The sequence below is a fragment of the Conger conger genome, chromosome 16 (genome assembly GCF_963514075.1).
Source record: "Conger conger chromosome 16, fConCon1.1, whole genome shotgun sequence".
In the NCBI taxonomy this organism is placed as follows: domain Eukaryota; kingdom Metazoa; phylum Chordata; class Actinopteri; order Anguilliformes; family Congridae; genus Conger; species Conger conger.
In genome coordinates, this window is record NC_083775.1 from 29708810 (window position 1) to 29829822 (window position 121013).

General features: G+C 45.0%; 5 protein-coding genes across 15 annotated transcripts; 2 read left to right on the forward strand and 3 right to left on the reverse strand.

Moving 5' to 3' along the window:
• Positions 1 to 6018: 6018 nt before the first annotated feature.
• On the reverse strand, positions 6019 to 17407 carry hrob (homologous recombination factor with OB-fold). The gene is made up of 10 exons (XM_061224927.1): positions 17154 to 17407; positions 16988 to 17038; positions 15625 to 16560; positions 14530 to 14613; positions 13627 to 13764; positions 12311 to 12419; positions 10351 to 10436; positions 8483 to 8605; positions 7452 to 7605; positions 6019 to 6288 (listed from the first exon to the last, which is right to left on the reverse strand). Exons 1-10 carry the CDS (start codon positions 17163 to 17165, stop codon positions 6236 to 6238), a joined length of 1746 nt encoding a protein of 581 aa, XP_061080911.1. The 5' UTR covers positions 17166 to 17407; the 3' UTR covers positions 6019 to 6235.
• Positions 17408 to 17766: 359 nt separating this feature from the next.
• Positions 17767 to 24973, forward strand: asb16 (ankyrin repeat and SOCS box containing 16). The gene is made up of 7 exons (XM_061224825.1): positions 17767 to 17923; positions 18255 to 18590; positions 19682 to 19949; positions 20526 to 20937; positions 21700 to 21783; positions 22820 to 22933; positions 23528 to 24973. Exons 2-7 carry the CDS (start codon positions 18260 to 18262, stop codon positions 23711 to 23713), a joined length of 1395 nt encoding a protein of 464 aa, XP_061080809.1. The 5' UTR covers positions 17767 to 17923; positions 18255 to 18259; the 3' UTR covers positions 23714 to 24973.
• A 9235-nt stretch (positions 24974 to 34208) lies between these two features.
• LOC133114578 (ataxin-7-like protein 3) lies at positions 34209 to 55435 on the reverse strand. Of its 10 annotated transcripts, none has more exons than XM_061224089.1 (15): positions 55188 to 55435; positions 54687 to 54793; positions 53947 to 54021; positions 53214 to 53357; positions 50259 to 50391; positions 49739 to 49910; positions 47757 to 47854; positions 47554 to 47576; positions 46992 to 47037; positions 41038 to 41075; positions 40846 to 40914; positions 40142 to 40185; positions 38602 to 38676; positions 36999 to 37132; positions 34209 to 36059 (listed from the first exon to the last, which is right to left on the reverse strand). In XM_061224089.1, exons 4-15 carry the CDS (start codon positions 53262 to 53264, stop codon positions 35851 to 35853), a joined length of 1092 nt encoding a protein of 363 aa, XP_061080073.1. In that variant the 5' UTR covers positions 53265 to 53357; positions 53947 to 54021; positions 54687 to 54793; positions 55188 to 55435; the 3' UTR covers positions 34209 to 35850. The 10 variants fall into 10 exon arrangements, with proteins under 10 accessions (XP_061080073.1, XP_061080072.1, XP_061080071.1 ...); XM_061224088.1 differs by lacking the exon at positions 55188 to 55435 and adding an exon at positions 54549 to 54578 and having other exon boundaries at positions 54687 to 55169; XM_061224087.1 differs by lacking the exon at positions 55188 to 55435 and adding an exon at positions 54549 to 54578 and having other exon boundaries at positions 53947 to 54094; positions 54687 to 55169.
• A 2570-nt stretch (positions 55436 to 58005) lies between these two features.
• LOC133114406 (1-phosphatidylinositol 4,5-bisphosphate phosphodiesterase delta-3-A-like) lies at positions 58006 to 100918 on the reverse strand. 2 transcript variants are annotated; one of them, XM_061223749.1, is made up of 15 exons: positions 100874 to 100918; positions 83728 to 83895; positions 79087 to 79315; positions 77530 to 77659; positions 74482 to 74707; positions 73932 to 74133; positions 71402 to 71546; positions 68436 to 68588; positions 67221 to 67370; positions 65082 to 65238; positions 64401 to 64517; positions 63333 to 63511; positions 62235 to 62370; positions 61325 to 61474; positions 58006 to 60273 (listed from the first exon to the last, which is right to left on the reverse strand). In XM_061223749.1, the coding sequence occupies exons 1-15, from the start codon at positions 100890 to 100892 to the stop codon at positions 60149 to 60151; spliced, it is 2286 nt and encodes a 761-aa protein (XP_061079733.1). In that variant the 5' UTR covers positions 100893 to 100918; the 3' UTR covers positions 58006 to 60148. The 2 variants fall into 2 exon arrangements, with proteins under 2 accessions (XP_061079733.1, XP_061079732.1); XM_061223748.1 differs by lacking the exon at positions 100874 to 100918 and adding an exon at positions 97834 to 98129.
• Positions 100919 to 113355: 12437 nt separating this feature from the next.
• On the forward strand, positions 113356 to 115244 carry LOC133114724 (protein HEXIM1-like). The gene has a single exon (XM_061224308.1). The coding sequence runs from the start codon at positions 113717 to 113719 to the stop codon at positions 114806 to 114808; it is 1092 nt and encodes a 363-aa protein (XP_061080292.1). The 5' UTR covers positions 113356 to 113716; the 3' UTR covers positions 114809 to 115244.
• The last annotated feature ends 5769 nt before the right edge of the window (positions 115245 to 121013 follow it).

The window sequence follows — 121013 nt, forward strand, 5'->3', positions numbered from 1 at the left end:
ACATAGATATGACCATTGTCACAGAGGAACATACAGCCTAATCAGTAATGCTACATTGCAGTGGTTAGCGCTGAGGCTAATCAGTCTGCTCAAGACTGTTGTGATACCAATACGAATCAGCATTCATTCAAAGCCCAGCTTTGTAGTCTAGACCAGGGGTCCTCAATCTTACCCAGAAAGGGCAAGTGTGGGTGCAGGCTTTTGTTCCAACCAAGCAGTTACATGCCTGATTTTACCAATCTTTACTAATTTACTAATTAGCAAAGACTCTCGTGGTTGATTAGTGGAATCAGGTGTGTAACAGCTTGGTTGGATGCCTGCTCCCACACTGGCCCTTTCTGTTTAAGACGATGAGACAAAAACAGTTCAAATTATTTTATTTGCTGACATAAATTCTTTCAAATCGGTATATTCAAATGAAAATATGCAGAACTAAAGTATTGATCTCCCAAAAAAGCTATGATTTGAAGTAGTTCAAATGCCAGTTCTATATATTTGTAAGTACTTAAATCTGCATGGGCTAAAATACTCGCATACTTTTTTTAAAAACTCACTCAGTGGTTGCCAATTAATCAGTGTAATTACATGATGGTTGAGGATGATTAACAAGGACACATTTCAATCTTGGTTATACTATCAGGATAATTAAGAAGTTATATTTAATTCAAGTTTAAAGTACATTAAACACTAAAAACTACATGCAATTTATACATTTCTAAAACATTTGCATTCATACGGTATTAATTTTTTAAGTCCTTTAAAAAATATTACCATCTGGGAATTTTGTCAAATACAAATGGTTTCTCCTTTTTCAATAATTTCTCTCCAATGTAATGTCTAAACTTCATTAAGTTTTAAATTATACAAAGGTTTCAGTGAGAATATTTGAAAAGGTACGTATTCTTGGATTGCTTACTGTACCACAGACGCTGTTGTTTTTCCTGCAGTGGCTCTCAAACTCAGCGCCACCGTGGATGCTAGTTTTTGTTCCAATAAGTGGAGCCCCAAAATGTGAACAAGCTGTTTCTTTTTCTCAAGTAGGCAGTCATTATGTCAGAAATATTTCTGCATGCCATGAAGAATAAGAGTCCCATTCTCGCATTGGGCTATACTGCATACAATTATATAAAAAGAGGGAACCCAGATTTTTCAACTGAATAAATGAATGACTGGGTTGAATCTAGAGCAGTGGTTCTTAAACTTAATGGAGGTACTGAACCCTGCAAGCTTCATCAGTGCATACACCGAACCCTTCGTAATTGGAAAAATAAAATATGATTTCTTCAAAACATAGGTATATATTTTATTGGAAAATAAAATATATACCTATGCTTTTATCGAACCCCCATAATGCGAACCCAGGTTAAGAACCACTGATCTAGAGGCTCCTAATGAGGTTGCTGAACACGCATTTAGCTTTTTCATAGTTTTCTTTATTAAACTTAACACAATGCAGGTTTGTCTCGTTACCACACGCTTTGTTGTTGAATTCTTCTTTATCTACCAAATGGTTCGTTTTATTGGGCATGTGTCTGTAATTTCCCAAATTAGGAGCACATTGATTGGTAGTCTAACTAGTCTAACTAAAATGTCATATATATAATATAATTTGCAACACAGAGCAATGTGAATATGGAATAAGAATGATAATTTCACTGAATATTTAGATATTACTTCAGAAAAATCAGCAGTTTGATAACTGTCTGGGATTGTAATTGAGGTTGGAACAAAAACCAGCGTACACAGAGTATTTATCGTCACTGATTTACTGGCTGTCTGGGCAGAACACACCTTCCAGACCCTATAGGTTGCATCCAGTACTGCAGGTGAGCCAGGATTATTTCACACCCTGCATGCCACACAGTACTACAAGATAACCAGTGACTATTTTACACCCGACAGGTCACACTGTGCCAAAGGATAACCAGCAACTATTTTGCTCCACACAGGCGACACAGTGTGACAGGAGAACCTGTGACTATTTTACTCCACACAGGCTACACAGCACAACAAGAATTCATTCATGTCAGTCTGCTGGTTACACAGGTGCCTACAAGGCCCATTGTGACTGAATGAGCCACTTTATTGGGCTTTAAAACTTGCACTTGAGTCTGTAAGCCCAGTACCCCAGGGAAATCATTGAATACAGGAATGTGGATCTCGCACCTTCACCCCGAAGGCTCCAATTAATATTTCTCAGCCAAATCCCTCTTCTAATTTTACATTTATTTATTTTTAAAAGTGGCATTTACAACATTCATGAGAGGCAGAGCATAAACCAGAAAGTCAACGGAACCGTGGCCGTCCTGACAGATCCAAAACGAGTATCAACTTAATTGGAAAAAGTTAAATATGACATTTGCCATTTTACGGTTTTAAATCCATCGTTCAAAGGTATTACTCCGAGTAGGAATTGCAGAATTAATTCCGCAGTAGTTCCGCTGCTCGGATGGAATAACAAGTGGTATAATTGGTGGACTTTAAAGACAAGTGCAACGGGGACGAGACTTGATTGTAGAAAGATCAGCGCAAGGCCGAATGAGTCAGCTCTGGCCAAAACAAGTCCAGACTCGGTCACCCACGCGAAGCTCCAGTTCACAGCAGAGACGCCACTTTCCCCTGATTGCTGAAGAAGTAGCGGTTCTTAGATGCTAAGTGTCTCCAAAAGAGGCAGAGGAATTGGTTGTCATGAGCGCGAACGCTCTTCATGCGTTTGCGCTCGACAGCAAACAGCAGGCGAGAGCGTTTAGCGAAAACGGCAAACTGGAGGCCCTTGGGCAAGAGTGTCAAGCTCCCGTCCTGGAGCGCTCCCCGAAGGGGAACATCACAGATCGCAGTGATGAAGATTACAGTCCTGGGGACAGCCGATTCCGATTCGCCAGACTCGACACCCCTTCAGGCGATCACGGCACCACACCGAGCCGAAATCGAAATGAACTTTTACTAAATCTTGTCAATCCTTCATAACCATATGAGCACGTCTTAATATGTATTACGAGAAATGTATGAAATTGTAATAGTTAGTTTTTTTCCATCCATTTGCCGGAAAACAGAATTTTAGGAGATTTGACGTCAGTGTTCCAGCGTGTCGTTGGATCAAATGCCTGTGAATTTTCCATTACCCTCCAATCAATATCCTTTCACGCAACAGCGCCTGTTCTTCTCCCCCCAGAGCCACAGGCCACGGCTCTGAGTCCCCCTCCTCATTTAATGTCAGTCAAATCCACTCCCCTCCCTCCAAAAAATCCCCCCGAAAGATCTGTATCGTTCCCATACGTCAAACAGCGTGCTCTAACATCCATTTCAGCTGGTCTTCAGCACCTTCGCCCAACAAGAACAACAAGGGTGACATGGCTCAGGCAGTAAGAGCAGTCGTCTGGCAGTTGAAGGGTTGCTGGTTCGATCCCCCGCCCGGGCTGTCGAAGTGTCCCTGAGCAAGACACCTAACCCCCAAATGCTCCTGACGAGCTGGTTGGCACCTTGCATGGCAGCCAATCGCCGTCGGAGTGTGAGTGTGAGTGTGTGTATGTGTATGTGTATGGGTGAATGAGAAGCATCAATTGTACAGCGCTTTGGATAAAGGTGCTATACAAATGCCAACCATTTATTTACCATTGTGGGTCACCACAACTGCACAATCGTGCCGGCGTCCCGGGGCGGGGGCTACGTTCCGGGACGCGGCGGGCCCTGTCCCCAGCCCGCGCCTCGCTCAGAAAGCTCCCGGCCGCAGCCGTTCCGCGCGTTTCCCGGGCAGCCGATCGATCTCAGCCTAGCGGCCTCACCTCGGCGATAAATCGCGGTCTGTTCCCTTAACGACTTCATTAAACAGAGCTCAGGCGGGCTGGGCCGGGCTAATGGCGGTACTTAGCGGGGATTACGAGCGTCCCTTTCCGCGGCTCAGCCCGGCGGCGGGTCGGGCGTCGCCGGCCGCGTGCCGAGCTTTACTCACGCGAGCCGCCCGCGTTCTCTCGCTTACTGACACGCCGTGCCTTAGACCGCGCGAAGCACGCCGTTCTCCTCGCTGGGTTAAATGGCAACCGCCCGACCCTGTTCCTGGAGACCCAGCATCCTGTGGGGTTTTCCAGCTCAACTGTAATTTGGCAGCCTCGATTCCACCAATTAGCAGCTCTAGCCGTCGAGCGAGGGGCGCTTTTGTTAGGGCTGGAGCGAAAACCTACAGGACGGTAGATGTGAACGAACGTGGTTGGACAACCCCGGGCTGAAAAGCATACCTGAGGGGGGTTTCTTTCTCGGAATCGTCACGTGAACGTGACGTGCGGAGTTAATCATCCAGGGCAGTAAGCGGTAACCGCAAAGCGAATTGTATTTGTCGGGTCCGTGCGGGCACGTACGTTACGTGCGAGGAGACGGCTCGTTCCGCGAGCCGCCCCCTCGTACAGCCGGCACTGGGGAGCGTCCTGACATCATCACCGCCAAGGTCATCATTCAGACGAGCGGCGCGCTCGCACTTCGATTGCCACGCCGTTCATCACCCCGCTAAGCCAGCCCACAGATGAGACCCCGGCTGACCGCGGTTTCCGTTATGTCTGGGCGGAGGGGGTGGAGGGGGGGGGGGTACGCGTCTGGAGCTAAATCGTGCCGTCGTTCCGCACGTCTCAACGACCCCGCCGCGTCCCTGAGCGGAACGTCAGGGCGGCAGAGCTTCCGGTCGGCGGGCTGAGGAGTCTCTGACATTTCATCAAATAATGAATGAAATCGGGCAGCTCCGCATGCGGGGACTGAATAAGTGATTACATTTTCATAACTTCATTACGGATGATGAAAAAAAATGAAATAAAAACTGTGTGGGGAGGGGTTGGGGGTCTCGGTGGGAGTCGATTACGGCGTCCGAACGGGGGGGGGTGGGGGATAATTACCGCCGCCGGAGCCGGGGTTCTGAGGCGGAGGACGCGGTGCGTCGCCGTGACGGAGGGGGTCGCCTCAGGTGCGCTAGCCGCAGCTGCCTCCGGAACCTTCTCCCCAGAGCCCGGCCGCCACGGGGAGGCCGCGCGCCGCTCGCTGGAGAGGGCTGCCTCCGCCCCCTGCTGGAGGGAAGCTGTCAGCACAGCTACAAGCGATTAACCAATCACGGTCTTCAAGCACCGCCTTGAGTCAGGCGTCTTAGCGCTGGGCTAAAACTAAAACCTGCACCCAGACCAGACAAGCCCTTTTTTAGATAAGACTGGACACCACAGGTATAAGGAGAAGAAGGCTCTGCCCCCTGCTGGTCAAAAGCAGTCGGTACAGGACAGGAGCGGTATAGAGAGGAGGTGGGACGGCTCGTTTCAATGTGGCAGAAGTCCCACCATAGCCGAGTCGGGTTCCAGATGAGCTATGAGCCTGTGTGTGTGTGTGTGTGTGTGTGTGTGTGTGTGTGTGTGTGGCTCGGGGCCTCCATCTCTCATGCTCTGATCGGGAGGAGCGCGCTACGCCGGGCGGTCTCCGAGCAGCCGGTCGGCTCGTACGAGAAACTTAATGAGTCCGAACGGAACGAGCCGGCACGCCACCACCAGAGACACGCGATACTGCACAACCGCGCGAAAGATCAGAGAGAGGGAGAGAGGAACAGAGTGAGAAAGACACAAAAAGAGCATGTGAGTGAGAGATTGAGAGACAGACCACAGACCAAGAGACAGAGAAAGAGGCAGACAGAGGCAGAGAGAGAGAGGGCAACTAATTCAAAAAGCCCATTACCATTCCAAACATACTGTGACAATACCGCACACTCAGATTGAAAAGATGATTATAACACCTCTACAGTCATAGCAGTGAGCAATGGCTTTGTGTGTGCAGATAACTGCTAAGCCAAGACATCTCGGTACGGGATTCAAGCCCTGTGGTTCTGGACGGATATTGAAAATTTTAAATAAAAATATGAGGCGGGGGGGGGGGGGGGGAGAGATTGGCTGTCTCACTTGGGCGTGAATGCACCACTTCTGCCTGTAAGATAAGGGAGAGGGGGAGCGGAGGAGGTTTTCGACCAAGTGAGAAAGAAAAGGGTACCAAAGAGAGACCATATTGAATAGTGTCATGTTTAATGATCAGCTTATCCACTGCGCATCGCACGTTTCAAACAGCAATGAAACATGTTCTCATATACATATGTACATACATCCATCTGCTATGAACACAAGCCAGCTCTGCAGAGAGAGAGTGTGTCACACTGCGGGCTGGTATCCCTGGAGACACGTCGGTCGTAGGTTGGGTGTGGGGGGTTTTTTCCATCCTCTCCGTGTCAGTGGGTGTAAGAATCTTCCGGAAGCTCGCCCAACAGGCAGTCCAGGTCATCTGCGGTGGAGGGAGACACCGGTGCGGTTAGTGACGGTCACGGTCCCGGCTGGACCGCGCGAAACACGAAGAGAACCGGCGGTCACGTTCAGCACACAGACAGCGGCGAGCCAGAGGAGAGGCGTCAGCCATCCCCGTACCAAATCCACTCACCCCAGAGGACTCTACGACAGGGGGTGTGCGGGCTAATCTGAAAAACGGCTGGAGCGGACGGAGGTTTATTTTTTGTGAACAGTTTCGTATTGCTTTTCAAACCTCACCTCCTGCCCTAAAGAAGGGGGAGAGAGATGATCAGCGGCCCTGGGCTTGTAAGCTGACAGCTACACCGGCAGCCGTACCGCATGCTGAAATATCGCTACACTGAGCTCCGTGCAGTCTCGCAGTGCTTTTCTCCAGAAGAACAATGTCATAACTAACCCAGCCATACACGGTTGTAAACATTCAAAGGTTCGATACGGTCTTGTTTTCGCTGCAGAGGGACCAGCAAGCAAGGTTTTCCTGGATTTTGTGGTTAAATTCGCATTGGAATTGCCTGCCCCGGGGAGCAGTGGGTGGAGGTTTTTATGTTTTAACCTAGCGCTACGACACCCGATTATACTCATCAAGGCCCTGATTGAAGAACACGATTAGTTAATCTGTTGCAGCAAGCACCGTGGGCTAAAACAAAACCTGCCCCCACACCCCACACCCCCTGTCCAAACAGAAACGTGCACCAGGGATGCTTTGGGTGTTGCATTGCTCAAAGTTCCACTGTTCAAACATTTGGATTCTATGAGTGGTCAGTGGCAGTTATCAAGAGCTTGACCTTGTAAGCTTATTTCTTCCTTCCACCGTCAAAGATTTGAGTGAGTTGTTAATTAGCCCTAAATTATCACTTCTGCGATCAGGCAAATGACCAAGCAGTTATTGGTCCTGAAACCCTCTGTACACTCTCAGCAAAAAAGGCTTCTTTGGTTCGTCTCTACAGCCTTTTCAAGTCAGTACGGAACACTCTAATGGGTGAAGTGTGAAAGCTCCCAAGAAAAACATTTTGTCCAACAAAGAACCCATGACCTAGATATGGCTCTTCTATGCAATCACAAGGTTACTATTTGGGATAACATTTCTTTCTGAGAGCGTAACGTGTCCACTGACGTCACTGCTGTACAGCTGGAAGGACGCACCTGTCTCCCACGCCGGGTCCTCCACTCCCAGGGTGCCCGAGGCGTTCTGGGGCCCTTCGGCGCACTCGTCCTCGTCCTCAAACAGGAGCTCCATGTTTGAGACGGTGCCCCCCGGTGGGCAGGAGGTCTGTTCAAGCTGAGGAACCGGTCCTTCCTGAGGGCCAGCACGAAACGGCATTGAGAAAAGACTCGCCACACGTTACCTGTGGTTCGGCATCAAAAGGGTACACTGAGGTCCGGCCCGTTTCAGGATTTAGTTTTGCCTTCTGCTTTTCATTTTCAAGTATTTCAGTCATTTATTTAACCAGACGATAAAGCTGCAGTGAGCTATATTGCATATGTACCGTTGTTGAAAAACTTGAAAAACTTTAGTGAAGCATAGGAGTGAACCAGTACTACTGTAAAAAGCCTTTTAAAAAAGTACGCCTGAATTGGTTAGGAACACAAGATTGTTTGGAGTGAAAACCATCGAAACAAAAAGCCATTCATTTGACAGTCATAACCACATAAAATGTGACATTAAAGGTACAATAGGTGATTTCGGACTTCTAACGGTCAAGAGAGGATTTGCAGCAACAAACACCCTCAAACCACAACAGTGTTTATCCCTCCCCCTTCTCTGTCAATGCGCTGATGTTGAAACGCCATTGGCTGTGGCAATTAGAACCAATTTTCAACCAATGAGCTTGAATTATTGTACAGCTATACGCCGGCCCGACAACTGCATATTTTGAAAACCCGAATTTAAGTACTATAAACACAGGCAGACGGTGAGTCAACATGTCACTGAGCCTTTTTCAATGATAGGAAGGGATTTACAATGGACTTGTAACAATGTTTTTACACAAAAACCTTACCCATTGTACCTTTAAATGTAACATTTACAAAAGAACTCATCCCAGGGACAAAACATAATAATAATTATCATGAAAGATTCATTCTTCATTTTCTGTGACTCACTCATTCTCGGCACTAAATCAGCCACCGTTGGACATGATAGAATAACTGTCTCGAGAACAAAGCCCGCTCACCAGGGAATGCTGGGACAGCTGTGTGGAGGACCAGACTGTCCTGTCTGGAGAGTAGATCCGGAGCAGGTTGTTGGGCGTGACGTTCAGGTAGTGGTTGCGGTGAGAGGGAGAGAACACACCCACCTAGACAGAAGAAGCACAGCGTGACTGTGTGTGTGTGTGTGTGTGTGTGTGTGTGTGTGTGTGAGACTGTGTGTGTGGGTGTGTCTGTGACTGTGTGTGTGTGCGTGCGTGCGTGCGTGTGTGTGTGTGCGTGTGTGTGCGCGTGTGTGTGTGTGCGTGTGTGTGTGTGTGTGTGAGTGCTAGTGCCAGCAAGCCATAGTGCTAACCACTATGACATAACAGCTGAACGACAGTGCAAGCACTAGTCCCCATCTTGCCATACCACTAATCGCTATGACTTAACAGAGCTGGACCACAGTATGTGTGCTAGCCCCAGCTAGCCATAGCGCTAATCGCTATGTCTTAACAGAGCTGGACCACAGTATGTGTGCTAGCCCCAGCAAGCCATAGCGCTAATCTCTATGACATAACAGAGCTGAACCACAGTATGCGTGCTAGCCCCAGCTAGCCATAGCGCTAATCGCTATGTCTTAACAGAGCTGGACCACAGTATGTGTGCTAGCCCCAGCAAGCCATAGCGCTAATCTCCATGACATAACAGAGCTGAACCACAGTATGTGTGCTAGCCCCAGCTAGCCGTAGCGCTAATCTCCATGACATAACAGAGCTGAACCACAGTATGTGTGCTAGCCCCAACTAGCCGTAGCGCTAATCTCAATGACATAAGAGCTGGACCACAGTACTTGTGCTCCTGCCAGCCAGCAATAGCACTAACCGCTATGACACAACAGAACTGATGCGTTGTATCTGCAAATTCTGGAGGTTTCTAATGGTAAGCATCTGCTCTGTGTGGGAACAGACGGAGCAATCTGGGTCTATTTTGCTAAAATCATCGGGCTCTGAAAACTGCTCATAAATCAAGAGAGTCTAGACAAGCCTTAATGTGAAGTCCCTTAAAGCCACGTGTATAAGGCCAGCCACTCTGCAATCTACAGAACTATCTCAAACTGGTCTGCAATACTGTGTTTGAGTATGCAGTGGGACCAGGCAGAGCTTACCTGTTTGCTGTGAGTGGCAGCTCAGAATGTGTGTAGGCAGTGTAGGAAGGTTTTAGTTTAGCTAAGTAGCAGCAGTAGTATGCAGTGAGTCTTACTCAGCAGAGGGAGAGTATGGTGTGCAGGTATGCAGGAGGGGAGGCAGGTACCACACCTTCTGAGTGGCAGCTGAGCTGGCGAATATGCAGAACACCGGGGGGGGAGGGGTCTTATTTTGAGAGGCAGAACAGCATGTGAAATAAGTATGGGGAGGCAGGGCTTACCAGTTTGAGTAGCAGCACAGTGTGTGTATAAGGTAAAGGGGGGGCGGGGCTTACCTGTTTGAGTAGCAGCACAGTGTGTGTATAAGGCATGGGGGGGCGGGGTTTACCTGTTTGAGTAGCAGCACAGTGTGTGTATAAGGCATGGGGGGGCGGGGTTTACCTGTTTGAGTAGCAGCACAGTGTGTGTATAAGGTAAAGGGGGGGCGGGGTTTACCAGTTTGAGTAGCACCACAGTGTGTGTATAAGGTAAAGGGGGGGCGGGGTTTACCAGTTTGAGTAGCACCACAGTGTGTGTATAAGGTAAAGGGGAGGCAGGGCATACCAGTTTGAGTAGCACCACAGTGTGTGTATAAGGTAAAGGGGAGGCAGGGCATACCAGTTTGAGTAGCACCACAGTGTGTGTGTATAAGGTAAAGGGGAGGCAGGGCATACCAGTTTGAGTAGCACCACAGTGTGTGTGTATAAGGTATGGGGGGGCGGGGTTCACCTGTTTGAGCAGCAGCACGGCGCCGGGCTTCAGTTCCCCCTGTCGGTCCTCCAGGAGGCGCCGGTGCACAGTGGCCCGAATCTCCCCTGAGAAACACAGACACAGACACACACACACACAGACACACACAGACACACAGACACACAGACACACAGACACACAGACACACACAGACAGACAGACAGACAGACACACGCACACACGCACACACGCACACACGCACACACGCACACACGCACACACGCACGCACGCACGCACACACGCACACACGCACACACGCACACACGCACACACGCACACACACATAGACACACACAGACAGACACAGACACACACACACACACACACACACACACACACACACAGACACAGACACAGACACACACAGACACACACAGACACACACAGACACACACAGACACACACAGACACAGACAGACACAGACACAGACACAGACACAGACACAGAGCTGCTGAGCCACCCTACAGGCAGAGACTGGGTCAACCACATGGAGCGGCATTGGCTCAGGCGGTAAGAGCAGTTGTCTGGCAGTTGGAGGGTAGCCAGTCTGATCCCGGCCTGGGTGTGTCGAAGTGTCCCTGAGCAAGACACCTAACCCCCAAGTGCTCCTGATGAGCTGGTTGGTGCCTTGCATGGTGGCTGATCGTCATTGGTTTGTATGTATGAATGTGTGTATGAATGGGTGAATGAGAAGCATCAATTGTACAGCGCTTTGGATAGAGGCGCTACATAAAATGTCAACCATTTACCTTTTACTAAGGGCAGTAGAGGAGTAAAATGGAGGCAGCAGTGTAGAGCAGTGGTTCAGGGTTCGGGCGAGGATGAGGTTGTAGGTTTAAGTCTGAAGTTGGCACAGCTGTTGTGCCCTTGAGCAAAGTGTTTTTGGTGTTTGCTTATGCCTAAAACTAAAATTTAAATCATCTACCCAACAGTTCAAGCTTTGGAAATACCACATTCTAGAAGTTTTAGAATATATTTATCACCTGAAAGGAACCCAAAGGGCACATTTTTTGAACCCGGAATTTGCACAACACTTTCATCAACATGTTGCTGGCGCTGCGAGATATCAAATCAAACTGAAAGTAAATGCTTTAATTAAAAAAAGTTTTCATAAAAATATGCTTTTATCAAAATCTATGTTGCTATCAAAATCAATTTATCAAAATTGATCCTACGGTGTCATATTATACCACATTTCTTTGGAACAATATTTTCAGAGATACCGTGTTCAGTCACAATTTCATTTTCGAAATGAGCCAAAACGACGAGGCAATGCCTTCAAGACATAGACCTAGAAGAGATTTAGGTTCGCCCTTACAGTATAAATGCCATTAAATGTTTAAAACCGCCCTGTCGGTTTTCACTTTGCAGTATATATAAGCGTTATTAAATTAAAATCACTTGGACAGCCGGCTCGCGCTAATGCATTCGCTGAGCGTGTTTGAGATGACTGAACCCTTTTCAATAGCTCGTTCCTGCCAATAATATCCAGAACGGAGCCTGGCCATTACGTAGACTAATGGCTCCTGCTACCTGTCCCCGCCCCCGCCCCCGTCTCGCGGCGGCTCTCCGGTGTAGGAGTGGTAATGACCCGCTCCATCGTTAGCTCTTCAACTCACCCCCCTGCGAGAGGAAGCCAACAGCCACCGCCCGCCATGCCTGCCTGTCTGCCTGCCTGTCTGCCTGTCTGCCTGTCTGCCTGTCTGCCTGTCTGCCTGTCTGCCTGTCTGCCTGTCTAGTATTTGAGCGTCAGTTTTTTGTGTAAGTGCATCTGTGTGCTGAATGTGAGAGCGTGTCCACATGCTGTGTTTGTGCATGTATGCTGTATGTTGAAAGTTTTTTGTTTCAGAGTAAGTGCATGTGCATCTATGGGTATGTTGATGTGTGTGTGTGTGTGCGTGTGTGTGTGTGTGTGTGTAACATAAGAAGCGTGTTACCTGTGGGGTCTCTGAAGACGGCCTTGGCGTCAGCGTGCGTGTGCGTCAGAGTCTTCACCATCACGGCCATGTTGGGCACTTTGTTCTTGGCCAGCTGCTTCAGCGCCGCCTGACAGAGGAGAGAGCGCTTTAGACAGCAGGAACCGAGCTGTGACCGGGCAAATGCTGGGCAAACACATTTCCACTGCAGCACACGGACTGAGGTAAAAAGCCAATCTGTGCTTTACTTGGCGCAGTTGTCCAGCTCCGAGACCCTGTTCGCGAAACAGGACCTTGATTGGTAACTGCAGTGCTCCCTGCCCAGCGCCATGACTACATTCACCCTGCCCAGCGCCATGACTACATTCACCCTGCCCAGCGCCATGACGACATTCACCCTGCCCAGCGCCATGACTACATTCACCCTGCCCAGCGCCATGACTACATTCACCCTGCCCAGCATCATGACTACATTCACCCTGCCCAGCATCATGACTACATTCACCCTGCCCAGCGCCATGACTACATTCACCCTGCCCAGCGCCATGACTACATGCACCCTGCCCAGCGCCATGACTACATGCACCCTGCCCAGCGCCATGACTACATTCACCCTGCCCAGCGCCATGACTACATTCACCCTGCCCAGCGCCATGACGACATTCACCCTGCCCAGCGCCATGACTACATTCACCCTGCCCAGCGCCATGACTACATTCACCCTGCCCAGCGCCATGACTACATTCACCCTGCCCAGCGCCATGACTACATTCACCCTGCCCAGCGCCATGACGACATTCACCCTGCCCAGCATCATGACGACATTCACCCTGCCCAGCGCGATGACTACATGCACCCTGCCCAGCGCCATGACGACATTCACCCTGCCCAGCGCCATGACTACATGCACCCTGCCCAGCGCCATGACGACATTCACCCTGCCCAGCGCCATGACTACATTCACCCTGCCCAGCGCCATGACGACATTCACCCTGCCCAGCGCCATGACTACATGCACCCTGCCCAGCGCCATGACTACATTCACCCTGCCCAGCGCCATGACTACATTCACCCTGCCCAGCGCCATGACTACATTCACCCTGCCCAGCGCCATGACTACATGCACCCTGCCCAGCGCCATGACGACATTCACCCTGCCCAGCGCCATGACTACATGCACCCTGCCCAGCGCCATGACTACATTCACCCTGCCCAGCGCCATGACTACATTCACCCTGCCCAGCGCCATGACGACATTCACCCTGCCCAGCGCCATGCTAACATTCACCCAGCCCAACAGTCACCGTAACCAGGACCTAAACGACACCAACACTCACCTTTCTCAGCACCATGACGACGCTATAGGAGTGCAGGAAGCAGGCGGGGTTTCTCTCGTCTAATCCCATCTCTGCCTTCATCGCGGCCCACGGTCCCCCGGAGAACTCCTCATCGTCAGACGCCTGAGAGCTGGGCACCTGAGAGAGAGAGAGACCCTTTGAACCGCACTTTCAGCTATGTGCTGCACCTGGCTGCAAACAGCAGAGTTCCATTTGTATTCAGTACATAACACCTGGTACAGCAGTTCTTGTAAAGGTGCGCGTGGCTAAAATGTCACGCTGTCAAGCTGTTTCCACCTCACGTACAGTCCGTACCTTCTGCTAAAGGGTGTGAACATCGTAGAAAGGGCAGGGCACAGCTGTTCAAGTCATTAGTGTATAGTTAAGAAGAGACAAATAAATCTCCAACAGTCTGCAGTGGGATTGGTTTTGCCCGACTGCCGGCTGCGCAGACGTCTGCGGGAGTCTTACCTGGCTGCGCAGTCGGGCTACGGCTCCGTGAGTGGGCGTCTGCGGGAGTCTTACCTGGCTGCGCAGTCGGGCTACGGCTCCGTGAGTGGGCGTCTGCAGGAGTCTTACCCGGCTGCGCAGTCGGGCTACGGCTCCGTGAGTGGGCGTCTGCAGGAGTCTTACCCGGCTGCGCAGTCGGGCTACAGCTCCGTGAGTGGGCGTCTGCAGGAGTCTTACCTGGCTGCGCAGTCGGGCTACGGCTCCGTGAGTGGGCGTCTGCAGGAGTCTTACCTGGCTGCGCAGTCGGGCTACAGCTCCGTGAGTGGGCGTCTGCGGGGGTCTTACCTGGCTGCGCAGTCGGGCTACAGCTCCGTGAGTGGGCGTCTGCAGGAGTCTTACCTGGCTGCGCAGTCGGGCTACGGCTCCGTGAGTGGGCGTCTGCAGGAGTCTTACCTGGCTGCGCAGTCGGGCTACAGCTCCGTGAGTGGGCGTCTGCGGGACGGACACTACGATGTCATCCAGGCTCCGACCATGCAGCTACCAGCAGAAAACGCATGAAAAAAAGAAAAGCAGAGGAGTGGATTCATATGCACTCACTTCAGAATCAGGTCACATCCCACTTTCTCTGAGAAGGGAGTTTCTTGAAGTTCTGGCAAAACCCCCAACCTGGTGTCTTAAACCAGCCACTTCATTATGCCCCAAATACACAGCTCAAAACTCCTCTCTCTCACCTCCACTAGTGTGTGGTGCGCAGTGTGTGCACCCCAAACACCATATGCAATCCATGAAAAAATGAATTGTCCTCCACAATATGTGTTGTTACAATATCATTCTACTGATGTTTATAAAAGTGCTTGGAGGATGCTTTAGGTAAATAACACATTTCACCAACTTGCACAGCTATGAAGGGAAATTAGGGTGTACATTTTAGGCAAGCTGAGAGTCAGTTGGGACCAGGGATGTGATTTTTCTCTATTCATTAGATGACATTACAGGCATTTAGCAGACGCTCTTATCCAGACCGACAATGAAGTGCAAATCAAACCCAGGGACAAGTGCGTTGAGGACCCAAGAGGAAAGTACAGTTCCGAGTCCTAGCGTGATCACAGATACAACTTGAACCCTTGAACCCCCGAAATTAAAGTAGGCCTATTGATTTTAAAAACCCTAAATGTCTCTGGAGCCGCCGGAACCCGAGCCCTCTCCCCCTGATTAAGGCACTTAAGGATTTAGAAATAATTTCTTGATTAACCAGGGATGATAACAGCAGGGGAAAAAAAAAAAAGTCACACGCCCAGCTGTAAGGATGTAATGAGTTCTCACCAGCCGTGGGTCAAGTACAAAAGTATTTCACATTCAAATGCTTTTCTACGCATAACGGAGCTGAGCTGGTCTGGTGCATTGGAATCTATGAAGCACTCTGAAAAAGGGCAAACCCCACCTTCTGGTCCTCTCGGTTGCCTCAGCTGCACCAGACAAGATCAATCGAGCACAGAAAGGTATTTCAATCCAAAACAAAGGCCTATTGGAGCGTGGTGTGGTACTCACCTGCTGGGGCAGAAGTCCGGCAGGCCCGGGGAAGCGGCGGGTTTTGGGCGTGGCCTGCTGGTGCTGGCGCTTCTGCGGCGTCTTGCTGGCGGCGGACACCAGCTGCACCAGGTGGTTGGTGAAGACGGGCGCGCGCAGGGGGCTGGGGGCGACGGCAGGGGGGGTCCTGGGGGGGCCGGAGGGGCTGCTGGAGACGCGACCGGCGAGGCCACACGCAGGCGTCTGCTGACGCAGCGCCGGCCTGACCGGCCGGGGGGTCACATGACCCGGGCAGGGGGAGGAAGAGGGGGTGGCTCGGGACGAGGCCGGGGTCCGGGGTGGGACGGCAGGGGAGCGCGGGACGGCAAAGGGGGGTGTCAGATCCGCAGCGCTAACAGGCTGGCAGGGGGTCCGGTTCACGTGGGCGGGGGGTCGGAGACTGACGCCAGGTTGCGCTCCGCCCCCTCTCTCCAACAGGCACGTTCTCTTCGCGGGGGAAACGCTTTCTACGGAGGGCTGCACCGCATCCTGTTGCCGAAAGACGTGCTCCAGATCCTCCAGGTCCACATCCCAGTCGTCAAAGTCATCTGGGAATGGGACGGGTAGCCGGTTGCTCTGTGCGGGAGTAACCGTGGAGCTCGGGGCTGCAGCTGCTGTCCCAGCCGGGATTTTGGGACAGGCAGGAGGTGGGGGCGGGCAGGAAAGGACAGAGGGGGCAGCAGGATTGGAAAGACACTTTATTCTGTAAATAGTCTTTTCACCAGCACTGGATAAGCCTGTGGCTTTCTCCTGCGGGCTGTGGGAGTTTGTGTGAGGGGGAAGGGGTTTACACCCCGCCTCTGTTGCCCGGACGCTGGTGGAGGTCAGGTCTCGGAGTCGACAAGCGGCACCAGTAACAGGAACAGCTGCAGTAGTTACGGGGTCTGTTGTAACGTCCCAGTCCGCCTTCAGCAAATCCTGCAGGAACCGCAATAGAGATGTATTATAACATGTTTGTATCATTGCTGGCTTATTAGCTCATTCTACTGGACACCATATGCAAATATAACTTATATATAAGGAAAGCAAGCTTGTGTTCAAAAAGTGGCACTAAACCATGATCTGAAAACCAACAACAATCATGGTACTCAGATGTCGCTTTACCTTTAGCCGCCTTGACTAAAGTTATCAACGTCTTAAACTAGCCAATTAGGTAGCTAGGAGCCCTTTAGACAACATTGTCATATGACTAGACATATTCAGCTAACAGCAAACATGCATTTAAAACACGAGTGATTTACTGAAATAGATTCTCCAAGTAGCAACAGTAAAAACATGAAGTCACGTAAAGTTAGGCAACTCAGCTTATTTACAAGCTAGCTTGTTGATAACAGTTTCTGATCACCTCGTCGTCGAAGTCTTCGCCCACGTTAAAAATGCCATTCCACTTGCATGCCTATCGAAAAAAAGAACATTCTTTAACTTTATCTACTGTATCTAGCTAGCTAGTTTGCCACTTCTTGTTAGCAAACATTAGCTTTAAAATTGATTTAGCTCACATAACATCTTACCATCGCAATCATTTCAGTGAGTTCCTCTTATTTGACATCGGTTAACTTCCGAAGAAACTCCCATCACCAGGTTGCTAGTGTATTATCTGATTAAAAAACTGAATCGCTTTTAATTATCAGGCGATCAAACAGGTGAGGTTAGCAAGCTAGCCACTGCAAAACTTGCACAGTGCACACTGCAAGCTGACCGCCGCCACGTTCAAAAAGTACGTATGTACGTCATAACACCACGTTGCGTCCGGACGATGCCTCAAGCTTCAAGAAACCTGACGTGCAAAGCTACATAGACAGAATAAAAACCAAACCCACAGAAGAGTACTGTGAACGTAACAGTTTAAACGTTACACCATGCATTATTAAGTTAATGTTCTGATTGTAAATATTTCTGGGTCATGCAACGCTTTGTTCAGAAACACAGTGACTTGCAACATAAAGTTAAAGAGAGTTCTGTATTCTGTATAGAGAATCTTGGCCACTGTAGTAAATTTACGGATTAGCATCATCTGCTGTCTAAATTGTGTAAGTACACAGGCTGTATTTCTGCCAACATTCCCTTCTATTAATAACACGAATTCGAGCTGTACGGGTCAACAATATCTTGTGACCACCGGCCGCTTTTCCATAATAGTGTCCGGACATCTTTGCTCCCTGAGCGGAAAGAAAATTAAAATAAATCAAACATTTATTATAACCTTCATTGTATGACTCTGAATTCTAGATAATTCATACTTTTGAAAGTGAAGAGCATTGTCCGCAGAATTAGTTCAACGGTAAGTGCTTGATGGTTATGATCTATACTTTAGCAGGGGGAGCCATTTCTTTCAATTTTATTTTCATTTGTTTTAGTTAATGCACGCTTAACTGAATATTGAGAATGACAATGCAGATTAAAACGCATTAGCGACTTTGTTAAATTGTTTTTAAACAGCGCCAGCTGTTCCTCTCCTGCCATACAGTGTTAACTATGATTCATGTGGACCATATGCTGCTGAGTTCATTTGCTTTTGCGCTATATTGTGTTGTTCCCCTTTGGCGATATTGCACTAACATTACACCAGGAAAATAAACAGGAGCTCTTGTGTTATATGCTCCTCTCGACAGCTGTCATGTCCAAAGACACATTTGCCTTCAGCTCGGCTTCCCTGCGCTCCCTGCGGCTGGAGCAGGAGCTCCAGGACTGGGAGGATGAACGTCGGGCTCTGGCCCGTCGGAGGACGCTGGCGAGGACGCCCTTGCCGCCGCCGAGGACGACGGAGCAGCGCCGGAATCAGCCGGCACTGCCGACCAAGACGCAACAGCGCTGCCGTGATCCCGCCGTGCACAACACCTTCTTGAGCGGTGACATCACCAGGGTGTACGCCGTTCTCAAGGACCCCACCATGGTCAACGCCCTGATGGAGACAGTGCAGGAGGAGATGGTGTGGGCACCAGAGATGGGTACGAGGGTCACCCCCGCCACTGGGGGAAAGCATATTTCTTGTTGTTACAAATCTACGAAATACCTCCTAAATACATTAATCTATAGAGACTCAAAGTGGTTGATGAGTTGACTCTTTTGCAAGGTGGCACAATGGTAGACTATAAATCATGGCTGCCCAAACCTATTCCTGAAGATCTACCGCATCCTGTGGGTTTTCACTCCAACCCACACAAAGCACATCCCATTCAACAGCTAGAGATCTTGTTGAGCTACTAGAATCAAGTGTGCTAAATCAGGGCTTAAAAGAAACTTACAGGATAGTAGATCTCCAGGAACAGATTTGGACAGCCCTGGTATGAACTATACAAAAAGAGGCAAGGAATCTGTAGGCTATTGCATATGATTCTACTAAATGGTAAATGGTAAATGGCTGGCATTTATATAGCTCCTTTCCCAAAGCGCTGTACAATTGATGCTTCTCATTCACCCATTCATACACATGCTCACACACCAATGGCCATGCAAGGCACCAACCAGCTCATTAATCAGCTGCTCAATAATATCTCTAGCTGTTGAATGACGAGTGCTCTGAGACTGTTGTGCATAAACATCCCAGATCAGCAGTTTCCGAGATACGCAAACCATCCTGTCTGGCGCCAACAATCATTCCAAAACCCATCTTTCTTCCTCATTCTGATGTTTGGTCTGAACAACAACTGAACCTCTTGACCATGTCTGCATGGTTTTATGCATTTAGTTGCTGCTTCATGATTGGCTGATTAGATATTGGCTTAGCTGGTGCTCAGGTCTAATAAACTAGTCACTGAGAGTATGTAAAAATATATTTCACATGTATTTCAGATGCATTGTAACTGACCTTGTCTTATGTGTGTATAGATATGTACATGTCAGATGTATTGTAACTCACCTTGTCTTATATGTGGATAGATATGTACATATGTCAGATGTATTGTAACTGACCTTGTCTTATGTGTGTATAGATATGTACATATGTCAGATGCATTGTAACTGACCTTGCCTTATGTGTGTATAGATAAGTACATGTGAGGTGTATTGTCAGTGACTGGCGTGTTTTCGCGGCGGGCAGGGATGTGGACGATGGTGTCGAAGGCGAAGCAGACGTCGGCCCTGCGGCTGGCGGCGGGGCGGGGCCACGCGCGGTGCGTGGAGGAGCTGCTGCTGCGCGGGGCGGAGGTGAACGCCAGCCCAGGCGGGAGCACGGCGCTACACGACGCCTGTGCGGGCGGACACGCGGCCTGCGCCCGGCTCCTCCTCTCGCACTCCGCCCAGCCCGACCGCCTCTCCGCCGACGGCAGCGCCCCCCTGCACCTCTGCCGCACCCCGCAGAGCCTCGAGTGAGTGCCTGCTCCCCAGAGAGCGCCCCTGCTGGGGTACCCCGGTACTGCGCCCCTGAAGCGGGAGCGTTCGGTCGGTTCTCAGTCGCGCACTGACAGCAGTTCAGATAGCAGGCATATACTGTAGCTAGTGCTCACCGTAAGACCTTACAGGAAATACAGGAAGTGATGTCACACCGTAAGGCCAAAGAATGTGTTTTCAATCACGCACTGACAGCAGAAAAATACAAAATACCTCAAAATATGCATTTACAAACGACAATAGAAAGGGGTAGGTCGCTTTGCTGATTGAAAAGGCCATACAAAACTGTGCAAAAGAAGGTAAGTGATGTCTACATGATTTCTTGAAATATGAGACATCAAAACATCTCCCTGTCCATTAAACTAAATTAAGTGTGTGTTGCTCTGAGCTCTGAGCTCCAGCATTCCTTATTCACCGGCCAGTTGCCGAGTCTTTCACTATAGACTGATTCACCACCTACAGTGTAGTCCTCTTAAGCTGGCTTGTATCACATTGTGTGTTTCCTTTTTGTTTTGGATTTATTTCACCGTTTGGACGCGTTCCTCCCGCCGCAGGTGTGCCAGGCTGCTGCTGGAGACGGGCGGGGCCGGGGCGGACCTGCGCTCGCGGGACGGCGAGCTGACCCCGCTCCACGTGGTGGCGCGGCGCGGGCTGGAGGAGCACGCGGCCCTGCTCCTGCGGCACGGCGCCGACGTGGCGGCCCGCAACCGCGAGGGCGAGACGCCGCTGAACGCGGCCTGCGCCGGGGCCGAGCGGCCGGCCGAGGCACCCCGCTACCTCCTGGTGGCCCAGAGGCTGCTGGGAGCCGGGGCTGACCCGCGCATCGCCGGGAGGAAGAGGCACACGCCCCTCCACAACGCCTGCTCCAACTGCTGCCCGCCGATCGCCCGCGTCCTGCTGGAGCACGGGGCCTGCGCTAACGCGGCTAACTGCGCGGGCTACACCCCCATGGACTGCCTCCTGCAGGCAAGGGAGACATTACATTACTGGCATTTGGCAGACGCTCTTATCCAGAGCGACGTACAGTTGATTAGACTAAGCAGGAGACAATCCTCCCCTGGAGCAATGCAGGGTTAAGGGCCTTGCTCAAGGGGCCAATGGCTGTGCAGATTGTGGCTACACCGGGATTAGAACCGCTGACCTTGCGTATCCTAGTCATGTACCTTAACCACATCGCAGGCCGCCCCTCGATGGGGGATAGACAAGACTGCCAACAATAAGCTGGACAATCCAGGTTCAGAAAGTAAAAGTCCTCCCCAGTGTTTTGTTCCAACCACCTGGCTTTGCTAATTAGTACAGTTTTTAAGCCAGGAGGTGGAACTAATGAGTGAAATCAGCTGAGTTGAAAAGTGAGCTGAGGTGAAAAATAACTCATAACAGGAGGACTTATACTTTCTGACCCCTGGACATTCCACCTCTGGAAGTGACCAAACAAAGTGAACACAACAGTACTCAGTGAAACCTAACAGAACTGGATAAAAAGGTCCGTGCTTGTATTTAAAGACATTGCCCGTATGACTTTTCAAACATACCCCTATATATGCATTGTGCTAATGCTTAGTATGGCTAACCCAGACCACAGATAGCAGGCTTATACTGTAGCTAGTGCTCACCGTAAGACCTTGCACGGCAACAAATACAGGAAGTGATGTCACATAGTCAGGCCAAAGAATATGATTGGAGGTGATGCGACCAATAGTGACTGTGTTCCTCACTCTCTTTCCAAAGGTGGTGGAGGACTACCCAGACCAGCAGCCAGAGGAGGTGGCACGCTGGCTGCTCAACTTTGGGGCCCGGCCCGCATCACCCAAGGTCAGGATTCAACAGTTTGGGGGAGGGGAGGGGGGGCAGTAGTGGAGGAAGGAACACTGGGGCATGGAAGAGAAAAAGACATAGGGGGTAAGTGCACTACAAAAGTGCAGTGTCATCGACAGAGTAACTTTTATACAAACAGCTGGAGATGCAAAGTTCACATTTAATAGCCGTCCCTGTTATTCCATACAGCAGCTCATCTGGCTTTGGATGACCCGAAACTAATAAAATATGAAGAACTGGCAAACAACACAGGCGTTTCATTTCATTTCCTCTTCGGTTAATTAACACTGTGATTTTATTGACTCGGTTAATTGAGTGGTGCTCGTACTTGGCTCAACAAATCTATCGAAATATTCAAGCTTGCTGGTAGAATAACAAAGTAGCTAATGTTTAACGCTTAACCTGTGATGTCAAAGGAATAAAACACAAAGAATGAACTTTACCGCTTGTCATGGTGAGTATGCAGTGTGGAGAAACAAATAACAGTAATTAATTTGGCAGCTGGGGCAAGGGTAATATTTTACAAATATATATATTTTACAATATGCTTCCAGACTTTAGAGCATGGGTGAGCGTAGGATATGTTCATGTTTGATTTCAAAAACATACCTCCCATTTGAAAAAGAACAAAAGTAACTACATTTATTATGGTCATTTTGGTGTCGGCTGCCATTAAAGATGTGTTTCCTTCTCAGATCTGATCTTTAATACAGGAGCTAACAGGGGGGGCAAAAGCATTTACCCACAAACCATTCAGGCCTCCCAAACTGAATTTAGCAAGTCCCTCTTAAATTTACTCATTGCTCCTTTGATTGACAAATGCGAAGGGACTGGCCCAGTCTTTAGTGTTGTTCCTAATGCTAAGCCCTGAAACTGAAAAAAGCAGCTCAAGCTAGGTTATGAAACGGCTGGTAGCTGGTTGACCAGTTAAGACCAGCTCCATACTCAACATTGTTTGATCAGCTCAAGCTATGGTTTGAAACAGTTGGCAGCTGGTCATAGCTGAATTTTACAGCAGGCCTCTCCCCCGTAGATGCTGAAGCTCTGCTACCTCTCCCCTCTGACGCTGGAGGTGATGCTGAACTCCTACACCGCTGTTCCCCCCTGTGAAGACTGGATCGGCTCTGTACCAGAAGAGCTGCTGAAGGTTGCCTTTATTTTGCCTACGGAAGATTAATCAGGAAATTATGTTTTTGGAATACTACACTTTCACTACACATCTGCTCCAGATACTGTGTGAAGTGCTCATTTTAACTAGAACGTCTTCCACATTGTTCAATAGAATGTATCAGGGGAAACATAATAACATCTGCATTTGGTGCTATGACTCTGGCTAATGTTCAGTAAATTGAGCGTTATTACTGCAATTATGTCGCTTGCCCTCTGTCTCACTGGCTGCTACTGCTGTACTTGCTCATTAACCTTCCCCTTCTCTCTCTCTCTCTCTCTCTTTCTCTCGCTCTCTCTCTCTCGCTCTCTCTCATTCTACTTTCTTGTTGACCCATTTGTTGGAAAATGTTTGCAGACAGTCGAGTTGTGAAATATCAGACTTTGGAATTTTCAAATCCCTCCATTGTAGCATTGTTTTACACTACACTTATGTATTATTTATTATTATTTCACATTTTATCTGCTGTAAAGAATACAAAATGTTAAAACAACTGTAACTGTGAAGAGGAATCATTTTTTAAATGATTGTCACCTGGGCTCCATCTGAAACTGCCTTTGTTTCCTTTGTCAGGAGCACGCGCCATTCTTCGAGTCAGCCTGGCGAATGAGCGCCCAGCCGCGGTCCCTGCAGCACCTCTGCCGCTGTGCTCTGCGCCGCCACCTGGGGGCGCTGTGCCACTCCGCCATACCCAAACTGGCCATCCCCTCCTCCCTCAGAGAGTACCTGCTGCTGGTCACAGAGGGACAGCTACGATGAGGCTGGGAGACAGGGATGGGCAGTATTTCACATAGTATTTGGCCTGTAGCGTAGTGGTTAAGGTAAAGGACTGGGACACACAAGGTTGGTGGTTCTAATCCTGGTGTAACCACTATAAGATCCGCACAGCTGTTGGGCCCTTGAGCAAGGCCCTTAACCCTGCATTGCTCCAGGGGAGGATTGTCTCCTGCTTAGTCTAATCAACTGTACGTTGCTCTGGATAAGAGCGTCTACCAAATGCCAATAATGTAATGTAATGAATCATATTTGAATGTAAGCACAGTATTTCATATGTAATGCAGCGAGGGTCAGCAACTCTGGCTCTCAAGTCCAAACCCAGCCCACGTTTTCTTTTCTCTGTGGAAATTAGTGCTACTGATAGCCCAGTCTTAACACCTGACTCTCAGGTAACGGGAGGGTGGGAAACCAGCAGATGTTGGCCCTCGGGGACCTTAAGTTGCTGATCCCTGCAATAGAGGATATCTCTGTGCCACCTGCAAAGCAGCCTGTGCATTAAATTTGATTGTAGCTTACATATGCGTTTATTTTTGGAAGTATTCATATTTCTTAACAAAATATATTTAAGTGAAACTTTAGAATGGTGGGATCTGCCACACCTGAAAACCAGGAGGGGAAACTAGAATGGATAAGGGGCCTCCTCTGGTGACAGTTTTCTTAAGTTACGGTTCAGTTCCCAGGCAGTACACTGCCGTTGTGACCTTGAACCAGGTGCTGTAATTAACCTGCAGTGTCTCAGGAAGCAGCCTACCCTCAGCCTGCCTTCGGATAAAGCACAGGCTCATTTATACGAGTTGTTCGGTTTGTGTCAAGCTGATGAATTGTAACAATAATTTCATAACCCTTAGAACGAGAGGGAATGTATATGGTGTAATAATGGCTAAATAAAATGTATGGTCTGTACATTTTGTGCTCGGAAAAGTTTTGTGCTTTCTTTGTTCCTTGTGGCTTTCTTTGTGCCTCCTAAGCTTCTGATGCAGAGCGTGCAGTAACATCACGGACGTGGTCAGCATGAGCAACTGTTCCTTCCCTGATCTCACGGTGACCCGTCTCTGTCAGTTCACCTCAACACCGCATTGCATCTATCTTCCGACCTCGTTCCTCTGAACTCCCTCCCTGCCTCCCACGACTACCACCTCGGTCCACCATAGTCTCTGAAACCTCTCACCCTCCACACTTTCTTTTGAAGTTACTGTCTCCGTCCCAGCTTCTGGAACTTTCTCTCGTCTCTCTTCTGATGCTGCAACAAACTTTCTGGTTTCCTCTCTCTCTCTGCAGGCCATGACTTCCTCTGCCATCTTCTTCCCAAACCTTCCTGACTGTCCTCTTCAGGCTTTGGCTGTGTGAACCCCTCCCAGCCAACAGAACCAAACTATAGCTATAGCTAGCAGCTGTCACCACTCCTAGGATTAATTTATCAAACCCAAATGTAAAAACTGTCTTCTTGTAGTAGTAGTAGTAGTAGTAGTAGTAGTAGTAGTAGTAGTAGTAGTAGTAGTAGTAGTAGAAGAAAACTTTTTGGGGAAATGTATAGAAATAGGGCGGCCTGTAGCGTAGTGGTTAAGCTAAATGACTGGGACACGCAAGGTTGGTGGTTCTAATCCCGGTGTAGCCACAATAAGATCTGCACAGCCGTTGAGCCCTTGAGCAAGGGCCTTAACCCTGCATTGCTCCAGGGGAGGATTGTCTCCAGCTAATCAACTGTGCTTCGCTCTGGATAAGAGTGTCTGCCAAATGCCATTAATACATGTAATGTAATGTAAAAATATAAACTACATACAAAACATCACATACATACAATACAAGACATTACATTACATTAAAGATGTTAAAAGGGGACTGAATTGGTTCTAATCCTCACAAGCAATCCTCCATCCCTTTGCTCTGTGGAGGACATCTGCAAGCCCTCAAGAAGGCTGAATCTCCCCCTTACAGATGCAGATAAATTTCTCCCACCACCCTGTCATCTGCACCCGTCACGCCTCATTTCTCTATCACTTCCATCCTGACTTCCTTCTGTTTATTTCCTCTCTGGTGAATTCCCTGTCCACTGGCTGTTTGCCCTCATCCTTCAAGTGGTCACCCTCCTTGTTGAAGAAATCCACTCTTGACTTAAGCACGGTATGTCCAGTCTGTAACGGGGATCCGTGGCATGGCCCTTGCCAGGAGTGTTTCCTAGCTCACTGGATGTTCTTTCCAGGTCACTTGAGGTGGCACAGTTCGAACACCCACTCTTGTTCTACATCAGTTATGTAATAATAGTTAACTATTGTCTCTACAGGTGACCCCCAGGGCTGGGTCATTGGTCATTCTTCCTCAGCTCAAAGTCCCTTAGTTCTGTCATGACTGCTTAAGGCCTCATATCATTGCTAAGGTGATGGCTCTCAGCTCGTTTTCTTCTGACCTACCAATCGCTGCCTGCCTGAATATTATCTTTAGTACAATGGAAAATCAGTAAAAGACTAAGATGCATTACTTCTTTACCATATCTTCCCTCCTACGTGATCTCTCTCTCTTACCCTGGGTGGCACGATGATGTTTTCTTGTTCCAGTGCCAAGAGTGTTATTAGATGAAAAACTTAGCAACAGTGTAGACATCGCAATGTGAGCCAGGAGTGCAGATTCTTCCTGAACACCAGGGGTCCTGGATGGCAGATCTGTGTGCTGGTTTGTTCCAACCAATTTCTAGTTTTAGTTTTCTGACAGCTCTTTTAACAACAGTTGTTCACTTGTGTACTTGAGCGCAGTAAAATCTTTAGGATACACATGCAGTCTGACTGCAGCTGGTGTTTATGCCAATGTCCGATCAAGATATGATTGAGGTAATAACTGGTAGGAACTGGTCTAGAACCTTCCAAATCACTCCTTTATGACCCCCCTCATCACTGCTTTCCACTGGTTCACTTACAGTGCTTTCATGAAATTTAAAACCTTGATGCTAGCCTACCAGGCTACCCAGGGACCTGCTCAGCCAGACCTGTCTGTTCCACAATCTCAGAATGTCTGCCTCTTCCCCCTCTTTAAGCCAATGCAAACCACCAGCGATTGCTGCGCTCAAGGAAATAGTGCCATGGCTTCCTATATAAATATTACTGCAGGGCTCCTTTGGAGAAAAGAGCTGGGCTCTGTGATATCCAAACAGGAAACACAGACTTTGCTGCTGCTGCTGCTGCTTCGGTGTACAGAGCTTACACTGCTTAAAGAAAAGCTGAAATCAAAATTCACTTTTTCCTCAATTTAGTTAACACATTTAGAAGTATATATTCCAAAATAATTATGAAATTGTCACACAAATGTTTTTTTTTTTCATCTACTTCCTGGAAAATTAGATTTTATGAGATTTGACGTCATTGTGTACCAGCGGTACTGTATTTCGATCAAATGCCTGTCATTTTTTAGTTTCCCTCCAATCAATAAACTTTCATGCAGTGGTGAGTATTCTTCCGCCCCAGAGCCATAGGCTACAGCTCTGGTTCCAACTGGTCATTAACGTCAGTCAAATCGACTTCCTCCCTCCAAAAATTCCCCCCGAAAGACCCATTTCACCCATTCCATTGTGGAAGCCAGTGCTGCCCTATCTTCCATTTCAGCATGTTTTTAAGAACTGAGGATGAGAATTAGTACAATATATCAAAACTGGTATTGATGTGTATAATGACAAACAAACACAATGAATGCATACAGCCTCTGGAAACATTACTTCACTGTTCAAATTCCTTTATGGAGTTACTCTAATCTGTGAGGCCTAATTGCCTCCATACCCACCATTGAAAACCAGACTGGTGACCAGAAACTTCTGCAAACATCAAAAACATCATAAAACGTTAGCATAGCAATAAATTAGCCATGGCATCACATGTGGGGGGGGGAGTCATTTCAGTTAGCAGGTTCATTCTTGTCATATTGCACACCAGTGACCTGGCTCTGGTCCCGCTGCCTGCCCATATAAGCTACACATGAAATATAAGCACAGCTGGTAGACTGCAGAGTGAAAAGAAGCCTTGGCTTGAACTCAAGGTTCAATTGCAGTGTGCTTAGCTGGAGTTTAAACCTCAGGTTTTAAACCCCTAAACCACACAGAGCTGCATTTCAACTGGACAGTTAATCCCTATGTTGTAGATTTCATAGATAGCTGTTCCATTTGTAATGTAGTTCTATAGTCTAGAGCTTTGAACCTGAGGTGTAAACTCCAGCTAAGCAGTCCGGAATTGACCCCACATGCTTTGGAGAGAATGCAGTCCTGAATTGACAAAACAGGTTGCAGCAATGAGTGTGAACCCACAGATACAACTTGACCCTGAAATACAGCCCTGGCTTTTCCCCCTGGTAATTAGTGTTATTGTCTGGCCAAACAGTCAGGTACAGGGAGGACAGGGAGTGATGTGAAAAACAGTGCAAAGTTGTCTCTCGAAATTCCCCAACGCTGGTTATTTTAATCACCATTGCTGTTTTCTATTAGAAAATTATACAACAGCAACCAACAGACACTTAGACACTTCAGTAAATCTGATGACGAAGGCAGAGCACTCAGCCAGTTAAAGAATAGCGAAGAACAGGTTGGGGGTTGTCAAATGATTTGATGAATTACGCCTTTTACATTAAATACATTTTCTTTTTTTGTCTGTTGCCATGGAATTTTAAGCCTCAGTCACAGAAATTATAAGCAGGAAGTCAAAGCAAGCAGTGTGCTGCCAAGGGAACAAAACGCAAATCTTCCCTCAGATCGTGTTACTGTGTGCGGATCCCTAATGTGTCTAACAAGAAGCGGTGCCAACTGTTAGCCTCCTTTTCCTCCTTTTCCTAAGGAAAATCCCCAACACAACAGGGCATGTTCAGACCTTTGGTGCTGTGCTGTTTGCTTCAAATCAATTGTGTTGAATTATTTCTTGTACGTGGCAGGACAAAGAACAAAGAATTCTGATGTGTTTGCTTCAGTCAAACCCTAAAGATGACCTGAAGCAATCAATGGAACCTGATTTTGCAGGTATCATAGAGGAGCTTTACCTCAGGTAGATACGTTTTATCGTTTATATAGTATTATAGTTTTATTCTTATAGCAGTGGTTCCTACAGAAATGAGATAATAGGGTGGTAGGGGAGGATGTTGGGGAAATGGATGGGAAAAGGTTGATGCAACAGGGACTGCATGCATGGCTGTAGTTTTTAAACTAAAATGTTGAATATAGCTTAGCTACAAGCAGGGATTCTGTGGGGAAAGCACATTATGAAAAATAACAGAAGTGTAATTCAGCATGGCAGAAACCAATGAAGCCAATGAATGCTCGCCACCAGCCAATTTAGACTGTGTGCTGAGTGCCCCTACAGCTGTACCAAGTTTTAGAAGAAGTTACTAATGAGAAAGCCCAGACATTTCAAAATAAAAGCAAATGATAAACCATACAAACAATAGCAACCAAGTACTGCACACTGCAACCATTCATAGGAGTGAAAATGTATCGTTTGGTACCTTTGTAAAAAAAAAGAAAAAAAACGTCAAACGTGACTTTAAACAAGGACACAGTTTTGGCATCCTAACTTGTGGATTTTGTTTGAATCATGAGTTCAGTCATGCAAGTCAATCCCCAGTGTGCTAATTGAGGTTTTGTCTGTTTGTTTTAATTGGAGCAGAAAATTCATATCCAGCCCCTGTCCTCAAAAGATCCTAATCATATTATATAAGGTGTTTTCTTGCCCCTTATTAATATAATCCCCCAATTCAGTGCTTTAGTAATTTCATTTTAACCAACTGAACCTGTTTTTACACTGTCATACGAAAAGGATTCTCAGCCGCGATCCTGGAGGGCCTCAGGATCTGCTGGTTTTTGTTTTCATCTCAAAAATCAGCAGCAGCTTTCGAGCTAAGAAATCCGGTAAGGTGAGTTAACTGTGTAAAGCACGGCTTTAACTGCTCAATGAATGGCTGAGTAAGCAGGTCCTGTAGCTCCCCAGGACCAGGGTCAAATACCGGGGGATCCAATCTAATTTTATGAAGGAGGTCCAGATTGGCTACATTTACACACACACACACACACACACACACATATTCCGATATTATTCCAAATAAGATACGGGTTAGGGTTTATAAACGGTATATTCTGATTAAATACCATGAATAAGGCCTTATTCGGAATATGACATATTTCCATTAGGACTTGGTATATGCCAGTATTATTTTGGTCACTGAGCACTATTTAGACATGTATACACCTTATTTAGAATAACCATCTCAGCCAGGATTTTTCTTCTTTTTTAAATATATTTTTCAACACATATAGCCCAAATCCGGACACAGACTGAAGTAGAAAGCAGACCTGGGTTTTTACACAGTGCTTTTCTGTAATACAGGCCCCTGGTTTTTGTTTCAGCCTTCCTGATTTAACTCATTAACAGAGGTGGAATATCCAGGAGTCCTGCCATGTGTTTCTTCCAACCGTAAACTCAGCCAGCTGATTTCACTAATTAGTTCTACCTTCTGGCTGAAGAATTGTGCCAATTAGCAAATCCAGGGAGTCAAAAGAAAATACCAGGGAAGACTTCTACTTTCTGAACCTGGATTTCACAACTCTGCTCTCCGGACCAGGACTGGGTGCTCCTGAGACGTAATCGCCCAGCCCACGGTGGGAATCGCAGACCTGCTGTTATCAGCAGCAGCACACCATTCAACAGGACACGACAAATCGTGTCAACAAAGGGATTTCCAAGCAAGGAATGTACGCTCAAATTACTTGAAATTATTCAGCAAGCCATTCCGAAACTGTTTCAGGGCAGGTTGTGCGCCCATAGTACACGGTTTATAAGATAAAGACACAAATAACACAATTATTGGGCGGATACCCATTCCAAATCGGAGGGTTCTTGCCGCAATGAGATAATGTCCATAAAACAAGCAGCGGACCACAGAATTACAGCTCATAATCAAGACTGACCTTCGCTGTCACTTTTCCTGAGAGTAATTTTGAACAAGTCACTGGAAGTGCCTTCAGTCATTTGTCAGGACTAGAAATATAATGGAAGCAGCTGCATATTAAGATGTAATGGAGAATGAGCCCCCTAACCCTCACCGAGAAAATGGCTTTGGCAGATTCAATTTTAGCATGCCTGTGACCAGGGGTGTCCAACATTATCTGAAAAGGGCTGGTGTGGGTGCAGGTTTTTGTTTTAGTATGTTTTTGTTTATATTTGACGCATAATTCAAGTTTATATGAAATTAAGTTCATAGCAAAGATAAAAAAATTCCCTGTTGTGCCCATCAGTGTCAACTGCCAGTTCAGTGTGTAAATTTGACAATCTTGGTCTAAAGATTTAACATTTTATATTTGGATTTGTTTTATGTATTTTATTTAGATTAACATAACTAATCAATTTTATACATAAATTACTGATTTACCTAGTTTAGATGGTAGGGGGGCCTAGGCCCTCTACCTCCCCCCTTTCTCTCTCTCTATAATTCTAATCTTATTAACCTTATACCTTATTTGAGAGAATAGTGAACAAAATGACGGTAAACATCACCCTCTGTGGGACTTCATACATACATCTTGTTGTGTGAACTGCCTTCTCTTCTGCAGAATAAAGAATACTGAACTTTACACGGTCTTGCCGTGTACCTTTCCCTTGCAAACTAACAACCAACAGGTGCAAAGCACAACCATACAAGGAGAATTTAAAGCCACAGAGAGCTTCGTCCCACACAGATTAGCATTGGACCTGCTGTAGGAAGACTTAACTGTATTTACTGAAAGCTTCATTCAACCATCCATCCATCCATCCATTATCTGAACCCGCTTATCCTGAACAGGGTCGCAGGGGGGCTGGAGCCTATCCCACCATACATTGGGCGAAAGGCAGGAATACACCCTGGACGGGTCGCCAGTCCATCACAGGGCACACACACCATTCACTCACACACTCATACCTATGGGCAATTTAGACTCTCCAATCAGCCTAACATGCATGTCTTTGGACTGTGGGAGGAAACCGGAGTACCCGGAGGAAACCCACGCAGACACGGGGAGAACATGCAAACTCCGCACAGAGAGGCCCCGGCCGACGGGGATTCGAACCCAGGACCTCCTTGCTGTGAGGCGGCAGTGCTACCCACTGCACCATCCGTGCCGCCGAAATGTAAAATATATATTTAAATTTAAAATCAAATAAGTAATTCATTCAACCATTCAGTAAAATTCAAATCATCTAGTTAGCTTCATGAACCATGAACATTTATTTCCTACAATTACTGCTGTACAGCCGCCCATACTGTATCCTACATGTTTTCACAAATTGAGTGCTTGTTTGCCACTTTGGACAGTCACTATGGAATGTCATCTTGCTACTAAAGATACTGGTATGCGATAATGTTGCTGAACACAGCGGTTTGTTTAGAACTTCATATTAGCATTAATGTTAGCATTGTGTCTCGCCATGTGAAGTCTATGGACAATTCATTGTTGAAATGTAGAATTTTGAGGTCTAATTCAAATGTAATAAAATTTACAGTCTTGAAATTAGAAAGAGCACGCGTATTTCATAATTACCCACATAATAAATGGTCTTGTGTCGCAATCTGTTGGATTTAAATTGAGTTATCTTTGCGCCAAAAAATGTTTTATTAATGTTTTATGCAACTTTAACCCTTTGATGGACAACATGACTTAAAGGTGACCCGACTGAGTTCTTATTCTCATATATTTGCACAGCTTGTGCATCAAAGGGTTAAGGGTATTCATAACAGAAATGATACAACATAGCAATACCAGTCATCAGCAAGCTCTTTGCCATTGTAGTAGACCTGCAAAATGGCATTGAGATTGGTTTTGAAACGGGTGAGATATTGAGGTTAAAATTTGCTATTGTGAATGGAAGTGCCCACCAAAGCAAACATACTAGATTTTTTTGGTCTTTTTTTCCCTGTAGAGATTTTCTCTCTCCTGTCCATTTCTGAATTTCGAGAAACTCTCTGAAGTTGGCGTCTTCGCCTCACCTCACCCGCTCCCGAGCATGAGTTTTTCACAGGCAAACTGGTGCCGTCTCCTTACGCCGCCCGGATTCCCACCATTTTCTACTGCGGCCTCTAACAATAGCAGATGTTTGCCACCTTAGCCGCCGGCTGTTGAGCAGGTGTTCATTTCCTTCTGCTTCTGGAGAATCGTACCGTCTGAGATGATTAGCGACTTCTTTCGTACGGCGGGGGACATCCCTCACGCATCACGCAAAGAAGAGAAGCGTTCAGGAGCCTTTATGGCTCTATGTGTTCCATAGCTAATTGGTCAGCAGGGTATCTGAGGCTTTTCGTGTTTGTAAGTTTTCAGGAGCTTTTGTCACTTCCGTTGCCTGTAATGCAGCAGAAATCTACAACTACATCTCCAGCACTGCCATTAGTTAATTCGTAACAAAGTATGGTAATTAGCCGTGAATAAATTGTGATTAATTACACAGAGATAATGCATAATGACATTGATTCACTCTTATAATTGCATTACCGGAGGGATAAGAATAACTGACAATAGAAGTAATTTTCTAAACGGCAGTTTGAAAAAAGACTGGGTTAACCAAACAATGATGTTAAATTTGGAGACCTTTTTTCTCCTTGTCAAGCAATTTATTTTCCATATTTTATCTTTACACTGTTGTGGATGCATGCCTCAATAACAAAGCTACAAGACAGCACAACAATTTGTAATGACAAGAAGTAATTTATTTTGGTATTTTACTTTCTAGAAAGAATTCACTATAAATGGAGTCAAGGCACAATGATCTCCCCTCACATGAATGCGCAGCGCAAATGGCAAGTCAGTTATTATAATGTTTCGAGAGATGTTTGCCCTGATGGTGGCATCCGAAGAAAGGTCGTGCGGTTACCAAAATCAAGAGGTTTCTTCCTCTTGCGAACATGAACGTGAACAGCAAATCTCACGGCAATGTGGCCATTTCTTTTCCAGACGTGTAAAAACACAAATTGAAAGTGATGGTGGTGCTAGATGAAAGGTCATGGGCTCGCCAAAATTAATAGGTTCCTTCCTGTTAGGAGGATGAATGTGCACAGGAAATTGAATGGCCATCTGGTCATTACTTTTCCCGATATGCCTGTCAAGGGCAGATAGACGGACACCATTAAGCATTAGGTACACTTTCCTCCCAGAGGTTGGAAAAGGTGAGCTTTGCGATCAGAGCAGAATGGCCCTTTTCGTATATATACTCCTTGGTGGAGGTAATTACTGTATACATAGCACTGCCTGTGGGGGAAATCTATGTGATTGTGCTAGGACTCGGAACTGTACTTTCCTCTAGGGTCCTCATCGCACTTGTCCCTGGGTTTGATTTGCACTTCATTGTATGCCACTCCGGATAAGAGCGTCTGCTAAATGCCCGCAATGTAATGTAATGTAGTCACTGGTCTTGTAGTACTGTCTGTAACTAGGGTAATAAGGTATGTCTCTGCCTCCTTTATAAGCAGAACAAATGACAGCGACAACCAAAAATCTAAATGCCACTTGAATTTATTCAGTCAAAAAGGCAGCCACAGTACTTTACATGTTGAGACAACAAAAAAACATTTCTGTACATCATGATAATTCATATACAATAAATGCATGCACACAGATGCATGAGCATGAAAAAATATATCTCTTCTCTTTTGGGGGGTCTTTTTCCTATTATTACCAGCACCCCTGTACTGACCGAGACCACTGTGAAGTGAAGGAAACTCTAGACATTATAGTGAGCTGTACACACACACACAAACAGACATACTGTCTTATATACAAACACACAGACACATACTCTCACCTACAAGGGCACACACATACAGATTACTCAAGCTTCCTCCATCATCCTATCATTCAAATATATCCCTTGACATGCCATACATACTGTCACATTCCCATTCCTCATGGGTTTTCGGATTTCTCCACATTCCCCCACTCCAAACGCGGAGCACATTTGAACACGCAAACTCGCGACACTGCGCCCACACCAGCAGAAAGAGTGAACAAAGCCTGGAGCCATCTTCTTCCTTCTTCGTGAACGTGAAAGTCCAGGTGGTGATTCCGTCAAGAACTTACTCTGGCCTACTCGCCAAATAAAGCTTCTTGAGGTACGGCGCCAAAGGTGTACAGCATTCCAATTCCAGCACCTTCCGCACGCGAACACTGGTCCTTTCGCGCATGGAGAAGCTCTTAACGTGCGGCTCGTGTGAACTTGTTGCCTCGTTACAGACGGTTTGTAGCATTAATCTTGCAGTAGGAAGCAAAGGTGACTGTGCAGCTCCATAGTTCCGTGACATCACGCAAGGCCGGTGGCACGCTATAACATTCGCCTGAGCCACAGAACAGCACATCACAAGCACTCATGCAGCAGTACTAGCACACGGCCTCACCCGTCACACGCGCGGCCAATCGACACTTCCTCACTGCGCACAAATACGCCCACGTACGTGAGCTGTAAATATAGATCCCACCCAAGCTCTCACACACGGAGACACGCGCACGTACGCAATGACACGCGGTGAAATCTCCGGCTTCGAAAGGAGCGAAAACAGCCGGTTGGTCCTGTGACTAAGGTCATGTGATCGGAAAGAGAAGTGCCTACTGTCTGAATTTTCAGGATCAAATGTACAAAGTTAACCCCAGCTCAGTTCCACTGAATATTCAATGGATTTTTTTGACTGACTGGGTAGGGTAACATCACAAGATAGGAGACGCACACCATGTGTATACAAACGCAAAGCACGGACAGACCCTGCTCTGAAAGTGTGGATGAATGCTCATTGATGCACCGGCATTAGCACACTGGCTGTGCAGAATATATCTATTTGCACACTCACTGTCCAGATCCCAGTACACTCTTGCCGGTCTGGGCGGGCCGGGTCGATGGCGATAGGACGCCATTCCCCCCCACCCCAGTGCCTGTTCTTCTGGCTGTGTGGTGAGGCTCCAAGCCGTGTGGTGCGATGTCTGTAGGGCGCAAGCTGGGAGCCAGCAGACTGTGATAAAAATGGAGACTCATCTCCAGAATGGGGGTGACCACCACACAAGAAGGGTGCGGCCCCGCCTGGTCGATGTGCGACAGGGGACCGGTGCGGGGGGAGGGGCAGGGTTGGCAGGCAGGAGGAACGCACGCCTGCTAGTTCAGGTCGTCGTAGATGCTGGGGGTGGGAGGAGCCGGCAGCTTGGGCTTCTTCTTGCGATTGGACAGGCTCAGGCTTCCCTGCGAGCTGCCGCTGGCCCCGCCTCCTCCGCTGCTGGCCCCGCCCCCTCCTCCCCCGCCACTGCCCAGGCCTAGTGATGGCTTCTTCTTCTTCTTGGGCCTCTTGGAGTCTGAGTTATTAGTGCCTGAGAGAGAGAGAGAGAGACAGAGAGAGAGAGGGGGAGGCGGAGGGGGAGGGAGAGAGAGAGGGAGTTAGACAAGCAACAAAACTCAGGTAACTGAAAAGGAGAGGGGGGGGGGGATTAATTAAATGTAGGACAAAAGTTCACCTGGACACTTAAAAAACCAGCCGTGGAACCAGCACAAGACTTCAGCATACTCTGAGAAATCTCAATTCACTTTACAGCCTATATCCACAATCTCTTTATCTTCAGTGTCAGTGCATTTCTGTTATAAATACCCCGTGGTCCTGGAATAATTTGGAGACAGGAATTGGATTGGACAGTTTGGTTTCCCTAAACTGCCACTTTGAGTGAATGTCCTAATTTCTGAATATTCTCTTGTGTGTACCAGTATGTATCGCTAACTTCTTGCCAGGTTGCGCTTGTGAAATAGACCTGGGATGAGCTGTAAAGGCGAATTAAACTATAAAAAATAAGGTGGCAGTAATGGTATAGTCCTGCAACAATTTGAATAAGCAGTGAAATAAGCAGAAAAGAAACTGTGCCTGAAGCAGAATGTAGCCTCCCTGGGGTGAAGATGGGGTTTCCCTTTAGTAAACATTTAAAATTAATTCTGTAAAATATTTCAAGCTGAATCCATCAATGAAATAGTAAATATGCAGAATTATATAGTTTTGTAAGGTATAAATGCATCTTCCTGGTAAATAAGAAGAGCAAGCATGTCTACTGGACCACCCTTTCATAGAACTAGCCCCTAATCAGTTAATCATTTACAAAAGTACCTCTTTTTCCAGTGGTAGGCAGTGCAGAATACAAATCCAGATATCCCAAGCATAAGGGTCCCCCATTCATTCCGTGATCTTCAGTGGCACAATTAAGGGGTTTTTCAAATGTGTGCATGCGTGACATCACTTCCTCCAAGGGGAATCTGCTGTGACTCACTTGCTTTTGAGGAGGCGGAGTCAGAGGGAGAGATGTCCGACCCGTCCCACTGCAGCCGGCCAATCAGAGACTGCCCATCTGAGGCATCGAAGCCCTCGCTCTCCGCCACTGCGTCTGGGTCAGGTAGTGTTGACCTGCAAACAGAAACCAAGGTTCACAACCATAATAGCCGCGAGAACTACACCACCTGCAAACCTCACCATAAAGCAAGACCTGCTTTAGATCCTCACAATAAAGCAGGACCAGCACTATCTTGGCCTAAAGCGAGATGACTAGTATCTCTTCCTAAAGCAAGATTACCAGTACCTTGCCCGAAAGGAAGATGACCAGTACCTCTTCCGAAAGCAAGACAATCAGTGCCTCTCCCCAAATCAAGACCAATAGTACCTCTCTCTCAAACAAGACCGTCAGTACCTCACCATAAAGCAAGACCGTGTATGCCTCGCCCTAAAGCAAGACCAGCAGTATCTCTCCCAAAAGCAAGACCAGCAGAACCTCTCCCTAAAGAATTACCAGAAGAATCTCTCCCTAAAGCAGGGGCAGTGCCTGTCCCTAAAGCAAAACTGGAAGAATCTCTCCCGAAAATGAGACAGAATCTTTTCCCAGGGTTTATCATTTACCTTAATTTCAGCAAATGCCAAAGGATTTTTAAGAAACAAATGTGGAACATGCTTTACTCAAAGTTTCGGGAAGAATCAAAGAATCAAATTGCCAAAATGGCATTAGCAGTTGACTGAAGAATCCAGAGGTCAAGTAGGTGTACCACAAGGATCAATATTTGGAACCATGACATGTTTCACCCAGACGAACAGACTTTCTGTATTATCACACAAAGTAATGAGAACACACAATAAAACGATGCACACAAACAGGCTTTGTGAGGAGGAGATATGGAGTTGGATGTTTCAATGCATTCAGGCTATGGTCCGAGGCCATTGGGTGCAGTGAGACCTTGCACACAGCTAAAGCACTGGTAATAGACAATAGGTCACATGTCTCATGGAACCCTTTTTGCGGCTTGGAGTCCTTATAAAGGCAGCTGAGGTTGATAACAGTAGCCGAAACCAGCACCACAAGGTGAGGTTTTTCTAAATGCAGCCCTTTGGATAGGTAGAAATGATCAGCATGGGATAATATCAGTAAGAACTGTGTCCAGTCCTTTCCTCCTATTGACATAGTACAGTACCCTCAGGCTGTTGGCCTGGGAACTCTCAAACACCCCCTTCCATCCAATACATGTGTACAGGGGGAGAAGAAACTTCCATGACAAAATAATATTTATTTTCCAAAACAAAAAAAACAAAAGAAATTAAAGAAAGGAAATAGCGTGGACACTCAGTGAACTGTGCAGTTTGGAGACTGTTCAATGGACATCAACACAGGGATGAGCAGGGTTTGAACCTTCATCTGGTCAGAATGGAATTACTTTCCCCCAATTTCGCTCGTTAGCGTACATGGATAGATTGTACCCCACGGAACCGAAATGCGCTTTTCACATCCACGTTGTGTCTGCTGCCCATCCCTGCTTACAGAGATAGCTGTGATGTCACCAGCTGTGATGTCACCAGCAGGTGAGGGGTGGATGTGGGGGCGGGGCACTCACGCGGACGGCCCCGAGAGGAACACCCGGACGGTCCTCCTCTGTTCGTCCGTGTGCTGGGGACACCGCAGTGACCTGCTGGGACACAACGTGGCATTAACCGCCCCCACCTGAGAACAGCTGCCCAAAACACTACTGAAACCACAGCCCCTGAAGCACCCTCACCCCCTACCCCTGACCTGGGCAGGGAAGGGGAAGGGGTGCGGCTGTCATCCCATTGACAGCCCCATCCCCCTGAAAGAGTTTTGCACCAGAAACTCAGAATGTTAGAAAACAGCCAATTAAAATATAGCATTGAAACAATTCTGATACAGTAGAAGCACAGAGATCCAAAACTTGGAAAACTGAAATGTCCGGTCAACTGAAACGGTATGGAATCGGAGGTAGAAGATGAATATAAAATTATGGGCAACAACGGCTGTTGCTAAAGAGTAGCCTACAAGGAAAGGACCAGGACTAAATTTGCTGTTGGGCTGTTATTTAAATTCCAGCAAAGGTTGCTTCACACAGATGACTTTCACTTACCATTGGTGCAAAATGTTGTTGCTTTGCCAATATCACTATACTGATTTGTTTACAAGATTAGAAGTTTAGCCTATTGTTTGTAATATATATAATAGTAACTGTTATTCATCTATTATGACTCAAAATGAACTGAACTGAAATAAATATGAATTTCCTAATATTGATGTATTTCAACGTCACTTTCAGAGTAACAAATATTTCCGAGTTCCGAGCGACCTTCATTCCCGACATGTCCGGTTCTCTGAGGTTCTACTGCGTGCATTTTTTCAGGAGCATTTGGCTTGTTTAAAAAATAGAAATCAACAAAACTTTGCCACTTGTGTACCCAACTGATTGTCTGAACCAGACAATACCACTTCAACATTTGTAGCAGGTGAAGTTACCGTGTCTCCAAACAAAACCCCAAAACCTTAAACTCATTGATGCACAGTCCACAGTCTAAAGCAGTGGTCTCCAACCCTGGTCCTGGGGAGCTACTGGGTCTGATTTTTGTTTTCACCTTAAAATCAGCACCCTGTTGAGACCCAGGTAACCAGGTGGGGTGAGTCAACTGTCTAATTGATTGATTCAGAGCAGTGTAACAACGAAAAATAGCAGACCCTGTAGCTCTCCAGGACCAGGGTTGGAGACCACGGGTCTAAAGCATCTGCACACCGATGGAAGTGTGCCCGAGATGTATCACGAAGTGGGCAGTCGCCAAACCACTGAATCACTACAGCCCGGGTACCGGTGTCAGCTGGAGGACGGACACAGGACTTACTGACCGCTCTCAAGCGCGCCGTTGGCGAGAGGTACAGCATAGATCTGAACTGGCAACCTCCAGGCCATCTGGGGTCAAGGGTTCATTCCCCTATGCACCTGCTCTCCTGAATCAGAGAGCGATTTCACTGAGCAGGACTCCGGCGATGTTAAAAAACCGGGGGGTACGTGCGCCCGTGTTGTTCCGGGCGTGTTAAACTCGTCGCTCCTCGTTGGCTCGACAACGGCAGCAGGTGGTTCTCAGCGGTTGGGTCCTTACCGTGTACACATCTTCTTCGTATGTTCTGACACAACCCCGCATTGCTGGAGAAACAGAACAGCAGACACCCGTTACACAACCCGAAATCGCCAGAGTGGCAGTGCCCGTCGCAGAAAGACAGGCTTGAATGCAGCGGGAGGAAAGGAAAATACTTTTTTATTCGGTCTGTGATTATGGAGACAGAAAATACGTTGCGGCTCTTATAAACTAGCGCACAGAAAGCCAACGCGTGCCTCAAACACTAAAAAGTAGCCGGATATGCCCCTAAAATACTGCAGACTGTGGTTGAAGGAAGCCAACCAGAGGTTCTCCTCTGGAGTGTTTAAAGACTGCAGCAAACAGAATTCTTAAGTGGTCCACAGAGATTGGGGTTACCAGCACTTCAGAGCAATGGAAGATAACTTCTAGCCAGGGGTACCCAATGGTAGTCCAGAAATGTGAAGTTTTCCAGCTCTCAAACCACACGTAAAGACCAAATAGCATACACACAATAAACTGAGGCAGTGTAGACTGAGAAAAGAAAGATTTTTAAAAAGAGGCACGCAGCTGCTTTTCGAGACCTGGGAAGTCAAGGCCTTGGGTCAAGTGTTGACCTCCGATGAAGAAAGCCAACAGCCCAGTACAATGCTATTGACAAGCTGGGGATGAAGTACTGATAATGTGATGGAAGATTTACTGATGAATGATACCAGGTTAGTCCTCACCGTTGTCAACAGCGACCTCAGCTCTTCTGGGCCCAAGGTTTCGTAGCTGATGCCAGAGTTATAGTTGTACTGCCAGGGAAAACAAGAGTGTCAGTTCAACAGTGTGTTCACAGAAACACCAGCTTTAGATGGCTGAAGAGCATTGGTAAATTGGTACAGATATATGCAAACTGCATGGAGAATGGTGGTTACCTTGTAAGGATCGGAGGTGACGCCACTACTGTGCTCTCCTGTATGAGAAGAGACTATATTAACTGCAGGTAATGTCAGGGGTACTGGGCATGCTCCAAAGCAGACACACGGTGACAGCTTGCCATTACAAAGACTTATGTGGTTAAACGGTGACAGCTTGCCATTACAAAGACTTATGTGGTTAGGAAAGCCCCAGTAGATCATGGTTCTGTCTTTGCATCATTTTCAAAAAGCAACATTTCAGGAGTTCTGCTTGCCTCTGCTTACAAAAAAAGGCATAGTTTCAACAGCTGCCTCCATTAGAGAGAAACAATGTTGTCTTCTTTATCACCCTTAGCTACAGGTACTTTGCTTTCTCCCAAATTGTCAAACGCTAGGTCAACATAACTCACACTGGCCGCAGTCCTTATGGCAGAAACATAGCCCACAGGTCACATCCAGAGGAAATGGGAAAATTGGTCATGCAGGAAAGGTAATTTACTTGAAAATATGTCTAGCAGCGATATCAGCGGGCACATTATTGGTATTGAATTTTGTGTAATGGGTGATATTTCGTGGAGAAGAGCCGTCTCCGGCTGTGTTTACAGCACAGAACTGCCTCTATAATCCACTTGTGAGTCCTTTTAAAGCTTTAAGCATATCACCCAAATCCCTTCACAGCCACCTCTAGCACGCTGGAGAGCTGTCAACTTGTGTTGACTATGGCATCTCTTCAACAGTCATGATGTGGCGACTAATTACAAACACATTGTCCTAAATGACTGACAAATTTGTATAATCCAAGGATATCCATGGATACACATGCAGCTCACCTTTGTTAAGGCATAAGCTGAATGCCAAGAACCAATCAAGAGCTTAATCTATTGCCAAGTCTTTTTCATATTGGGCACATTCATTACCCACATTACCTGTTCTACCCTTCCATTTTTATAACAGAATAGACTCAGAGCATCATATATGAGTCAATATGTAAATGTCTACCCGTTTCTGAAACTTCATGCACCTAACTTTATTCAATGTTCAGTAAGCCAACTTTGTTACTAAAGCCTTTAAATGGGTCAGTTATGTCAAAGAATCTAGTCCTTGGGAATTTGTGCTTTAATTGTGGCCCCATTAAGAGGTGAGAAAAGTCACCTTTTAATGACTTAAAAAGGGGGCAGCAAATGTAGCGACCTCTACTAGACAAAAGAGCTGCTACCTTCAGAATACACAGCGACTCTGCTTCAAAAGAAACTGCCATGGAAATGGATGGTGTAGTCTGGTATAATAATGCACTCGAATTTAAATGAAATGCCCTCTCCAAAACCACATGGTAGGAAGTTTAATGGAGGGTTGCCCTTCGTTTCCGCATTAAGGATTTATAATTATGTACGCTAATGAATATCATTTTAAAAATGTGAATAGCATCACTCATGAGAGATCATTTCTGCTCGGGATTAATTAAGTATGGCTTGTCAAATCGGACCCCATCTTAACATCATACCAAAGGTAAAGAAATGTCAGTTGGATTATGCAGGCCAAAACAGTGAACCTGTATGTTACAAGATGGCACTAGAGTGAAATAAAACCTTAATACTTAATCTTGGAATGTCAATTCAACCTCACAATGGCAGAGTGACAGTGGAAGAACCTTATTCTGACCTCCCCAAAAAGAGTAAAACAAGTGCTTGTTCTTTTTTTTTTTCTGAGAAAATATTCTGAGACCTTTATCCCAGGAAGAGCTGAAAGAACGTGCAGCTCATGAGATTATTGTCCTGCAATCTGACTGGCTTTAGTGGGGGTCAGCCGGTGTTACGTTAGACTTTGTCCTACATACAATGTCAGAGTTTGCTTCAGCTGCTGCCTCCAATGGGAGCCCCACAAAATAATGTGAGTCATCAGAGGCAATGTCCATAGGTTTATTGGCAAATCAAATCCACTCCATCTCGCAAACATCAACATGTTCCGTGGGATTATGACAATGATGTGAGGCTATGGAGCAACCAGCTAACTGGATATTGTCTTATCATAAAATTACAAAATGGCAGTCTTGCAGGCATGGGAATTCAGCTGAGGGTACTTATGATTTGAGGGGTGGGAGGTTTGGTGGTTCCTGTCAGAATTTAGGCACTCCAAGGAAAAAGGTAGCAGCATTGCATTTATTCCCTGTTCTTCCAAATACAAAATATTCACACTCTCAGTCAGAACACAATGATGGAACACACAACCCCTTACTAAAAACAGTCACACGATAAGAACACAATGAAACATGCAGCCACTTACAGTACAAAAATGGGATACAGTAACAAAAAGGACAAATCATACCAACAATCAAGTATACGACTGAAATACCAAAATGTCACAAGAGTAGTAGTCGCTTGAGTTGAAATCAATAGATGATGACGATGTTGTCACCTCCCATGTCTATGTAAAGGAGCAACCATTTCTGTCATCATCCATTGATTTCAACTCAAGCGTACAGTACATGCATAAGAGTGAAAGTCATTTTATTAAAAAAATTAAAAAATCATTACATGTGATTATGTTCTTCATCATACCATAGTTTTGTCTCAAAAGCTACATATGCACAGGTAATATACTTGTCAGTATTGTTGTCAATATTGAGCATCACATTTAAGGACACTTTCGAGACCGCAGTGACTGTGGATGATGGCTGAAATGAAAGATAAATGTGGTGGCAAAACAAACAAAAAGGTGATTCTTTCTTTGGTTCTTTACTAAAGATTGGAACAAGGAATCTGGGTTTGAGCAGACTGTGGCACCAACAGTGGTTCAACCTGTTCCCTAAAAGTTGGTCAACTCTTCCATCTTGCCATGATAAACCAGTCCATACAGAACCAACCTAAATCTACATGCCGGGGAACATCTGAAACAACTTCTGTTAGCAGTTCATCTAAAAAGAACCGCAGTCTTCAAACAACTTTCCAGAGAAAGTTCTGGAAATGCCTGCCAGCCAGGTATGCCGGTCTGTTTTTATGAAAGAGACAAGAGTGCAACTCCCTGGATGCTTTCGCCTGGTTCCTCACGCATGGAGGAAATTCCAAGAGGAGGTGTTCACTTCCGTTTCAAGCTCCCAGAAACCAGGGAACCTTCCCAGGCTCCTTTTGCACCTGACCCATGACCCTATTCTGGTGTGGATCGGGCCTCATCAGGCCCCTCCTGAGCCACGGTCACTGAAGAAACGAGCTCTCTCTCTCTCTGTCTGTCTCTCTCAACAGCGCTCAGGGGCTTCCTGAAACCACACACCGCCTGGAAGCCAACAAAGTTGCAATGACGAGACAGTCAGTTGAGTCCAGCGTGTGCGTGTTCGTTCTTCCTTGTGCACACACACTCACACTCACACGTGCTTGCACACTCTGTTCCACATACACCTGCTTACTCACACACATAGACACATACACACATACACATGCAGGCACAAGCACATGGCCACAGACACACAGGTGATGGAAACCAGGGTCTCAGTATAAAAATCTGCATTCCATCATAAATCAATCCGTTTTTGAACCACACCCTTAAGATTTTACCATTTCTTTTTCTTTTTTTTTTTATACATGAATGTATACAAGAGTGTTAGAATATGGTTTCATTACCCAGAATGACCAACCATTCAGGAGACAGGGCCCCTCAAAGTTGACCATTAGACCCCCACCCTACCTAAAGAAATGCCTCTTCTTAAAAAAGATAAACATAACAGTACGGTTCTCTTATTATTGGAAGGCTTATAAACAAGGTTACCAATAATTTCAATACTTTTGGTCCAAAATAAATAAATATGAAAATTAGGTTATTTTTGTCCTTCAACCTTCATGGAAGAAAACACGTAAACTTTGATTTCATTTCATTAATATGTTATAGGGTAGACACTTCTTCACATCTCCTGAAGTTTTCCTGCTGGGCTTGCTATTGGTTGAGCAACAGCAAATTTCAGAGTATATGGGGTCCCTAGTTGCCTATGATTTTCTTTTTCACCTCACATATTACTTAAGTTTTCCCATTTGTTTTTCGCCATGACTGAAAAACTAATTAAAATGAAAATACATAACAAGGAAGCCCAAGTCAGCATAAACGTGTGTAGTGTAAAGCCATGTGAAGGTGTTAAGACCTTTACTTTTTATTGAGAAGCCACTGGTGAAGGGCAGATGATGCTTTGCTCATCTCATTTGGACTTAGACACCAAGTTCTGCCTGTTGCTGAACCGTGAGCATATTGGCCAAATCAACTACTAGTTTCATCAGGATGCCTAGGGAAAGACTCAGAAATGAATTTAATTCAAAAGTCAGGACATCGTCTTCAACTCTGATTGGTCTGAGTCGTTGCATAGAACAACTGCCTTGCCATGATCTTCATGCTGGAAATGGGTTGAAAGGTTGAAGAATCCTAGCGCCTGGTAAACTTCTTACCTGACTGAAACGGCTTCAGAATTTTGCTCTCAATAAGCCATTGGGAAGAATTACATTGCTAAGGACAATATCCCCTGCTGCAAAGAGGTATACAATTGATGTGAAGTCTGTATTTGGTCCTGAAATGGGCATTGTAAATTACCTTGAGCTGCCAGACATTTTGTCAATCCCCTAACACAATTACATGGTCAACTGCCATGAGCCATTTCAAAGAAGCTCCACTCTACTACACACCAAAGTGGAAGCATAGTTTGCGGAAGGCTTTGCAGTTTTGTACTGCACTGCATTGCACAACTACCTGTGAGGTAGAACACTTTCCTCAGACGTTTTCCAATCTTTCTTTCAAGGAATGACATGCCACCTAAAGAGACAGATGGCAGTGGTGTTGTGGGTCAGGCATTCTGATATTGCAGCATATGAAACATATCGTGAGTTTCCCTCACTGTCCCTCCAATGTTCCAGATTTTGCTTCATCCTGGATTTATCAGCAAAATCAAAATCCCAAAACCAGCAAGACTTTTTTTTGCAGGAGCTCATCCTTCAGCTGCTTTTAATATGGAGTCTGCATTTTCATGATGTCATGCTGACAAAGCAAGAAGACACTTTGTGAATGAATCTATATCTTGTTTTGATACGTGAATGAAATGCCTCTTCTAATCCTTTAAAATAAGTGTTATCACAGTAACTACCCACAAAATAAATAAGAACAGCGAATTCCTCTTCTCATTTGTTGATAATCAAATAATAGTTTCTTAGAGGAGGAGGAGTCACCTCAAGCAAGCGTATTATCACCTGCCCAGTTTAATGGGGGACAGGTGTATCCAAAATGCATTTCTTGGGAGTGTCCCAATCCCTGTATTTCAACATTAAGGGTTCATGTGTGAGCCTGACCTAACCACCAAATACACCAACACACCAGGAGATGTAAAGAAATTTCTCCCCTATAACATTATAATTCATTAACATATTAATAAATAATTTTTTTAATCAGTTTACACATTTTCTGCAAATTAAGGTAGATTTTAAGGTTAATAGATAAATACATTTGCAGATTTATTTCGCACCAACCGTTTTGAAATTGTGGAGCACATTTCTTTGTAAGCCTACCAATAATAAGAGAACCATATCGTCATATAGGTTAATGTATGGGGGGGGGGGGGGGGGGAATGTAATCAAGGTCAGCAAGTGATTGATTTCTGATGGAAAGCCCAAAAATAAAATGGTTGACATAACAAAGCTCACACAGAGGGTGGTTATAACACTGGAATGTACTACTACTTCGCAGGTACTTACAGCCAATAACACAAGAACCCTCCAGTAAACTGCACTCCTACACTCACCGCTCCATTCATCAGTTATTTCATGAATATACCTTTTAAAGGGCATCCTTTTGTTCAATAAAATAATGCCAAACGGACTCAAACTCCCCCACACAGATGATATTGTGGAATGAATATATTTGGCTTTAATGCAAGGTAAATGCTATGAGGTTTCTGCACTCGATCAGCCCACGTCGTTTACATGGAGTGGGCCAATCAGATCTCGACTCACCGTTTTTATGCTTCAAAGATTTCGATCTTCTGGGCGAATTTGGATTCTAGAGTTAAAAAGACAGTTAATCTATTGTTACCTCCTTAGTTTTAATACCCGAGAGAGCCCCCATTCATGTATCATGCAGAGAGCCTGGACATATGAGCTGTACAAACACGCTAAGATGGCTGCAGTAGTTATTGATGGCTTTCATTATCCAACATTGGCGTGGAGTTCAAAAGTACACAGGGTCAATAGTGGCGCATCCTTTAAAAGGTCCTTTAAAATAGTGCACCATGACAGATGGAGGCTTAGATTTGCAACACATTCAATTAGGTGAAATGTCAGTTATGTCCCAAAATAATAATAATGATAATATCATCATAATAACTTCATTTATAATATGCCCTTCATGCAATTGAATTTCATGGGACTTATGCAGCTCCACAGAGGGAACAACATTATGGTAAGAGCACTCAACCCAGGTCTAAATAACATGCCAACTACACAAAGCATGTGACCAGGTTAACTGCAAAGTAAACTTACCAAATTATATGGGTTGTTTCAAAGAATGTAAAAATACCTTGTCTGACTTTCTCTTCTTAGCTGCAAGATAAAAAGAGAGAACGGTTGGAGACATAGTTAGGAGTCAGGTCTGAAGGCAAGAAACAAGAGATTGCAAACGGCATTGACGCTTCCCTTCATTGGTCAGAAATGTGTGGCAGGTGTGGGACTGTGAGCTCTGGACCAATGGGAGCCAGCAGCTGCACTGTGAGTAGGCCTCACCTTTCTTTTCCGCCCCGTATGACCAGTCGTTATCGTTGATGTCATCGTTGTCCTCCTGGTCGCTCTCCGACTTGCTCATATTGTTGCTGCTGGCTATCCTGTGGTGGCAGAAGGGGGAAAGAGTGTGATTGAGGAGAGCGAGAGAGAGCAAGAGAGCAAGAGAGCGAGAGCGAGAGAGCGAGAGCGAGAGCGAGAGAGCGAGAGAGCGAGAGCGAGAGCGAGAGAGCCAGAGAGAGAGAGAGAGAGAGAGAGTGAGAGCGAGCGCGAGAGAGAGCGAGAGAGAGAGAGCGAGAGAGAGCGAGAGAGAGAGACAAGCAACGAAACTCAGGTAACGGAAAAGGATCCACCTCTGAACAGACAGCATCACCACCATTTAGACGAGCCCAATCTCTCTGCTACAGAGATACTGTAGATCCTAGTTGGGAGCAGACCTGGGTCTAAAAAGCAATTGTTTTGGATTCAAATACTTGATTGAACTTGCCTGGTGCAATTGAGCCAACAATGCAGTTTCATAGCATCCAATACACCAAACAAGCTCAGTGGAAAAGTATTTGAATCCAAAACAATTACGCACTGTATTTCGCTCACCAAAGTATGAAACTGCCTCTCAACATGCCTCCTCCTGACCCCCAGTTCAGCTGGCTCAATTATCCCCTCCCACTCCACCAATGCTAATATGCGGTGAGTGTGACACAAAATGGCCGCCACTGATCAGGTGCTACATATGGTGGCGTCTACTCCAACCCCCCCTCACTGTAAAGTGCTGTAAAGACGAAATATTAATGCTATCAATTATTATTAGTCAGTCTTCTGTTACGACCCAACTACAAAATAGTTTATTGATTATATTTAATTTTTTTCATCATTGGCTACACGTCGTCATTCCTTGTAAACTGATATTGTCCTTCACTGAGAAAATACAATACAATTTCACAGTAACATGTGTGCTCAAAGCAGTACACAATATGTATTATGTCGATAAAGTACTGCTGACACGGAAATTTTGTGTTTGAGGCAAGGAGGAGCGCCATCCTAAAAGTATTTCACTGATTCAGTCACATAAGCAGCTATATGCTGATCCTGGGGACTTCCACTAAATGATGATACATTTTCCAGCAAAGCAGTTTGGCAGCATTCCATGTGTGAAATATTTTCATGTAAATGGAAAAATACCTGCAGCCTTATTTTCAGGGCGAGCCAATTTAATCTCTCTGTCATCGAGAGGCAAACTGGGAAAAGCAGATACGGTTTGTTTCCACTGTCACAGCAAACTTTCTCCTGTAATTCATTTCAGACTGTGCTATTATTGAGAACATAGAGGATTCCAGGAGCGTTGTCACACTTTGGTTGGTTCTAATCTTATTTGAGACCTGAGGGGGAAGCGTGATTGTAAAGCGTGTCCTGGTTATATTCCCAACCCGGCTCTTTCAACCTGCCACCTAATCATCCCCTGATTCAATTGCCAAAAACATGGTTCTTTCCATCTCCAGGTTGAGGCGAGTTTCCCCCTCATTGCAGCAAAGCACTTTGAGCGTCTCAAAAAAGCGAGATATAGATAAAATGATTCATCTACCTAAAGCTGGGGGTTTGTTGCTAAAGCTAGGGGGTTATCACTAAAGCAAGAGGGTTTTAGCTACAGCTAGGGGCTTATCATTAAGGCTAGGGGGGCTGTAGCTAATGAGAGGGGGTTGATGCTAAAGCTAGGGGGTTGTCGCTAAAGCTAGGGGGTTGTCGTTAAAGCTAGGGGGTTGTCGCTAAAGCTAGGGGGTTGTCGCTAAAGCAAGGGGGTTGTCGCTAAAGCTAGGGGGTTGTCGCGAAAGCTACGGGGGTTGTTGCTAAAGCTACGGGGTTGTAGCTAAAGCTAGGTGGCTGTTACTGAAGCTAGGGGGTTATGACTAAAGCGAGGGGGTCGTCGCGAAAGCTATGGGGGTTATGACTAAATCACGGAGCGGACCGGAGCGGACGGGAGGGCGGAGGCTGACCTGCGGTTAGCGATGCGGCTGCTGTTGCGGCCCATGCCCAGGCACTTCTCCAGGTGAGGGGCGAAGCGCGAGGCCGCGATGCTGCGGCTGCAGTTGGGACACACGCACTCCTTGTTCTTCCACTGGTTGTACACCTGCCCGAATATGTCCACCCCGGGCTGGTCCACGATTTCTGCCCCGGAAACATGAACCGCGTTTTACATGGACATAGCATTCCAGCAACAGTGTTCACCTTAGCCATGTAAAAGTCAACTTATTTTATTTGTGGAGAAAGCAGATTATATCCAAGATGTATACCACATCTTTTTCAAATACTTCCATATCCTCAAAGGGAGGAGAATAGTGCCCGGAATAGAGAATGAGACTGAGAGCGAGATTGAGAGAGTGTGCAAAATAGACTAAGAGCGATGGAGAGAGAGTTTGAGAGTGAAAAAGAGATTGAGAGTGAGCGACACAGTACGATAGATCAGGAAAGAGTGCAAGAGTCCCATAATGGCAGCAGCGAAGAGAGGGGGCTCACCAAAGTCTTTCATGCTTTCTTGATCCGTCTCGTCCAGGAAGAAGTAACCTTGCTTGACGGCCCGGTGCACCTCAAAACACAGGCCCCAGCAGGCGTCCTCCACCAGCTCAGAGTATATGTCATGAGCTAAGGCCTGGGGGACCACAGTGCACCGGTCAGGGCAAAGGCAGCCAGGAGATATGACAAAGAGCACCATCATTCGGTTATGTATATGTATTTACACTGATGTGCTGGACTCCAGGAGCACCAAGGTGGCTGATGTGTGTGTGTGTGTGTGTGTGTGTGTGTGTATGTGTTTATTGTGTGTGTGTGTGTGTGTGTGTGTGTGTATATTGTGTGTATTGTGTGTATTGTGTGTGTGCTCCATAATAACTCAGTCACTCCATATTAACACACTCCAGGTTCCTCCCTTCTAAACAAAGCCGTCACAGTAAATAATTGGACAAAGCTGTCACAGTCATGTAACAAAATTAAACAAATCGATAATCAGCGAATGCGTCGATTTTTTGATGCGGACTTTACAACATATCTATTCTATCGACGTCCGTCCTGAGGACAGCCTGTTAAAAGCACACGCTCATAACTTGCCCAAATTGTGCAATAATCATTTCCCGAGTTCCCTCCAACTGATAGCCCACCCTTTGTCTCAACCCAGCAGTCAAGATGGAAACCCCTTACTAATGGCCAAAGTGACAGGCGGGAGCTGTTGAATGAGCAATAATTATTCCTTGTTTTTAGACATTTGCAGCTATAAATTGTCACGGTAGCTTTGGGGACAGCGCCGCATGGTCACAGAGGCAAACCAAGTCTCCGACATATGGCATTCAGCTGCATAGCGAGTGAGCGTTGCTAAGCAACATGAACAGCAACGAGCTGTATTGCAATGCTCTCGTTTCATGAGTAAGGCAGTGCAGGCTTTCTGTATGCCAAGGCGTGTGTGCATGCGTGCATGTGTGTGTGTGTGCGTGTGTGTGTGTGCGTGTGCGCGTGTGCGTGTGTGCGTGTATGTGTGGGTGTGCATAAGCTATGCATTCATGAAGTTCAATTAAGCATTATGCCGAATACGAACACATACATAATTCATGGTTTTGGAATAAATCATCACATAATTACTGGTTTAGGAAAGACAAATTAGGGGAACCTGTATTTGTTGCTTTGGAGATAATGATAGCTCTCCAACCTTCATGATTTTTGTGGATGCAAACTGAAAAGGTCTGTGTGATGCTATAGCCTCAGAATATATCATACAGAATCTTATGCCTTTCATAATTTTTTTAATGTTATGTTTGGTGTTTAAAATAACCCAAGCAATTATTGCATCTGTATGGCAGATATTATGTACCTCTGCTTTGGGAGCCAATCTCTTCATTAACTGACACACAGCCTTCCTCCCGATATTACGTATCACTATTATTTCTATTCAAATTTTAAAACATGGCCCTGTTCGATCAGTTTGATCTCATTGGCCAACCACCACCTTTAGCGTATTCCCAATCACTGCCGTTGGTCACTGGATTTACAGCCTGCACCCTGAATGGCCCACTTTGAACGCATGTACAGTAAATTCCATTGGTTATTGGTTTAAAAATGTCTCTTTATTTTCATATTGGATGATATGAATGAGTTTGCTTTTTTAAATAATTTTTCAGTTGCCTCTTATTTGGCCCATTCCTTTCCAAGCACTTCGGTTTCTATTCCAGATTTGTGGACCTGGAGTCGGACTGAAATGGCCTGCTAGTTAACAGAGATCAGCATACATGAAACATGCAATAACACTGAACAAATAAATAAATTGTACCAAACACTGGCTCAGTGTTCCCAGAACTAAAAGGCAATGAAATGTGTATTCTAGAAATTAAATTCTCACCTCCAGCTTGGAGTTATCAGTCAGTGAGAGGTCTACCAGTTGGAGGGAACTCGGGAAATGGTTATTGCACAATGAGGGCAAATTATGAGCGTGTGTTTTTAACAACCTGTCCTCAAAGAAATTATACCAAACACTGGCTCAGTGAGAGACACTGCAGTGTAAACACCAAATCATAGCGTCAGACATTCAAAACAGTTGCAGAGAAAAGCATGTTAACACCTTGATGCACTCCCATATAAACTGTGTTTCTTTTTCCTAAATAGCACACAAATCCCTTGACACAGTTAGGGTTTCTGAACCCAAGCAATTGTGCACACTTGGTTTGGCAAAACTGCCTCTTGATTCAATTGCATGATTTTACAACTGTTGTTCCAAAGCTCTTCAAGCACAATTTATCAGCACAAGAAAACAGCACTGTAATGGTACTAAGGGGATTCTGGGCATGAAAACATCTCGAAAATGTACCATTAAAAGAACAACTGTGTGTCTGTTACAACTTGGCCAATGCAATAAGATTCATCACTTCAAATGGACAGGTTTACATCAAGCTTAACCAAGTAATGATATCAAATAGTGTTAAGAATTTTACCATGCTTAAAACTAACAACTGTAAACTTTACATGTTCGTTTAATTTCAGTTCATCGGTTTTATTCAACTGTATCCCCCCTCCCCCCCATTAGCCCATCCCCAGTGGAAACTCATCAATATTTATTTTATTATATGCTCAAGTATGTGGTTCTAATAACCGAACCAAATGAAGTACGTGACTAGTGTGAACACTACTGTCAATCACCATCAAGTGGCAACTGACTGACGAACATGGCTGACTGTGGAGGTGAAATGTTATATAGTCCACCACCTGCAGTCAAAGACAGCTCTACTGCCCTCATGCTGAGGGATGACTGAACTGCAGGAGCGAAAACTGCTTTTTTTTTTTTTAAAGGGTGACCCTAGTTACGAGCTGTAAGGTTATGAGCAGCCTGGTCAGGCTCATAACACTGTAGGATTATAATCCTGACAAACAAGGCTACTAAAACCCAGAACTAAAAGGCAATAAAATTGTGTATTCTAGGAATTGCATTCTTACCTCCAGCTTGGTGTTGTCCAGGCCAGACAGAGACATATCCTCCATTTTCATTTGCGAGAACTAAAGGGGAAGCACAGCTGTCTACATATTTCAGCTAGTGCAATGTGAAACCTTACCGGAAACACAACAGAAACAGGAGGATCTCTGTCAAAAAAAGAAAGAATAAGACCATTGCAATGTTTCAATAAACAATAATTATTTTATAAGTGCAGCCATTGCTAAAACTAACAAACCAAAGGGGTTGTGGAAGGACTGGGGTTATGCCTGAGATCATTTGTACAAGTGAAGTAAGTAGTCTGACTTGTAATCGAATGATCCCTATGATCTTTCTTGACCTCTTCTAGTAGTCCGCAGAAACAATTAAAAGCATATTTTATTCTGCAAACATGAGCATCTGTTTTACAGTGGCTCAAATTCCCGCACAAAAAAATACCCAGATTGCCAGTGATTCCAGAAAGGATCTCTGCCAAATTTGGCCCAAAGTCAGCACTGCCAGGTAAGAATTTGCAGAGATCCGGTCCCAGTCACTGGTTATTGGAAAGTATTTAAGAAAACTGCATTGTGCATTCAGAAGTAATGTATATGCTCAGAAGTCATCAAATGTATGAGTGTAATGCAAAAACGTATGTCAGAAATGGCAGACGAGTACCAAAGTTTAACAGTGTGCTTAGACCTCAACTATGAATGTGTGAAAAATGAAGTAAGGGTGAACTGAGGCAAAGTCAATACTTACATATATATCACAGGAGGACAGAACCAACACACGGTTTTCAGACGAGGTATCAACTGGAACCTCTTCTTTTGTTTTCTGTTAATGCAAATCACGTAGGTTTGAATTGCTTTCCTTCAAACTCACTTTGGTTAATTGTGGTGATTTGGCCCTAGTTATAGCGTGAAAATAAAGAAACATGTCAAACGGTATCCATAATATCCAACGCATGCACAACTGAAAAGGTAGATGCAATAAATATATTAATTTAATGTTACTGGGATGAAGGGAGAAAGAGAGAGAAAACAGTGTGTTATGCCAGTCACAATTGTGTCGCTTTAAAGGCAAATGTATTAATATCCTTCTATATGAATTTTTGGTCCGTAGCCCCGTATAGCTATCATTTCCTTATTTAACGTTATCATTCAAGCTAGACTTGACGAGTTTATGATCCAACGCCAACAACCATGATAGCTTTCAAAACGTGAAATAATGATTTACATACATCCGGCCATAACAGTTCCCATCGGGTCTGATGGAAGCAGAACAAAATCACCAGTACGAATAACCAAACGGGAAGTGTTTGTGCCATTTGCTACACACGTTAAGTATTGAAATATACGTACGATTTCGACGGAGAACAGGTATTGCTCCGTCTGGGGAGACGAGCGATACACGGTTATGTGAGTTCAAAGCGATCGGGGGCAATCGGACACAATTGTAACAAGAAGGCTTTTTGTTACCTGCACTGTGTACACACTTACCCAGTCCTGACTGGGCCAGGGCAGGCGTTCATAGAGCATAACCGCTGCTCCGTCTGAATCTGTCCATCTCATCGACTGCCTTTCTCCCACTTTTCAAACATTCTATACTACAAGTAAAAACATCAGGTAGCACCGTTCCACGACCCTTTTGAAATAATTTGTTCGTTTTTAAAAGGCACTCGTAAGAAATGTTTTAAGAATACGCTGCCATTTTTACCTTCACCAGACAACACTAATCAATCGTCAATCTTCCGATATCTCAGCGATAACAAGACGATCTAACCAGGTTATGATACTCGGAATACTCATTCATCACACAGGAGGCATCGCCATCAATTGTCAGCATATCCAAGTATTTATGAGTAGTAACAGGAATTCGCAAAATAACATAAACAGAGATTCCAAGCCACGGGACAGCCTACTCTCGTCGGCAACAATTTGATTGGCATGTGAATGAACAAATTGCATAGCAGGTTCAATATGTCTAAACCAATCACATACGAGAAAAGGCGGATATTTCTTCAGAACTGTCGCGGAATCGCCCTCCGTCGATGTTAAGTCGCCAGTGCTGGCCACAGAAAGAAGACAGTGGTTTTGATATCATTGTCCGGTTACAGAAACGCAATTATGGTGTGTGATTATTCCCAAATAGGAATAGTCTGTGAGGTGTTGTTATAAGGAACGCTACACTGCGTCAAATTGGTCACATTCAATCATGAGCCTCGAACACGCTAATAACGCAAATCGTACTTTGCTGGGTTTTACCTGGTGGTCATAATGGCACAATTTAAAGTAGCTTAGACATAATTTAAAATCCAGATTTAAACCCCTTAACCACATAACTACAATGAAATGTTGCAATGAAGTTGCATGTGTTACGCAAGTCCTGCCTGATTAGTTCCAAATCAGTGCTGTTTTTTCTAGCTCTATAAACCTTTTGGGACAATTGAAAACGGACTTCAATTGTCCCAAAATGTATTCTTGTCTGTAGGGTTTATTCATGCATGTGGAACCCTGGTTACATTATGCATGCTTTACCAAGTCTGTCCCCTACTTGGCTTGATGGTAAATTGTACCAAAGGCAGTATCGCATGTTCTGAAAAGCTCCCGATGGCTGGTAAGACTACTATACTGTATGCAGTCTGCCACAGCGATGCAATCTCAGATTCTCCCAAAGTGTAAAAAAAAGTTTCAGACTATTAGCATCCTGCTACTCCTTTTTGGTATATTAAAATAATAGCAGTGGCTTGCAATCATTTAAAAATGCTTTATATAATAAGGTTTTATATCTTGAAAAAAGCTCCACTATCACACTTAGCCACACCACTCTCTGATCCAGTGGGTGGCAGTAATGTATCAGCATTGGATTCACAACCTAATAACCCCAAATAAGTTTTGACAAATGCAGAAAAGGTACGCACACAGCTTTGCATACTGTACGGTTGAATTTCAATTTGGATGAAACCAAAGGAGCCCACAACCAACCCATAATGTCAGTCAACTGTTAAACATGTTGGTGGATCTGTAATGGTATGGGCAGTCTTCTAATTGGAGCCATTGTGTCTAGTGATTCCTCTGCATGGACTTATAACTACCAAGGAATATAAACAATACTGAAGCTTTCGGGAACGCTCCGGAGCATAGTTTCCAACCCCCTTCCTCTCTTAAAGAACTGACGGCTTTCCTTAGAAATGGTCCGCTATTCCACTACACAAAGTCCAGAACTTGTATGACAACATTCCAAGAAGGATTGAAGTTGTTCTGAAAGCACAGTGAATCTACACATTAGTTACTTGATATTAAAATTGTAAGCAGTTTCCATTAGGTTATTTGAGCTGTTTGACAACTGGATAGGAATAAATGTCTGAGATTGGGCAGAAAGTAAGGAGGCCAGTAAGAAGACATTTAAAACACGGTTGTGGAGTTTTAGGCTGTCTTGTATTTGCACGCTCTTGCAGTTTTTGCTCACACTGCTTTCTCATTTCCTTCAGCAAGGTAGGTAGTGTAGTGCCATGGGTTTGTTTCCCAGCCGGAGTGACTGATAACCCTTGAACGCAAGATACTTTACCTGAATTGAGTAAAAAATATCCAGCTGTGGATGAATGGATTGTATTTAGAAACATAATAATGTCTGTAAATAACTCTAGTTAAGTGACCTACTAAACACCCAAATGTAATGTGAAAATACCCACAATGCACATGGGATGCTCTCCGCTCTCACAGTTCAGACTATCTGCTGCAACATTAGTTGCATTCCCAGTCTGGCCAGTCAAGTCCATCCAGTAACGTGTGTGGGTTCACACCTAAAGCCTGCTGGTCTCGGAGTGGCCTCGGAGGTGCCAGTGTCTCTCTAAATCCCTGCAGTTCTATGATACTTGGGAGTACCCTCAATGTAAAGGAATTTATAAAATGTGAACTTTCTCCTCGTCTAAACAACAATGGTTTAATGCTCTCATGGGACCCCCCTAAGGTCCCTTCTTCAACTAAATAAGATATTACATTACATTACATTATTGGCATTTGGCAGACGCTCTTATCCAGAGCGACGTACAACAAAGTGCATACCCATAACCAGGGATAAGTTCGCTGAAAGACCCTAGAGGTAAGTACAATTTCAACTTCAAGATATAGCAGGAGTCCTGTGTGTGCTTTTCTACTTCTCTGTGTCTGCCTAGGTAAAAAGATAGGAGAAAACTAGTTTTAGAGAGCAACACATTCTTGTACTGCTCTCCATGATCATGAAATAAAGCTGAGCCGAGACTGGAGTCTGTGTAGGCCTGAATCATTCTGAATTGAATTATTCCTCAACAATCAAACTCCCTTTGAAAGATGGCTGCTAATGCTCCTTTGCTGATAAGAAGCTACTTGTGATAACCCCACCCGTAACTGCACCCCTGTAACTGGCTAGATCAGGGTCAAAGGGACTAACAGGGAGAAAATTGTGGGCTTGAGGCGATGGGTACATCCAAATTCTCAAAGAAATGTATCCTCCACTCATCTCCTCCCCCCATACATCTGGACCAGAGATGAGGTGGTAGTGGAGGAAAGGAGGATACATTTTTGAGTCTTTGGATGCACCCATTGAGAAGGAATGACAAAAACACTACTAAAACCTGCAGTGATGGACCAGAAGTACTGGCCGGTACGGGCCTGCAGTAGCTAATCTGGCTTTAGCTTTGCTAGGGATGTGTGGCACGTGATTCACAGGTCGGTCGGTCCCTCACTCACACCACACACACCACACACACACACACACACACACACACACACACACACACACACACACACACACACAAAGTATTCACAAAGGCAAGGAGGCTTTGGATTTAAATGTTATTTAAAAAAATGTTAACATGCTATTCCTAGCAAATATCTTTGAAAAGGACACAGCCATTGTTATGACATTAGATATAATTCGACACCATTGCATGAACTTCAGCATCGCAGATTCCTAAAGCATCATCTGCTCACAGTTTTCCTCAAAGTCACTCAAAGTGATCAGAACAGAATATTGCATTGTGTTGAGGCCTGTGTTGCATATAACACTTTCCACAGTTGTCCCAGCATTCATCTCTCCAGATGAGGATACAAACTCTTCCTGTTCCAATGAACCACATGCATGATTATGTAGTGAGGAAATAAAACCCACTGTGTACAGCCTGACTGAGGCAACCTTCAGCTCAACTTCACCTTCTAAAACTCTGGCTGCATCCAAAATCACATACTTAGCACACTACTCATACTAAATTTAAATGAAAATCAGCCTGAAATGTAGTACGAGTAGTATGCGGTTTCAAATATAGCCTCTTACTGAGAATAAGTAAGTACAGTAAGTAACTACACGCACCAATCAAAGATGAGCATAACGGCATGCATTTACATCACCTATTGCCAGTAAAATACTTTACTTTTCCCAGCATGGAAACCTCCACAGACATCCATTTGCATTTCCATTTGCATCTGTTGAATTCTTCAATTTTCTTTATCTGAAAAATTTGTATGCTGGCAAGCCAGTGTCTGCCAGTGTCAGAACAGAACTAAAATTAAAAGTTACGAAAAAGTTAACACTCGTTTCTGAAATGAGCAAAATGGAGGGTATTCTGAATTAAATGGAAGCTTTTTTTCCAGTTATGTGTGCTTCAAGCCATTTGCTCTCATCTGAAATAATATTATTGTGACTGGTCTCAAGGTGTAAAATGTTCAGTTATTGATCATTTGACATTTCACAGTTAACAGTAATAGTAAAAGTAATACAATAGTGCAAGTATTATATAAGACATATTTCATACTAATAAAAGTGTAAGCACATTTGTTAGGGTCATGACATCACTGCCACTGACCTGTTCATTTATACAAATTAAGAATAATCAAGAGGGTTGAACTCATAGACCATGACATAAAATACCAAACTGGCATTGCAAATAAGCCACATGAATGCTTAAAAAATTTAAAAATGGCTTGAGACTCCCCCTCTGGACATGAGTGTTACCCTATTTATGTTTATTATCTATTCCTCAACTCTTGATAAGGCTAGTCAGTAAAATTTTCAGCCTTGGTGAAATTGACATGATCGCTCTGTAGGAAGCAGACACTTCATGTGTTTCTACACGGATAGAGCCAATCCCAGAACCTTGGCTTTATGTTGGGAAATCCATGCAACAACAGAATGAGACAATAGGTTAATGCACAACTGTGGCAAATGTCACAGATCACTTCCTGTATGTAAGACAGAAGGGTGCTTTAGTATATCATTACGGTTAGCTTGAAGAGGAAATTACCTGCGTAACATCGGTGACAGAGTTTATACACACAGATGAGCAGCAGCCCTCTAATCTTCACTGCTTTCCTTTAAAAGGCGCAATTAATTTATCCAGCCTTATCCTTCAATATTTAATTACTACTCTCATTAAGTCTACGTGGAACAACACAGATGTTCCCTCCAGGAAGTAATTACCTCCCGTAAATGATACATCTACATCATTTATGTACATATCCTCTGGGCTCAATATCCCTTATAATACCGTCTCTGGCTTTTCCCCTGTTCCTACCACTTTTGGAAATGTCGAACCTCGGTTAAAAAGACATTAAAAAGGTGATAAAACTTCAATTAGGCGTAGACCGTCCTGTCTTCAGGGATAAGGACATGCACACCGAGGCGCTGGCTTTTAGAACACGGCAAACCTCAGCACCCTGATCATCTCTGAACCCAGCCCTGCGCCAATCAGCTCCGGTCTCCACGGTGACCCGGCGTAGCGAGCACTTCCTGTCTCCGGTAGGGTGAAGCGCAGTCGCCCAGACTTTTATTTTGACGGGAGCTGAGAGGAAAAGCGGAAGAAACAGACCGCCCCTCCCCGAAAGCTGTCTGACTCCACCCCCCCTCCCACACATTGAATCCCTCTGTGCTGGGCAGGCTCTCTCCTCGGCGGGGGCGGGTCCGGGGCTGTGAGTGGCGGGGGGAGGGGTCACACCATGCGTTTGGACACGCTCCTGATGGGGACGCCCCGGCGCGACACGGTGACGTGGATGAAGAGCGTGGCGGGAGACAGGCTGGAGCCGTCCGCCTTCAGCAGATGCACGTGGCGGTACCCTGTAGGGGAGACTTACTACATTACTCACAGTCTGAGTGGGGGCAGCCTGGAGCCCAGTGGCTAAGGTACATGACTGGGACTCCAGTGGCTAAGGTACATGACTGGGGCCCTAGTGGCTGAGGTACATGACTGGGACCCTAGTGGCTAAGGTACATGACTGGGACACTAGAGGCTGAGGTACATAACTGGGACCCTAGTGGCTAAGGTACATGACTGGGACACTAGTGGCTGAGGTACATGACTGGGACCCTAGTGGCTAAGGTACATGACTGGGACACTAGTGGCTGAGGTACATGACTGGGACCTGGAACATTGGTGGTTCCCCCACTGTTGGGCCCTTGAATAAGGCCCTTAACCCTGCATTTCTCCTGGGGGGATTGTCCCCTGCTTTGTCTAATCAGCAAGTCGCTTTGGATAAAAGTGTCGGCTACATAAATGACTATTATTATTATTATTAATATTATTATTAAGTGTGACCTGGGTCCGAGGTTGACCATTCAGAAGGTCTGTCTGACACCCTGGCAAACAGCATAGCTGTATTCTGTGTTACCAAAGTGGAAGTATGCAAAGGAGTTGTATGAGGTTGTATGGTCATGTAAAAGACCCATTGACTCATGCACACGCACACACATACAAATACACTCATACGTGTACCTACGCACACATTTACATACGCCAATATCACATTGCCAACACACACACACCTACTGCTACTTGTGTCACACACACAGCCCTGTTAGTTTATATTGTGCTGTAAGGTGTGTAACACACACACACACACACAAGCACACACACACTCGTGTATACACACACACACAGACAGACAGACAGACAGACAGACAGACAGACAGACAGACAGACAGACAGGCACACACGCGTGTACAGACAGACAGACAGACAGACAGACAGACACACAGGTGCGCACACACACACATACACACAGGTGCGCACACACACACAGACAGACACACAGACACACACACAGACAGACACACACACAGGTACACACACACACACACACACACACACACACACACAGGTATAGGCTACCTGTACGGAAGCTGGTGAAGGGCAGTGTAAACTGTCCCACAAAGTCATTCTTGGCCTTGTGGTCGTGGTCCTCCACCACAAAGCGCACCAGCGCCAGCTCAGGTATCTGCAGCTGGAAGGTCAGGGTGCAGTCCCACATGGGGTTAAAGCCTGAACACAGAGAGGTACGGTTATTAAAGAGTGGGGTTATTGAAGGTCGCGGCTGTTATTGAGTAGGTGGAATTATCAATGGCGGTGGAGGTATTACAGAGGTAGACTTATTGACTCATTATAGACTCATTTACCATTGAGGGGATAGGGTTAATTAAGATTTCTGGTTCTTGAAGGTTGGGAGGGGAGGAATTATCGAAGGGGGTGGGGGTTGCTGAGGGTGTGGACTTATTGAAGACATGGGTTTAGTGGGGGGTGAATGAAAGGCAGGATTTCTGGTTGCTGGGATAGGTTTTAGAGCTAAACATGGTACCGAAACTGCCTTGGTCAAAGTGATAAATGATAAATTCTGTCTGCTTCTGATGCTTGGAAAACCCATTTGAATATTATTAAACTTATCTGCGGCATTTGACACAGGGAGCAGTTTATCTGGGTAATTGGAAATCTGTCCCGGCCCCAGTCCCACACAGCTCTGTCCTCAGCCCCTTGCAGTTCACCATTTATATGCTTCCTCTTGGTCAGATTCTTCATAGTTTTGGTTTAAACTTTCATTCCTATGCCAACAACACTCAAATCTATGTCCCCACCACACTATCACAACCTTCTTCCCCCCCGAAATCAAAAGTTGGATGAATCAAAATGTCCTACAGTAGAGCTAAATGGGGACAAGACTGAGATCCTACTTCTAGGTCCTGAGGCCCTCCTGGGTCATTACAGGGACTCCAGTATGACCATTGATGGGTCTGTAACGGCTGCGTACCGTTGTTGTTGACGCGATGCGTTTTTTCTCGGGAGGTGTCGATTGCTACCCCGTGGACCTCCACCCACACCTGCGGGTCCACGATGGAGTTGGGCTTGTCCGTGTTGAGCTTGGGCAGCTGCTGCGCAGAGAGCACCTGAGCAGGAGGCAAAGAGAGGAACCAGAGGAGTGTGAGTAACCCAGCAAGTGTGAGGAACCCAGCAAGTGTGAGGAACCCAACGAGTGTGAGAAACCCAACGAGTGTGAGGAACCCAGCAAGTGTGAGGAACCCAGCAAGTGTGAGGAACCCAACAAGTGTGAGGAACCCAACAAGTGTGAGGAACCCAACAAGTGTGAGGAACCCAGCGAGTGTGAGGAACCCAGCGAGTGTGAGGAACCCAACGAGTGAGGAACCCAACGAGTGTGAGGAACCCAGCGAGTGTGAGTAATCCAACAAGTGTGAGGAACCCAACAAGTGACATAGATGGAGAGAGAGAGGGGGAGCAGGGGGAAGAGAGAAAAATATAAATATATAAACACAAGCACACATTACTGCCCTTTATCTCACCTTGATAATGCCCATAAAACTAGCACTTTTGGATAGCAGAAACTGGAAACCTTTTTGAAATGACTTGGAACGAAACCACCGCTGGGATGTGTGTGCTGAGCAGGCATGAGATGAAATACATATTTTCAAATCCTAAATATCTCTGGGGGAACTGCTTTATAGCAGAATGTTCTCTTCTGCTATAAGCTGTCAAAGAGTATAAATGCTCTTTCTGTGTGTATGGATTTACAGATGTGGAAAATCCAGGTTTGGAAAGTAAAAGTCCTCCCCAGTATTTTGTTCCAATCTCCTGGATTTGCTGATTAGCAGTCAGGAGGTAGAACTAAGTAGTGACATCAGCTGGCTGAGGTCATGGGTTGAAGAAACACCAGGCAGGACTTCTGCTTTCTGACCCCTGGACTTTCGACCTCTGTGTGCTTATGACATACCCAAATCCACAGTCTCTGGTATAATGATATTTAGTGTCAGAAAATAATTAGTCCTTGTTCATAGGAAGAGTGACATCATGCCCTGGTGATGGAGGTGCTGCGGTTTCCCACAATGCCCCTCACCCGGATGGACAGCGTGGTGGGGACGTGTCCCGGGCCACCGCCCGTGTTCTCGGGGTTGAAGTTGGAGTCGGGCTCCCGCAGGAAGCTGGGCTTCAGGACGTAACCGCAGCGACCGTTCTGGAGGAAGAGACCCTCGTTCAGGTCCATCTGCTCCCCCGGGGTCTGGAAGTTCAGGGCCACTGGAGGGGACAGACTTATAGTGAACACCATCCACCGGAACCACGTTCAACTAAATGAGCCACTGGAGGGGACGGAGTCACGGTGAACACCCTCACCCAGAAACACGTTCAATTCAACTCAAATGTATTTGTGGAGTGCTTTTCATAAAAACACAAAGATGCTTTATATAAGAAACTGAAAGGAAAATTCAGCAAAAATCAGGCCTGATCCACCAAAAAGCAACGACTAAAGTAAAAAAACAACACCCCCAGTGGGAATAAAGACACTGAAATTGTGGTGAGAAAAAGTCCCCAATGGGAAGAAGGCTCACAAGGAACCTGGCTATAGAGGGGCAGCCCATCCTTAGCTGGCTGGCTCAGTGTAATAGTCAAGATATTATGAAAGTAACGGAAATAATAGCAATAGACAGAGTGAATGGTAACAGAAATGCAATGAGGGATCAAACAGTGCAAACAAAATCAATAAAAATGTTCACAAATGGTCTGACAAGAAATGGCATTTCTCAGAAGCGCAGATGGACACACTGTAAGCAGAGGAGAACATGCTGCACATATCAATCTCATAGACTGGCCTGTACATTTCTGAAATGCTGCTGCCATGAGAGCTACTTGAGCATGTATCCATACACTACAATCAAAATGAAGGAGGAGCAGGTTGCTTTTCAGGAGACAGAGGTATAAGCCACAGGTGGAATGTAAAATGCATACCGTACATTCAAATACACATTTCAGATCTGCAGACACCTACAGGCAGGGGTCACCGGCCGATGGCTCACAGAAGCATGCTATGGCTGACTCTGTCCCACCCAGACCCAACCCAGCCCCAGCCCAGACCCAGCCCAGCCCTGCACAACCCCAACCCAGCCCTGCCCCAACCAGCACTACTGACCCATCTGGCATCCACAGTTCCACATCTCCTGGGGGTCGTAGTTGGAGGACTGCAGGCGCTGGCCGGAGGGGTAGATTCGGCTCAGGTATTTGCTGTTATGCTGGACAAACAGGTTTCCTGTGGGAGGAGGGGGCAAACAGGAAGGGTGTGAGGGGGCAGAGCGGTACAATGGTCAGGGAACTGGGTTCATAACTCTGAGGTTCTGGGATCCCAGGAATGAGACATTTCAACTTGTATTTAGGTTGCTTAAGGAAATGATCCATCTGCATATGGATTATATGCAAAAATGTAAGCTGTTCATGTCAGTCTGAGGATGAACATCGGCTAAATGCCTACAAGTAACGTCACACACCTATACACATACATATGCTCACACACACAAACACCAGGCCTGGGTCAAACAACAGAATTGTTTTGGATTCAAATACTTTTCCACGGTAATTTGATCTAGCCTGGTGCAATTGAGCCAACCAGAATGAGACCAAAAAACAGGGTTTGCACTTTTTGAGAGTATTTAATCGGTTCCAACACACCAGTCGAGCTCAGTAAAGCATAGACAAATATTTGAATCCAAAACAATTATGTATTTGACCCAGTTCTGACACACGCACAGCTGCATCAACACTCAACATTGTCGAACGGCCTTATACGGGTACATATGAGCTCCGCGGGGGCCCTTGCCTTGGTCCTTGATGTGTCGCAGGGCGTGGCTCTCGGAGAAGGAGGACATGTCGCTGGGGGGCCTCTTAGAGGCGTGCTTGAAGCCCTGGAAGGACACGCTGCTGCAGTACACCACCAGGGCCGACAGCTCTGGGCTCAGCTTCGACGACGGGGCCGGCTGCACACACACACACACTCAGTGAGGCTTTATTAGTTTATTACTTTATTTAGTTTATGCGTCGCACTGCCGCGAGGACGCGTGTGACGGATATGAACTATACAGCGTAGAGCCATCTAGAACCCAGCCTATAGCATCACAGGCAGATACGGGACCTCCTACTGGTGTGGAGAGTCAAGCCTTAAACCCAGTTAAGATAGAAAAGAAATGGAAATGTTACTGAGATTACACAGCCAGCCGCAAAATGGAGGTTAACAATTTAAACTATATTTTCCATCAAGTTGTAAATTGGTTGGGAAAAATCTCTCAAGATATCATCTATTTTTTAGACTTAGATTAAGTCTTCTGCTGCTGTAGCTTACAGTATCCACTTAGAGGTTTGATGCGTTGGTGTGTTCAGAGATGCTCTTCTGCATACCACTGTTGTAATGCCTGGTTATTTGCGTTACTGTCACCTTCCTGTCAGTTTCAACCAGTCTGGCCATTCTCCTCTGACCTCTCTCATTAACAACATGTTTATGCCCGCAGGACTGCTGCTCCCTGAATGTTTTTTTTGTTTTTCGCACCATTCTCTGCAAACTCTAGACACTGTTGTGTGTGAAAATCCCAGGAGATCAGCAGTTTCTGAGACGCTCAAACCATACTCATTACTCGGGTTGACATAAGTGGTACACATTACATTACAGGCATTTGGCAGAACAAAGTGCAAAGTGCATACCCATCATCAGGGACAAGTGCGCTGAAAGACCATAGGGGGACGTACAATTTCAAGTGCTAAGAATACAACAAAGATAAGGACTTGGGCCTTGTCGATTAATCTGATGACAAAAGATTATCTATAACACCATTTTAGGAAACACAATGCAAGTAATAATAAAGTATACACTTATGCAGGAAAGTGCACAAGTACGTATTAACTGCATTTTATGAAATGCATACCTAAAAATAGGTAGGCATTTGCACTGTTATGACAGTGCAAATGACAAATTGCAGTGCAATTTAATGTTTTTGCAGTTCATGTGTATTTGTGTACGCCAACCCCTGCTCATTACTCGAAAACGTGATAAAATAATGACTGGAGACGCTTGGCCTTATTTACCATAACCTTAGCATGTGCAAAACCTTTTAGCACAGCCAAAACCAATAACATGACCATGACCAATCATTGTTTTTGTTATCAGTTTTTGTGTGTGCTAAAATGTTTTCCGTATGCTAATGGTCTTAGTAAATCAGGCACACTATGATTCATTTAACTCTGTAATCCATATAGCAGTATGAGTATCTTATATGAAAAGGGCTGTCTGCCAAATCGAGGAATAAAAATGAGAAATCATCTCCCAGAAAATACCTCAATTATAAGCTTTGCCTGAAGGGCACAAATAGAATGAATGAAAAAGGCGAGTGTGGCTCCACTGGGCACCAGACCTTACATTTACACTCTTTATCCACACAGTGGCACCAAAGTCAAATCTCCAACGGACGTTTAGTTCAGCTGCAAATCATATCCCCACCACCACATCACTGAAAAGCGCTTTGAGTGTGAGAAACGCAATATATAAACACAACCAATATATCACACCATGGGTTCCATGTTTTACCTTAGCTGTCATTCAGAATTAATTTCAATGTGCTCGTTGGCATAAATCAGCCAGTGTATGTTAGATTATGAAATGTTTTGTGTGAATTCCTAAGGCAGGGATTCATACTCCTATTTTTCACAGGATGTTCACTGATGGCTGTTACATGGCAGGCTGGATAATGACAAGAGACATATCAAAAGACAAGGTAATGATGAATAAGGGAAATAACCAAGTCAATACAGTGTTAATAAAGACCAAAATTGAAAATGACACTACATACACAGAGACACACACACGCGCGCACACACACCAGACCACAAACGCACACACACACACACACACACACACACACACACACACACACACACACACACACACCAGTATCTGGACAGACAGTCTCACCTTTCCAGTATCTTTCTTCCCCTTGGCCTTGCTCCCGCCCCCTCCCCCTGATTCGTCCTCGGAGCTGGAGGAGGAAAACGAGCAGCTGTCCATCTTCCCCAGCCTGGCAACCTCCTTCTTCCCCTTCACCAGGATCCGCCCCTTCAGTTCCTATGGTAACGGACAGGCAAACCCGCTAAGCACATCTCATTACAAACTTTGTTGCATATGAGGAGTAAAAACTCTTGTGTGTATCTCCTGTGTAAAACATGTGCATCGTTATGTCTAATGCCAGGAGTATACAGCTCCACTGCAAGGTGCTCATGCTGGTTTTTGTTCCGACCAATTACTCCCGCTTCATTGTTTGCCGGGTCACTTTTATAATGGGACCACAGTGAAGCGTTTTCACCAAACATGCATGTGGAGTCTGGCTCATGACCTCGTTAAAAAATACCCGAGCATACAAACGATTTGGGCTAATTAAATCACTTGGAGCCGATGTTGGTATGGAATTCCAGACACACCGGCCCTTATCGCGCGCCCCCGGTCGAACACTCCTTTCACAGGAGAGCAGGGGTGACCAGCTCCATTCACAGGTCTGTAGTGTGTGCAGGTCTCTGCTGCCAGCGACAGTAGCTATTACAATGGGCTAATAAGCTAATGAAATGAATACACAATGCTGGGTTAGCCACAGATATGATCAGTGTTCCCCAATGCTGGTCTCACAGAGGTGAACAGTGGCTGAAGAAACAGTAGGGGACAGTGAGTAAACATCTAACAACAATGAGTCACTCTATTTTACCAACAAAATAATGAATTTCATATTTAATAGTTAATCAATGTTATATTACTGTTACATATTTATGCTGCTGCTGTTATTGTTTTGAGTATCAAAATGCTAATTTCCAAAGCGCAGTGTTAACAATTAACAATGTGTAACGGCAATGTGCCTTTTGAAATATGTCATTTTTTAAAGAATTTTGATTGAATTGAGAAGAGAACAATCGAACAAAGAGAAAGCAAGAGATGAAGACCATGAGGTGGGAGAGAGAGAGAACAGAGACTAGAGGGGGGGGGGGGAGAGAGACAGAGAGAGAGAGAGAGAGAGAGAGAGAGAGAGAGAGAGACAGAGGTAGAGATAGATACAGGTAGAGAGAGAGAGAGAGATGGGTAGAGAGAGAGAGAGAGAGAGAGAGATGGGTAGAGAGAGAGAGAGAGAGAGAGAGAGAGGCCCACCTCTGGGGAGGGCAGGTTCTCCAGGGGCTGGCTGCTCAGGGGCTTGGTTAGGAGACTGTTCCCCAGGATGGAGCGCAGGTCTCGGGCCATCACAGCCTGCTGCTCCACGGAGCAGTGGTTCTCCAGAGACAGGATCACAGGGTAAGGAGAGGCCTGGGGAGAAAAGATGATGCTTTGAATAGTAGTGATTGTTACACATCAGTTCAGCTTAGAACTTTCTAACCACATACCTGCTCTGGACATTAATTTGTATCACTGCTTGAATCGATACTTGACTATGATTGGTTGAGATGGTGTTCGTTATTTTCCCATACAACCTGTCAGAAGAACCAGTGTAATGCATGACAAAGAAGTAGCTACAGTGACACTGGCCTTATCCATCCATCCATCTATTATCTATACCCAGTTATTCCTGGTCAGGGTTGTGGGGGGTGCTGGAGCCTCTTCCAGCATGCACTGGGTGAGAGGCAGAAATACACCCTGGACCCTGGCCTTATCACCAGTACAAATCAATACACAAGCCCTTGAACATTGTATTCCAACAGAACGTAATGTCAACAAAAATATAGCGCTCTAACAATACAGTTTAATTGGCTGGCTGATTGACACAAGTGCCAAGAACAAACTCCCTGATGGGAAGAAATCTTGGAGGAACCCAGCTATGGGGGGGATGCACCTCCTCCGCTGGCCTGTAGGTTGACCCCTCACCTTTCCCTCATGAGTGCATTCCACTACCCGGTCCTGGTTCATTTCTACACACTGACATAACTGTAGTGGTTTACCACTTATTAGTGGCCCTGAAGGTCATGATGGTAAAATGCACTGCAATGCATAATGACCAAAGAAAGAGGACCAAGAAGGATACAGGGACAGAGCAGCCCCACTGTCAGCCTATACCACAGTAAATGAGCCTGGAACTAAAGCAGTCATAATGACGCGGTCAGGTCAGGTCGGGCTAAAAGCACTACAGTTTCTTGCTTAGGCCCCATACTCTGGAAAATAATCAGAATTGTGGGATTGGCTACTGTGGCTGGCGGTTCCTTACTCTGGAATACAGTGCTAATCGTGGGATTGGCTACCGTGGCTGGCAGCATCATACTCTGGAATACAATGCTAATCGTGGGATTGGCTACTGTGGCTGGCAGCATCATACTCTGGAATACAATGCTAATCGTGGGATTGGCTACTGTGGCTGGCAGCATCATACTCTGGAATACAGTGCTAATCGTGGGATTGGCTACTGTGGCTGGCAGTCCCAGGGGGCAGCGTGCAGCTCCCTGCAGCGTCAGGCTGGGGAAGGAGGGTCATGCCGCGGCTGTGTTGCTCAGCTGGCGGCCTGCGGACTGAAGCGGAGCAGCTGCTGGCAGTATGGGTCGCTCTGTCGCGAGGATGCGTGTGACGGATATAAACTAAACAGCGTAGAGCCATCTGGAGCCCAGCCTGTAGCAGCACAGGCAGATAAGGCACCTCCTACTGCCGTGAAGAGTCAAGCCTTAAACCCAGTTAAGATAGACTGAGGTGAGTTTCCATTAGAAAAGAAATGGAAATGTGACTGAGATTACACAGCCAACCGCAAAATGGAGGTTAACAACTTAAACTATATTATCCATAACAAGTTGGGAATGGCTTGGGAAAATCTCTCGAGATGCTGAATCTCCACTGCAAAAAAGTGTTTTGCAATGATGTTTTGTCTTTTTTCTGTCAAGCAGAAAATATTAGCTCAAGTTATTGTTTGTGTGAAAAGTGAAATTCTCTTATGCCACTGGAATGACTCGTGCCCTTTGGCAATGTGTTTGTCTTATTCAACAAAAAAGTAATACAAATTAGATTTAACCCTTTCAGTCCCAAGCCCAATATGATGCGGCTCCAACTATTTGGTTGAGAAAGCTGAGAATTCCGTAGGGTTTTAATGGGAAATAAAAACAATAGTAGAGCAGTAATTTTCATATGTTGAAAGGGTATAAGGTTGAGAGTGTCATATGGCACTCTTGGGATTTTACGGTAGTTACACTTGAATGCCATATGACATTCTTCTCTTAAGAAGAAAATACTTCAGATTATTTCTGTTTTTTTGTAACAACAACAGCCATCAACTGTCAGCTGTCAGTTTTAGCCATCAGATGTTCTAAAGCTATCTGTACTGAACAGGTTCTCCTACAAATGCTCTAAAACACCTGTTTATAGGAGAAACAAGGCCAGCCGGTAGTACTGCTGGTTTTTATTTTCCCCGATTTAAACCCAGTTAAATCTCTGGCCAATCAGTCCCTGGTTTAAAATCCAGTTATAACCAGCTTGAAATACCAGCTACCGGCCATTTAAAAAACAAAGCTTAAGCTGGTAGAACCATGTTGAGGACAGAGCTGGTCTAACTGCTCAACCAGCTACCAGATGCTTCAAAAGCAGTTTTTTTTTTCAGCAGGGGTGGCATTAATCCAAAAATGTACCATCGTACGACGGGCCTCGAGGGCCAGATTGCAGTATCCATGCTCTAAAACGACAGTGCCAGTTGCTGATTTTTTTGGTCTGAATGAGGTTCAGTCGGCGGCACGTATGGTGCAGTGGGTAGCACTGCTGCCTCACAGCAAGGAGGTCCTGGGTTCGAATCCCCGTCGGCCGGGGCCTCTCTGTGCGGAGTTTGCATGTTCTCCCCGTGTCTGCGTGGGTTTCCTCCGGGTACTCCGGTTTCCTCCCACAGTCCAAAAACATGCAGGTTAGGCTGATTGGAGAGTCTAAATTGCCCATAGGTATGAGTGTGTGAGTGAATGGTGTGTGTGCCCTGCGATGGACTGGCGACCTGTCCAGGGTGTATTCCTGCCTTTCGCCCAATGTATGCTGGGATAGGCTCCAGCCCCCCTGCGACCCTGTTCAGGATAAGCGGGTTAAGATAATGGATGGATGGATGGATGAGTTTCAGTCTTTAGATGCCATTGGTCATCCCCACTGTCAGGGTCTCTCCACAGCCTCACCTTGAAGGCGTACTGGGCGATGGTCTCAATCACCTCCCTGAAGGTCACCTTGGAGGTCAGGGTGTGTCCGTGGTAGATAACCGGCTCACCCCTGTCCCCGTCCCAGCAATCCAGCTCCACACACCGACAGCCTTGATTCAGAGCCCTAAACACACATACACATACACAGACAGACACACACACACACACACACACAAACACAAACAGACACACAGACACACAGACACACAGACACACAGACACACAGACACACAGACACACAAGCGGGCAGAAATGCATGGTTAATGAGAGAGGTCAAGGAGAAGGGCCAGGTGACAGTAACACAAATAACCACACATTACAGCAGTGGTATGCAGAACAGCATCTCTGAACACACAACACACCAAACCTCTAAGTGGATAGGATACAGCAGCAGAAGACTTAAGTCTAAAAAATAAGTCTAATAAATACCAAATAAAGTGATCACTGAGTGTATATGAGCCTATACATAATTATTCATATTTGTCCAAAAGTAATGGACCAATTAAACAAAGTCATGGCTAATTGCTGTGCATTCACAATCACTCAATGATAGTGCCACCATTCCCACATGTACATTCATAACACGTATTCCCACCCTCACTGTGGGAATACATGTTATAATGTTGCCTGTAATATATACAATTTATTTTGTATCTGTTGAATTTATCAAAATAAAAATATGCTGCCATCTTAATGCTATGCAAATAATTGCGTATAAATGAGTCTTATTCTGCACAAACAGTACATAAACTACAAGGCCGTAGCATGTTGTCAAACACCTGTACTGATACCAAGATGGACAGCAGGCTGATGTTAGCATTTGGGCTGATCAATATAATTTCCTGTCTTTTGAGGCTTTCAACAAATGCAAACATTTGCTTAGTTTTTATGCCGGGAGGTTAAATTAATACTTCATAGGTTATAAATATGCATGTGCATTAAAAATATGCATTTTAATATGCATTAAAAATATGCATTTTAATATGCATTAAAAATATGCATTTTAATATGCATTAAAAATAAAACCGTTGGCTGAGAACTTAAAGAATCTATTCAGCCCGCTTGCCAATGTTAACTATAGCTCAAGAAAATATATCTGTCGCAGCGTATTTATAGAAGCGCACAGCAGTGCGCTGTGAACGAGGGTCTGTATTACAGACACGCACGGCTGGGTTTCACACTATAGCCCTATAGCGATAGCCCTGAACAGGTCACAGAGAAACACTGTCGGCTCATGCACAGCACTGTGCATACATACATACATAGATTACATTACATTACATTAATAGCATTTGACAGACGGTCTTATCCAGAGCGACGTACATAGGACACTAAATGCTAAGCATTTACAATTAGGAAATGGACACAATTGGGGTGGCCTGTAGCGTAGTGGTTAAGGTACATGATTGGGACCCGCAAGGTCGGTGGTTCGATCCCCGGTGTAGCCACAATAAGATTGGCACAGCCGTTGGGCCCTTCATGCAACACTTAACCCTGCATTGCTCCAGGGGAGGATTGTCTCCTGCTTAATCTAATCAACTGCACGTCGCTCTGGATAAGAGTGTCTGCCAAATGCCTATGTAATGAATGTAATGTAATGAAGCAGTGGAGACATGTTCACACAAGAGTCTGAAAAGTTGGAAGCCGCACACTTCTCTCAAAGCAATTCTAAATATTTTTATTTGGAAATCACGGACTTGTTTCGACAATAAGCCTTTATCAGGGTGTAGTGGTAAAGGTATACTGCAGAAACATGGTTATTTAAAAAAAAAAAAAATTCTAATAATTGAATTACATGGAGAGAAGCATTTTTTTTTTGGGTGTACCTTTTTCATACACACAGTGTGGACAGGTCCACACACGGCAGAGCAGGGTATCACACACAGTCAGCATTAATTCACACGCGGTCAGGACAGATTCACACGCGGTCAGAACAGATTCACACGCGGTCAGAGCAGATTCACACGCGGTCAGAGCAGATTCACACGCGGTCAGAGCAGATTCACACGCGGTCAGAGCAGATTCACACGCGGTCAGAACAGATTCACACGAGGTCAGAGCAGATTCACACGTGGTCAGAACAGATTCACACGAGGTCAGAGCAGATTCACACGCGGTCAGAGCAGATTCACACGCGGTCAGAGCAGATTCACACGCGGTCAGAGCAGATTCACACGCGGTCAGAGCAGATTCACACGCGGTCAGGACAGATTCACACGCGGTCAGAACAGATTCACACGCGGTCAGAGCAGATTCACACGCGGTCAGAACAGATTCACACGAGGTCAGAGCAGATTCACACGTGGTCAGAGCAGATTCACACGCGGTCAGAACAGATTCACACGCGGTCAGAACAGATTCACACGCGGTCAGAACAGATTCACACACGGTCAGAACAGATTCACACGCGGTCAGGACAGATTTACACGCGGTCAGAACAGATTCACACGCGGTCAGGACAGATTCACACGCGGTCAGAGTCACCCGCGGTCCATCCAGGTGTAGGTACCTGATATAGGGCTCTGTGCTGCTGGCGCTGGTCACCTGGTCCTTGGTGAGGTAGGTGTTGTGTGAGGAGGAGATGAAGTAATGGGCCAGGGGCTGGCTCATGTCCTGGTACACCTCGGCGTGGGACGGGCTGAACACGTCGTTCTCTTGGGACAGCATGTACATGGTGAACCCGTTCTGCGTCATCAGCTGGTGCTTCTGAGCTGCAGGCAAAGCAACTCACTGCTGACCGAGCGCGGACACAGCCCAGTGAACACGAATCTAATGTGCGTGTGTGTGAGAGTGTGTGTGTGTGCATGTGTGTGTTCATGTGAGAGTGTGTGTGTGTGTGTGTGTGAGTGTGTGTGTGTATGTGTGTGTGTGTGCGTGTGTGTGTGTGCATGCGTGTGTGTGTGTGTGTGTGTGTGCGTGTGTGTGTGTGCATGCGTGTGTGTGTGTGTGTGTGTGTGTATGTGTATGTGTATGTGTATGTGTATGCATGCACAGGCTCTCTCAGTCACAATCTAATGAGTGTGAGTGTGTATGTGTGCGTGTGTGTGTGAGGGGCTTACCCCAGGTGTTGAGCTCGTATTTGAGGATGAGGCTCTGGGCGTGGTCGAGCGAGGCGTCCTCTCCCTGGTCTCCCAGGAAGTCGCGCAGCTCGGCGGTGGTCAGCACGCAGCCGTTGCCGGAGTAACGGCGGAACACGGAGTCCAGCTCCGGCCGGCGGAGAAGCTCCCTGCAGAACTCCTCGATCTCCACGTGGTCCAGACGACCGTCTCCCGAGCGGTCGCACTTCTGCGAACCGGAGAGAGAGGGACGTCAGGGCGGGGTCACACACTCACACCAGGGCTGCGTGATATAGCTAACGCAGTACATCAATCGCTTTTTTTAGCGCAATAAGCAGGTGGCAGGTAGGTTTCGTTCCTTCTTTTCGTCTTTAATCATACTTCATACGGTAACACATCTCCTAACTTCAGTGAAATGCCTCCAGGGAAGAAAAAACATCACTTGTGTCTATTCAATGTTGGTTAACTTACCTATTCGTTTTGAGAAACGCATTGCTTACGTTTTCTTGTTTACGTTTTTGTAGTCATGATTTTATCGACCACATGGAAACAGCATGGCCCTGTTGCACACACACAAGCGTGTCGTGGTCAGAGTGGTTATTACCCCAACGTATGGACGAATGCAGAGAATACACACAAGCCTGTACACACTTGCAAGTACTGCAGATATGAGCAGACAGGCACAAGCAGGCACTGTTTGATAGCAGACACTATCAAAGGCTGCAATGTGTGTGCATCTGCCGAAACACACACACACACACACACACACACACACACACACACACACACACGTCACAGTGGGGGAGTACTGGAACTTTATACCCAGGGCCCCAAGGCAGGGGGAGGTGGGGGTCTCAAAGGGCCTGGAATGAAAACTTTGCTTTGCTCTAAAGTTTTAAGGGGCCCCACAGAGACTGCATATGCACAGGGCATAGAATTTTGTGCTACACACGCACACACATACAAATACAGAAAACTGTGCACAAACACACATACACACAGCCTAATTCACACACACACACCTTCACAGACACGTGTGTCCTGCTCAGAGGGTCACGGACGCTACACGTGTGCACACACAAATACACACACGCAGGCTTACACACACACACAGAGACAGAGCCAACTCAAAACACTAAAAGGTTAAAGAGAGGACAGAAATCCCTGCAATATTTATGGTTGCTGGGCCGCTTTCTGTCTTTCAGAGCAATAGCACTATTATGTTGATCGTTTTTGCTGCACAAAGTGGTTCACATGAGAGGCAACGGTTCACGGACACAATCAGCGAAATCCAATCTGCGCAACTTTGATGTACAAATGAGCATTGCCCTTATAAGGTCGTGGAGACAGAGAGAGCGGAGCAGAAATATGGAACGATAACACATTATTAACAGTACAATCTATTGGGTGAGCGGATGAATGCTCTATGAGACTCTGGGTCAAGCCGTGGGCTGTGTCGATCTGCAGGGAGAGAGGAGGAGGAAGAGGAGGACTGTGGGAATGCAGGAGAAACTAATGAAAGGTTCAAAGACATTCAAGAGCTGGATCCCTGCAATCCCCCATGATGCACTTTCCTTAATCTGATGATGAGCGGTGGTCTGATAATAAGTAGTGGTTAGACTGTCTGTGCAGATGGGTGGGGGTGGGGGGAGGGTGGGGAATACAATTATTTACATTTCTTGGACTGCTGGTTGGTTCACAACAGCACTTATAATTCAACACAGACTTTTCTCCAGACTGCTTTATAAACAAAGGGCTCTCTACACAAACCAAATGGCTCAATGTCACGACTATCGACCACAGCGCACACACACACACGCACACACAGTCCAATGCTACACAGAACTTAAACATAAACGTGCCCAAACCACGTACTGAAATACACAAAACCCCAACCACACACTTCCTCCAAAACAACACCAAGCATTAAAAAATTTTTTCCAGACAGCACGAAGACACCAAATTTGACTTATGAGGACCTTATGAGACCATTAATTAAATAGCAGAATTGGGTTTAGTAGTGCTGGGGTAAACAAAAACCAGCACTCACACAGGCCCTTTTTGGATACGATTAAACACCCTTGACTTAAACCAATACTGATGGGAAATTATATTTTACTGCATCGCACCGGAGAGACCATTTTGCAACAGACCGCGCATGAATATCCTTCCAAATTCAATTAAGAAACCCCAATGAAAAGATAATCGGTTGATGTGAGAATGTCATTACGGGCCAACAAGGCTGGCTCTGTCCCCTCCCAGGGCTCTGTAGTGCAGCCATTTTAGGAGGATTGGCTGCTGATGTGTGCTCACTGGCAAAATAATTTAGGAGCATGTCTACTAATTAGGATTCACTAGGGTGCTCCCATATTTTTCAAATTGAAAAAAAAACAAAATGTTTGTGAAGAGCTCTGCCTCATAAGCCAGCTTTGTGTGTGTGTGTGTGTGTGTGTTTCAACCATAAAAACATCACACACTCAATGAATGCAGAGGCAATGTGGTAGCAACAGATGGCGCATAGCACAACATAGCTATGTTGTGAGAAGCTGAAGTGTGCACTGCAAAAAAAAGTCTTACCAAGTGTTTTAGTCTTGTAATGAGTCTTAAAGTCTTTTCCTTGTCTCAAGCAGAAAATACTGCTTGACAAGTTACATTTTCAAACCTTGAACTGAGTCAAACTCTCACCTCAATAGGCAATATTTGTAGTCTTATTCAGCAAAAAATAGGGAATAGAAATATTTGAAGTCTAATTTTAAGACTTAAATACTTAAATACACTTAATTTTAAAACTAAAATACTTTTTCTGTTGCAATGGAGGGAGCTACATATGAGGAGGGACTGAGGCTCCAGCTAGCGAGCAGCCAGGAGAGAGAGGGGCAGGAGAGAGAGGGGCAGGAGAGAGAGGGGTAGGAGAGAGAGGGGCGGGAGAGAGAGGGGCGGGAGAGAGAGGGGCAGGAGAGAGAGGGGCGGGAGAGAGAGGGGCAGGAGAGAGAGGGGCAGGAGAGAGAGGGGTAGGAGAGAGAGGGGCAGGAGAGAGAGGGGCGAGCTCACCTTGAAGAGAGAGCGGGCGTACTGCTCGCTCAGGTCGATGTTGATCATCTGCAGCAGCCGCCTCACCTCCTCGTAGCTCATCTTCCCGTCCTGGTTCTGATCCGCCCTCCGCAGGTAGCCCCGGATCCAATTGGGACGAGTCAAGGAGGCAACCGCACATTGAGGGGCCGAGGTACGCCACCCAGACGCAGTCAAACATACACCCGAGCACGCACACACATTACACACACACACACACACAGACACACACACACACACACATACATACATACATACATACATACATACATACACACACACACACACACACACACACACATACACACATACACACATACATACATACATACATACATACACACACACACACACACACACACACCACACACCACACACCACACACCACACACCACACACCACACACACACACACACACACACACCACACACACACACACACACACATACACACATACATACATACACACACACACACACACACACACACCACACACCACACACCACACACCACACACCACACACCACACACCACACACCACACACCACACACCACACACCACACACACATACACACATACACACACACACACACACACACACACACACCACACACCACACACCACACACCACACACCACACACCACACACCACACACCACACACCATACACACATACACACATACACACATACACACATACACACACACACACACCACACACACCACACACCACACACCACACACCACACACCACACACCACACACATACACACATACACACATACACACATACACACATACACACACACACCACACACCACACACCACACACCACACACCACACACCACACACCACACACCACACACCACACACCACACACACACACACACACACACACACACACACACACCACACACCACACACCACACACCACACACACATACATACACACACACACACACACACACACCACACACCACACACCACACACACATACATACACACACACACACACACACACCACACACCACACACCACACACCACACACACAAAACCTGTCTGGCCCCCAGAACCACCGCTCATTGGATGTTATTCGCACCATTCTCTGTAAACTCTAGAAACTGTTGTGCATGAAAATCCAGTTTCTGAGATACTCAAACCATCAACAATCATTCCATGGTCAAAGTCACTTAGTCAACTCATTTCTTCCCCACACTGAACAACAACTGAACCTCTTGACCATGTCTGGATGCTTTTATGATTGGCTGATATCACATATATATACATATATCACATATATATTTGAATTAACAAGTTGGTGTACTTGTCCACCTATTAAAGCGGTCATTGAGAAACAACATGAATGAGAAACAGCAGAGCAGACAATTTTCCAGTTGGGGCCTATTCTTCAACAGTTCATCAGATATGGACTGTAAATTATTGAAAATTAAAGCTGATATTCAGTTTCAATCCAATGTGCTCGAGTTATTATTATGATAAATCATTGGGGCGGTGCATGGCACGGCTGAAGGATATTGGTCAAGCTTCTCCTTCTGGGTCATGTTGGACACCCTGTCCTGGAGGGTGCGGATCCCGCGGACCCAGCTCTTGGCCTCTTCCTCGTCCGGGCAGCGGAGGTCCAGACTCTTCCTCCCGCCCCGGAACACCACGGTGAAGCACTGGCCGTCCGGCACCGAGCCAGAGAGCATCCTCAGGGCCTCAGACTGACAGCCCTCACGCACACACTCCACCTCCGTCACAGCAACTGAGAGAGAGAGGGAGAGGGAGAGGGAGAGGGAGAGGGAGAGGGAGAGGGAGAGAGAGGGGGGGGGAGAGGGAGGGAGAGGGAGGGAGAGAGAGAGGGGGAGAGGGAGGGGGGGGAGAGAGAGAGGGGGAGAGGGAGGGAGGGGGGGAGAGAGAGAGGGGGAGAGGGAGGGAGGGAGGGGGGGAGAGAGAGAGGGGGAGAGGGAGGGAGGGAGGGGGAGAGGGAGGGAGAGAGATGGGGAGGGAGAGAGAGAGAGAGGGAGAGGGAGAGGGAGGGAGGGAGGGGGGAGAGGGAGGGAGAGAGAGGGAGAGGGGGTGAGAGAGGTAGAGAGAGGGGGGTGAGAGAGAGGGAAGGAGGGGGAGAGAGGGAGAGAGGTAGGGGGGAGAGAGAGGTAGAGGGAGAGAGGGAAGGAGAAGAGAGAGAAAGATATAGAGGAATGAGGGAAGGAGGGGGAGAGAAGAAGGGAGAGAGGTAGAGGGAGAGGGGAGAAGGGAGAGAAAGAGAGAAGGAGAGAAAGGGAAGGAGGGAGAGAGAGGTAGAGGGAGACAGGGAAGGAGGGGGAGAGAAAGAAAGAGAGAAGGGGGGAGAGGGAGAGAGGTAGAGGTCTGTGATTTGCGCATTAGACCTGAATGACGAAAGTGTAAATGGCTGACTGGTCTGACTGGAAAATTGCAATGAGGTCCAGCAAAAATTCTTGATTGACATACTGGCACACGAGCAATGGCGCTGCTCCCACTTCAGTGCACGGTGAGTCACAAGATAATCAAAGGGCTCATCAAAATTCATGATAAAAATACCACTGGAGTGGAGTTAAACCTGCAGACACTGCTGCCCTCCAGGACTGGAGTTAAACCTGCAGACACTGCTGCCCTCCAGGACTGGAGTTAAACCAGCAGACACTGCGGTCCTCCAGGACTGAGGTTTGAAGTAAAAAGAGAGGGAAATACACATTATGAAGAGGAACTCAAGGGAAACAAGGAAGCCACAACAGTGTGCAGAGGAGATACTGCTCCTGTGAACAAGCTGATAAGACTTTAGTGGCTCCAAATAATTTTTCTGTGACATGAAGGCAGCGCATTAACAATAACCAATGTGTCTTGAGCAAGAAAAAAGAAAGAAAAAAAAGAATAAAAATATTCTTAAATGTCCAGTGACATTTACAAGGAACAAATACTGTATTAACAAGGACCTAAATATTGCAACACTTATAATACCAAGGGCAACACAGACCATAAGCCAACGTGTAAATCAACATCTCACATGTCTGCATTTCAAAGGCAAAATCTTCACAGCTGGTGGAAAATGAGTTGAATGTGGGCTGAAAGATGATGAGCTCTAAAAATGAGTCCATAATGGAGTCACTACTCTGGTGTCACCAGGCCTCTGGATCAGAGCCAAGCGGTACTGGACAGTTATAAAAAGACCCACAAGCCGACCTGTAATGGGAGAGCAAACAAGCATGGCACGGCATACACACACACAACCATGCACAACACATGCACATACTGTACACACACAGATACACACACACACACACACACAACACACACACACACACACACACACACACACACACACACACACACACACACACACACACACACACACACACACACACACACACACACACACACACACACACACACACACACACACACACACACACACACACACACACACACACACACACACACACACACACATGAACACAGTGGGCTCCAGGATTATTGGCACCCCTGACTGGCAATGCACAAAATGAATGTCTCAAAATGATTAATGTCTCAATGAAACCAACCAAAAGCTAACATTCATTTAAAAAAATAAAGTAAAATGATTAGCACCCCTGGTTTAGCACTTAGTACATCCACCTCTGGCAAGCGTAACTGCACGGAGTGTTTTCCTGTACTGCTTGACAAGTTTGAGGAACTCATTTGGAGGGATTTTGGACCGTTCGCATTCTTCGGTTTCCACTCTGTATGAAGCACCATCTGGCTCTCATAGAACAGTTAGCATCCACTGTCAGCCTGACTAAGCAGCTCTGAGTGAGAGTGATAAAGCAGCGTGTTAGCGGAGCGTGTTAGCGGAGCGCTAGCTGGGCTGTTTCCAAGGACACGTGCACCTGCGCTGTGCCTAACCCAGTCTAGGCATGCGGTTTCAACTGAGTGCCCCAGATTCATTAAGAAACACTGACTTTCAGACCCTCAATGCCTCTCAGCGGAGGGCAATAGCCTTTTACTGCTAAATGCTCTATCCTGCTATGAGCTGTCAGACTGTAAAGGCTCTTCATGTGTATTTGTATGTGTGTGTGTGTGTGTATGAGTCTGGTTGAGGTATCTAGTCTGAAAGTCAGTTTTCCCTTCAGCCATTTTAATTTGCTATAGCCACAGGTAACAGGCTAAGAAGAGACAGACTCCACTACTCCAAACCTTCCATCTTTATCCATTCTACCTTTATACCTGGAAGGGTTCCTCCCGAGATTTGTTCTCACTTTATCCCATCAGTGTTTGGTGTTTACCTGATGTGCTTGCTATTTGGGGGTCCAGGCATGGTGTTTGTCCTGCTACTCTGTAAAGTGCCTTTGTGGCAGACTTCCGGAAAAATTGTTAAACAAATTAAATTAAATTGGGGGTGAAAAGGTTTCAGGGCGGTCGACTGGCATGGGCTTAGCAGACAAGCCCAGACCCAACCAAAAGCCCCTCAAGGAGTTTCCCCGAAGCCCCTCATGAAGTCTCCTCAAAGCCCCTCATGGAGTCTCCAGCAGGCCCCTAATGAACTCTCCACAAAGCCCCCCATGAAGTCTCCACAAAGCCCCCCATGAAGTCTCCACAAAGCCCGACATGAAGTCTCATGAAGTCTCCACAAGACCCCTCATGAAGAGGCGTTTAACCGTTAGCTTCGAGCTGCAGACGCAGTGCCCTGGTAACACTGTCAGGCCAGCAGTTAGCGCCTGCTACTGTGCTTCGGCCGTGGCCTTATCCAGCTGTTTAAATGGATTCGGTCTAAGCTGTGTATAAGAGAGTGAGCTCAACACATAAATGTAATTTAATGATACCAGGGGCCCTCTGTAGACTCTGTTGCCAGGTGAGGGGGAAGGGGCGTGGTGGGTTTACGGGAGACAACATGTCATTACTAATTTTAGAATGGGAGTTACGTTCCCAGTTGCAACCTAGCAACCACCAACCCCCCACCCCGCCCCCCCCCCCACCCCCCCCACCACCACTCCCTGCATTTCCCACTGGCTGTGTTCCTTCACACTAAGGCTGAATGTGGCTCATGTACAACTCCAAGGCGGGGGGGCATAGGTCAAATTCATGCTATATGTATGTGTGTATTGGTGAGCATGTGCGTGCGTTGGTGGAGGGGAACGAGCCAAGAACAGCCCTAGATACGAGCCAAGATCATGTGACCTCCCCTTCTCCCCCACCCCAGACACACTCTAATGTTGGCTATACCCAGCCCAGCTTCTGAAAGGAGGTCACTACTTAGATCAGCAAGACGTGGAGTTTATTAGGGACGTTTGACTGGCGGCCAGGCCAGCTACCCGCTGCTGACAAAACCTGTGACCCAATTAGGGGGGACATCAGATGTCCCTGAGGGCCGGTCCTCAACATCCTACTCCAGAGAGCAGTTTAAATAATGAACACTGGAGAAAGAACAGGACGCAAAGGTAGGAGACGTATCTGAACACTGCCTGGACACAGGCCGAGCTGCTTATGAGTATGAAACCACACACAGTGCTGTGAACCACAGCTGAGCGTGCATGAACTCCTCCCCTGTTATTACAGCAGGTTTCTCTGTTGAACAAACAAGACCAACTTAAATGAGACGCCACAGACAACGATGTCTGCCAGACACACACACACACACACACACACACACACGCGCGCGCACATGAGGCACCACAAGTAAGTATATTAGTCACGCCTGAAGTCATGGTCCAATGACATTGCAAATAAGGGCAACCTAACTGTGCATCTCACTGCTTCTGATGTAGGCAATGGATCCAAGGGCCTTCAAAAATAGCTGGCAACACTTCATTTTGAGTGGGTACTGTACTAGGTGGCACTTTGACACCTTTTGAGATTTTGGAGACAGATTCAGTAATCCTATAGTGCTTTGGGGCCTTTCTAAAAGCAAATAATAAAAAGGAAGGAAGCTATGTTGAAACAGGAACCAAATGTCAAAAAGATATCCATGATTTCATGTGCTCTGTATACAGTTCATGTCCCAGCTCCCCCCTTCTCTCCCTCTCTCCCTCCCTCCCTCCCTCTCTGCCTTTCTCTCCATCTTACCCTCTCTCTCCCTCCCTCCCTCCCCCTTTCCCTCAGTCCCTCCCTCCCTCCCTCCCCCTTTCCCTCAGTCCCTCCCTCCCTCCCTCTCTCCCTCCCTCTCTCCCTCCCTCCCTCACTCACAGGTCTGCTGGGCCTTGGCCTTGCGGGAGGTCTTGCTGGACTCGCACCACACGGTGACGCCGTCCTCCAGCAGTCTGAGGCCGCGGCTCTTCTGCCAGCGCTGGGAGCGCACCTTCACCATGCTGGAGCCCCGCAGCATGGTCAGCACGTCAGAGTCATCCAGCACGCCTGCAGGGGAGCACAGGAGCCCAGTCACAGGTTAAACACACGCTAAACACACGCTAAACATACATACGCTAAACATACGCTAAACATACGCTAAACACACACACACACTAAACACACACACGCTAAACACACGCAGACACACACCTGCAGGGGAGCACAGGAGCCGAGTCACAGGCTAAACACACGCTAAACACACGCTAAACATACATACGCTAAACATACGCTAAACATACGCTAAACACACACACACACTAAACACACACACGCAGACACACACCTGCAGGGGAGCACAGGAGCCCAGTCACAGGCTAAACACACGCTAAACACACACACTGAACACACACACACACCTGCAGGGGGAGCACAGGAGCCGAGTCACACACCTGCTAATGTCCTTACCCAAAGCACATACCTGTTAACTAAAACACACACACCTGCTAATGTCCTTACCCAAAGCACATACCTGTTGACTAAAACACACACACCTGCTAATGTCCTTACCCGATGCACATACCTGTTAACTAAAACACACACACCTGCTAATGTCCTTACCCGATGCACATACCTGTTAACTAAAACACACACACACACACACACACACACATCCCAGCACACATCCTTACCCAACACACCTGTCAGGAATAACTGATACCTGTCAACATCTGAGAGGCCTACAGGGGGCAGCAGAGAGACTAAAACACACACACGCCTGCGGACATCCTTACCCAACAGGCCTGTCTGGAGCAACTCACACACCTGTCAACTAAATCACTCACACACATACACACACACACACACACACAAACACCTGTCTAAAATACCAACAGGAGTAACTCACATAACTGTCAACATCTGAAAGGCCGACAGGGGGCATAGCAGCGCCTCAATCACAGAGCCGCTAATGTCATTATCCAAAATGGGAGCAGTCTCAGCGCAGTGGCAGAATCGAGACACAAACTTCAGCCGATGACACGACATAATGAACGGCATGAATGTCAGAAGACACTGAGTTATCAAGTGACTCAGCTGCTCACTTTCAATAGAAAATGTGATACATGATGCCCTCCTGGAGTAATGGGGGGGCAGGTTAGGTTAGGTTGGGTAAGGGTAATGATAATAATGTTGTCTCTGAAGAAGCAATAGCCAGCTATTTCAGCTAAGGCGATAGCTTTACAGTAACTTCCAGAAACCACGGGCAGACTGGCCGCAGGAATCGCACCCTGCTGGTGTTTACCCATTGAACAATGTCTTTGTTTTGAGTACAACTATGGAGGCCCAAATCCCCTGTAAAACCTGGGTGACAAATAAGGGCTATAGAAGAGCAGCAATACAGAGATTCTGCCGGCTTACTGCATTTTATCATGAAAAATCTACACACACACTACTATAGCGGTGTAGAGAAATACTCAAATAATGTTTGCAATATCGGGCGCTCTAATATCGCTGATTAAAATGGTGTTCATTTCACATTGCTGGAGGGATTACAAGCTCCACTTTATTTAGCCCGCCACTATCAGTTCACACAGTAAATACAACAGTTGGTTGCCCTGAAGTTAGCCCACAGGTAAAACCATGTGGAATTTTCTTCTGTTATAGATAAGCTGCTGGAAGTTGTACGAAGTCTAGTCATCATGAAACATGCATCATTGGAAAGAGTTTAGTCCCGAAAGGAAAGGAATACAATTAATTATTATTTTTTATTATTTTAGTTACAAGAGCGATAACACACACATCCACATACTGTAGATACAGGCACACAACCTTTTGATTCACCAGGATTTTTTGTATCATCTTTATGTGTATAATAATATACTCGTAAGCCCCCTTTTTTTGTGCTTACAAGGCTTTTTATCATGCAAGAACAAAAATGGACAATTACCAGCCAATCGTCAGGTTTTGAGTCCATTTAGGAAAGCAGAAGGTTTGGTAAACTAATCAACTGGCCGCAAAATGGAGGAAACCATCACCACTGAACAGGTGAAATGTATGAAATAATGTGGGTCGTTTTGAAAACTAGTTTATAAGAAACAAACTTGCATTCGCATATAGGCTACGTTCTCACAATACTCCTCCTCAGCCGACCAGGGAAACTTTAGAAAAGCGATGATTAAGAACAAAGAGCATTTCACTTAAATTACCAAAGGTCTAATAACACCTTATTCAGGCGTTGGCATTTAGTAAACAGCCTCTCTCCACTGGCTGCTTTACACTAGTTTTTGTTCCTCAGTTTCAGGTTTTGGAAAGTGATCCCTGAAAGCTGTTGAGGCTGCCCATAATTCCACTGATCCGAGGCCTCCGTGAATAAAGCCCTGCACTGGGAAGACAGCTAGCCGGGATTCATGGGTATTCCCTGCCAGGAAAGCGACTGTTTTTATGGGAATGGGAATCGAGCTCTGATGTCTTTTGCAGAATAATTTATTTTTCGTATTTTCACGACACTGGCGGTTAGGAGTTAATGGAATAAACACGGCAGAATCAGTGAAAACGGCCAGCTGCTGAGACACTTCAGCCGAGCGTCCTCAGAGTAACAGTAAAGAAGACGTATTTTTGCCCAGGCGCCCATCTTGCCTCATAAAGCGGGTCACAAATCACAGAGAGATACGAAGATCGGCCATCGCTTCGTCGAGAAAAGGGTAGCGACAGTCCGGACCCGGACAGGAAATGGAGCGCGAAATCGATGCGCTTCGTTAGGCTGAAGATAGAAGAGGTTTTATCTCTAGGTTACGCCTATGGGTCATACCCCGGGTGTGTCCCGACTCCTTGTCCTCCATCTTAGAGAAGGCATAAGTCTGGAACGGACACCCAGGGAGTGCTCAAAGCATGCCTTCTTTCTTTCAGATCGTTCCAGCCCTTTTCCATTCCCACTCCTGAATATTTCAAGACTGATGAATGCAACTGAAGAATCGGAGGGGAATCCACAAAAGACTGCGATGCTTTTGGTGCCAGTTAAAGGCATACCTGGCACGACTAATTTTAGGCTTGCTGTGGTCCTGTGTTTACAACCAAACACAAGTCCCCACCCCCGTCATCAACAACCGCCCACTCACCTCCGTTTTTTATTTTCATTTTACTGTTTTTATCTTCATATTGCCAGCAAGGAAAAGCAATTCCAAGGTTGGCTCTGGTTTTTTAACGAGCCTCGGCAACTTGTGGTTTCACTGCTTTTGCTTCATCGTCTTTTCCACGCAGTACCAAACACTCCGCTGAGACCTGATCCCACGTCACAGGCTCTACAGCCTCACCCAGTGTGCCACACCCAGGAACATCCCAACACGCATTTTAGAATAACACAGACAGGCAAAGGAGCATGAATGAGAAAAACACACAGCCAGAGCATCATAGTAATGCCTTAGCATGGCTGCTTAATGATATTTTCAAGGCAAGGCCCAGGGAGACAACCAAGATTTCTGGTGAATCAACAATGAAAATGTCTAGTTGGTAAGTCGAAATAACAATGCAAACCTTTTAAAAATGTATTCAAATAGTCAAGCATTTCATCTCAAATCAAGTGCCAACTTCTGATAAACTCACAAAGCTGGCTTTTATCAAACAGGTTTTATTGCCGGAGGCATTGAACCGTGCCTGAGAAGCAGAGTGGGGCCTAGGGTTTTGGCGGCCCTAAGCAAGAATGTAGTTGTGGGCCTAGAGTGCTCCAACATACAGTAGATCACGCAATTGAACTACAGGCCAAGGAACCGTGGTGGACCTAACAACAGCATGGGGTGTTTATTCCAGCAACCAGCTCTACTTGGAAGAAACACAGAAGAAACAAACTCCTTCCTAAAGTTGTTATTCTTAAATCTGAGATGCATGTTTGTGGGTTTTTTATGCACTAAATAAGTTGGGTTAGTGATTTTATATGCTCCATTTTTGGCATTGTAACCTGCAATTTAGTTAAAGTCGGGGGAGATTTCAGTGTCACTGAGAATTCTGGAAACAAAACACTGCTCTGCAAGATGTTTTGGAGTTACTTCAAGTATTTTTTAATGACTTGTGTTTCCATATAACTTCTTGATTTTATAGTCATCGCCAGTCTTGTTCCTTTGTACACTATATAGTGTCCCCATTCTGAGGAAGGCCCAACCTAACATATTCCTGATGTGTATTTACGTTATCCTGAATTATACAGATATAATTGTGTCAATGCCTATACATTTTCAGGTGTAGTGACTTACATTGTGTTATCTAGTGTTATTCAATAGTAGTGAAATCAGCTATATGACTTCATGGGTGGAAGGAACCCATGGCAGGACTTTTACTTTCTGACTCCTGAAATTTCCACCTCTGCGTTGTGAATGTGTGTAAGCCTGGTAAAATCAAAGATCAATTTCAAGAAAAGTGGACTAAAACCTAATCTAATCTGTATGGTTAATATTAATGTGTCATTATTAATATTGCAACCCCAGTCCAGCCACAATATTATGAGAGCAGCTGCTGGGCCCTTGAGCAAGGCCCTTAACCCAACATTGCATCCTGGGGAGATTGGCCCCTGCTTAAGTCTAATCAACTATAAGTCGATTTGGATAAAGGCGTCAGCCAAATAACTAGTAGTAAAAATAAAATAAAAATAAATCAAATTCAAAGAGATTTATTGGCATGAAAGTAATGAAAATACAGTGGGGTGTAAAACTTTGGGCATCCCTGGTTTAAATGTCTGTTACAATTAATCTGTTCATGAAAAGGGCCCTGTGCAAATGTTTGGGGACCCTTTTAAATTATTTTTTGTTACTTTTAAAAAGATGATTAGTAAGGCAAAGACCCAGGTGATTTACTTGATCGATGAGTCTGGACTCATTTTGGCTGGAATTTTTATTCTGAAGTAACTTCTAAAGTATCCAACTTTCGTTGAAGAGAGGTTGGATATTCCAGCAAAACAATTATCCAAAGCATGCGACAAAATCAACCACCACATGGTCACCACAGAGTTTAACATCATTGAAAGTCTGTGGAGAGATCTCAAACATGCCTTAAATGTAAGGAGGCCGAAGAATATAGCTAGAGGTGTTTTACCAGGAAGAATGGGGGAAAATTCTAAAAGCAAGAAGTGAAAGACTCTTGGCTGGCTACAGAAAGTGTTTAAGCTTTTTATAGTTGCGTGAGGCGGACTACAAACTGAGTTTTGCACAGGGCCTTTTTTAATTATTATTATTATTATTATTATTATTATTATTATTATTATTATTATTATTATTATTATTATTATTATTTTGAAACCATTAAAAAATAATAAAAAGGAATTTAAAGAAATGCGTCATGTTTCATTTTGTAGGCCAGGTTCGCATCTGTTCATTTAGATATTATTTGTAAAAGGCTGATTGACCAGGGTTGCCCACATTTTTGCACATCACTGTACAGCCAAAGACCGAGAGTTCATATTCATGAATAAAATACAATATAACTGAATTTTAACACAGGTCTTCTTATCCCTGCCAGAACCCTTTCCCAGCTGCTACCTCAGGGAGGCATCTTAAAACAGCCAAAACCCACCCAGCTGTACCCATTCCGGCAGCCTGTGAGAGCAGCCGCACTGCCGTAACCATGCCAACCAGCAATGTTTTCCTGCCTACTCCTTTTAAGACTCGTGCCCCCCTCTGTCATAGCTCATTAAAACTTTACAAAAGTTCACCCTCCCCCCACCAACCCACCACCGCCTTGCCTGAGAACCATGTGAACACCCAAAAACAAAAACACGATACTTTAACACCCCTGCACACGCTACGTGCAATGCGCTACTTTGTAAGACGGCACTTTGTAAAATTAGACAAATTACTTCTGACAATGCAACCTGTGAAGAAGTTTATTAGGAAAAATAGTCGGTATGCCCCGCTTCCCACAAAGGGGTCCGCTGTTAGCTTAAAACCAATGTTTGAAATGAGAAATAGGTCCCCCCCAGTCCCCACAGTCAGAAAACGGGCAGACGGAAAATTGCTTAATGCCCTTCTAACATCAAGACGCTGTTGAAGATTTTGACGAGAATTGTATTGCACTTAAGACACAATAGCAAATCAGAAGATCTGACTATGGCAGAATTTGAAAAGGTGCTTTTTATTTTATAGCTTTCAAAATCCAATTAGACTACGCTGAGGACTGATTCCTGGACATGGAGAGAGAGCCTGCAGAGTTAATACTGGTTCATGGCGGGTAAGTGCCCGTAGGTGCTCGCAGCCATAGAGAGCCCGCAGAGTTAATACCGGTTCACGGCGGGTAAGTTCCCGTAGGTGCTCGCAGCCATAGAGAGCCCGCAGAGTTAATACCGGTTCACGGCGGGTAAGTGCCCGGAGCTCCTCGCAGCCATAGACAGCGCTGGCCTAAATGGACCTCACCGTGGCAACCGGGAGCCAAGGAGACGGACTACGGCTGAAACGGCTCGCATTTGAAGGAGGAATGCTTTTATTAAGCTGCCAGAAGTGCAGAGTTATTTCACAGACATGTCAACTTTTTTAACAAGCCAAGAGGTCAGTCTACACAAGCCCAGCTCTGTTCCCCGCGGATTCCACCGTGACCGAGCAGAAAGCTGTGGACACACAATTCGTCACGGCACCAGCATGACAACTTGGCAAGCCACTGAGCTGGCAGAAGCATGCATACATCTCTGAGCCATTATAGGCTCCTCATCTCATCTGCGTGGAAAACACACAACCGTGATTGCCCATCTCCCAGGATGTTTGAAATTGTTACAGGTTCATACGGTAACATTATATGGTGTCTGTGTTGTAAGTACGTGAACATGCAACTTAAAGAGAAAGTTTTCAAAACACCATCTACTGCGAGATATGGGACCGACGTATATACTGCTTCATCATGGTTTTTAAAATGTGAGAAAATGTTGCGTTTAAATAGGCTGCCCTATTTTTATTCTGAATTCACAACAGCCATTTTAAAAAGCTGAAAAAATATTGGGGATATCCATGGGCATCAATGTAGAAAAATGTAAAAGAATACCAGCACGGATCCCAAAAAAAAAACAAAGCACTCCGTCTGAAATAATATTATTTTCATGTGCAGATGGATTGCTTTGCTTTTGTTTGGAGATCAATGCTTATATTCTTTTACATGTTTTTACATTGATGGCCATGGATATCCCCAATATTTTTTCAGCTTTTTAAAATGGATGTTATGAATTAAAAAATGCAAAACTCAGTGGACGCCATGAATGCAAAAACATTGTGTCCACAGTGTTTTTGCATCGATGGCGATGGATATGCCCAATATTTTTTCAGTCTTACTTTGTGCGCTCAACCGCGAAAGAGCACCTGTTTCTCTGCCTATCACTAGCACAGACCTAAGTAGAGTTTCGTAACATTTATTTTTCCTTTTTAAAAAGCATTACATGATAAATTGTGAAGGTACATCTCTCTCTCACACTCACACTCACACATACACAGACACACACATACACACAGACACACACACAGACACACAGACACAGAGACACACAGACACACAGACACACAGACACACACACACACACACACACACACACACACACACACACACACACACACACACATACATACATACATACACACAGACACACACATACAGACAGACACAGACACAGACACAGACACAGACACAGACACAGACACAGACACACAGACACACAGACACACACACACACACACACACACATACACACATACACACACATACACACACATACACACACATACACACACATACACACACATACACACACACACACACAGGTGTGATCTTCACAAGGAGCTTTTTAATGTGCATTTGCTTGACAGGCCCAAAAAACAAACTACCGTTTCATGAGGAGAAATTAACGTTTAAAGATAGGCCTACATCTCTGTCACTGTGATACTTGAGATACGCTACTTTAAACAAGCGGGATTGACTGCAAAACATTCAGTGGAGATGAAGTGAAATTGAAAATTCACTCAATGTACTTCGCTTTGGATAAAAGCATCTGCCAAGTAAATGTAAATGAAGAGGATTAATTTTCCCAGCGAGAACATGAAAGACCAGTCCCATAAAATAAACTGATAATATCCCTGCACCATCATACAATCTCCTTTAATACGTTCATTTATTACAGTACTGACAAAGTACAGATTAACAAAATGTTCTGAACAGTAGTCAGAACTGAGCTAACTTAAAAAACGGCTAATGGACAACCCCAAGTATTGCGCCCTTAATACAAGCTTGAAAATGGCATACCCAAAATAAAATGCCTCCTATTGTTGAACCCTGACAACAGGCATAGCAAAGGTAACCATTGGAGATTTTCTGTCCAAGAGTCAGAATTACTCTAAATATTCAAGTGGACAAGGAAATGTGTTCTGATTTGTGGAGATGTAGGTTTTTGATTTGAGTTTTTTTTTTTTTTTTTTTTAACAAACACACAAAAAAAAACGTTTTTAATCAATAAACTGCAAAATCCCACAGGGAATGCACACTGCAGACATCCCCAATAGGAGTAGTAAATAGGAACACATTTCATCTGGGTTTTTTTTTTTTTTTCAAAATAAAAGCAGCTATTGTAGAGCTTCCTCCGGCACACACACAAGACAACAACATCAGCCTTTCATTGTGAAGGAACAAGCACCACAACACAAACCCAGTAAAGGTGAAGGTGAAGCTCACAAGGGCTTAAAAGGGTTTTCACGGATTGGCATGTCTGAGCTAAGCACTACTCGCGCCTTCACGCTAATGCCAAGTTACGGGTGAGGTCACCGGACTAATGTTCAGGCGCTGTTGATGGCCTCTCCCCCTCCCACAGGGAGGGGCTGAGATTGCAGATGACCCTTGACCCTTGACCCCTCCACTTTTACAGAATGGGGCCCTTGCACACTACAGGCTAGGTACAGCTGGCAGAAGTTTTCTTCTCGGAAAATTGTGGAATAACTTTGAAACATTATCTTCATGACTTGAGGATGATTCTTTCAAAAGATGGTTAATCCTCACCCAGATGCTCATCGAGTTCTGCACATAATGACTATTGACACGGTCGCATTATTTCAAATTTTGTCTTCAGCAATCCTAATTGGGGTCTGGGCAGGCATAAGCTAACCACACTTTGAAAACATTAATTTCACTTTGCTTTTCAGAAAAGTTTTAGGACGTATCAAATCATAGATTCTAACTGGAGCATCTCTTTAAATATTAGTCTTTCCTCACTCACCTCTTATATCCAATTATACACGTTGTCTGTGGTATGCAATGGGGTATATATTAATTTCCTGTCCTTGAACTGCATTGATGAAATTCAAATCAAATAGAGATTCTATTCAGCAAGTCAATGTGTTTCATCACCGGCGAACATTGGCATTCGTGCTCATGTGGAGAGTCATGCCCGGATAGCACGGTGGCAACCAATCACAAGAAACTGTGAGCGCAAACACTGGACCACCAACGCAATAGCCGCTGATCTTAGGATCATCTTACCCCTTAGAAAGGAAGGCTTTCCAGAGAGTTCTCTCCCATTGTAGTTAAGGTCTCTGACTTTGTCTTCTCAGATGTTTTGGGAAGACAAACAACCAGAGACCTTGAGCAGCTGATAGTCTGGCACATTCTCTGGGGGGAGGGTTCTATCTGATTGATAGGGGCTGGTGCACACTTAACTTGACATGCAGGGCAAGGGACAGGACTGCAGCTCCTGCTGGTGTGTTGTCTGATATTTTTCAATAGGGCTTGCCTAAAAGGGCCCTTGGGCAAGTGTTCATTTACCACCAGACACTTCAAGATAAAGTTGATCCATAGATTGACTGAAATACTCAACAAGAAAAAAAATAATAAAAAAATTAAAATAAAAATAACTTCCTCAGACTTCATTGGGAGTAAGTCATCGAGTTTACAGAAAGCATGGTTTACAGATGGTCTACCCTGACCCTGGTACCTAGAAACTCTGTGGGAAAATCTACTGAACACACCCACATTTCAAGGAAATCCTCCCTTTGTATTCAAGGCTCTGAAATCCTGGCTAAGGAGGAAATGTAAAAAACAATATTCCACATGCCAAGCACACAACCCTCAGGCCCACAACTAGTGGTCTAATATCAGGGTATATTTCAAAGGTGGTACAGCAGAGGGAAATATTATTTCTTAAAAATAACAAATGGGCCAAACATTTTCTCAGCTATTCATAAAATGTAATCGGATCAAATCCGGACCGCGCCAGTGCCAGTTGTGACCCATAGCTCCATAGGGTGACATGCGATTGGCAATTGGGTCGCCAAGGAAACGGGATGGTTCAGTCAGATTGCAACCTCTGCTGGTCAGTCAGGGGCTTGTCCAATACAAAGACACAGACGAAAGGTCCTCCTCTGACTCTGCTCTACGCCAACTTAACTGTAAAAAAGCCACTTGTGGCATTGAAATATGCATTGATAGTATACATTCAATGACCACTTTGTTAGGCAGACCAGTACACCAGCTCATTAATGCAAATATCTAATTAGCCAATCATGTGGCAGCAACTCAATGCATATAAGCATGCAGACATGGTCAGGAGGTTCAGCTGCTGTTCAGACCAAGAATAGAATCGGGAAGAAATGTGATCTAAGTGACCATGGAATGACTGTTGGGGCCAGATGGGGTGGCTTGAGTATCTCAGAAACCACTGATCTCCTGGGATTTTCACAGGCAGGATGGGCTACAGAAGAAATAAAAGTGTAATAAGTACTTAATAAAGTGGTGGATGTGTGCATAGTATACAGTCACTAGTGGGAGGCAAGCTCATTGTTCAGCTAGTCATAGTTTGTAAATAAAATTAACATACATTATGGGATGTATGTCTGTGCTGGGCTGTATTTGAAAAGTAATGAAAAGTAAAAACTGTTCTATGCACAGATGATGGGAATAGTTTTTTCCCAAATAACACCCAAATGACAAGAACAGTATTTGCATTACGAGAACAGATGGAAATTTTGGAATTTGCATCGGTTTAGAGAGAATAATTTAGAAGGGAGAGGAGATAATAAATGTGTTTAATTACAGAGATACCGGCATGTAAAGTACAATTCCAAAGAGGCCACTTCATTAAACCCTTCAGATATTACTTTGATAAGAAGCCTTGCCTGGACCGTTTTTTTTTTTTTTTTTTTTTTAAACAACAAGCCCAGCTGTGCTCCCCATGAGCCAAAAACCCAAGCATGGCCCCTGCATGAACCTCATTATATGTTATTTAGCTGACGCTTTTATACAAAGTGACTTACATTTGATTAGACTAAGCAGGAGACAATCCACCCTGGGTTAATTAAGGGCTTTGCCCAAGGGCCCAACAGCTCTTGCCCAAAGGCCCAACAGCTCTTGCCCAAAGGCCCAACAGCTCTTGTCCAAAGGCCCAACAGCTCTTGTTCAAGGGCCCGACAGCGCTTGCCCAAGGGCCCAACAGCTCTTGCCCAAGGGCCCAACAGCGCTTGCCCAAGGGCCCAACAGCGCTTGTCCAAAGGCCCAACAGCTCTTGTTCAAGGGCCCGACAGCTCTTGCCCAAGGGCCCAACAGCGCTTGCCCAAAGGGCCAACAGCTCTTGCCCAAGGGCCCAACAGTGCTTGCCCAAAGGGCCCAACAGCTCTTGTTCAAGGGCCCGACAGCTCTTGCCCAAGGGCCCAACAGCGCTTGCCCAAGGGCCAACAGCTCTTGCCCAAAGGGCCAACAGCTCTTGCCCAAGGGCCCAACAGTGCTTGCCCAAGGGCCCAACAGCTCTTGCCCAAGGGCCCAACAGCGCTTGCCATAAAGGGCCCAACAGCTCTTGGCCAAGGGCCCAACAGCTCTTGCCCAAGGGCCCAACAGCTCTTGCCCAAGGGCCCAACAGCTCTTGCCCAAGGGCCCAACAGCTCTTGTCCAAGGGCCCAACAGCTCTTGTCCAAGGGCCCAGCAGCTCTTGCCCAAGGGCCCAGCAGCACTTGCCATAAAGGGCCCAACAGCTCTTGGCCAAGGGCCCAACAGCTCTTGCCCAAGGGCCCAACAGCTCTTGTCCAAGGGCCCAACAGCTCTTGCCCAAAGGGCCAACAGCTCTTGCCCAAGGGCCCAACAGCACTTGCCATAAAGGGCCCAACAGCTCTTGGCCAAGGGCCCAACAGCTCTTGCCCAAAGGGCCAACAGCTCTTGCCCAAGGGCCCAACAGCTCTGGCCCAAGGGCCCAACAGCTCTGGCCCAAGGGCCCAACAGCTGTCACCAAGCTCAGAAAAGATGAAACAGCAACAGAAAGGTCACGCAAAAGCCACCCGAAGATGTGTAATGTACATGTAAAGAACATTTTCATAAAGGCTGGCATGGTTTGCAGCTTAAAACACAGAAATGCACTGTAAGCAACTTGCACAGCCAGTATGTCTCAGGAGGTTGTACATGTTTATATTCTTTTCAAAATTACATTTCAGTTCATTTGTGGGACCATTTCCTATGGCACATGCACCACAAGCCTGATGTGTGCAAGGAAAGAAAGTACCGGCACAATATGCAAAGAGATATATTTATATTAGCGAATAAATATACAATTAGCAGGTTTATACACTGTATGCAGCCCGTGGGAGTATAACACCACTGTACAAGGGGTTTTGGAGTTACTTGGAGTCAGGGCTGTTGCTAGTGGGCTGGAAGGTAGTGTGTGATGACAATTCCGGGAGCCCACAGCTTGGGAGGGAGGGTGGTACACAGGAGGAGGCCCACAAAAAATCCAATAAGATGCAGGGCTCTGAGCAATATTATTTATTATTTCAGGGGGCCCAGAGTTCCTAGTTACAACCGTGCTTGAGGTGTATTTTCTTGTTTTAAACAATGAACTCTCTATGCTATGAATGAATGTCTCCATGCTAGCCATTGTAACTCTCACAGAGGTCATCACAAACTTCTGTCGCCATCAACAAATCCTTCATGGCACACACACAAAAAATATATATTGGCCAGTCAAAAACACTAAAACTGAAATCAGATAAATAAATAAACTCTAGAAAGTGACCCTTTTTTTGTTACGGTTGGCTTTTCCACGTTACAGAACAAAAGGGGGTGATGTTAAATTCTGCATACCCTGCAGCTGAACATATGTTGACCCAGGGCACAGCAGTCAGACACAGTCATGATATGACGTGACACCACATACGCACAGCCAACCCTGGGGATCAACAGGTGTTTTGAAAATGCTATGACACTCATTAGCCTACATCTCTATTTCGGTCAGAGAGGTGTGAGCGCACACACACACAGGCGGGGCGGTGAATTAAGCAGCGGTTAAGGTTGTTTTTGGACTGCTCAGAAGCACATGACTGTAAGTCAAGACCTCGTACACGCAGCCTGTCTGAGCGCGGTGTCCCTCGCTCAGTTACTTGCGGTTTCTACGAGTGGTTAAAACGGCAGAATCGGCAGAATCTGTGCATATCCGCGACATCTTCTGCTCCAGTAGATGTAGTCGATGTTGTTACTGCTCAAACTGGCTTCTAGCTAGTGGAATTATCCAAAGCAAACGCCCACCAATCGAACATGGGTAGCCTATTCGTGGATATTTTAAAATATCTACACAGCTAGACTAAGAAACAACAGGCAGTGGCATGATTCTGCATAGGCTACACCGCAGTAGCCGAATGGTCGCGGAGCGAAGAGTGGATCAATGTAGAAATTCTCGAGCACAAGTGGATTTGAAATTTCAGAGACGGGAACGCATTGGCGTCGCTCCGACGACAGAGCCTTGGCATCGAAAGTTCCCAAACTTTCTGATTTCCACATGGTGACTTTGACCAAAACACAGCTGTATGCATCTGCTCTGAAAACATACCGCGGGAACAACGGGTAACTTTTTGGTATTCAGCATTGTGAAATGTCAAGATACCCCTCCAACTCGTAGAGATTAAATTGAACACATAACTCCAGTTACTTTCTTTGTGGCGTAAAACCTCAAGTGCCTGTTTCACACAAAATCCTTTGCAATAAATAGATTAGATTTAAAGCTTTCACACCGATTTCCTCACCCCTCCTTACCCAGTCTCCTTAATGGATCATGCGATTTTGGATCGGGCACCTTTGGCTCTTTCTGAACAGGACTTGTCGTCTTCTTGCTCCTTCCCAGCATGATGCCAGTAGAGGTCCCTTTATTTTATCCTTCGCACTTCCCTTGTTTTTGCGCGTGCGGTTCTGTTTTTCACCCGGCGAACACTGTAGTAACTATAGATTACTTTTATGTCACTTTGTGTCAATTTTTCTGAGTTATTTTGCCTGCGTTGCTATAACGTCCCAAAACCGTTAGCCCCAGAACTTCGCCTTTTCAAGTAAAGGGAGACGGCCCCACCGTCCGCTGAAGTAGCCTGCATTAGTCCCTCCCTGATTCCCTTTCTAAAAGCGAAGCGTAACCCGAATCCTGGCGAGTCTGCAGTAAATCTAAAGTCACACTTAGGACCTGCTTAAATGTCCGTAGTTCATCATCAAAACACAGCATGCGCCATGTGCCGATTTGAAGTTGAACAAGCAAAGTGGTCCATCTTCTTTGTTAATTTGACCCCAAGGTACAACAATTTGATTGAAGCTTGACGGTCCGTGGCAAAGTCTTTTTGCGCAGTGATTTAATTTAGTGAACACGCTACTCGTTGGACAGAGAATATTGTGGTGCGTCGTCCTGTCATTTAAAACATGTTCTGAACGAGAGAGCATGCCATTATCACGAGCAAAGTGGTAAATTAGTCTGGACAGAGGGGTTTCTGCAATGTCAGGACATGTACTCAGATAAAGTGGCGCTCGTCCAAGGAACAGGATGCTTGTTCTCTATCCACTCAGCCAATGCCCAAAGTGACTATTGTATAATCAAAAGACACCTCCATTTAAATTGTACTCTGTACAAAATGTACAATTGCCCTATCCCGGACACTTTCTAGGTTAGAATCTTTAATGGCTGACACTGACACAAGCTATTACATTTTGCAACTGACATTTGTCAAAATCAACAGGATGCTTTTTTCATCAACCGATTAATTTCAAATTCAGAATAGTTTGAATGGCACCTGAGATGTCCTGTGAGTTGGGGCAGAAGGCAAATAACGACAAGATGCTACAGTCTGTACAATCTAATATCTCATGAGTGTTTACAATGGTAAAAGTATGTAGTAGCAGCATAAAAGACATGAAATTAGGTTGGTTTCCAAGACATGTCACTGTATTTGCATTCTGTGGTAGAAACCATTGTCATAGGCTACAAATTCTTGGTACACAAGGATTTTGCTGTCCATACTCTTTTGTGCTGTGGTCCTAAGGTATCTAAACAACAGAATAATACAATTTCCAGTGTCGTGTGGTAGTGCGGTAGTTTATGGTATAAATTTGATGACAAAACTGCAGAATGTTCAATACAAAATAGGGTACTTTTAAATAATAATTTCAGTTAATCAATGAAAATGAAATTGATTAACTCTTTTTGTAAAAAATAAAATAAAAAGACTTGTGCTGCTGCATTGTCAATGACAGAATAAATATCCCTGTGGAGTGGGGTATCAATTAAATGCCAGAAATGTAAAATCCATCCATCCATCCATTATCTGAACCCGCTTATCCTGAACAGGGTCGCAGGGGGGCTGGAGCCTATCCCAGCATACATTGGGAGAAAGGCAGGAATACACCCTGGACAGGTCGCCAGTCCATCGCAGGGCACACACACCATTCACTCACACACTCATACCTATGGGCAATTTAGACTCTCCAATCAGCCTAACCTGCATGTCTTTGGACTGTGGGAGGAAACCGGAGTACCCGGAGGAAACCCACGCAGACACGGGGAGAACATGCAAACTCCGCACACGGGGCCGACGGGGATTGGAACCCAGGACCTCCTTGCTGTGAGGCGGCAGTGCTACCCACTGCACCATACGTGCCGTCGAAATGTAAAATATATATTTAAATTTAAAATCAAATAAGTAACGATTTCGATTTAACGTTTGAACGAGTCTATAAGGTTTTTTTGTTTGTTTTATCGTGAGTTACAGAATTCTCACATTTCTGACGCGGGCATACATTTCGCTCCGTTACGTCGGCAAAACATTTTCGTAACGTCAGTTTTCAATGGTATCATAGTGCCCCCTTGTGCAAACCATTAGAATTACATGGACGCTCTCAGTTGTACCAAACTACTGAGATTGTGTCCGGAGTTTAAAAATCATCATAAAATGTATACAAGCTGTTGTATTTTAATTTCACTCTATACCCACTATGTACATTTCAAACTTTGTTAGGTTTTCCTACCATTTGGTTGAGACGGGATGTTAATCATGGATGTTAATCACCAGCATGTTTTTAACAACACTCTGGGTAGACTACGCTTCTGAGAAACTCGAGTCTTGACTGACCATGTTGCTGGAGAATGGAGATTAAGGAGTTGGATAATTGAAACACTGAATCAGACGTGTTCTTTCTTAGTTTAAAATTCTGTTTAAAATTGCCGTTCCCTCATTGTACCTTTAAAGACTCGGACACCGACCTCTTATCTGTTGTGGCCCACTGCCGTATATTGATATTTTTAAGTAATATTACCAACCCCAGGCCTGGACGCAAAAAATGTGTAGGTCCCGCCCACGAAGGAATAGTTTCTGCATTAATCCTTGTAGGTGTCAAATGAACACATGATCTCACCACATCTTATCTTGGGGGTATGGTCACCGTCCTTTTTTGTTTTTGCGCTCACCAAACTGCAATCTTCTTGAACCTCTGACTCACACCATGCTTTTTCTGTGACTCTAAACTACAGCTTCATGGTGACAGGTTATTATATTATTTCAGTTATATTTCATTGGCTGTTGTCAACATGGCAACGCTCCAGAAACCGAACAACGAACGTAATTAGAAGTGCAACCCCTAAAATCTCGTCCAGCTAGATGCGTTGTAGCTAACCCGTCACAAAATAAGCAGGCTACTTTTGCTTCCGTTGCAAGACTTCACAATCATATCGAGTTGTTCTTGTGAAAATATTGCGTCAACGTTAAAGTACAATCATTGGTTTAGACCCATGTAAATCAGTGTTTCCAAACCTCACGTCGATTACCTCGTGGATCCAGGTACATGATGTTTTCTGCCTCAAGCACACCTGATACTACTAATCGAGCCTTTGATTAATCAAATTAGGTGTGCTTCAGGCGGAACACATCAAATACCCGGATCTGGCTGGGAGGAGAGGTTTGGGAAACACTGCTCGAGAACAAGTGGCTCCCAAACCGATCCCAGAATTGTAACAAGCTGTTAATTTTCATCAATTAGGTGCTATTCATGTTAGATAGGTTACCTTCTTAAACTCCATCATGTCAGAAGCAGCCATACTTTAACATGGAAAATACAATTCCTTGCTTATTGTGTTATTTTGCAAACAATTGCATGCAGAGACAGACTCTTTTAAACTAATCCAATTAAAAAGTGATTCAATACTCTGAAACTGTGGACACCTGGCTTCTAAAACTAATCATCTGTAAGATAATGAAGAATTCAAAGGCAAAACAAATGCTGAGACAAACTGGTGAAAACACCCTTTCACCTTCATGTTGGCCTCCATGAACTGATGCATTTTGTACTTTCAAAAGATGCCTCCTCTTTTCAATGAGAAAAGGTGGCTTCAGAAGTCAAGAGCAGCTAGGCTATGGTCCAGACCCTCTCTTGCCATTATGATATATTATTTATGGATACATTTCAGACATGCTCAAATAAACAAAAATGTTCAAAAACCTCATTACTGGCCTATTGATTGACTTAAATCTTTCATTTGATGTAATTTTCATGTAATTGTTATAGCACAATATGAAAATAAGAATTTTTTATTCACATTCTGGCATAATGTGGCCTAGGAAGCTAAATAATGCCTCCAAACATGAAAAACACCCAATTGAGGAAAAATGAACATTGCAATTGTAGGTGGAACAAAAACCAGCATACACGGGGGGGGGGCTTTGAGGTATGCTTACTCCTGGTCGTGGGTGTGGCGAGGGGGGTGCACAACTCCGGTCCTGGAGGGCTGGTCTGCAAGCTGGTTTTCGCTCTAGAAATAATGCTGGTCCACTCCTGCACTTGAGCAGAGTAAAATCTTTAGGATACCCTTGCAGTCTGCAGTGGGTGCATATACAAATGTTGGATCAAGACACGACATCATTTAGCTAATTAAATTATTAAGAGCAGAAGTTGGCACAAAATCCTGAAGCGGATCGGCTCTTGCTTGCTGCAGATTCTCACCTCTGACATAGACCTATAGTTTAAAGCTAAGACAAGGTACAGAATGGCCTTCTCAGATGACATAGTAGCAAACCATACCTACATCAGTCAGTCCACAGTTTGCAACTTGGTGTTCAACCTGCCACCATTTGCACGGTTTTACTACTTTTTGTTGGGGCTGAACGTGAGCCAGGAGAGGGAGACCCCGCTCAGCCAAATCAAAAGGGACCTGAGCTGGAAACAGGTGTAGTCCTGGGGCAGGGTTTCGGGACCTGTAGTTCTTCTCTTCAGCTCTGGCAGCATGTCCACACATGTCCAAAACATCACTGTCCCTCCTCCTTCCTGGAGCACCCAGAGCAGGCAAGGCCACCAGGCCCATCATGTAAACATTCAAGTCTGGTTCTCTGCCATCAGAAACCAAAGGCCACCCATGATGACTATCGACTAGTTTTCACAACGCTTCAAGTTTATTGGTGTTAAGTAAGCCATGGCTTCACAGAGAGTCAGGACCAAAATCTTGAGGAGGTGTGATGTGATACTTAAAGATACAATAGCTAAGATTTTTTTGTGTTAATACATTGTTTTTTGTCCCTTCCTATCTCTGGAAAAGTCTCACTGACAAGCTAACTCACTCTCTGGCTGTATTTACCGTCCTTAAATTCGGGTTTCTAAATATACAGCTGATGGACCGACACTGTACCAAAACATTGTATAGCTGTAAAATAATTAAAGCTCATTGGTTGAAAATTGGTTGTAATTGCCACAGCCAATGGCAGGGAGAGGTTTCAACATCAGCGCGTTCACAGAAATGGGGTGGGATAAACAGTGTTTGAGGGTGTTTGTTGCTGCAAATCCTCTCTTGACGGTTGGAAGTCCGAAATGACCTATTGTACCTTTAAAGCACCTTTCACATAGTGATGATAATGCTAGGGCTTAACATGACACAATGGCTCCATTTCAACCATTCACCCCAGGGCTTCAGCACCTCCTAAAGTTGTTCACATCAGCTATGCAAAGCCATAATCAGCCAGAGGAATGCGTTTCTGTATTTCAAATATACTACTTTATATACAGAGCCCTCCATGTTTGGAGCAGACATATTTGTTCTTGAGTGGCTCCGTACTTTAGATGTGTAATCAAACAATTCATTTGTGGTTAAAGTGAGGTGGGCTGCAGCATTCTGGACCAGCTGGAGGGGCTTGATGGCACAAGCTGGGCCAGGAGGGAGTTGCAGTAATCCAGGCGGGAAACGATGAGCGCCTGGACTAGGAGCTGGGTGGCTTTCTCTGTCAGGAGATGACGGATACAGTGTATATTGTAGAGGAAGAACCTGTAGGTTCTGGCAGTGGAGGATGCATGTGGAGCAAGGGTGAGGGTGCTTATCAAGAGTCACCCCAAGATTCTTGGCCGTATGGGAGGAGGATACTACAAAGTCCCCAACAATTAGTGAGAGGTCGATTGTCGGAGAGGACTTAGCAAGGATGTAGAAAAGCTCAGTCTTGCTAAGCTTAAGCTTCAGGTGGTGGGAAGTCATCCACGCAGAGATATCAGCCAAGCAGGCAGAGATCTGTGTGGTGACCTGGGTATTGGGGGGGGGAGGAAAGAAAGAGTTGAGTGTCATCAGCGTAAGAATGGTAAGAAAAGCCATGGGAAGAACCAAGAGACATGGTGTGTAGAGAGAAGAGGAGAGGACCAAGAACTCAGCCCTGTGGGACTGTTTGTAGGGGGTGAGGGGGGTGGGGGTCAGAGACTGAGCCCCTCCAAGTCACCTGGTAGGAATGACCAGAGAGGTAGGAGGAAAACCATGCAAGTGCAGATCCTGTGACACCCATCCCAGTCAGCGATGAGAGCAGAATCTCATGGTTGACTGTATCAAAGGTGGCGGACAGGTCAAGGAAGATGAAGACAGAGGAGAGGGATTTGGTTCTAAGGTTCATACCGGTGCTCCACCTGCAATACAACTGCCACAGACACCATTTTGGGTGGCATTGTATTTTCTAAGAAAATACATTTTACTGATTTCAATATGTGCATTTATGTTCAATCTGTGATGTGTTCTGTTCAGTGTGGGCTAAGTGTTGTACTCAAGATGCGGCTGCATTTCCTGAAATCATTACATTCCTATTTATGCAGCGACAGAGCTCTGTAGGAAAGAGACAGACTGGCGGTTATCTGTGTTTCCTGTCTGTGGTTGCGATGACCGTTGGTTGACAGAAAGAACTGAGGTCACGATGAGCCATTCCTTCAACATCAAACTGACAACCGTAAAAACAGTAGGTAGCAAGAGGAATAATTGAAACGGTAAATGCCATTGCGCTTTTTTGCTGTTGATACCAAATACCAAGTGACGGCAGCTCTTTGAGGCTTGGGATGGAATGTTACTGAAATATTGAGTATCCTTCTGTCTTTGTGTTCTAGCAACGATTATTTTATTATTATTATTATATTACGTTCAGTATTGTAAGTGCACCCAGTTGTTCTGTCTAGAGTTTTTTTGTGGAGCTGAGTCACAGTCACGCTGTGTTTGCATAAGACAGGAAGCTGTTGAAGGCACGGGTATAAAGAACGCATCTTCTGGCATTCTTCACTCATTGGAGGATTCTTCATAAAACAGGTTTGGACTGTTACCTCTGACACACCGGAAAAGCCTGACCAAGAGGCCGAAGGTTACAAACAACAAAGCAGTCGTCTTGTTCCTTTGTTCTGAAGACTTGGTTTAATTTAATAAAATGAATCTTTCGTGGGGAAAACATTGAAGCTATTCCTGTACAAAGTGGAGAGTGTTTTTGTGTAAGGGAGCGAGAGATAGAGTTTACTGCAAGGCAGTTTGGTGTAAACTTGCTTTTGTGTGTGTGTGTATGTATGCGAGTGTGTAAGGGTGTGGGTGTGTATGTGTGTGTAAGAGTTAAGAGAGGGTGTGTGCTTGCTTGGAGCCTGCATGAGTGCATGTGTTTTTTCATTTGAAAATGCAGTGACGTCTTACAGCCTAGATACTCAAATTTAGCCATTGAAGCTACAGTACTGCCGGTTTTTGTTTCGACCCAGCAGTTCATTGATTGACTAATGCCATCGATTGGCCAGAGATTCTACTTGATGTTGACAGGTGACAAGAAGCTTAGAATTGATTCTACAGAGATTGAAGATCCAGCTAAAATCTGTTTTATAAATGGGTTTAGAGAATAACTGGTTATCAGATAATTAATTACTTTATACAGAGGATCATATAACCCCAATGGCAGAGTATCAAAAGTACACAAATCACTTACAGATTATCCTTGAAGACCCGTGGTGTCTGGTGTGGGCTGCCTGACCGAAAATGTTTCAGCTTGTTGATTATTATAAGCCATTATCTAAGCCTTCCTTCAAAGAGAATAAATAGAGAGAATAAAAGGACGGATCTCTGATATTGGTGAAAACACCCAATTGGTCACCCTTATTACATTACATTACTGGCATTTGGCAGACACTCTTATCCAAAGAGACGTACAGTTGATTAGGCTAAACAGGAGACAATCCTCCCCTGGAGCAATGCAGGATTAAGGGCCTTGCTCAAGGGCCCAACTTCTGTGCGGATCTTATTGTGGCTACACCGGGGATCAAACCACCGACCTTGTGGGTCCCAGTCATGTACCTTAACCACTATGCTACACGCCTCCCTTAAACCCTTGTGTTGCCCTCCTATTAAAAGATCCATCCATCCATCCATTATCTGAACCCGCTTATCCTGAACAGGGTCGCAGGGGGGCTGGAGCCTATCCCAGCATACATTGGGCGAAAGGCAGGAATACACCCTGGACGGGTCGCCAGTCCATCACAGGGCACACACACCATTCACTCACACACTCATACCTACAGGCAATTTAGACTCTCCAATCAGCCTAACATGCATGTCTTTGGACTGTGGGAGGAAACCAGAGTACCCGGAGGAAACCCACGCAGACACGGGGAGAACATGCAAACTCCGCACAGAGAGGCCCCGGCCGACGGGGATTCGAACCCAGGACCTCCTTGCTGTGAGGCGGCAGTGCAATGCGGGTATTCAAACCATTGGCTCAAAACCGTTGTGAGGTAAAATTCTTCTGAACACACAAACTTTCACTACTAGACATTTACATTTTAGTCATTTGGCAGAAGCTTTTAATCCAAAACGACTTAAGTGTATAGGTTCTTCCACAGGTTAGACAAGGGGTTATCAAGAGGCATATCAGAAAAAGGAGGGGGGGAAATCAGGAGAGAGGACTAAGGTATAGTTTGAAAAGGTGTGTTTTTAGTCAGCGTTGAAATAGGGGGACGCAAGTCATTCCACCACTGAGGAACCAGAACGGAAAACAAGTGTGAACATGCAGCTTGACCGCCAGGTGCTCGTAGTGAGGGAACCACAAAGCGACCAGAGCTGGCAGACCGGAGTGGTCTAGCTGGGGAGTAGGGAGTGATTAAGGATTGTATGTAAAGTGGAGCAGTCCCCTTAGCAGCCTGAAATGCCAACACTAGGGCCTTGAAGCGGATGCATGCGGCATTAGGAAGCCAGAGGAGGCCAACGTGGAGTGGGGTGACATGAACCAAACTGGGCTGACTGGTGATCAGGTGGGCTGCACCATTCTGGACCAGCTGGAGGGGCTTGATGGCACAAGCTGGGAGACCAGCCAGGAGGGAGTTGCAGTAATCCAGGCGGGAAATGACGAGCGCCTGGACTAGGAGCTGAGTGGCTTTCTCCGTCAGGAGATGACGGATATAGCGTATATTGTAGAGCAGGGGTCAGCAACCCTGATCCTGGAGAGCCACTAGCTTTTGTTGTTACTCAGCACATAATTGATCAATTAAAGCAGTCGATTACTCAGTTAACTGGCCTCACCTGGTTTCTTGGGTATGAATCAGTTGCTGGTATTAAGGCGAAAACAAAAACCAGCACACCCTGCGGCTCTCCAGGACCAGGGTTGCCGACCCCTGTTGTAGAGGAAGAACCTGCAGGTTCTGGCACTGGAGGATACATGTGGAGCGAGGGTGAGGTGGTTATCAAGAGTCACCCCAAGATTCTTGGCCGTATGGGAGGAGGATACTACAAAGTACTCAACAATCAGTGAGTGGTCGATTGTTGGAGAGGACTTAGCAGGGATGTAGAGAAGCTCAGTCTAGGCAAGGTTAAGCTTCAGGTGGTGGGAAGTCATCCACGCAGAGATATCAGCCAAGCAGGCAGAGATCTCTGTGGTGACCTGCGTATTGGGGAGAAAGGAAAGAACAAGTTGAGTGTCATCGGCGTAAGAATGGTAAGAAAAGCCATGGGAAGAGATAACAGAACCAAGAGATATGGTGTATTGAGAACACAAGCTACTGTCAATAAATAGTCGTATGTCAAGTTCAGATATGGTTTTAAGCAAAAATGTCTCTTCTTTTTAAATATAAACAGGCAAAAAACTTTTTTAATAAATTGGTCAGATGTGTGCGGAGAAGTATGCTTTTATTTTAGGTTCCTTCCCTTGTAGGAGCTGTACTTCTTGCGACTGTATGATCATAAAATAATTTAATCATACAAAAACAGATATTACAAGTGAGCATAAAAATAGCATGGGTGAATATGGATTCTCTGGTGGCCACATATTTTTTTGAGTGATCTCAAATGTATAGGTATTTACATAGCCATTGTGTCAAAGAGGAGGCAATGCTGAAGTCAAATTATTAAAACCATAGACAATAATATAATTTACACTTGATCTGTCTGGGTTTTTTTCTGATGAATCTTACTGAATCAGGACTGATTTACGAATACTAGAAAAACATGATGTGTGAAGTCTAGGCATTAGGATTGTATACTTTGAAGTAATTTATTAACCATACATTGTTTATCAATGCGATGTGTGTTTTTGAAGTGGGACTTTTTGGAGAAACTGTTTCAGCTTTTGATTACCTGTTGTATAAGGCGTCAATGAAGTCTGTGTACAAACATGTAACACTGTTGAAACCCTTATCTGCTGAAACATCTTTTTCTGTCTTTTTTTTCCTCAATTACAATTGTTTAAGCATATTTTCTGTTCGGTCTTCAGGTGCATGTCTGGGACTTTTTTTGGACTACGAAATTCTACTCACTTGGTGTCCCAGGTTTCAATCAGTCCATAAGTAAAGGGGTAGAATGAAAACCAGCAGTACTGCTATCCTCCAGGGCATGATTGGAGTGTGTGTGTCCTACAGGCAGTTACAGTACAGTGGTCTTATAAAGCGTGTGCTATGGATTGCCTCAAATCCCATAATCCTCTCTGACTGGCCACTGGTAGCAGAACAGCCCCACCCCCAATATCTAAGAAGATTGCAGCCCAGGCAACCACAGCATCCAAACGTACAATGTCTTTTACAGGAACTGTGTTTGTCCGAAAAATCAGCTTTGTATCAATGTAGCAGCCCAGATAAAATGCTGTAGCTTCCTCTCAGGATGTTAGCGAGCAAAACTGTGATTTTTGGGAATTCCTGCCTTCCTTTCCAAACTCTATCCCGGGGTAAGAGAGGAACTCTATTGGTGAGCACACATCGTCTGCCAGAGAACAAAATTTTACAAAATACTCTGTATACCTCACAGATTTCACAGACGAGTCAATCGTTCGGAGTTCTCTTTGGGTAAAAGCTGTAGTTCCTCGACATGACAAATATCACTGAAACATTGATTTCATTGGTTTGACTATAAAAGCATGATGAAAATAAGACACTTGAAACCAAAATGGATGACGAAAAGCCGGCCTGCAACAGGCCACCCAACTCTCGCCTAACTATGTAATTCCTGTATTTAAACAAAACCCTCTAAAAAAAGCGTCATACTGCCTCATTTCAACAGGACTTAAATACAAATGAGTATGTGCGCTTTACAATAAGCAACAATGTACAGAGCGAACCACTGAACACTGAACAACTTTGGGTAAGTGCACTACTGGCACACTCGGAACTCACTGCCTCATACTCCCATCAGGTACAAGTAGAGAGGGACTTGTCAGGGTTGCAGTTGGTATATGTCTTCTCATACCCAGAGCATGTCTTCTTCTTTGGGTTGTCAGACAGGCCTTAGATGCCCTGCAGTCTCCTGTGCCCTCCGGGGCCCCCCTGTTTTACTGAATGGAGAATTCAAAGAACGGGTCCATCCTGAAATGCTAATGCAGCCAATTTCTCCAGGTCTTCAACTAAAAATAAGATGGGTCTTTTGTAAAAATCGATAATAAACTGGCTCCCCTTGACAATGGTATGCTCCTCAGCAGGTACTTCCCTAAGTGGGGGGGAAAAAGGTGGATATGTCAAGAAGAATATCACAAACATGCCCTCTAGTCCACTATGAATCCATTCAGAGTCATTTGGTTAGATGTGATATGCAACATGACAAAAATAGCACTCTTCTTGTATCACTATGCAATCATTGGTCTTCTGTAAATTGGAGTTCTTTCAATTTTACTAATGTAATCAGAATGCAAAGATACCTTGGTTTCAAGGGGACTCCCCCAAGTAATTAAATGATACATTTTTTTTTTTTTAAGTTAATAATATAAATTACTGAATTTGCTTTATCTATTGTTTGGCATTGGATTTGTACTATATTTTGTATCATTTATATTACATTTATATCAGTGTTATTGTAGTAGCTTGCATTTTGTACTTCAATGTTGTTGCGTATGACAGTGGTCTGAGAATGTTTCTTGCATTACTCATAACGGATATACTTCTCTTTCTGGATAAAAGTGTCTGCTTAATAAATGTCACGTAATGAGGAAGTGCACACACAAATTAAATCATGCCTCTTCTGTAGAATCTGTGATGATTCATCCATTTGTCTTTGAACAGGGTTCTGTTCGCGTTAGGTGGGTGCCAGCAACCAAGACAAGGACGGGCACTCCCATTCCTTGAGGGCTAGAGTGTATGTGTGAAAACACTTATCCTGGCTAAATAAGCTCATCAGCTGGGTGCACCAAAACTGGTTCACTCATAAAAATTAGACCAGCATTCGCAAGAGCTTCATCGGTCTTCACTCGCTTTAGAGAAATTAGTCATATCACATCAATGATAAGGTTAATTAAGTCATTACTTTTGTCTCTGTTGTCTGACAACAAAGTAATAAAATGTATCCATGTTTGAGGTTGTAAGGCAGGGGTTCCCAACTCCGGTCCTGGAGGGCCAGTCTGTGAGATGGTTTTTGTTCCAAACAATTACCTTAATTTATTTTTCAGACAGCTCTAGAAATTATGTTGGTTCACTCCTGTACTTAAGCACAGTACAATCTTTAGGATACACTAACAGTCTACACCTGGAGCTGATGCATATAAAAATGTTTGATCAAGACATTGTTTAGCTAATTAAATCATTAAGAGCAGAAGTTGGCACAAAATCCTGAAGCGGATCGCCCCTTGCTGTGCACCCATTGTAAGGTTAGTGTTGCAGCATGGCATCCATTTCCACGTCTTTCAGTTTGTGCAACAAACCCTGGCAACATCTGGTGAGTGTGGTCAAAGATCTGACCGTAGTTTCGCCCACCCTGCCTTTCTGTTTAAGAGCATCTGATCACACCATGACACATTGTAACCATATATTTCACACAACAACATCGCATATTAACCACAGATAATAAATTCACTGAAAGGGAAACATTGATTCAAAAGGCCACGACCCCCTGCAAGTTCATTGACATGTCATTTAGCCAACCTTTGACGAAACCAAAAGAAAAACGCTTTAGAGATAAGCCCATGCAGCATAATTACAAATTCAATGCCAACCTGTCGATTGTTGGACTAGCATTTTCTTTTCCCTAAAAATTCAAACGGTAAGAAAATCTGATTTGTTATGGGTCTTTGAACCAAGTCTGGATTTAATAAAGCAACTCTTGGTCAAACGGTGAAAACGATAGGCCTGAAATGTCAAAACAATTCATTGTGCGCACTAGCACCACTAGGTGGCTAATTCTAGGCTCCCGAATGGCTCATTGCACAATAACAGGAGGGGACTCTGCTGGTCTTTTACAGTTGGTCAGGACTCCCTTGGCGACAGTCCCCGACAGCTGTACCCTACGAAAATTATTCTCAATCCAAATGCCCAAGCGAATAAGACGATGCACCTCTCCTTCATGCGCGAGTTATTAATCATTGGCTGGTAACGTTAGATGGCTGCAGAGTCCTGGTTTTACAGTGGCAGTGCCCCACTGAGGAGAATAAAAACGGGGAGATTAAAAATAAATAGAATTAACTTAAAAGATGTATAGCTATGGTTATGCATCACGCCCATATCCATTTAACGATGGACAATTCTCCGTCTTTCTGTTAGCTATAATCTATTGCTGGTAAAATTATAACGCTACAACATGTAGCTACAGTACTAGACTACATCGCTTTCCAATAAGTTACAGATTGATAACTAGCTAGCAAGTGGGCAAGAGTGAATGGGTAGCTTAACTCACGTTAGCTTGCCAAGCTACACCTTTTCGTGCGTAGCTAGCTAGCGTGTTACACATTCCATAAAAGTGTATGTGAATGTTCGAGAGCAGTTCATACAAACACTGAACACACTGTTGCTAGCCAAGCGAATGAGCTAGCTACAATATGGCATAAGCTACGGCCTTAAACGAATCAACAGCCCAAGTTAAACGGAATCCAATATCCTGGGAACAATTAGCTAACACCCGATATAGTCATTAACGTGCATAGCTAACTTGTTAGCTAACTCTGGCGAGTTGTGGACAACTAGCTAGCCATTTAACTTGTCAAGGCTTGCTAGCTTGCCAGATAATGTCACAGTTGGCTCATTTCTGACTTATTTTACTTATTTTTAGCTAACGCGGACAAGGGACATATCTTGGAAAGATTTAAAATGATGAATACCATTAACTAGCAATATTGCGGCACACTAACGTTAGCTATCTATCCATTCTCAATTTCACGAAAACCTCGCAGTGGCCTGGAACAAGTTAATGCTAGCTAACGTTAATGTCGTTAGGTCGCCATTCAAATACGCTATTAGCTAGCTAAGCAGAACTGTTAGGTCCACCGTAGTTAGAGCCAGAAGTTGGTACGTTAGCTAGCAAACAAAAAATCTATACAATTCGACGCCTTCACAGGGTAAATATTTGAAATGTAAGGTTAGCTATAGCCATATTGCGTCTAACATTAGGCAATTTACTTTAAAATATGTAATTTCAAGGGACGTGGTTAGCTGGGTAACGCTGTAGCTTCCACGCTGTCGACCACTGTAAACTGTCACTTTAGCTAACGTTAAGGAAGCCAGCAAGGGTTAGCTAGCTATCTAAAAATGGGTGACCATGAGACTAACTACACTCTGGGTGTGAGGCGCGGCACTCACATGTATTTGATAGTTAACGACATATTGGCGGTCATAAATATAGCTGGCAGCTACATCGGTGTTCCTTAGCTACCCGAGCTTGCTTATTCTAGCTTTGGGGGGAGCCATCACTAATATTCCTTTCGGCCTCTCAAAATAGCTATTAATAATAGAGATGTTTTCAAGGGTACACACGTTAGTTAGATTAGCTATCGACAGGCATAATTCCTGGATTGTTTACGTTTCTTGTTAGCAAGCTAACACATCTCATTGTGCTATTTTTCAGAGGCCAGATAACCAATATCGCTCCGCACTAACAATGAAATATTTTATTGACGTTCCTCAAATAGCATGTATTAAGAGTAAAATCACATTTATAACTCATGCAATTTCCCAACTATTGTAACTTCAAAGACACTTCCCCCAACGTTTATTTATGTATGCTAGCTACCGAATCGAAAAGAACTAGTTTATGCACGAGGGACCTAACATTTAGTCATGCGATAGAGGCATGCGTTACAGTTAAGAAATGTGGTCGACTGATCTCCTTTTAAATGACTGTGTTTTGGATTTAATGGAGTCCGTTAAAGTAAAATATTTAGATGTTTACTTGTGAAATTAAATCCATATTTAACTGGTTTACTTGTTTTTTATTTCAATTACTGAGTGCGTTTCCCCCTTTTTCCAGTGCGTGGTATTGTCTGTAAGGGTACCCAAAATGGATTTCCTAACGGAGCGCAGGGGAAATGATTGACAGCCAAGATCACCAATTGGAATTAAATTACATTTTAGCAACCGTGTGCAGGCCATCCTGACCAATCGAAGCAAGAAGACGTCGGATCTTGTCCTGAATTTTGATTGGCTTACATTTTGGTAACGACATTAAGAATTGTGGGCCTGGTAGTTTTTTTTTTAATCGGCCCAATGTTACGGGTTAACAAATAAACTACAACTCCCATTTAACTGCAATTCAAAAGGAAAACCCACATGCGCAGTGACAGTGGCGGACTTCATATATAAACAAAGACGCCTTCTTCTGTAGTAGTACACTGGATACTGTTGTAGAGGTAGAATTAGAGCCTACAAGGCAGTGTCATTCTTGTCAGCACTGAAAGAGTTAACGGTAGCGCGTTACATTGACCCTGACGGAATATATCTGAATAGGCACGAACATTCTTGGCAAGATTTCTTGCTTTTTAATTTCGCAATTTTGAAGACATTATTTAGACTACGAAAAGATCAATGTTGCTCATTTTAAGAAACGGGGAGAACATTATTTGCAAAGCTAAATGTAGCTTCTATTTTTAAAGAACTTTTACAACTTAACCAAACCGACTTGGCGACTTCGGTTGGGAGGTGGATGGGCACACACGCTCCTATTTAGCTGGCTTCAAAAATCAAAATGTCAGAACTTGGAGATCAGAAGACCCATCACACGAAAACTTCATTTGCCCCTTCAGGTGGGAGCGCTGCAGTTTTGGAGCATCCTTCACCCAATGAGAATGGAGGACTGGAGGATATCGATAGGGGGCGACACGGACATGGAAAACAACTAGATGGCAGCAGCAGCAGCACTGCGACGGAGAGCCCTTGGCAGATGCAAGGGGGGCAGCAGGAGGTGTGTCCAGGATTGGGGGCTGGTAACGCACACCCAAAATGCCCAGCAGTCACACAGCCTTGCCAGGAGCCCGGGGCAGATGCAGCGGGAGAGGGTGGGCTTGCGGCAGACGGAAACAGTGGCGATGGACCGAGCGAAGAGACTCACAGTCAGGTGCAGGGGGAAAGTGTTCCCGATGGGCGACTGGGAAGGAAGAAACACCGTCGGCGACCCTCTTCGAAGAAGAAGCGTCGCTGGAAGCCTTACTTCAAACTGACGTGGGAGGAGAAGAAAGAGTTTGACGAAAGAGAAACTGCTCGAGCGTCCCGGGTGCGAGAGGAGATGTTCGCAAAGGGGTTACCCGTTGCCCCTTATAATACAACGCAGTTCCTGATGGAGGAGCACGACCGTGAGGAACCTGACCTGAACACCGAGCTGGGTGGCCGACGTTCCATCGGTGCCAATCGCGCAGAAGACACTGCAAGCGAGGAGGACTGCTTAGAATTTGAAGAGGACGACGAGGAAGGCAGCGGTGGCGGCAGTGACGGCATCGGGAGGCCCGGGAACGCGGGAGGGGAATTTCTACAGAGGGATTTTTCTGAGACCTACGAGAAGTACCATGTTGAAAGCCTCCAGAACATGACAAAGCAAGAGTTGGTACGGGAGTACCTGGAGTTGGAGAAGTGCATGTCCCGCCTTGAGGAGGAGAACAATCGGTTGCGACTTGCTGAGAATAGCCAGGACCTGACATCCGCCGACGCGGTCAGTCCCCCGGACACTTCGCGGCTGAGGGAACTGGAGAAGGAACTTGTGAGACTGAGAGCACAGAATAGCGAGCTCCGTCTGCAGAATCAGCTTTGCAAAGAGCGCGGACAATCCTTCTCCATGGGGGAGTAAGTTCTCACGGAAACGCGTAACAAAGTAAATAAACTACAAAGTAACATTTTGGGCCAGGACATGAATAGATGTTTAAATTGTTTTTCGAATTAGGCTGATAAACCATTGGACCGCTGGCCCCTTGCAATAGGTAATCTCAATGTATTTTTCTTTTGCTACTTAATCAACTTTGAGACTCATTTCAAGAATGTCACTAGGCTATTTAATGTTTTTAACCAAATGAAAAAAAAACACTGTACATTTCTCGTTTTTTCTATTTTCCAGGTTAAAATATTGTGTATAAAACACATGAACCGCACTTGGTTCAGATTGAATTGTTGTCGAATGAGGCCCCATTCGATTTACCTGACGAGTTACCACATTTGAAATTTTGTAAATATAGGAATATGTACTTTGTTGTTTTTATTTTGTGTGATTAAAAACAATGGTTGTCACATTTTCATTTGTCGTTAACTTGTTTCCGGTACGAATACGTCTCTAAAGGTAGTCTCAAAAGATCTCCACCACTGATTTAGAATTAGAAATCCTCCTCTGCCTTAATTTGGAGCAGTTGAGTAGGGCGTGCTAAACGAGCCAATGAAAAATATTATCTGTAATACTGGTAGTTAATGTCTAGATGGCATATTTCATTCATCAAGTGGTATTGATAAAGATGGTAATACTGGTGAAATGTAATGGGGACTAAAAGGGAACCCCACAGCCAAACCTATAGGTTATGTGTTAAATGCAGTGTTATGATTGAGTCACTAAAATTCACTTGGGATGCTGACAAGGGTCAGGATGGATATAGCGACTGACAGGTGCATCAAAGTTCCCCTGGAAATGGTTTAATTTCCCTTATGAGTTATGATGGCATACACCTACATGATCTACTCATTTCCAGGAGATGCTATCTCCCAGTCGTTGCCAGGGGCAGAAATATGTCCAGACCATGTTTGTGTTGTGGTGTGTGCTGCATTACTTTGTACTGGATATGCGATTCCGTTGATGTTCTAATCTGTTGTATAAATTCTTTATATTTCACTGCTAGTATGTGTTCCAGTGAAAATGTTAGACCTATAGGGATGTAGTAGTATCATACTCCAGAACTGATTCAGTTTATGGCCTTAAATAATGTTGGCCAAATGGAGTTGTGACAAGACATCTCATTTTATCCATGTCACCAGTTCATATATTTCATAACTCGTCTGTCAGAATTGTAGTGCTTATGACCTTGCCATTTTATATCCTAGGACCTGACACCATTTTCCCAAAACACACTTTTCCTTAAAGGTACAATAGGTCATTTTGGACTTCTAATGGTCAAGAGAGGAATTGCAGCAACACCAACCCTCAAACCACAACACTGTTTATCCCTCCCCCTTCTCTGTGAATGATTTGCAATCAATGAGCTTGAATCATTGCACGGCTATACATTGTTTTGGAGGTCCGTCAACGGTATATGTTGGAACCAGAATTTAAGGACTATAAACACAGGCAGAGGGTGAGTCAACATGTCAGTGAGGCTTTTTCAATGATAGGAAGGGATTTACAATAGTCTTGCAACAATGTTTTAACACAAATCCTACCTATTGTACCTTTAACTTCCAGTAACAAATGTAACCTTATTGTGCAAGACCAAACGGAATAATAAACTATATATTTGTATAATATTAGGATGTGGATGGCCTTTGAGCCTGCAGTATGCAGCAGAGGTGGATGCATACATTTGATTATTCATACGTTTATAATAAACTATTCAGAAACATCTATCAGGAGGGGAACTAGTGTACAGAAGCTGAAAGGCATTTTCAGCTGGTGTATGTTGATGGAAAAGATAACTTCAAGACATGAAAAGTATTTGTAGGGTTGGACATAATTATAAGGTGAACACCTTTAAGACCTTAAGTTCAGTATACACATGCAAAACCAGGCCTACACTTCTGGATATGTTGAAAATGAGGGCAGTTGTGTCCATGTTTGTCAGATGGAGCCAAAACTAAAATGGCTGATCATTTACAAAGGATATGTCCGCATTTTAAGTGCTTTTTGGTGATCCACTGACTCTTGCAGAGCTGTTATTCTCTCAAAGGAAAATAGACATGCGCAGTCCCAAGTTAAAAAGAGCATCACACTGGATAGCATTTGATTGATACATAGTTGTGGATGCCACAATCTGACAGCCCTCATTGTTCTCCTACTAGCTAGGTAAGGCTTGCCACAGATGACGTTCGTTTTTCTCCCAATTGCGCCGTCAATAATGATAACTGCAACACAGTTATCATTATTGGTAAAACGTTGCAGAACGAAAAAGTCTTTATACATTTTTATTTCATGTTCGCGTATTTCATGCAGTGGAAAGTGACAAAAATGGTACATTTCAATGTTGGAGAAAAGGTATGAATGACGACGAGCTACAGCTAGCATCACAGATGTGAAGCATTTGAACATAGAAAAACCACTGGTTTCATTTACTATCATTTTATGAGCGTGTGTATCTACTTCTGACTGAAGTTCCTCGGGACATTTTCAGTTTGAATTGAACTATATACTTAAATTACACACCTTATTTTATTAGTGTGAATACGGGTAAGTTTCAAGTTATACTAGTTACGAAAAGTCAGCATTTATCCTTCCAATTTATTATTTTTTCACAGAAAAATGCCTTACTCTTATAAAAGCTATACCAGTCGGAGGTTCTGGATTATAAAAAGCATATAATCATAGCATATAACTACCATATTAGCCAATCTGAATGCTACCGATGTTATACCAAGACAATGCTTACATTTGAATTCTTGAGCTTTAAAATATCGTTAGTCGCAGGGGTACAACCTTTATTTGGTTTGTTATAAATCCATAAGATATCATTTAAAGTACATAACGCGATTGAACGTAGAACAACTACAAAAGCTTATGAGGCCAGGGTAGGCCTACTAGGCTGTGCATCCTGGAAATTTCCTGAGTGTCCATGGCTGAAATTAACATACACCCACATGCATTAGCTCGTCAAGTACCATGGATTTCACGGTATCACCGCCCTCGCAGTGTTTAATGATACAACATAGTTGGCTAGCTACGTTAGCCACCCCACAAGGTAAATTCTACTACTAGTAGGTAATTAATCCTGAAAACCCCACTGTAAAGAAATCAAGTTTGACTGTTAGTAGCTAAATGTAACGTTATAAAAACCCGATACATTTGGAAACTGGATTACTGGCAAGTGGAAACGTCAACATTAACCTCCAGGTTTCTTTTGTAACGACCAACTTATTTCAAATGTACTTGAAATCGAAAATTATGTGAACCCAATACGGCAGTTAAAAACCAAATCAAACACTATTATAGCAACTAGCGAGCTAATTATTTAACAAAGAACTTCGACAATTTTTCTTCGTGGACCTACTTACTAATGTTAGCTCGCTGGCTGCTCTGGCGAGTGTGGTCCCTGAAACACGGTGGATTATGGGACATGTAGGCATTGCTTGGGTTAAATACGGATGTCATAGATTTTTTATGACATTTTTTACTTACATTTTCTTAACCTAATTGAAGGCTGCTTGTAAAGGGAACACACTCACACACACACACACACACACACACACACACACATACACACATATATATAAAAGCTGTTTGGTTAGTTGGCCTAATATTCAGCATCTAGTGTAGATAATGCATGTCAACATTTCACCTGTTCTAGTATTAGCCTTTGTTTTTCATTGTAAATTTGTAAAGGTGCCATGTTTGCCTTCGAGAGAATGACACATCTGTAAGACTACTTGGTTGTATTCTATTCAGATGCACAGATGAGCAAGCTCACTCGTCAGGCTCATACCGTCCCGAGAGATGTCGCTCCTGAGTCGATAAACTCAATTTCTGGAATACATTATACAAACGCATTCATAACCAAACATGGATGTATCTTACCTATCAAATGAACGTCACCCACATTCACTTTACACGGAACAGCTGCTTTTCATATAGAATCATGTTTATTTTCAACACGTGCAAGCTGGTGTTGTGTTTTTCAGCAACTGAAAAACATGCAGCCAGGATACATGCAGCCTTAGGTCACCTAAAATTGGAAACCAATGCTTCTCAAACAGGATTCTTGTGCTTTTTTTTTTCTTTTTTCATGAAGGTTGCTGAAAGCATGTGTTTTACATTTAAAGTAAGGGGGAGAAAAAAAAGCAAAATGCTTTCAGTAACTTTGACAAAACACAGCATGGGGGCCTCCTCTCCAGGTTTGGTTCATTGCCATTAGCTTCAGTAATCAGAATCCCACCGATTTTACCTGTTAGTCAATAAATGAGTCAATTATACTTTTTTCCACTCCACCTCTTTCTAAAGGAATCATTATATAATAGCACCAGACAGCACATTGCAGGGAAATGAAGACATTAGTTGATCCAACTGATTAAAAGTCCTTGATTGTGAACATGGGACATTTATTCTTCATTGCACACATATCTATTTCTGATATAATGCGGTAGGTATCATACCTCAGTAGTCGTTAGTGTCTAATTAAATAGGGTTAACAGCTCGTTACAATTCTGGGATTGCTAAAGTGTTTTGAACAACAAGCAGCATACACAAGGGCCCCTCGGAGTAGAGTTCGAGAACCCCAGATGGAAGGCACACTCATGTTAGGATTTGCCAAATAGTAGGTCTCCACACGATATATTTGTGTGTTTGAAGACAACATGGAACATCAAACTTGTATTGCGTCATTGCATTCATTCTGAAATGCAGAAAACACACACTCATGGAATATAACAGAACACGCATCCACACACAAATCTGTCTTTTTGTTTTGAATTTCTGTTCTAGGTGGGTATTGTTTTACTAGTTTCTTTTTTTTTTCTATAGGGTTGACATTTTAATCCTTACTTTCTATCCTATCAGAGTGGAAGCACAAATTTGATTTCTTTTTTTTGTCACTTATGAACAGAGATGGCAGATTTCTGGCAGGAAACGTTGTGTCTAAAAATTCCACCTTTTTATAGTCAGGCTGGTGTGGTTGCCATTAGTTTCCGATATGAGAAGTGAAAGTGTATAGATATGGCCTTGGTCCCAATGCGCTTCTCTTTTGGCTTGTTTCTGTCTCCAAATCATAAGAAGAAAGTACACAATACAGCCTTTAGGGTAGAAGTCCTGAGGAATGAGGGGAGGAAATGTCACTAGACTTACATCACGTCAAACACACTAATAATTAGGCACCCTGCAATAAGTTGGTAGGGAATGCACACAAACGCATGCATTAAAATACACAACCATCGGCATCTCTGAGCATCAATGAGATAGAGGTACACCAACTTTTTTGCAAATTTATATGGCCTAAACCTAATCCAACATTATACGAGTTAACACCCATTATTAATAAATAATAACGTGATTATAAAAAAAGGTGGTATACAATTCATTGTATGAAAATGGCAATGCTACATTATACAAATGTACAGTCTATTTGCAGTATACTGTTTATATCCTTAAAAATTTAACTGACAATTAAAATTTTTACATGACTTTACTTACTAATATATTACTTTTTTCAAGTGAATAAATAGTGTGGCTATGGTATGCTGAACCATCAAAAGAACCCCTATGGCAGAATAACCTTACCTGATCACCCAAAACACAATGGTCAAATGTCACATATGGATGGACAAAATGGAGTGGAAAATGGCCGTCTTCTCTGCTGCTGTTGCTGCAGCAAAAAAAGTCAGAATCCCAATTTTAGAGCTGGATGAATGTTTCTTTGTGAATAACATTTTAGCTTCTCCCCATTCTCAGAGTTGCTCAAAGTGTTTGAGAACAGCTGGCTCTTCGGGAGTTGGTGAGGTCTGACAGATCTTTTTGATGGGTTTCAACCCACCGCATAGTACCATTCGCACAGTGCATGTGCTGGAATGAAACACCAAAATTTTATGAAAGAGAGGCCGTACATTCATGCACATATGCGGTATGAACAAGGCCAAGTGGCTTCGTACACCTGGTGGTCTCAGCCATCCAGGCCTGAGTAGAGAGACCAAGAGGAAGGCGGCCATTTTAGGAAATCTGTGTGCTCTAATGCAGATAAAACCAAACACTCACATGCAATACCGAGAATGGGAGAGGGAACAGGTCAGAGTAGAAGGAAGGCCGGAATGATCAGTAGTCAGAGGCAGATTTTAGTTTCGATCCGCTTCTGGGAATGATATGCACAGATGGACTGGGCCTCTTT

What these genes read in the sequence shown, in the direction of transcription:
- hrob (XM_061224927.1), bottom strand. An exon ending in CCGGACTTCTGCCCCAGCAG is followed by an intron (nt 14,614 to 15,624) that starts GTGAGTACCACA and finishes TTCTGCTGGTAG; the next exon opens with CTGCATGGTCGGAGCCTGGA. An exon ending in CCGTGCTGCTGCTCAAACAG is followed by an intron (nt 8,606 to 10,350) that starts GTGAACCCCGCC and finishes TCTTCTGTCTAG; the next exon opens with GTGGGTGTGTTCTCTCCCTC.
- asb16 (XM_061224825.1), top strand. Translation starts at nt 18,260, where the DNA reads ATGTCCAAAGACACATTTGCCTTCAGCTCGGCTTCCCTGCGCTCCCTG. An exon ending in CGCACCCCGCAGAGCCTCGA is followed by an intron (nt 19,950 to 20,525) that starts GTGAGTGCCTGC and finishes CTCCCGCCGCAG; the next exon opens with GTGTGCCAGGCTGCTGCTGG. An exon ending in TACCAGAAGAGCTGCTGAAG is followed by an intron (nt 22,934 to 23,527) that starts GTTGCCTTTATT and finishes TTCCTTTGTCAG; the next exon opens with GAGCACGCGCCATTCTTCGA.
- LOC133114578 (XM_061224089.1), bottom strand. Translation starts at nt 53,264, where the DNA reads ATGAAAATGGAGGATATGTCTCTGTCTGGCCTGGACAACACCAAGCTG. An exon ending in TGAGGTCGCTGTTGACAACG is followed by an intron (nt 40,186 to 40,845) that starts GTGAGGACTAAC and finishes CTGTTTCTCCAG; the next exon opens with CAATGCGGGGTTGTGTCAGA. An exon ending in ACGAAGAAGATGTGTACACG is followed by an intron (nt 38,677 to 40,141) that starts GTAAGGACCCAA and finishes GTTGTGTCCCAG; the next exon opens with CAGGTCACTGCGGTGTCCCC.
- LOC133114406 (XM_061223748.1), bottom strand. Translation starts at nt 97,924, where the DNA reads ATGCTGGGAAGGAGCAAGAAGACGACAAGTCCTGTTCAGAAAGAGCCA. An exon ending in GGAAGAAAGATACTGGAAAG is followed by an intron (nt 65,239 to 67,220) that starts GTGAGACTGTCT and finishes GTGTGTGTGCAG; the next exon opens with CCGGCCCCGTCGTCGAAGCT. An exon ending in CCACCACGCTGTCCATCCGG is followed by an intron (nt 62,371 to 63,332) that starts GTGAGGGGCATT and finishes CCTCCTGCTCAG; the next exon opens with GTGCTCTCTGCGCAGCAGCT.
- LOC133114724 (XM_061224308.1), top strand. Translation starts at nt 113,717, where the DNA reads ATGTCAGAACTTGGAGATCAGAAGACCCATCACACGAAAACTTCATTT.